The following is a 135,791-nucleotide window of genomic DNA, read 5'->3' as shown; positions in this document are numbered from 1 at the left end:
AGTGTCCTCTTGGGAGGCAAAGCACGTGCTAAAGTGCCCTCGAGAGCCAAAACGTGTGCCAAAGTGCCCTCTTGGGAGCCAAAACGCGTGCCAAAGTGTCCTCTTGGGAGCCAAAACGCGTGCCAAAGTGCCCTCTTGGGAGCCAAAACGTGTGCCAAAGTGCCCTCTTGGGAGCCAAAACGCGTGCCAAAGTGCCCTCTTGGGAGGCAAAACATGTGTTAAAGTGCCCTCGAGAGCCAAAACGTGTGCCAAAGTGCCCTCTTTGGAGCCAAAACACACGCTAAAGGGCCTTATTGGAAGGCAAAATGCGTGTTAAAGTGCCCTCTTGGAGACAAAAGTGTTTTAAAGTGTCCTCTTGGGAGGAAAAACACGTGCTAAAGGGCCCTCAAGAGCCAAAACGCGTGCCAAAGTGCCCTCTTGGGAGCCAAAACACACGCTAAAGTGTCCTCTTGGGAGGCAAAATGCGTGCTAAAGTGCCCTCCTGGTTGGCAAAACACAATAAACTGCCCTGTCGGGTGGAACAAACACACTAAACTGCACCCTTGGCTTGTTAAAACATGATAAACTGCCCTCTTGGGTGGTAAAAATGTGTGCTTAAGTGCCCTCCCGGTTGGCAAAACACTACTGTTGCAATAACTTTTATGTTGGGCCCTTTTTTGATCTATACTGAGCTAGATCTGTATCTCACAGAACCAGTTTGGATTATCTGGTGCTAATATGGTGTTAAAATGCACTAGAATACAGGAAATGGCATCTACTTAATTGAAAATGTTTGGGGGTTGATTTTTGGCCGTGGCGAGTAGCAGCGTGACTCTAACTAGCCACGATGACAGGTTGAATTTATCAGTGTCACAACCTGAGTTTCCGTTAGCCGGTAATTGCCGGTCATTGGCCGGTAAAAAGGGCGGAAGTCCGGCAAATAAAAATATAACCGGTCAAAATGTCCAGTAGAAAACATGCAAATGACCGGATAAGTGAATACTGAATACTTGCATATTATATTTTGTGTAACCTAGAAGATATGTTATGAGAATGCGTTAATATAAACTAAAAGTTGCCTAATCTTACTACATCTACTGTCCTGCGGTGCTGGGGTTGTTTATCTCCTCAGACGGCAAGCACATGGCTAATTATGTATGCATGATGACGCCAAAGCAAAGCGATCTCTCTGCTGCGCATGCTCAGTACTGCTGGAGTCTGCAGGGAAAGTTTTATCAGAGCTTTCTCGTAAAGCAGAATTTTAATCTCAGTGAGGTTGACCAAAGGCTTAATATCATCATGGAGGGATTTTGAGTATTTCATTGCTGCGAGTAATGAAGAGGCTGAAAAGAAGGGAACTATAGCTGAGCGGCTGAAACACCAATGCAGCAGAGAGAGAGAGGCCTACGCCGGCTAATTAGCAGAAGTAGTCTTGGATAAGCCGTTAATGAGAGAAGGGCTGGACCAGGCTATCTGCTGTGGAGCTTTTGTCTTTTCGGGGCTAGTCCAAATAAGCCAGGATGGTTGGATTTACTGGTTTAGCAGATGCAACAGTGATATCATCATGAGGACTGATATTAGCAACTGACGGTAAGACTCATTTTTCATTTGAAATGTAGAGTTTTAACACGGTGTTTAGTTGACAGAGCACTGGGGAGTTATGTTTGGATGCTGGTGGAGGATGGTATTTGGCTGTTGTAAGCTGCTAATAGAAGCAGCTAGTGTGCTAATAGGCTAGCGGTGCTAATGTGAAGCTAACGTTGTTTATCAATTTATCGTGGGCGTATATTGTGTAACTGACTGTGTGTGTAAGGAAAAGCGCGCAGCCTTTGTTTTGATACTTTAATTAAACCACTTACACAAAGTAAAATAAGGGAAAGTCTTTGCACAGTCGGTTCTAGGGTCTAATCATGTGTCTGTAATAATGGTAATAATTACTCAGGTTTACTGTCAGCTTGGTTTCTACTGTCTCGGTTTTGGGTCAGGTCTGTCTAAAAATGTGTCCTCTCTCCCGTTTAGCGCAGACTTGTATGTATCAATGTATCACAGAATATCAGATTTATTTATTTTGCTTCTGTTAATGCAGCAAAATAATGTTAAAGCAAATGTCCGGTAGTTGTTCTAAATGGCCCGAATTTTTGAGGACTGCTGGTCATTTTGACTGGGGACAATAAAGTCTAGCAGAAACGCTGGTCACAACTTATGCTTCACTCTTAAAGTGCTTGTCATTTAGCCCTGATTTAGACTTGTTACAGAGAGGCTATTTGGCACATAAATTAACTGAACCAAAAATAACCAATAACCAAAATAACTGAAAAGTGGCTGGTCTCTTCATCCATTCGTGCATATTTTACGCAGCGTCAAGGGCTTTGATGCTATGACACACACAAACGCGACACTCACAGACATATACGGACACACTCGTACTGACGTGTTGGTTAGACTGAAGGCTTCTATCTGTTTAGGGAAAATGTTTCAGAATTTGCAGGATAAACTCAGACCTGAACTTTCTCCTTCTGCTTTAAAGTGCCTCTCTGTCCATGTGGGTCAGCGCCGTTAATGTGTGTGTGCTCTCCAGCTGTGTGTCTCTGTTGCTCGTACGAACCAGGGCGGGCGGTGTGTCTAAATATTGTTTAATTAATACTCCATCTATATTCTTTGTTTATTGAGGGCGATCTAAATGATAAAAACCTCCACAAAGGTGCGCATACTTTAAATGTCATTGAAACTCTTAAACGTTTGTATATTCAGGGTTAATTATAAATTTGCCATAAATTGATAATTAACAGTTATAAAAGACGAGAGAAACTCTGAAACTTTAAGTCAGTTCACTGAGGCAGTGAGAAACAGAGGCAGAAGGATAAAAGTCTGTAACTGATCACTTAGGAGTCCAAGAGAATTCAACTAAACGGTGATTTTTTTCTTCTTCTTATATTATACATCATATTATACATTGTTTAATGTTCTCCAGATGTGAGCTTCACCACCAAATGTAAGTCATCTATTATTTGAAGAGATATTTTAATTGTTAGACACACGTATTAAAACATTTCCTCCATACAGTATAGAGCAGAGAACAGGAGAAGTTTGACACTCAACACTCTCTGGTGGAGATTTGTCAGAGTGAAAATTAGAGATGTTCTTGTAATCTGCTGTAGCTTTTTCTTATAAACAGCCAGTTAACAGTATTTTAATTTTAGCATAAACTTGATACCCATTAAGAGAGTAAAAATCTAAGAGTTTTGACTCTTAGATGACTGTCTCTAACAGTCTGACCCATATCTCAGTAGTGTGCTGTTTTATATGTACAGGGAGAAGTGCTTTATTAAGAGGAGAGCTGATATTGATCATACTGGTGAGGGAAAGTAGAGCATGTGTGTCATATCATACCCTTTGTACCAAATTTGGCATATAGCTCAGAGTTACCAAACACCAAAGTTGTGGCTAGTAGAAATACTGAGTGGCTAGTAAGTTTGGAGAACCACTAGCCACTGTGGCTGGTGAGCAAAAAAAGTTAATGTCAAGCCCTGTATACAGTGCTTAACAAATTTATTAGACCACCACCCAAAGTAAGGTTTATGCCACAACTGCCCTATATTAACAGCATTGGTAATTACCAAAATCATTTTTTATGTTTCTGCAGTGGTTAATACATCAATATGTAGAAGCTCTTTAACCCAAGTGATGTTTTTTTTTAAGGTTTATTTTTGGGCATTTTGTGCCTTTATTTGATAAAGGAGAGGACAGTGGATAGAGTCGGAAACAGGGAAGAGAGCGGGGAGAGACAAACGGTGGGGGGCCTCAGGCCGGATTTGAGCCCGGGCTGCCCGCATGCATGGTGCGTGCGCCTTATCCATTCTGCCACCTGCGACCCCCAAGTGATATTTTTAATGCTAAAATTTAATTATTATCGTTATGTATGAATTTTCAAATTTACTGATTTATAAAAAAATGAAAAAATAGTAAAGCACATTATTATTTCTTGATTAATATGTCAAATTATAGTTATTTACTTAGATTCTTGAACAGAAAAATCAGTTTTAGTGGTTGAATATTGTGCTTGATTCATTTCTGACTTCTCAGAGGAGCCCAGTGAGCCGGCTCAAATTTGGGTATAAAAAGGTGAATTCAGTTCGAAATTCCTCATTCCTGTTCAAAATGGTTAAACGTGGAGAGCTCACTGAAAATGATAGAGTCCGCATTAAAGCACTTCATGATGCTGGATGGTCTTTGAGACAAATAGGGAAAGACGTAAAGTCTTCTCACAGTGTGGTCAAGTATGCTTTGGAGTCAACTGCAGAGACTGGTACTTTTAAAATGCTCCAAGGAAGAGGCAGGAAACGAAAGTTAACTGAAGCAGATGTCAGACACCTCAAGATTTTAAGTTCTAGAGACAGAAGGAAGACCACTGCTGATGTCCAGGCAGAGATGAATGCTTCTATATCAGAGTCTGAGAAAGTCTCCAGAATGACCATGAGCAGATGACTGACGGAACAAGGCTTAAAGAGAAGAATAGCTGCTAAGAAGCTATTATTGAGGCCTGCAAACATCCAGAAAGGCCTCAGATTTGCCAGGGAGCACAAACACTGGACTGTTGATGACTGGAAGAAGATACTCTGGATGAACCAGTCCAAATTTGAACTCTTCGGTCAGCATCGTCGTGTTTATGTCTGCAGAAAAGCTGGAGAACGTTTTGATGACAGATGCATTGCAGCCACAGTGAAACACAGTGGAGATTCCATTATGGTATGGGGTTCCATTTGTGGATAGGGCGAGGGCAAATTGTCAAAATGGACGGTATCATGAACAAGAACGTCTACCACAACATCTTAGTGCATCATGGAATCTCTTCTGGACTGAATCTTATTGGTCATGGCTTCATATACCAACAAGACAATGACCCCAAGCATACTTCAAAGCTGTGCAGAGACTATTTTACCAAGAAAAAGGAATGTGGAGTACTGGAACTGATGGACTGACCAAGTCAAAGTCCAGATTTTAATCCTATTGAACAAATTTGGGATGGCACAAAAGTTTCATCTGAAGCAAGTCTGTGGGAACAGCTAGAAACTATTTGGAACTCAATAACAAAAGAGACTGTGGAAAAGTACATAAAAACAATGCCAGCAAGAATGTAAGCTGTTATCAAGGCCAAAGGAGGCCATACAAAATATGTTTCAGTGCCCTGAAAAGCGCTATATAATTCCAACAATTCCATGTTTATATTAAGGGCACAATATAAAGACTGTAATATGCGCAGTGCTTAATTTATCCACTAGGAGGTCCTGTTCTGGCAAGGTCTGAGCCCATAGGTCTGGGGTCAGGATGGAGCGCAGGGCTCCTTCCTTGTTTACTTTTTTCCTATGTTGTCCTGAACTAAAATGTTTTCTTTTATGCAGGCCACAATTAACATCTCGATAAGATTTGAGGGATTTTCAAGATTCTATGCAGAGACTACTAGTACAACTACGACTAATAATGATAATTTAATCACTGTTATTATGATTTCTATTAATGATGGTGATCAATAACATTGGATAGACAAATGATTGTGGCTCCTCAGATTTATTCATCTGACAGTGAGAAAAGGGAAAAGTTGTATTAGAAATAAATACAAACAAACAAACACTCTACAGATCTCTCAACTGGTCCAAAGAACAGATCACTGAGGAGCTGGTCCTGACTACATGGCCCTGCATAAATAGTACAAAATAACACTGTCAGAGTTAATACTAACACTTTTACAGTGTATAAAAGGGTCCACACCATAGAGTGTTGATTTAACTCTTTTTGGAGAGTTGGTACCTTAACAATAATAAAGTGTCATTATTGACTCTTTTCAGAGTTAAAAATGGACTTTTCCTAACACTAACCAGTGTTACTGTTGCTCTGGTACATTTATTTGTAGTGTTAGAAATTTATTCTCTCTGTGTAACATTTTTAGAAGATTGCCTTTAATTTTCAGTGTGTTTGTTGAGATTTTCGTTTGATTCTAATGTTGCACTACGTATATCATTGCTTTGACAACTTGTCATCTAAAGTGGATCACACAGTGTGTAACAAAGTCAGGGGTTCTCTGATATGCATGACTGATAGAGCCTTCTGCAATATTAGGAGGCATTTACCCATGTGAGCCACCTTAATATCCTTTTGTTAGATGAAGTCTAACTGCATGTGGAACTTCTATAACTCAGTGGACAATGTCACTCATGTTGCACATGCATCTAACATCAAAAACAACAATAATTCACTGAAAACATAAGCAAGTGAATCCCAGGAGTCATTTATGTACAACAGGTAACATCTAAACACATATAATTACACAAATACATCGAACAACTCCTAAAACACTTCTAAACACAAAATGCATGATGGGAAAACTCTGTAACCCAGATCTGAAGTGGCAGTGTTTAGTGTTTGGATCAATTGGCTCTCTACAGAGTTAAACTAACACTGAATTTACACATTTACACTGTCAACTAACTCCAACACTGAAGACCATTTCACTCAGAATTGAGTTAAATTAACACTTAGGGGCTTAAAATTAGCTCTGAAATGTTTAACACTGAGATTTCAACTCTCCAGGTTTTGCTGTGTACTATCTAACCCCCCCTTGCATTCCTTTATGCGTCATGGACTGTGCTATTTCTATGCGTAATTTTTTGCCAAACTATACGACTGTATAACCATTTTAACCACTGATAAAAATTTGTTTAATGGTGAACAAAAAATTGCGCTGGATGAAGTATCATGGCTTTCTTAGTTGTTTGGATATACCTGAGCAAATTTGGCTGGGATTCAGTTAACACCATAGAAATCATAGCTAATGTTAACAAACAGGGACCAAACATGTAAATAGGCTATAAAGCTAACTCTGGCTCAACAGTTTGTGTTGTGCATGGTCCCTGTCAAATAAACTAATAAACTAATCTAAATGGTAACTTTCTGTTGCCAGTTGGTGGCAATGTGACTGGCTGAAAAATTTTAAGTGTAGATTTGTTAAGGACTGACACATGAACTCTAGTCAAGGAGCAATTACAGATGAGTTATAACAGTATAAAAATGTATGGTGAAGAATGATATCGGAATCCAAATTTGTTTCATCCCCACCAATATAATCATTACATTAAGAGATATTAGACATGCTTCAGAGAGTATTAAATAATATTTCCTTTATCAATTAGGAGGATTTTTATTCTGTATAAAATAATCCACTACAAATGTGTTGAGGTCTGGGCCGTCATCATGCATAGCGAATCTGAACAAAATGGCACCATGTTGTACTGAGTTACAACTTCCTCTTTCTTTAAAAATGTGCAAATTTGTGGGATGGCTAAGGCATTCAAATTTGGTACACAGGCTGAACAGTTATTTATTTTTATCATTTAAGCCTCTTCCAGCCAAAAGCCAAATTTCATTTAGTTCAGATGAACACCTGAGGACAAGATAATCCTGAATGGAGCCCATGAAATAACAACATTTTGCAGGTGTTTTCAAAATCGTGGACTTCCTGTTTGGATTTCACCAAGACAATATGAGACTTTTATGTGCATCTCAAGGCTCTAAGTAAGTGTACCAAATTTTATTCTTCTAGGTGGGTTATATTTTTATGATTTTAGGGGGGACAAAGAGCCACTTTTCCATGCTTATGAGTGAAATGAATGAAAAAATGACTTCTTGGTCAAATTTCTGACTAGGTCTCATGTGCCTGCTAAGGCACTGAAAATTGAAGACATAGAATAAGTAAATAAACTTAGCACTTAAAGTAAGGACATTTTTGTATGGTTGATTATTTCTTTGTTGTAACAATGTTTCTTGGCAAAAAATCTTATGTCATAGGAAAGCCTGTTTCTATTCCTTTTAAATGGTGCCACATTTGTAAGGAACATGCATTTGTGGATGGAGCAGCAGAGCTGAGTATGTGGGTTATGCCCATGAAAAATTTACCAAAACTTCCCTGCCAGTGCCAGACAACTTAATCCGCCATTGACTTTGGTGTTGATTGATGGATTAGATAACTGAAGTCTGAAGAAACAAGCCATACTGACAACAGAAAAAGGACCACAGTATGCCGCAGAAGAGTTCAGAGACTTTGTGAAAGGTATGGTATCTCACACAGCACATTGTCACCTCACACCAACGTAGAAGCAGAGAGCAGTGCAATCCAAAGACTGTGGTGCAAAACTCCAGACAAATAATTCACATATTGCACTGCTTGACTACAGAAGTTCTCCATTTGAGTGTGGGCTATCCCCACACAATGGCTAATGGGTAGGAGACCCAGAAACAAACTGCCAACAGCACAGCTACTGCACATGCCAGGGGCCTATGACCTCCCACAAAGACAAACATATCTTGGACAGGTGTAAAGCAACCCAGACGTTCTACTATGATAAAAGTAGAGCATCTATATTCCACCCATTAACACTGAAAATGCAAGGTAATGTCTCCTACAAAGACAGAGCTTCAATGCCTTCCATCAGCAGTCTATGACTGGATGTGGTGGCATCCCCTCACCCAACACAGATGCTGTAAATACCAAAGATGACTTGAAAAATCTCCCTCTAACCAGCTCCAGCATCAGATTTTTTCTGAAAATTTCTGGATCCTAAAATAAAACCAGAGAGCTGCATTTTAAGAGTCCAAATACATTTTAAAAGGGGATCTGAACAAGAAATCTAGAATAAACCATAGGTAGTTATATGAAAGGTTCACTCAATTTTCCTTTTTTCCAGCTCAGATTTGTCCATCATTAATACCTATGTAATCTGACTATATACAGTCATAGACGAAAGTGTTGACACCCCTGGAATTTTCCAGAAAATACACCATTTCTCCCAGAAACTGACACAATTACAAATGTTTTTGGTATACACATGTTTATTTCCTTTATGTGCATTGGAACAACACAAAAAAGCAGAAGAAAAAAGCCAAAATTGACATAATTTTACACCAAACTCAAAAAATGGGCCAGACAAAATTGTTGGCACCCTTCAAAAACTGTGGGTACATCATTTTATTTCAAGCATGTGAAGCTCATTCATTTTTTTATGTTCTTTTATTTTTTTTACTTTGAAGGCTACATGATTTTAATTTTTTTTTTCCTTTTTTTAAATTAAGTGATGCAAGACACAAGACCAGTGGGGGACAAAACATTTGCAATTCAAACAATACAAACAGTTGCAACAAGACAAGACAGAGACAAAGACAGAGACAGGCAGGAACTTATAATATTTTGATGTTTTGAATTTGAAGGTGTTGAAAGGCTTTGTTTTTGTGTGTGTGTGTGTATGTGTGGTTGCATGTTTGTATAAATTTGTGAGTGTGTGTATATTGCTGTATGTTTATGTGTGTGTGGTAAAATTTATTTGTTTTGGGGGAACATGACGAAATGGTGAGGGTATGAAATGTTGGTTTGAGCTGGGATTTAGTTGTATGTATACATTCAAGACACGAAGAGAGAAAAGAAAAGAGAATGAAATAAAATAAAATAAAAAATATAAAAAAGCAGTATATATGGATGTAAGATATATATTGGTAATGGAAGAGTACAAGTGGGGGATATATATATATATATATATATAATGATAGTAAATGATAAAGAAAGAGAAAAAACATATGGGGAAAGAAATGAAAAAGGAACAAATCAATGGACCAGGGAGGGGAAAGAGCATGGCAATAATAATGGTTAAAAATAATAATAATAATAATAATAATAATAATAATAATGATGATGCTTGTCATTTGGATTCTATTATTAGTATTAGATGTGGAGTTCATTTAAACTCACCTGTGGCAGTAACAGGTGCTGACAATATAAATATCACACCTGAAGCCTGTTACAATGTTTAAAAGTTGACTGACCCTTTGTGTTGTGTGCCTGTGTGTGTCACACCAAGCATGGAGAAAAGGAAGAAGAGCCCAGAATTGTCTGAGGACTTAAGAAGCAAAACTGTGGAAAAATATGAACAATCTCAAGGTTACAAGACCATCTCCAGAGATCTTGAAATTCCTTTGTCCACTGTGTGTAATATAATCAAGAAGTTGATAACCCATGGAACCGTGGCTAATCTCCCTGGACGTGGACAGAAGATAAAAATTGACTAATGAATGCAACACAGGATAGTTGGAATGGTGGATAAACATCCTCAGTCAACTTCCACACAAATTCAGGCTGTCCTGCAGACTCAGGGTGCAAAAGTGTCAGCTCGGACCATAAGTCGTGATTTGAATGAGATGAAGCGCTAAGGTAGGAGACCACTGCTGACAAAGAGACATAAAAAAGCCAGACTGGAGTTAGCAAAAATGTACCTGAGTAAGCCTCAATCCTTCTGGGAGAACATTTTATGGGTAAATGAGACTAAGGTAGAGCTTTTCGGAAAAGCAGGTCATTCTACTGTTTACAGAAAACGGAATGAGGCCTACAAAGAAAAGAGCACAGCACCTACAGTCAAACATGGTGGAGGTTCAAAGATGTTTTGGGGTTATTTTGCTGCCTCTGGCATTGAGTGCCTTGACTGTGCCTTGACCCTTCAAATCTGAGAGACCTGGAGCAGTCTGCAAAAGAGGAGTGGTCTAAAATTCTAGTTGAGAGGTGTAAGAAGCTTGTTGATGGTTATAGTAAGAGATTGGTTTCACTTATTTTTTTTCCCAAGGGTGTGCAACCAAATATTAAGTTGTGGTTGCCAACAATTTTGTCCGGCCAATTTTTTGAGTTTTGTGTAAAATTATGTCAATTTTGGCTTTTTTTTCTTCTGTTTTTTTTGTGTTGTTCCAATGCACATAAAGCAAATAAACGCGTACACCAAAAACATTTGTAACTGCATCAGTTTCTGGGAGTAAATGTGTATTTTCTGGAAAAATTCCAGGGATGTCAATACTTTAGTCCATGACTGTATGTATAAATCTGAGTATACATTTGCACCCCCCCACACACACACACACACACACCCACACACACCTACACACACACACACGCTGCTAAAGCAAAAGCTTATGGTTGGACATTTAAGCTGGGTGTGATAGCGCGGCTGAAATAAATGTGGGGTAAAAATGAATGGAAGCTAGGCGTGCTAATGTTAGCCTGCTGCTAATAAATGGAGGCTGCTGCAGACGGAGGTAGCTCTACACAAATCAGGTAGTGTCTCAAATTTTGTTTATCTCAAATCACCCAAGTCTTGTTTGAAGCTGATGTTTTCATGTTTAATCGATGCTATAACATAACCGGCCAGGATAAGAAGAGCTTGTGAAATGGTCTATGCAGCTGAAAAAAGATATTAGCAGTAAAGGTTGCCTTGAACGTTACATATAAACTTGTATATGATTGGTGTTTAGGATCAACAGAAGCTAAAGTGGCTAAAGGGGGAGGCTTCAAAGTGGCGGAGGTGTGTCAAAAACTCCTCTTTGTTTACATTTTCAAGGCTTTGCTCTCCTACGACACCTACTGGAAAAAAATCACATAGTCTACCTTTAACAGTGCTGTAGTTGCAGTTGCCTGAGAACCAATTCCCCACACATTAGAGACTCTGTCAGTTACGTCTCAAGTGTCATTATTAATTATATCTGCCTTTTATTTATCTTCAAGTGATTATAATTATTATTGTGAAATTTATTATTAGTAGTAATATTGTAGTTATTATTTTATTATTGTTGTTATTTTAGTCATTACTATATTCATCATTGTTATTATTAACACTAATAATACTTAAAAAAAACAATTTAACATTTACTACAGCTACCCATATGTATAATTTAATGAGTCTTTATTATTGGTATTATCAGTGCTGATATTATTAGTATTAATATCAATGGTGTTACTATTATCAATAATGTCCATCACACTTCATGTAAGCCCTAAAATCTTCTTCCAACACTACTTCATCTTTTTGCTAATTTGTGTACTATTTGTTTGTTTACTGTTTGTAAAAATCATTTGATTTTGATTTCATTTGTTTTAGTCACTACCTTCGTCACTCTTTACTATGCTGTACTTAGTAAATTATATCATTTATCATTATTATATTATTTATATTATATCATCAATTATATTCCTACATCATTTATATCATTATTGTATCTTCTATAATATATTTATTTTGTGGTTTCATTTATATAATTATTATGTCATATATATATATATATGCTGAACACACACAGACACACACACTTTCAACACCCTCAAACTTAAAACACTGTCCACTGTCTGCATTGTTTGAACTCAGTATTGTTGCATCTTTCTGCAAGTACTGCAAGTGTGTTGTCCTTCACCTGTCAGGTTCTGTCTTGCATCTCTAAATAATAAAATAAAATTAAAAAATGCAAACAGCCTCACAGCAAATTCCATGAGAGATACAAACAAGTTCTGAAGCAACATATACTTTCATCCACAAAAAATCATTTTCAGTGACGTCCCAGCTTGTTTCAGCAAGACAGTGCCTTACCTCATTCTGCATGAGATAAAACACCATGACTTTGCTCTAAAGGAGTGAGGATACTAGACTGGCCTGCATACAGTCCAGACCTTTCTCCTTCCAAAAATGTATGGCACATTGTGCAGGGCAAAAAAGGACAATAGAAACTCTGCAGTGTCAAGCAAATTTAGAGATACATCAAACAAAAATGGGAAAGGATTCCACTTTCAGTACTTGAAGTGTTAGTGTCCTCAGACACCAACACAGAGTTGTTAGAAGAAAAGGTGTAAAACAGTGGTTAACATGCCCATGTACCATTTTAAGAAACATGCTGCAAGCATTACAATCAGGATGTGTACATCTCCAAACACACACAAAATCAGTTCAAACTCTAAATTTCTTGTCTTTGGGCTGTATTGAATTAATTGTGGAATGAAAATGGTTTGCAAATCACTGATTTCTATTTTTACTTACATTACACACAACATCCCAACTTCTTGGGATTGGGTTTTGTACAAAAAGTTAAACCAGACACAAATCCTCATGTCATGTTAAATAAAGCTTTTATTGAAAATATACTAAAACCCACAAAGCTGAAGGGGGTAGTTGCAGTGAAGGTATCAAACAGAGTAACTGTTTATCCTTAGATATAGTTTGGATAATTGAATGGTGAGAGACACTGGGATCTCCCTTCCTCTATAGTGATACATGATAAGTTGGGAAGGCAGGGGCATGTATGGTGGAGTCGTTTTCCAAAGAAAGGAACCTGGAAGCAGAAAGGGATACCATTTCAATGACATTTATTCATGTTCACAAGAAATAGCAGTGTTCAGGGTTTGGTTTTCTGATTTCTTGGGTGCGTTCGAAAAGTCCAAAAAATTACCTCCTAAGTCCTTTCCTATTCACTTTTCCTTAACCCCGACGAGAAACGTCACAGGGTTAAGGAAAGGTGGGAGTAAGAGGATAGGAAAGGAGAACTGTGGTGAGTAAGGAGTCCAACTCCAATTTCCCTGGGCGGATGTTACGGACGTGACGTGTGTTTTTTGTGTAAAAACTACAATTTAACGTTGATGGACTACAAAATTCGCAACTTCCACTCGGTGTGTTCTCTGTGTTGTTTTGTGCTGTGAACGCTAAAACGTCAGAGATATGAGCTCATTAAGATTTTTATATCCTAAAGTCTCTTCAGGAAGAGGAACCGTGAACATCTAGAACAGCAGAAACCTTTCTCTTAATCTGAACTTTCAACTAAGTCAATGCAACGAGATGAATAATGTTCAAGTCCTTTTGTTTCATAACGATATTAAATACTTTTGCTTTATTCCCTACCTAATCATTTTTTAAATTCTCTCGTCTCATTTAAATTTATTAAAGAGTCTACTCTGGTTTCATCTTTCTTTCAGCTCATTCTGTGAAAAGCTCTATAAACTGCGTCTTCCCTGCGTAATTATGATGATAAATATAATAATCACAATATGGCAACATGCCGACTTTATCGCTTTAGTTGGTTGTGATTAACAAACTTAAAACGTTTACTTTAGTATTTCAAAATAGCAAGACAAATACAGTTTAAAACACTGACTGATCGGTTAACTATTTAAATAAAATGGAAATGAGAAGAAATGAAATCATGATCATAAGTTGAATGACAAAGTTTTCATGTCTGTGATATCCCTCTGTTCAACCCTACTGCCTTCCGTTTATCACGTGTATTATACGTTTGACTGAATTTTATGGTTTAAATCGGGGTTAGTAAAGTTATTCTAGTTATTTAAGTTAGTCACTTGTTTTGATGAGCGGTCAACAGGTGCGTCACTTTAAATGAAGTTTACGCAAAGCATTGTGGGTCGTCTTTTCATCCCTCCTTTGGTAAAGGATGGTCCAGTGTTTCCTAGGCTAAAGGAGATAATAAAGGAAATAATGAAGCTCCTTTCCTTACCATTTGGAGAATTCGAACAGTCCTTATCATGGCCGACACTTTAATACTTCCGGGTCGTTTCACTCAGTTAGGAGCCTTCCTAAGCAACATAGACTTTTCAAACGCACCCCTTGTCTCGATTCAAACAGAATTAACTAAATACCATTTATAGAGTGTCAGCAGAACAAAGTATCATGAATCCACTTTAGAGGACTCTCCTTTTCTTTATTTTAGTTTTTAAAAACTTTCATGTTGTTATTTATGAATTGTAGCATCGCTATCCTGTGTGTATATGATCCATCACACTTCACAACTGTGGAAAGAAATCTGTGGATGATCTCACCTTGTGGCTCAAAGGGTGGCAGTCATCTCCCTCCTGTCCCATTGGTGTGCACATACGCAGGCTACGGATCCACAAGCTCACGGCACAACACATCCCCCCTCCACATTGAGAGTCTCTCTCACAGGCCTACATAACACAAACACACCCACACACACACACAAGATTAAATGATGATTCTGTCCTTAATTATAAACAGTTCAAGCAATGGCCCAGAACTCAATGAAAAGTGTCAAATGTGGGTTTTTTGGCCTATATGTTATTCTGAAGGAGAAATTGTAAATAGGCTTTGCCTCAGCATGTCACCTGCTGTGAATAAGAAACTTGTCATATCATGGTTTAAGAAAATTCTTTTGAGAGTCGAGAAGGTGAATGAAATTTCTTGCTTTGCATGAGATGTGGTAGATGCAGGGAAGAGAATGGATTTCTTCCATGATGACCGAGAGTTACATCAGATGGAAAGTGCAAGATTGTTGGGTGGGATGGGTAATTTATTTGTCAATTATGGGCATTATGTGTGATAATGATGTAATGCAAATCCTGATCATGAAACTTTACTATTTCCTTACACATTTCCTTCCATGAATATTAATATACAGTAGAAAAACTTGTAGACACATAGATTGTAATCGCAAATACACTGCACTTTTATTATTTACATTCACTAAAGTATTCATAGTGCAAGACTGATGCAAGCCCTGAATTATATTATGTTGTCATGTTTTTCCTCCCTCTGATTTGTCTTTTCACAAATGGATAAATGTTTCTCGATCATTCTAGAGATTAATTGTGGTACAACATCCTTTTTGGTAAAGGCACAATAACTTGCAAAACCATGACTTCATTTAGAGGTCATACTTTCCCTTATTTTTAATGGGGCAGTGGGTTTACAAGGTTACAGTTTTATAAGAGAGGTTCCCTTAAAAAAACCTGTCTTTCTATTTATTTGATTCAGAGACACTAGCATTTTTGCCTTTGTATTCAAATGTAATGCTTGATGGTACCACTACTGCTTCCATTTTCCTAAGACAACATGAACAATTAGCAATATTTTTGTAATGAAAATCCAATCTTAAATGTCGGCATTTATTCTGCATATAAGCATCACTTGGAAAGCCTCTCAATGAGGAGAATACACTTGTTTGCTCCCACTCACCCCTGTGATGACAGCTGAAGATCCATGGGACACCAACAATAGAGTGAAGATCAGTATGAAGAAGGACCTCATGGCGAGTGGATGTCTTCTTGCTCCTGTGCCTTCAGGAGTGGTAAACAAGGAGATTGAGGATGTTGGAACTTGCTGTGTGTGCATGGGTGACAGCTCACCAAGACAAGTGGCCTCTGATGTGCCTAGGGCTTGTGTATGTCTATACCCAGCCCACTATTCAAAAGACTCTGACTCACACCAGCATCAACGGATGAGTCTTCATAAAAAAGACCAAGGTAAATTTTAACATGACAATGCTCCTTCCTTTGATTATCTAAACAATATTTTTTTCTTTTAAAACCTTTTCTAAGAATTTGTGTAGTTATACAAAAAAAAAAGATTATTTACTGAGGTATATGCTGATCAAGGCCAGCGTGGCACTCTTTCACACTCCAAGGTCACAGTTTTGAATACACCTTTCAAACACATGAAAGTGCTTGTATTGAAAGCATTTCCAAGCTAACTGTATAGAACATAAGAGTCACTCTTTATCTCAGACTGTGCTTTAGGTGATCATCGAAATGCTGTATAAGAAAATAATTATAGTTATTACAATTACAATTATCATAAACCTAGACTATTTATTTTAACAAATGAAAACACAATTTAAAAAACTGCTAATCATCATAACCTTATTGAAATTAAAACTATAAATATCAATATTATAATAGATAAGACAATTAAATGCGGTCTTCTTAATATCAGATCTCTGGCATTTAAATCTTTACTAGTAAATGATCAAACATCAGAAAATCATATTGAATAATTTTGTTTGACTGAAACCTGGCTACAGCTGGATGTGAAGTTTAAATGGATCAGCCCCTCCCAGTCATAGGAATACTCACTGCTATTTTAAATTTCAGTCTCTTTTCCCAGTAAACCAAGGCTGAATTAAACTTCATTTAAAATCTTTATTCTAAAACTTTCTCATCCACTCTCAGGACCCTCTCAGTCAGTTTTATTTGTTATAGATTACCACCCTCCAGGGCCCTATACTGAGTTTTTATCTGAATTCTCTGACTTCCTTTTTTCAATTAGTCCTTACCACCGATAAAAATAATAATTAAAGGAGACTTCAACATCCATGTGGATGTTAGAAATAATAGTCTTAGCATTGCTTTCATATTGTTATTCGACTCAACTGGCTTCATACAGGGTGTTCATATACTCACTATTTTTATCACACCCTGGACCTTGTTCTTGTATTTGGCCTAGAGTTAAGAAATTAAGCAGTTTCTTTCTAGGAAATCCTCTTAGATCATTTCCTGATTACTTTCCTTACCACCTTGCTAGATTTCACTGCATGATAAGAAACCGTTTTCTGTAGAAACTTCACTGATAGGGCTGCTGCAGAATTTGGGGAAGCCATCCCAGCTGCTTTAATTCAGTTTCTTGTTATAATTCATTTGATAGCACTAATATTAGTGTTGGTTCTTCCAAGTTGGATCAGTTTGTTGATATCATTACGGATTGTGATGTCCATGACATCATGAGATGTTTGGTATTATCAGCCTGAGTGTCTGTGAGTGCAGCTCCTTGATTGGAGTAATGTCAGACACCTGTGCTTAGAGTGAGGAGGTTATTTAAGCTCCTGCAGTCACAGATTCTTTCTCTGACCTGGCCTCCACACAGGTATACCACAGTTGGGTTTAGTTATGTTAGATTAGGTTTAGTTCAGTTTGCATTTTACAACATTTACACACATTATCTTCACTCACGCACATCCTACACTACTGACTCTACTGATTTACACACTTCATGCTGTAAATATTTAATTTGATCTTATTTGAAGTAACTTTGAGTAATTTGGTTTAACTTGGTCTAATTTGGCATTTCTGACTCTTTAGTTTGGTTCAATTCATTTTAATAGTAAACTGCCTAATTTGATTATTTGATTTGAATGCTTAATTTGGTTTGATTTGAAAATAAAGACCTTTAAAAACTTTGCCATGTTATCGTCTCCCTCCTTTGTTGTGACCACCTGAGCCGGGTCATGACAGGATTCATTGAAAATCACTCTTGACTCACTTGCTCCCCTTAAACAGAGGACTATTTAATGACTGTGAGCTCCTTTGAGCAATTCAGAAACACATCAAAAAATGTGAAAGTATCTGATGCTCCAGTAAGTTAGGAGGATCAGGTGTACTTTGGCAGCATAATCATAATAAACTACCGCCTACGATATGCTCAAGCTGCCTGTTACTCTACTTTAATCAAAGAGAGTAAAAATAACCCCAGACACAGCTCCACTGAGCCCTGAATTCCTTCATCTCTTAGCTGTAATGTCATGTTTTTAGTGGTGAAATTATAAAATTAGAGTCAAACATATCAGCTTATCCAACCCAGATGTTGATTCATCCTTGATCTCTGGTGCAGCAACTCAGCTTTAGAACCAGATACCCACCTAGATTGTTTGTCCCAAATCAGTCTTCAAGAACTCAAATCAGTTATTTCTTTGTCTAAACCATCAACCTGTCTTCAAGACCCTACCCCAACCAAGCTGGCTAAGTCAGTTTTTCCTCTTGTTAGCACGTCTATTCTGGACATGATAAATACATCATTACAGGATATGTGCCACAGTCTTTCAAAGTACCTGTTATTAAACCTCCAAGGCCATTTGGACTCCTTAGCTAACTGTAGACTCATATCTAATCTTCCTTTTATTGCTAAGATCCTTGAAAAAGCAGTTGCCAATCAGTCAAGTGACTACCTCCAACATAACGGTCTATATGAAGACTTTCAAACAGGATTTAGAGCCCACCGTTGCACTTTCATGGTCTTCTCTCTGTCCTAGTTTTATTAGATCTTAGTGATGCATTTGATACTATTGATCATCACATCCTATGACAAAGACTTGAGCAATTACTAGGAGTTACAGGAGTAGCCTTAAGCTGGTTAAAATCTCCGCTTGTGCAGGTTAAGGATAAGTATCAAAAAGGAACATTTATAACAAAGTTAGATGGTGTTCCTCAGGAATCTGTTCTTTGACCAATTGAACCCTTTATATGCTTCCTCTAGAAAAAATTATATGGAACCATGCCATAGCTTTCCATTGCCATGCTGATGATACCCAATTGTATCATATCTATACATATCTATTAAGGCCGATGCTAAAACTCAGCTATTTAAATTAGAAACACCTTGAAGTCATTAATACCTGGATGACCAAAAATGTCCTGCTTCTTAACTTAGACAAGAATGAGGTTATTATTCTCGGGCCAAACAACTCTTAGAGACTTTTTCTAAGAATGTAACTGCCTTAGATGTTAGCCTGACACCCAGCTCCACTGTGAGAACTTTGAGTTCTATTTGATCAGGCTTTGTCTTTTAACACCCACATAAAGGAAGTTTCAAATACAGCCTTCTTTCACCTTCGCGACATCGCTAAAAGCAGGCACATCTTGTCTCAAGCACTGCTTGTATGCTAGTAAATTACTAAAGACCTTCAGCTGGCCCAAAACGTTTGGCATGCGTACCGACCAGACCCAGGAAAAGAGATCATACTATTCCTGTTGTAGCTTCTCTGCATTGGCTCCCAATAAAATCTAGAATATAATATAAACTTCTTCCCCTCACTTACAAAACTCTTAATGGTCAGGCACCTACCTATCTTAAAGAGCTTATAGTGCTGTATTATCCCTCTATAGTGTCCAGAAGTTTCCTTGCCTTTTCGTTTTTCATGACTTTAAGGGCTTTGATATACATTAGGAACTCATTGAAAAAGATAAAGAATTTTGGGACTGATTTGTGAATGTAAAACTTTCCAAGGATGAGAATAATGTTTACCAGAGAGTTGTTTTTCTAATTGTCCATAACAAGTCCATATGTGATGTCCTTTTGAGAAAACTCATTTAAGCGAGAAACCTTTGGGTACAGCTAATCATGTATATCATGCCTAAGGACTGTTGTGTACATACTTTGGAAAAAAATGCACAATTGTTAAACTCAAATCCAAAATGCTGGTGGAACAAGTCATTGGATGGATATACACCATTCAGAATTTTAAAGTGAACTCCTGTTGCTTTTGTAGTTATAGGATATTTCAGATACTGAGTTCTCAAAATTTGTATAGCACTCTTTGAAAAAGTTTGCTGTATAGAATTTCGATAAGAATCTAAAGGGTTTAATGTTATTAAATCTTGATCTTAAGATCTTGTTTGGAATCTTAATTTCAATGAAGTCACAGCTACCTACCAGAAGTAGGGAAGTTGAGGAGTAGCAGAATCAGAGTAAACAAGAAATTCTTTCACCAAACTCATGATGGAGTTAAGGATAGCTCTGCCGATCGATTGGAATAATCTTCGACTACAATTTACATCATATTTAGTACAGAAGTCTTCATATGAAATGAGACCTTCATTTTTATTAATTCAATGGACTGGTGACCAAATTCCTTTATCAATCCAGTCCTTGTTGCACAGCGATCTACCTTTAATAGTGATATATCTGTTGTTCCAAATTGGCGTGTTATGGGGAGTGAAATTATGATTGTACAAAAGTTTCCAATACAGAAGGACCTGCTGGTGAAAAAGAGAAATTTTTACTGGCAACTTTTGAATTATAAAATCACATCTGAGCAAAAACTCTATTCCACCTAAATTTTTAAAGACCTCTCTGGGGATATGGTACCAAAAGTTATCGTTATTTAAAAAAAAAAAAAATTAACCAGTTGATTTTCAAGGTTCCATTTATGAGGTCAAAATCAATAGGTTGTAGGCCTCCATCCTTGTATTCCTTAGATAACTCTGCTCTTTTCAAATAATGAGCTTTCTTTCTTCAGATCTAATCAAAATTCATTTGATTGATTTGTTTGATAGCTCTATTAGATATGGCCAGTGAGTATGCAGGGTATATACATCTAGAAAGGCTTTCCATTTTTTCTGAACCAAGAGTTCAGCTTTGATTGGCCATTATCATTTACCTTCCAAACATTCATATTTTCACTTTGAACAGAGTCTTTGGATATTTGTTTTCCAAGGTATTAAACAGTGGATTGTATCGGAATATTTTATGTCTCCGTTAAATTAGTTTGATTTGTTAGACATGAAAACTATATCAGTCCCAGTGGTGCACACGGGGGTGGGGGTGGGGGGGGTTTGCCCCCCCCCTTCGTGGCCCAATTGTTGAAAAACATTTACTAAAGTGCCCTCTTGGGAGCCAAAATGCATGCTAAAGTGCCCTCAAGAGCCAAAACGCGTGCCAAAGTGCCCTCTTTGGAACGAAAACACACGCTAAAGTGCCCTCGTGGGAGCCAAAGTACATATTAAAGGGTCCTCTTGGTAGGCAAAACATGTTTTAAAGTGCCCCCTTGGGAGCCAAAATGCATGGTAAAGTGCCCTCTTGGAGACAAAATGTGTCTTAAAGTGCCCTCGAGAGCCAAAACACGTGCCAAAGTGCCCTCTTGGGAGGCAAAATGTGACGTAAAGTGCCCTCCTGGTTGGCAATACACACTAAACTGCCCTCTTGGGTGGGAAAAACACACTAAACTGCCCCCTTGGCTTGTTAAAACATGATTAACTGCCCACTTGGGTGGCAAAAAGGCATGTTTAAGTACCCTCCTCATTGGCAAAACACATTAAACTGCCCCCTTGGCTTGTTAAAACATGATGAACTGCCCTCCTGGGTGGTAAAAACGCGCGCTTAAGTGCCCTCCTGGTTGGCAAAACACTACTGTTGCAATAACTGTTGGGCCCTTTTTTGATCTATATTGAGCCAGATCTATATCTCACAGAACCAGTTTGGATTATCTGGTGCTAATATGGTGTTAAAATGCACTAGAATACAGGAAATGGCATCTACTTTATTGAAAATGTTCTGGGGGAAGACCCCCAGACCCCCTAGGGATTTATTTATTTATTTATTTCTGTGTGTTCTTCACAGTCCAACGTTGAATCTACACAGTTCTTGTGGATGCTGATCCTAACTACAAACTAACTTGAGTAGTCTGTCTAGTTAGTCTGTTTTAAGGCTATATAATGTGCCATTTGTATAACATATAAACATGTCTAAAGTGACCTTGAAAACAACGCGAAACTTAGTTCCCTCTTCAGTGGCAAGAACACGCTGTATGTGCCCTTTTTTCTTTTCGCCCCTTGAAAAGTCTGTGCACGCCACTGATCAGTCCACTCATATGACAACGATTTCATTCCTTCTCATTTCCAAACAGTAAAGTGATCAGTCAGTGTTTCACTATTATGAAATATTAAAGTAAATGTGATAAAAGTTTGTAAATCAAATCTAATTCAAGCAATAATGTTGGCATGCTACCATAATGTGATCATTATATTTATCATCATTATGAATATAAGACACGGTTTGTAGAGCATTTCGCAGAACGAGCTGAAAGAAAGACGGAGTAGACTACTTAAATTAACAGAGACGAGAGAATTAAAGAAAAAATGGATAGGTAGGGAATAACTATTGAAAACTATTCAATATGGTTGTGGAATAAAAGGTCTTGAATATTATTCAACTAGTCGTATTGACTTAGCAGACAAAAGTTTCTGCTGTTTTTAGATGTTCACAGTCACAGTTCCATGTCCTGAAGAGACTTTATAAAAATCTTAATGAGCTCAGATTTATCACTGACGTTGTCACGTTTCATTCGCTGCACATAAAAACACGGAGAACCCACCGAGTGGTAGATGTGAATTTTGAAGTCCATCAATGTTAATTTGAAGTTTTACACTAATAACAGACGTCACGTTTGTAACATCACCACTCCTTTCCTATCCTATAACTCCCTCCTTTCCTTGACCCTGTGACGTTTTTCCGGGGTTAAGGAAAAGTGGATGAGAAAGGACTTAGGAGGTAGTTTTTTGGACTTTTCAAAGGGACCCAAAGTCCCATTTAGATAGAAGGGACCAGAAGTTGCACCAATATTTCACGCAAAGAATCATGGGGACTAGGAATAAGGTGGATTTCCTCCATCCTTTTGTACCGTGTTTATTTTTGTTGTTGAATTTATTTTGCTATTATTTGTCAGTATTTATGTTTGTGGCTTGTTTGACAATACATACACGGGTGATTCTCTGAATTCAGTGCCCTTTGTGTCCCACAGGTTTACCTCAAAGATTTTCATATAAAGGAAACCACAAAATTCATTTTAAAACATGAAATGGAAATATCCATGCGTCTTTTCATTATAACACACAAACATATTTTAAAAATTACGTTTTGAAAAATTTTATGGGTTGACCAAAGTTACTTTTTCATTGAATATAAAACAAAACAAAACAAAAAAATAGCCAGTAGCTGCAAGTTTTTTCTGCTAATATAATCATTTGCCTGTCTACTTCAACCTAAATAAAATAAATATGAGAAAAATACATTAATTATTCATAAAATTGCGCTATTTAATCATGTCCCCCAATTTTGTTTAACCCCATAACAGCATATCAATTCCCCTCTTTTTAAAAATAATGGTTCAGTCAAACTTCCTCAGCAACCAGGAAGTGACATCACTCAAGTCTTTTCCCGCTCACACTGTAAAAAGAGGTTAGTACTAGCATGCTTTCTTACCTATATTTCATTGTTTTTATTGTCATATTGACATCGTCAGGCTCAACCTTTCAACACTGTTACATGCATAAATTATATTTACTATTGTTTGGGAAAAAGCAAACAATTGTCTTGGAAAAATATATTAATTTCTTCTTTTCCTCATGCCATATGCTGCTCCATACCCTAGCTAATGTGGACTTAATAGCTACTTTTAGCTAAAATCTTCAACCCCGTAACATTCAACCCCCTAACAAAAAAACACTGTTATGGGGTTGAATCGTTGTTACAGGGTTGAAGGTTGGACTGTTCTTAAGCCAGCCAGCCCCTTTTCTCTAAATGTTATTTCATAGTCATTATTTTCAGATAAGGCCTATCAGATAGCTAAATCAAATGCAGAGAGGCAAAGAGAGTTCAGGGCGAAAATGCAGATTCACAGAGAAGGGAAGAATACCTCAGGGAAGAGCGTGAGCGATGGAAAAGAGATACAGAAGCAGAGAAAACGAAATCAATCGATGACCTGAGTAAGAGAGCTCAAAGATGTAAGCGTAAGGAATGGCAGAATGCCTAAAGAAAGACAGAAAAAGCAAGCTGAGATTGAAAAATGTGGGGGGGTTAGAGAGGTAGGTCAAGGTCAACGGCCAGACTGATACCCAGATATAATAAAATGTATGTATTATGCTTTCATGGCAAGGAGATCAAGAATTACAGTTAGAATGGGTTTCAATGGCGCGTTTTATGAGCTAAAGGTCCCAAGAATTTGTCACTGCACAAAAAATAATAATGCATGAAAATCAATGTTGCTGCTAATCACAGACATATCCCAGGCTGTAATTATCCAAAACAAAAAAATCTAATTTGCATTTAGTATATTGAAAATAATTCATATTTTCTGTTTTTTCAACATGAAAACGTGGTGCCTTCATGACAAAAACCTAGCATTTAAAGGGTTAAAATCTTAAGAAATCAAGAATCTTTGATATCAGTATTTTAGATTAGATGTAGCTGAAAAAAATGAGCTCCATGAGAGTAGAATAAAATATAAATGTATAATATTTTTTAGAGCGACAGTATGATGACCGCATACTATGCGCAAAAGGTCCCAAGTGTAACAAATATTTGAAAGGTACTGAAGGGTTAAAAATTGTTTAATATTACATGCCTAATGATGTGTTTCTTTCCTCTTGTTTGTATTCATGAATGAATTTAAGTCAATTTCAATTTGATTAATGTTGAGTCATTCATTCAACCCTGTTACAGTGTGTTCAACCCTGTTACTTGATTCAATGCCATACATTTTTTGATAATAATAACAAATATTGGATAAATGTTTGTTGAACTGTATGCAAATTTTAAAGGACAAGTAGAAAATATACAAAAGCCTAATCTAATGTTTATGTTAAAGTATATTTTCATGATTTATGAAGACCGCTTGTACATTAAGTTACCATATCCTACTTGACAGTCAAATTTTTATTATTTAGAATCTAATAAAATAGACTTACAATATGTTATTTTACACAAGGGACAGGTGATTGCCAAGGCACTGGAAGAATTAGTTTGAATATGTTTTTGAATTATACTCATACAGAAATCAAATTGTCCCGTTACGGGGTTGAATTTAAAACAACCTAAGTGACAAAGAAATTTCTAATAATGTTTGGGATTTCATGCCTAAGGTGGGAAAACGTATTTTCTCGGAGGTTCAAATAGTCCTTCATCAGATGCAATGTTCAGAAACACAATTTTTTGTAGTATATTTTTCAGTAACCAGAAAACCCAGTGTGCACCAAATTCAGAGAATCACCCACATCTCTATTTCTAAATTTAAAAAAAAAGAAAATATTCACCCACACGGGGCTGTAGCAGGCTAATTTTGGAAAGCAGGAAATGACGTTAGACTGCTCAAAGTTACGGACCCTGGACCGCCGTGGTTGCCTAGCGACCAGACTCTAATCAAACCAACGTCTAACCAGCTGTTAAAGCTAAGCTCGTTTTGCTCTGAGAGATGCTCGTTTGCGCTTTCAAAAAAACAAATTAACTTAAACATTTCCAGGTCGTTGGCTCTAAAAATGGCTTCTGTTGTCGCACAGTCTCATTTCATCTTCGGTCTGCGGACAGGTGTGAGTAACAACTTAAGTTTTGTCGACGAGGACACTGTCGTTTTCCCGAGCGGAAACAATTTTGTGTGTTACAACTTAGTCCAAAGATCTCAGAGGTTCCTTCCAGGTATGCTGAACACGTGATGTGATGTTTTCTTTTCCGTTTATTCATGTTAGAAGGAGAACATAATTCTCTTTCGGGTCCAAACAAACGTAGTTATTTTACTTTTACCAATATAATAATATAGTCTACGGTGCTTTTGTTTCTACAGGCTCAGAGAAAAGCGGGGGCATGCAGGCTCTGGCCATAAGTGCCAACAGGCGCTACCTGGCAGTATCAGAGAGCGGAGAAAAGGCCACCATCACAGTTTTTGACTTGCAGCACGAACAGGGTAGAAAAAGAAAAGTCCTCACAGTCGGAGACATGTCTGCACAAGGGTTTGTATGCATGGCTTTCTCCCCTGACTCCAAGTACCTAATAGGCCAAACAGGTGGTCCAGATTGGACATTGATCCTCTGGCTTTGGGAAAAACAGAAAGTCCTAGCATCAGTGAAGACTGGTAGCTCAACCAATCCTGTTACCCAGGTGGGTCTTACTTGCTGCTCCCTGCAGAAATAAGCGTGTATGCTCTGAGCAATAAATCAATTTTCTTCTATTGTGCCAATTCATTAAAAAAGTTTCTCAAGATACTTTTTAGAAAGATGAACTCTAGACGGAACTCTTTGTTATTACAAGCAGACAGAACCCTTGAGCAGAGTGAGGTTTATGTAGGGCAGCCATCTTTCCCTACTGTGTTGTAACAGAGAGACAGAGACCTTAATAAGATACTCAAAGCATGGCATAATACCAACAATATTTGTAGATGATTAAAGCAGTCTGTGTGGTATTAGCAATAACAAGGAGGATAGCTGTTGTATAGAAGTGGGGCAGCTCCTTGATTCATTGTAACGTTTATAATCATGATAATAAATGTAAAACTGATGATTGTTGTTATTGGGGTTAAGTGGGTCCACAGCAGCATGTGATCTGCACCAATGAGCATGACCATATTTTGCCTTGTGTGTTTTTTTTAAATGCCTCGGCAGGCCAGTTTCAACCCTCATAACAACATGCAGCTCTGTGTGAGTGGAACAGGTGTGCTTAAGCTTTTCTACTATTCTGAGGGAGCCCTTAAACAGACAACCTTCTCCAGAGTGGAGTCCATAAACTTCCTGAGTCATGCCTGGATGTCAGCAACATGTGTGATTGCTGGGACAGACACAGGCAGGCTCCTAGTGTCTGAGTCTGGAGAGCTGCGAAGAGAGATTAACATGGCCTCTGAGGCTGGACAGGATCAGTCTCATAGGTAAGAAGGTGGAACAATTCAAATTTTAAAAATATTGTTAAGCCTCACATTGTTTAGCATATTGTATACTTTATTCTTGTAATTGTAGGAGTATTTGTTAAAATGATTTCAACAGCTACACAAAATATTACATACATGATATCTAACATTATGAACTATCAAAGATTAGTAGATGAGCCAGAAACTCAGGCAAGTTAATTCTTTGTTCTCAAACTGATCAGGATTACATTGACAGCTTGTTATTTAACTGCTTTGATTAAAGGAGACTTCATTTAAAATGATCAAAATAGCTTTAGAACCTCAATTGTAGGGTTTTGAATTCACTGCACAGGCAATTGGATATAAAGAGGACTGAAGACAATGATGAGGAAGAAGATCCCAGCGTGGCTCACATCACAGCCATTGTTTCATACTCTCGGGGCTTTGCCTGCTCTTTTGGGCCTGGCACTGTCTACTGTTTTGAGAGGAACAAGGACAATGGTTACAGGAAAAGCAGGGAGATACAGGTAAATGTTTATGACAGGAGCAAAACTACAACAAACCCAGTGTATTTCAGAGGGGATTGTGTGCATTTTCTCTACCAGATCCCTTCAGACCCATACTGCAGTGAGATGATTCCTGCAGAATGCCAGTTGATTGACACAATGTGCATCAGCCCAGCGGAGGAAACCCTGGCCATCAGCACAAACAAAGGACAGCTTTACCACTTCAGCCTGTCCTCTGTAGAGACAAACAAGGTCTGACAATCATATCTACCATTACCAACTCTGATATCATTAGAATTTCATTAAACATTTTCTCCACATGGGAAAAAACAATGGTTGGCATGGTAGTTTTTCATGGTAGCACTTCTCCCAACATTATTTATTTTTTTCCTTCCAGCTTTACTGCCTCCCTTCTTCCTTCCTCTCGTTAGCTATCTTAACAACTAACTGACTTTAAATGTAAAATGTGCAGACATTGTACCTAGCGAACTGCCACTGAAGCATACTGTTGTTGGTATATAGCTGGAAACACATCTTTGTTTTAGTACAATGTATTAGAAACATTTAAATGTTTAGTGAGCCTTTCAAAGATTTGATCTTGTCATTCCTCACTCCTCACTGCTCTTGCTGTACTAATCAAAGTGCATTTTACATCCTTTTGTTGACAATGAGATGTAAATTCTGTTACCATATCCATCAGGAGGAACATTTTAAGTTCCTGCTGCAGTCCTTCCACTCCAAGTCAATCACTGGTTTGTCCGTCTGTGATAGAAAGCCCATTGTAGCCACCAGTTCTCTTGACCACTCTGTACGCATCTGGAACTATGAAACAAAGTAAGAGTCAGAATTAAACCAGTCTTTTACAACATTATTTTCAAAAGTTTTTAAAGGCATATAGTGTAAAGAATTTGCATTTATAAATGTGAGGAACAGGGGTGTCCATAACAGAGCTAAAGAAAAAATTATATTTCTGTCGTGGTTTTGAAAGGAATTGAAGTTTGTCTTTTGGAGGCCTACCGTTCAGAGCTGAAATTAAATATGACTCCACCTAAGCCTTTAATTCAGTGTTCTTCAGAAACATAGAGACCAAAGTAATAAATACAGAGCCCTAAGAACATGCCTCTAAATGTACATTTAGGGTATTGGAGCTGTGTAAGGAGTTCCAGGAGGAAGCGTACAGCGTGGCTCTGCACCCCACTGGCCTCTTCATCCTGGTGGGCTTTGCAGACAAACTACGGCTGATGAACCTACTAATTGATGATATTCAACCCTTCCAGGAGTTCACTGTGCGTGGCTGCAGAGAGGTGTGATTTATGTTTTGATTGTCTTCACTCAGTTTATATATTGCTAATATTATAGCCATATGTTCAGCTATTATAAGCTGTTTCATCTTCTCTCCACACCTTAGTGTTCTTTTAGCCATGGTGGCCACATGTTTGCTGCTGTCAACGGAAACGTCATCCACATTTACTCTTTCTTCTCTTCTGAGAATATTATTAATCTGAAGGGCCACAATGGAAAGGTGACTTATGCATATGATACAGCATGAATAAAATGGTATTGAAAGAAACAGTTGGCACTTCAACAAAAATATACAAACTTTTTTTATGCAGGTGCATTGCATTCAGTGGAGTCTGGATGACAGCAGGCTTGTATCATGTGGGATGGATGGTGCAGTGTATGAGTGGAACATCCAAACTGGCAAGAGAGAGTCTGAGAGTGTCCTCAAGTCCTGCAACTTCACAGGTGTTTGCTTCTCTTCAGACTATAAGACGATCCTGGCTGTGGGGACAGACTTCACACTGAAAGAGATCCAAGACTGTCAGGTCATTATCAACAACATATGACATTGTCTCTTTTGTGTTTTTTTTCCCCATGCTGAGTCATCAGTTATAAAGTAGATAGCAGTAGTAAGAAAAGCCTTGAAGTAAATTGGAGCTTTTTAACAATTATTCTTCAATAGCAGTTGCTGGATGCATGCACTTGGAAATGAGTTAATACAATACAATAACTTTATTTATCCCTGCGGGGAAATTCAATTGTCTGGAGTCTCTCTCATCTGTTTACAGTGGAATTATAAAGTTTAATTGCTGATGGTATGAAAGATTTTCTAAATCTTTCATTCAATTTCATACAATTCAGTCATCAATCGAAAACATTTATGCAAAGTTCTTCTGTACAACAGTATTCATCCATATAGTTTTCAGCTTGGACCAGCCCAGGATTAAGTTTCTGTGTTTACAACCCAAAATTCCAAAAGAAAAAAGTTTGGGCGCTGTGTAAAATGCAAATAACAACAGAATGCAATGATTTGCAAATCTCCAAAACCCAGAAAAATTTTGGTTTGGTACGTACCTCGGTTTTGAAGTCATGGTTAGGTTGTTAATAATAAAAAAAATTAAAAAGTAAGTTGTTAATAATGCTGCAACCTCCTTCCAAAAGGTCTTCAGTGAATAAAAAACTATTGATAAATACTTTTTGAATTACTAGGTTATTTTAATTTATATATTGACATATTTATACTAGTGCTCTTAATCAATTAAAAAATTAAGTTAATCAATCACAGCATAGTGATGTGATTATGATTAATCACAACAATTAAAAAAAGTGTATTTTTATGGTTTTAAATTTCTAAAGGTTGTTACAGTCAAGTGTTTTATTATCTATTCTTTTAATTCTATGTACAGCACATTGAAAGTGCTGATCTGAGTCCTTATCAGTACCACTATCAATACTTTTTATAGTTTGGTTAAAAGACAAAATAAGGGCAAATATTTAAACTATAAGTGGTCTTAGCTGAGTAGTGATGAGTTAAAAAGCTGTGATTCAGTCCGTCACATCTATTGCATATTCCTCAAATATAAATATATATTCACACTGTATATGTTGAAGTTTCTCATTAAATTTTTTTCCCATTTTTATGTGACAATTGAACACAACATATAGATTACAGTCGTCTAATTTACTGAGGTTGCTTAAATGCATCATATGTTCCATCTTCAGCTGGTGAAGTTTGCTATTTAACTTCAATTTTGCCAGTTCCATCACACATTTCTACACTGGATTAATATTGTTAACAAACTGGACAGTCTCAAAGTTTTGGAGCACTTTTCAGCATTTATCTGAGCAGCTGAAGAAGAAAACTGTCCTGAAGCAGCTGAAGAGAGTGGTATGACCATGACTTGACCCCATGTTGTTGTTAGCATCTTCGCTAACATTGGCAAAGATGTGCTTTGCCTGAAGGTGGTACTTAAGCTCCGGTGTGGTTCGGTGTAAAGACAGCTCATCACTGCAGCATGTACCCACAGCTTTGGTTTTATCTTACTAACAAGCAAGTTGTGGTCATAGTCATATGATTAAATTATGTTATTTTTGTTGTTGTTCGGGACACGTGTTTGGAAGGATTGTGGTGAAAGCAGAACTATAGTCTATGAAAAGCATCCTCACGTTGATCTGTTCTGCCTGTATGCATATTTATGCTGATCAAAGGAAGACGGTATGGCACCTAGGATGTGTTTCATGACCGGCCTCTCCAGACATTTAGCAGGCAAGGGATTAAGAGCTACAGGCCTACTATCATTCAAACATGTAAAAACAGATTGCTGAAGTACTGGAATTATTGTAGAAGTTTTGAAGCATGAATCAGTGATGTTGATAGGGAGAGGCTGAAAATGTCAGTGAAGACTACTGCAAGCTGGTCTGCCTAGTCCTTGAGGACATGGCTGGCTATACTATCTGGACCTGCTGCTTTCCTTGGGTTGATGTTCCTTAAGCAGAGTCTCACTTCATGCTGGCTTTGGATTCTTGACTGTGGAAAGAATTGACCAAAGCCTGTGTGACATCAGTCATCTAATTACAATTGGCAGGCTCAAACAGCTTTTGAAGCCAAGCCATGGCTCCTCCTTGTTCATGACCATTTATCAGCCATTGGATACTATACCTGCCAGTCAAAATCCCAGCGCACAAATCACAAACAGCCTTCACAGTTGACCCATCCCCCTTCCCTCTGTGCAGCTCACCTGTTGCTAGTCAACCTCTCATTGATTTCCACTTCTCACACACCAACTGATCCTGAGAGCAGTAGCAGCACATTCACAGATGGAAACCTGACTCAACCTTCTTTCACAACAAACTGACTTTAGCAAAAGAAAAAAGTGAAAAATAACTGGAAACTGGATTTTGGAAAATATCACTTACTTTGGCTCTGGTAAGCTACAATTAACTCCAACAATTTAAACAGTTGTGCTGATGCTAGCAAACTTCTCAATACCAATTCAATACCCTACAGAAAGTGTGGACACTCCTGTGTGACATGATACAGGTGAACTGAGACATACTGCTGGAGAATAGTGAGCAATGCTTCATCAACTTTGAAAAGGAAAGACAAGAACATTAATGGACCCTGGAAACCCATTTTGGACGGACTTTAAAGGCATTTATTTATGTATTTTTTAAACATGGGTGGAGCTTGATTTGATTTAAGAATATTCAATTGAAACCATTGGAATATTGAATTTATGTTACCTTGCTCTTTCATATGTCTGAAATTGAAATAGTTTACTTAGCTGAATGTGAATTTGTTTTGTTGTGAAGAAAGTAATTCCATTTTCTTAAAAAAAAAAAAAGGTCAAAATTGTGACAGTTTGTTGCGTTAAACATTGAAATTAAGAGAATATTGTTTTATTTGTAGTAATTAATTTAGGGTGTTAACATTAATGTGTTAACGCCAGAGATTAATCTTGAAACCTTAACATGTTAAAAAAAATACACAATTTAATCACATGACTAAGTTTGACCACAAGTTGCTCCCGCAGTCCTCCAGCACAGATGTTTATGTTCCTGGGGGTGAAGAGGTCACAGGGTCAGACACAGCCAGCAGTGATGAGTGAGGATACAGACCCAGGTCTGCTTAACGGCAATTTTCTTTTTAAAAAGCTGGAAAATTTTAGTCAAGATAAAACCAAAACTGCGGGTTCATGCTGCAGTGATTAACTGTCTTTACACCGAACCACACCGAAGCTTAAGTACCACCTTCGGGCAAATCACATCTTTACTAATGTTAGCGAAGACGCTAACAACAATACGGTCACGCTCATACCACTCTCTTCAGCTGCTTCAGGAGAGTTTTCTTCTTCAGCTGCTCAGAAAAAAATGCTCCAAAACTTTGAGACTGTCCTGTTTGTTAACGATATTAATCCAGAGTAGAAATCTGCGTTTCAGACTGGGAGCGTGTTTTGCTGCTTGCCTGTGTCTCGCTTGTCAGCTCCGGCTCCTGCCGGTGCGGCTTTCACACAGGGCGCGAGTTTGCTGCGTGTCAGCCGCATTTTCCTGCTCTCAAAGCCCTGTCCTTCCTCACGAGTTTTACCTGAATAAACCCCCCTACATGCTTATTGATTTAGCATATCGAGGAAGTTTGTCAGGAACTATTCAAAATAAAAGCATTCTGTACAAGTGAACGGAGTTTCTCTACAGAAATACTAAACCGGGCTTTTACTTTGAAAAGCACAAACCAGAAAAGCACTCATACGGTGTTTATCTTTCCCGTGACATATTCCACCAGTGTGGAGACAGAAAGTTTCATTAATAGTAGATCTTTAGAGAACAGCTTTATCAAACAGGCGCATTTAAGCTTGTGGCCTTCCTCAGGGTTATCAAGAAACACATTGTAAACATATTCTATGTGCATATTTGCCACAGTGATGTAAATATGGCTTCATTTATCATTTTCCTGTCTATTATGGTCACCAGCCGCACGCCGCGGAAAAAAATAGGCTAGAATCTCTGAACTCTCCGCACCTGAGCCGTGCGTATCAGCCGCGCTCATGCTGGCAGTCTGAAAGCCCTGACTTGTTAACATGCAATCAAACTGAAAATCCACGCGTGTCGCGGTTGAGACGCGCCCGTCACGCTCCCAGTCTGCAACGGGCTTTAGTGGCTGTGCACGCGCAGCTCAATAGCGGCTACGTCACCTGTTTTGTTGCTCTTATTGGCCCTTAGAGATGTGATAGTACGTTCATCCAATCACACTCCGAGTTTTTTTTTCAAATCCTCTGCCTTTTCTCAAACGTTTCCTATTGAAGCTTTCCCAGTTGGATGTGTGAAACAAATCCATGTGGCATGTCAGGTTAGAACTTTACCAGCTGAAGACGGAAAACATGATGCGTTCAAGTAACCTCAGAAAATTAGACGACTGTATTCTATATGTTATGTGTTCAAATGTCATAAAAATGGAAAAAATTGATACAGTGTGAGTATGTGTTTATATTGAGGGATATACAATACATGTGACGGACTGAATCATAGCTTTTCAAGCACTTCTCAGCTAAGACCACTTGTAGTTTAAATATTTGCCCTTATTTTGTCTTTCCACCAAACTATAGAAAGTATCAATAGTTGTACTGATAAGGACTCAGATCAGCACTTTCAATGTCCTGTTCATAGAAATAAAAGAATAGAAAATAAAATGTGAAAATAACAACCTGTAAAAATCTAAAACCATAAAAATATACTTAAACTATTTTCAAAAAAATGCTGGCTAATCATGATTAATCACAGCATAGGGATGTGATTAACTTGATACATTTTTTTAATCAAGTAACAGCACTAATTTTTTTGAATGAATTTTCACCCAGCTCCAGAGCCGAACAACTAGCCCTCAGTCTAGCCTTATGATATATGTTTGAGTAAAAAAGACATAATCAATTATACATAAATATTTAGTAACTGTTACACAATCAATTGAGACACGCCATTGGCAGAGCTAGGGTGTGGCTACATGGGCTTTAGCCCTGGACGTCTGAATAAAAGCCCCAAAACTTTTTGGTGTCAGAGTGACTCGCTCCTCCTTTAAGTTATTGATTGTGTGGGACTTGAGGATGAAGTGAGTGCGCTTGTCGCCAATATGCAATCTTTGGTAGATGCTGAGGCCACAGAGTTGAAGGGAGAAATGTTCAGTTAAGAGGAGAGCAGATGGTCAGAATACAGGCAAAATTTCTGAAGTATGATATAACAGAGCAGCATTTAGCAGACAGCCAACAGACAGCACGTTTATTCAGCTTGAGCCCACAGCTTGTTGTTGTCGTTTCTGTTTGTTTCTGTGTCAGTGACTCTCCGCTCTCAGTGAGAGGACATGAAGACAGGAGCAAATGAAAGGCATGACCTTTTCAACCAGGCTGTAAACCAGTTTATCTTGTGTAAAAACAGCTTTTTTTGTGTATGGAACTTCCGGTGTTCCTGCAGCCAGCCTCAAGTGGACACTCGTGGTATTGCTTTTTTTTTTGCACTTCTGCATTGGCTTCATTTTTCAGGACTGGAGGTTGCTGCTTGCTGAGGGATAGGTGCAGCATTGTATTGGTTCGACGCTACAGTTAGAGGGTGAAGATGTTATTTTCTTGTGGTCACCCTGAGATCTACAAAGTTACTGTGGCTCCTAATGAAGAGCTCTGGCTTCATACAGAGCACCAAAAAATACTTCATAGGAGAGGGATGCAAGATTTAAATAACCTTTCAAAGCAGATGGATTCACCTGTTTCTGTGTTGCTCACTGGCGAATCCATCTTGCAAAGCTCCCATCTGAATTGATTGGGCCCTATAAGAAAGTAGTCGTGTTCCATTTTTTTTTTTTTTTTTTTTGCAAAATAAAAGCGATATATTTCTAATTTTGACTAAGTACAGTTGCCCTTTGAACTTGTTTCCATTGAAGGGAGTTTTGGGCGTGAGCCTCATAATTCTTATAAAACCTCATCTCGCGAGACTCCGATGTGAGGAAGCTGGATGCTCAAAACCTGTTGTGTGTTGGTATGGTTATGATTACATCTACAGCGGTTGCCTTGACAATTTTCAACAAAAGAGAGGCAACGGATGATAGTTCAGAGGCAAAGTCCGTTTGTATGGCAAAAGCCAGGTATAAGGGTTTAAGTGTGATGTTAAGAAAAGTCTCGCCTCCCCTTCTGTCCACACCATTCGTTACGTCCTGTGACCTGTAAATGCGGATGAGTGTTTCCACTGCACTTTTGCGATATATTTCTATTTTGAAACTTCCAAAAAGCCTCCTCATGAGAGCATTAAAACCTTTTAAGGATTTTTAAGAGGTTTTTCAAAATTGAGGTGTTTCCATTACCAGTTTTTTTTTGTGCTTTTTAGATTTTGCTTATTTCTAAAGGTGATGGAAACGCAGCAAGTGACAGGATCAATCAGAAGTAAGGGGCAGTACTTTTGGGTCCGGTGGAGTCATGACGTAAGCAAGCAGCAACAAGAGGCCAATGCAATTTTGGCAGAAGAGATTAGTGTGGATGCTGCGTTAGCGTTGGTTTTATCAGAACTTGACAACATTTCTTTGTTAAAAGAACAAAGAACAGCAGTGAGTTGTTCTCTTTTCAAAAATGACAAAAGTCATGTTCTTACATGTCTATAGTCGCCATGGTTCGCGTTGTAGTTCTCTGTGGAGTTTACTCCTTGGTTGCGGCACACATCTTTGACATCACGTGTTTTGTTGCTCTGATTGGCACATAGAGATGTGACAGATGAAGCGTTCATCAAATCACCCTCTGAGTTTTTTTCAAAGGCTCTGCCCTTACTATAGGGGACAGTACACATTAATGTGCCACATTGTGCCATAGGCTAATTTCTATCCGTAGTCCCGGGCAGGTTGATATTGTACATATAAAAGTGTACATGAAGCATGAACATAAGGGAAAATAAAAAATACATAAAATGAACTCATTTGACTGCTGCTCACACCACGGTGCACTTTATAATCAAGCAGTGGTTACTGTTAGCATTAGCATTTTCTGTGTATATTTTGTGCTGTAGTTTTTATGTGCTGTCATGTGTTTTTTCATGTGCTTTGTATGTTGTTTTATGCATCTGCATGATGAATTGCCCCATTGGGTGAAATAAAGTTTTTGAAGTTAATGTCTATGAACTTAAAAAATGATTCTTTTCTCAGATGAATATACTTGTCTTTGCTCCACAGGTCCTTAAGGAGGTTCCTGGTGATGAAGTAGCTCACACAGCGGTGGTGGTGTCTCACACTGGCAAGGTCGTCTTCACTGGAACCTCTCATGGAACTGTCAGAGCCATTAAGTACCCTTTACCCATCCAGAGGGAATGGGTCATGTACCAGGCCCACTGTGGCCCTGTCACTAAGGTTGGTCCAACCGTGACAGAGAAGCAGTAATCATTCACCCTTAAAACTAAAGTGTTTTGAGAATTACAACCTAGAAACAGTTATATCTGCCATTATGTAACTAAGAAAAATGTGTCCAGATGGTGATCACATTTGACGAACAGTTCCTGCTCACTGTGTCTGAGGATGGCTGCCTGTTGATATGGAGGATCCTGGATAAAGAAGGCCGTAGACTGAAGAGCAACAGGCAGATCACCCACTCTGAAGAAGTTCTTATCACCAAATCTGACTTGGAGGAGAAGGTCTGTGCAAGGCTGTAAAGTAACTAGTTGCATTTAATCAAGTTACTATAATCCAGTAGCTTTTTGTGTACTTGTACTTATTTTTTGGTAGTTTTAAAAATCAGCTATTTAATTGTTACTCAAGTATACTTGTGGGTAAGTATTGTGTCAGAATTTTTCTTCTCTACAATTTAGATAGCATCAGTTACTGAGTAAAAAACTAAATGAGAAAAAGAGGAGGTCCAGACTTGCCATCAACTACATGAAACTGGTCAGTTATTTGTTTTACAAGTACCACAAGTACCACATGGTGTTCAAAGGTACTTGGCATACAGGTAAATCTCAAAACAATAGAATATCATGAAAAAGTTCAAAATCTTTCGTCACTCATTTCAGAAAGTGAAACTCATATATTATATGGACTCATTGCACATAGAGTGAAATATTTCAAGCCTTTTTTCTTGAAATGTTGATGATTATGGCTTACAGATAATGAAACTCAGTGTCTCAGAAAATTAGAATATTGTGAAAAAGTTCAATTTTGAAAAGTCATGGTGTCACACCCTAATCAGCTAATGAACTCCAACACCTGCAAAGGTTTCCTGAGCCTTTAAATGGTCTCTCAGTCTGGGTCAGTAGGCTACACAATCATGGGAAAGACTGCAGACTTGACAGATGTCCAGAAGACAGTCATTGACACCCTCCACAAGGAGGGTAAGCCACAGAAGGTCAGTGCTGTATCCAAGCATATTCATAGAAAGTTGAGTGGAAGGAAAAAGTGTGGTAGGAAAAGGTGCACCAGCATCAGGGATAACCACAGCCTTGGAGGATTGTCAAGCAAAATCCATTCAAGAATTTGGGGAAGCTTCACAAGGAGTGGACTGAGGCTGGAGTCAGCGCATCAAGAGCACAGATGAATCCTAGACATAGACTACAAATGTGGCATTCCTCGTGTCAAGCCACTCCTGAACCAGAGACAACGTCAGAAGCGTCTTACCTGGGCTGTGGAGAAAAAGAACTGGACTGTTGCTCAGTGGTCAAAAGTCTTTTTTTTTTTGAGATGAAAGTAAATTTTGCATGTCATTTGGAAATCAAGGTCCCAGAGTCTGGAGGAAGAGTGGAAAGGCACAGAATCCACATTGCTTGAAGTCCAGAGTGAAGTTTCCACAGTCAGTCATGATTTGGGCTGCCATGGCATCTGCTGGTGTTGGTCCACTGTGTTTTCTGAAGTCCACAGCCAACGCAGCCATCTACCAGGACATTTTAGAGCTCTGCATGCTTCCTTCTGCTGACAAGCTTTATGGAGATGCTGATTTCATTTTCCAGCAGGACTTGGCACCTGCCCACACTGCCAAAGGTACCAAAAGCTGCTTCAATGACCATGGTGTTACTGTGCTTGACTGGCCAGCACCTGAACCCCATAGAGAATCGATGGGGTATTGTCAAGAGGAAGATGAGACACCAGACCCAACAGTGCAGATGATCTGAAGGCCGCTATCAAAGCAACATGGGCTTCCATTACACCTGGGCAGTGCCACAGGCTGATCGCCTCCATGCCATGCCGCATTGATGCAGTAATTCATGCAAAAGGAGGCCCAACCAAGTATTAAGTGCATAGGAATGAATATACTTTTCAGAAGCCTAACATTTCTGTTTAAAATATCTTTTTATTGATCTTATGTAATATTCTAATTTTCTGAGACACTGAATTTTAGGTTTCATGATCTGTAAGCCATAATCATCAACATTTCAAGAAATACAGGCTTGAAATATTTCACTCTATGTATAATGAGTCTATATGATATATGGGTTTCACTTTCTGAAATGAGTGACAAAAAATATTGAACTTTCTCTTGATATTCTAATTTTTTGAACAATATCCTGTCATGACAATATCTGTCTGTTGTGCCCGATGCCCAGTCAGCATCACTATACACTTTTAGACCCGTTTTTTGGCTGACCCCTGAGGTCAGCCTTACAGATGGCTCTGTCTGTGTGTGAGTGACTGACTGATCCTACTTTCAGAGTCGTACCAGAGTTGGGTTTGGTTGTACTGAAAGCTGTCAGTAATAGCTGCCTCTACTGTGGTAAATAGAGCCATTCATACAGAGTCACACTATGGCAGGGTCTAGTTGTACTGACAGCCTTCTAATGGCTGCCCCCAATGCTGGAAATATCTCAGATATAGCTTTAGCATTGCGTCTGTTTTAATAGAACTGGGCCACATCTCTGTATGACTTAAGGATTAAAAACAACCCTATAAGCTTTTCAAGTGGGAAAGATGTTTTCATTCTTCTGCTGATGTCCTTTGCATGACATGATAATTAAGGGGGAAAGGGTTTCTTGTGTGAATGGTTGTAGTGGAGGGTTTAGTGGAGCAGTCGGCTCTGATTTTGCCACAGCAGCAATTTTGTCAAAACTGGACATTTCTTCATTACAGTAAGCGCTAAGAGCAACACACTGAAATCTTGCTGCGATAGAAAACGATGTTGCTCCTCTGCCAAGCTGCTTCAGCATGAGTGTGTGATAGTTATGGGAAAAGGGTTAGTTGTTGTGAGTGGCTGAATACAAGGCCTGCTAGTGGAGTCATTAGCTGGGATTGAGCTGCAGTGGCAGTGTTGTCTGAAGTAGGTGTGGATAAAAATATCCATTAATCGATGCATTGCAATATCCCCCCCAATACAATATCGATTCAGCAAATCCTCTGAATCGATTCACCTCCTGGCCAGTGGGGGTCGCTGTGTATGGACGGAGGCCGTGCTTAACCAAACAACAACCAACCATAACCATGTTATGTGAGGTTTATCACAATTTCCAAGAGGAAAGAAATTTTATTCAATTTTACATGCGCTTTACTTTTTCAGTGTTTACAGAATTGTCATGTTTTAATTTTTGTACTCCGTATGCACAAATAAGTTAATATTGTGTAAATTTTTATTTTCAGATATTTTATTGCTCAAAAATATGAGGTGACTTACCACATATGTTCACGTGGGCATTAAAATAATTTATAAAAAATTGTCAACAGGTTGTGTATTTCTACTTCTTACTGAATCAACATCGTTCAATATCGAATCGAATCGTAACCTAAGGAATCGAAATCGAATTGAATCGTGAGGTTCTCAACAATACCCAGCCCTAGTCTGAAGTGGACAATGTGTCTTGATCCAAGCAAGTGCTGAGAGCCACACTGAAAGCTTTTCGTGACATTAAAAAAAATGTTTTTGCTCCAGGTCTGTTTCGGCATGGCTTTCCCATCATGGCGGTGGGCTTGTCCGGTACTGTATGACGTTAGCTGTTATCTTGGATGTTGCTGTAGGACCGCAGCAGTTTACTTGGAACTGGACCACTGTTCTTCTTAAACCAGAGCAGAGAGCCACACTTAAAGCTTGGCTTGCGCAGAGAAGGGGTTTTTGGCAATTCTTGTAGTGAGGTCAGCACAAAAGAGCAAAGAATTAAGGGAGGATATTTTCCTACTCACCATCATCAAGGGCTGTGGCTGTGTCGGTGCATTTTTTTGGTCTATGACTTTCAACCAATCAGATGGGATAAAAGAAAAGCAGGAGGGGAGGGGAAATGACGTTGCTCAGGGCTTCATCTCCACACACACAGAGTAGAGGGACAGAGAGAGAGGACACCATGTAGCTGTATAAATTTATGTAACCACATATGATAAATTTGGCTAAAAATAAGTAAAAGAAAAATGACAACAATGACAAAATCACTCTGCAAAGACACACATTTCAGTCAGGTATTTTAACAGGCATCCCAGATCGTTGCAGTCAGCCACATACTAGGTTTTAACCTAGTCTTGAGTCATTTCTCTTGAAGCTTACCTCCTGCTCTAGCGTGTGTGTGTACATATATATATATATATATATATATATATATATATATATATATATATATATATATATATACACATATATATATAAAACAGTGTTTAACAAATGTATTAGACCACCTGTCATATTTGTCTCAAAGACCATCCAGGCATCATGAAGTGCTTTAATGCGGATTCTTTCATTTTCAGTGAGCTCTCCACATTTTTCCATTTTGAACAGGAATGAGGAATTTCAAACTGAATTCACCCAAATTTGAGCTGGCTCCCTGGGCTTCTCTGAGAAGTCAGAAATTAATCAAACATAACATTCATCCACTAAAAATAATTTTTCTGTTCAGGAATGCAAGTAAATAACTATAATTTGACATATTAATCAAGAAATAATAATGTGCTTTACTATTTTTTCAGGTTATTTTGTAAAGCAGTAAATTTGAAAATTCATGGATAACAGTAATAATTATATTTTAGCATTAAAAATATCATTTGGGTTCAAGAGCTTCTACATATTTGTGTATTAACCATTGCAGAAACATAAAAAATGATTTTGTAATTACCAATTCTGTTAATTTAGAGCAGCTGTGGCATAAACCTTACTTTGATTAGGGTTAGGGTGGTCTAATAAATTTGTTAAGAACTTATATATATATATATATATATATATATATACACAATATATATATATATATATATATATATATATATATATATATACACAATATATATTAGGGTTATATATATAACCCTAAACACAACTGTTTAGGGTTAGGGCGTGTATTTTTGTTCTCACAGAGATGCCGTCTGAGACGAATGGTCCATCAGAGTTGTACAGTCTGCAGCCAGACCCCTCTTAAGATCATATCTATGTCCATTCAATTCTTATGGTCTCACCTGCTTCTCTTAAAGCTGCAATAGTGTTCTCCAGTGTCCACCTTCACTGAGGTAGTCTGTGAGTCTGCCATGTATAGCTTGGTTAATGAAGCGTAAATGTATTATTGGTGGTTTGCTTTTTCCTGAGTAATATTCTTTCTAGTCCTCCCTTTGTGGGTCCTGTCGGTCAGGTTTCACCAAAACAACCTTTTAGCTTTGCTGAAATTTTAACCTCTCAGGTACATAAAGCCCTCAGGCAGTCAGATACAACAAAATCTGCAGGCCCAGACAACTTAGAGCCATATTTTTTAAGATTAGTTGCTGATTTTATTGCCCCGCCCTTGGCGCACATTTTTAACCTTTCTCTAGCAACTAATGTTTTTCCTGCATTCTGGAAATCTGCCTTCGTTTCCCCCCTGCTAAAAGGGGGTGATCCCACCATTTTAAATAACTATAGGCCCATTTCTAAGTTACCAGTTCTGGCCAAAGTCTTAGAAATTTTAATCAGTGAGCAACTAAAGGAATTTCTTGACAACAACATTTTAGCAACATCTCAATACAGTTTTAGGAAGAAACATAGCACAATTTCTGCAACTCTTAAATTTTTTAATGATTTTACTGTTATTTTAGATAATTAGCAGCATGGTGCAGCCCTTTTTATTGACCTGTCAAAGGCTTTTGACATGGTTGACCACAGGCTGCTTAAGCAGAGATTGATTTTAACAGGTTTGTCTGATCAATCAGTCGGCTGGTTTGAAAAACACCTCCAAGGTAGGACACAATGTGTGCAGGCTGGGGGAACTACCTCAGGTACACTCTTACTCTCAAAAGGTGTGCCTCAAGGTTCAGTCCTAGGTCCCCTTTTATTTATCATTTATATCAACAATATAAATCATAATGTTTTTCAAGTAAATTTCCATTTTTATGCCAACAGCACCATAATGTATTGCTCTGCACCCACCCCAGACCAAGCTTTGATACAGTTACAAACTGCTTTTAATACAATCCAACTAATTTTTTATGCCTTGAAACTGGTTTTAAATGCTGACAAAACAAAAATCATGCTGTTGTCTGGGAAAAAAATCAAAGCCTCCAAACCTGCCAGCAATCAGCACCCTCGATGGGATGCAGATTGAATGTGTGTCCCACTACAGATATCTTGATATCTTAATCGATGACACTCTGACTTTTACTCCTGATGTTCAGCAGCTTGTGAAAAGGTTAAAGCTACAGTTGGGTTTTTATTTCAGAATCAGATCCTGCATTTTCTTTGAAGCCAGAAAGGAACTTGTTACCGCTACTTTTCTGTCTGTGCTTGATCACGGTGAAGTTTTATATATGCATGCCTCTGCTCAAAGCCTGCACGTGCTGGATACTGTATATCATGGTGCTTTCAGGTTCATCACTAGTTTTAAGGCAATCACTTATCACTGCATGCTTTATTCTCGTGTAGGGTGGTCTTCCTTGTCTTCATGCAGACTAAAACATTGGTACTTTTTAATTTATAAGTGTATCCCAGGTCTGCTTCCCTCTTATCTTTTCACCTGTATTATATGAAAAAATTCAGGAACTCATGGTCTTTGTTCACAGGATCTTATTTTATTGTCTGTCCCAAGGGTCAGGACTGAGCTTGGGAAGAAGGCTTTCAAGTTTGCTGCTCCCTCTAGCTGGAACGATCTACAGAAGGACTTAAAACTTCGAAAGCTGTGCTCACTGGATGCTTTTAAACTGATCCTAAATGATTTGGAGGCAGATGCAGATGTTTTGTCTGATGTAGGATGTTTTGAATCCTGGAGGTAGTTATGTATGCTTGTTGTTTTGAGTTGTGATATGTGTATTTGTGTCTGTTTGTAATTTTGTAACTGTGTTGCTGCCTGTCTTGGCCAAGACACTCTTGGAAAAGAGATTTTTAATGTCTTTTCCTGGTTAAATAAAGGTTAAAAAAAAAAAGTATTTTCAGAGGTTCCTGCTGTTATCTGTGGCATCAACCAGTCTACTGGCTCAGCTTAACAGTCAACATTTTTCCTTCCGTCTTCAGCTGTTCTCAGCTATCACTTGTGGGATCTCGTTCTCGTTCGTCTCTTTCAGCTTTAGAATGTGTAAATAACCATGGAATCTCGTTTCCTAAAGTTCATACTTGTGCTAAGAGCTGTCAAACATAAGCTGCTCTGTTAGCCATACTGCTAACATACCTAATTTGCCTGAACTTAAATGCTTCACTTGCTGTCTTGTTAGCTTCATCAGTTCCCACGTGATTGCCCACAACATCTTCTCAGGATATAACTCGCTTATCTCCAGCTGGGGTGCAGAAGTGGCCGCATAGTATTTGGCGTTTAACTACTTCCAAAAAGCTAACTCGCTAACTGGGCCCATAACCTGTAAAGCTGAGTTGTGCCACTTTGAACTTGCATGTAGAAGATAAGCAAAGCTTGACTCTCTTCTCTTTTTAGCGTGTAGGTATATTCATCCATGCACATACAGCAGGTTTCACCTCAGTTATTTCTCTGGTGGGTACACGTGGCATTCTGCTCTTGATATTGTGCATTGTGCAGAGAATGTGGCACAGAGAGTGTAGTAGCATCACACACCTGTGTCGGGATCCAACAGTTGGTAGCTGCTGGTTGGCCTGTGCCATCGTGTCCCCCTGCATACTACATGACAGACAAATGCATGATTACACAAGTCAGCACAACTTCCAAATGAAACTGCCAAGTGTGAAATTTGTTTGTGAATCATCTAAAATCACAGTGCACACCCAGCTTTAAAGAATATTTATGCTTATGTGTGTGTGTGTGTTTGATTTAAATGTGTGTTTTAATGAATGGATAAAAAGGTTCAGACACATTTTTCATTTTGAGTTTACCTTAGCTGATCTTACTAAACTTGATATTTGGCATGGAGAGGACAATTATGCTTGGAAACAGGTGCATCTGCTGTGTTTCTTTCTGCCTGTGTTTCAGATTCAGAACATGCTAGAGCTTAAGATGCGTTTGGAGGAGCTGCAGATGGAGAACGAGTACCAACTCCGTCTGAAGGATATTAACTGCAATGAGAAGATAAAGGAACTTTCTGACAAGTTTACCTGGCAAATAGAATCTATGACAGCAGTGCAACAGGTCTGATGATCATCCACCAGACAATTATTTTTGTATAACTTTATTTTAACATGTACTGTACATGTAGGCCATGAAGACAGAGATGGAAAAGCAGGAACTTGAGCACCAAGAGACTTCTGCAGAGATCACAGTGAACCACTCAAAAGAGCTGAAGGACTTAGGTAAGAAGAGTGCAGGGCCAGTTTTAGAACAATGCAGAAATAGTGCATCTTTTTTTCTACAAGAATAAATCTGTCTGTCAACCAGAGTTATCCTACAGTCAGAAGCTGATTGTGGAGCACCAAAGGTACCAGGATTTTCAGCAGAAATATGAAAGAATGCAGGAAGAATACAAGAAGCAACTGAAGGATGCAGAGGAGAGCAGAATCCAAGTCTTGGAGGAAGTGAGGCAGCTCTATCAGTCCCGGCTTCAGGAGAAGACTCAACTCCTGGTTCAGGTGAGTCAGTAGGAGGATTGGTAGAGTTTCAGTGACATGTTAAAGGTCATAGGTGCAGTGTGTAATATTTAGCCTAGTAGCATTTAGCAAAACAAGCTTGGTTAAAATGAAACATAACATTTATAAGTAGATTGATCTAAATTAGTGTTGACATCTGATAACACATTTTTTAAATTTATGTTTTGAATTAACTCAGAATAAGCCTTGTATTCATACATAAGGAGGGTCCCCTCTAAGGAAGCTGCCATCTTGGATTTTTGCATTTTGCCTGTTTCTATGTCACCATAGAAGGAGCCAAATAACAGTTAAGCATGTTTTGATTTTAAACTTCACTGGTTCCCACAGTTATCACCAGAGAAATGAGCATCACACTCCAGAATTGACTGTTAGATGTTGATAGTCCCAATTTTACACACTGTGCCTTTAAGCAAATCACTCTTTTTCAGGCTTTTCTAACTAAAATATGTGCCACTGGCCTGTCCACAATCCCCCCCAAGAATCAGAAAAATCCCTCCCTTCTCTTCTTCCTCCTTTCAGAAAATGTGTCCTGAAATGAGCCATTCTCAGATTTTCCCCTCATGTCGTCATGTGGGGAGTTAGCCCTGCCCCCATGGTTGGTTGGCCCTCCCCTCTTGAAAGAAAGTCCTGCCCTCCTCTGCGGACCCTCCTCTCAGCTGCCCGCTAAGAGGAGGATCAGGAGAGCCACATCCATTTCATCAGAGGGGTTTAGTCAGGGGCGGAGTCAGACTGCTCATTAACATTTAAAGCCACAAACACAAACAGCTAGTTCTGAGCAGGGCTGAAACAGAGGCGTTTTGTAGACATGCAAAAATCAAACACTGGAGTGTTTTTTCAGCAACAAACTTCACAGACATGTCTGGGGAACTCTGGGACAATGTCAACTTGTTTTAAAGGGTAAAATGTGTGATCTTTAAGAATAAGGCAGAGTTTCACTACTGGTTGCATGAATCAGTTTGATTCTGATTCACAAGGTCCCAATTTGATTTGATTCCATTTGATATCAATTTATGTAGGGATATTTTAGTTACAAAACCTGTTTTGCTCAAAGATCTTCAGTTGGAAATAGAACTATAACTATTCATATATCTATAGATATAGAAGATCTTTTACCCTCAGCAATCAGACTATATAATTCTACCATAAACAGATGAGACTCCAGAGAAATGAATTTCCCTTCAGGGAGTTATTATTATTATTATTATTATTATTTGTATTATTATTATTATTATTATTATTGTAGAGTTTTCAGAAAAATGGGCCGCAGACTAATTGTATTTCCTTGATATTTTACCTCCATACAGCACATCTTGCATATGGCCATTCTTTTTCCAGCTTGGCTCTTCCTTTTTAGTTTTACATCTAAAATGCAGCCTGATGGCCTGTTTGCAGTTTGGTGGTGCCCTCAGTGCAGTTGTTTCAAGGCAAAGAAAAGTCACTAGCTGTAAGTCCAAGTTCAATCTGTTGTAGTTAAATTAATAAAATTAGAAATGACCAAATTAGATATGTAAACTATTGTTAATTAGGATGAGCACATCCATCTGTCTCTGGCATTCACTGCTGTCTGGCTGTATGATATTTGACGTGTGTGCAAAGGCAGAACTGTATGCTCGTTAAGTTACTGAACCCACAGCACTGATTTAAAAAACAAATGTGCAACATTTTATGCATGGTGTTATGAATGTTATAATATTTTAACTTGGTAAAAAAAATCTACAGTGCTGTGAAAAAAGTTTGTGACTCCTTCCTGATTTCTTTTTTTGCATATTTGTCATGCTTCAAAGTTTAAGATCATCAAACAAATTTTAATGTTAGACAAAGAATCCAATTAAATAGAAAAAGCAGTTTTAAATAATAATTTCATTTATTAAGGTCCATCCAGACCTACCTGGCCCTATGTGAACAAAGCGATTGCCCCTAAACCTGATAAATGTCAGTCAGAGACTGGTTATGCAAGCTGTCAGGAGAAGGAGAGGGCCTATATTAAAGAGAACAAAATCACTTTTTCAGGCTTTTCTAACAAAAATATGTGACCCTGGCCTGTCCACAATCCCCTCAAGTACCAGAAAAATCCATTCCTTCCACCCTCTCTTTCCCTACCTTTCAGAAAATGTGTGCTGAACCAAGCCGTTCTCAGATTTTCCCTCATGATGTTGTGGGGAGTAAGCACCTGCCCCCAGGTTTGGTTGACCCTCCCCACTTGGAAGAAATTTCCATGCTCGTCTGCTGATCTTCCTCTCATTAGCTGAGGTGCTGGATAGCTCAGTGGGTTACTCTGCTGACTTTTGTCTGGGAGATTGATGGTTGGAATCCCAGTCAGGTCCTTACCTTTTGATGAATGTGTCTGTAACATTGTAACATCATGAGTGCCACATCCATTTCCTGAGAGGGGTGTGGTCAGGGGCGGAGTCAGACAGCTCATTAACATTTAAAGCCACAGACACAGAAACAGCTCGTTCTGAGCAGGGCTGAAACAGAGGGGTTTCTAGACATGCAAAAATCTAATACTGGAGTGTTTTTTCAGCAACAAACTTCTCAGGCATGTTTTGGGGACCTCTAAGAACAATATAAACTTGTTTTAAGGGGTAAAATATGTCCCCTTTAAACATAAATCTCTAGATTATAGGAATCTATCTCTTAATCAAAAAATGAGAATTGATCTGTATTGGAGAATCAGATTTTTTTAAAACCCAGATTAACTTTCGAGTATAACTTATTTTATTTGATCCAGTGTCAGGAGGAATCACAGCTGCAGAACCGAGAGTTTAAGGAGATGTTGAGACAAGTAGAAGAGGATGAGGAGAGGAAAATCCATGACATCCAGATCAAGTATCAGAAGAAACTGCACACAGAGAAAGAGTTCAACACAAATCTGAAAGAGGAAACTGGCATTGTTTCACAAAAAGTGAGTTAAGCTCCTGCTATTCACTGAAATCTAATAATAGAATTTCATCCAGACTTCTGCTCACTTCACTTCTGATGACGTCACCCATTAGCCTCTTCTTTTTATCCTGTTTGATATCTTTTGGTGGGTATGTTCACAGGTGTTCACACTGCAGAGACAGATCGATGAAAAGTGCACAGAAATAAACAAGATGAAGCAAGAGCGTCAGAGGCTGATGGGACTGATCCGCTCACTGGAGGGTGACATTGAGGAGCTGAAGCAGCAGATCTCTGGACACGAAAAGACCAACCAGGAAAAGGTGCCTAAAATCAGGACTTTAACACTTAAGATTTATCCAGATTAGATTTTTAGAAACAAATTAGAAAAGATATTTATTATTTCCACACAGCCCCATGACTATAACACAATGCCTTTACAACATCTATTCATTGTCCTCTAAAAAGATTTTTAAGATAAAGGTCAACAGAAACCAACTTGGTTCTTTAACTCTATTCCCACTGACAGGATAAGACCATATCCAACTTGAAGAAGAAAAACCAGGAACTGGAAAAGTTGAAGTTTGTTCTTGATTATCAGTTAAGTGAGTTGAAGAAACAGACTGAGCCTCAACAAGATGACATCAATGAAAAAAAAGAGCGGATCCATCTGGTCTGTATCTGTAAAGGCTTGAAAACATTTTTAGTGCTTGCATTTTACAGAAAGGGTTACAGTTAGGCTTATCCATGTTATGGAGATTTTTGTCTTTTTACTGGTTTTGTTAAAAAAATAAAGGTATTAAAAAGACAGGTTATTGTTAAAACCGCTGTTTTGGTTGTATGAGGTATGGCTGTTAAAAAACAAGACTAATTCCACTGATCACAGCAGTGCAGTCGGTCTTCTCAGAACCTCTCTGGTTCTTTCCTTCACTTCTAAACGTGTTCCTCTGAGCTCAGATTTGAGCAAAGGAAAAAGTCCCACATTGCTCAGATCAGGTGGATAGGGAGTTCAATCACTGATTTGTTTTTTGGTCCAGAAACTGCTTTACTGAGAGCTCAGTGTGAGCTGGAGCATTGTCCTGATGAAGAATGAAACTATTTTTCCATAGTTGTGGTGTCTTTCTTTGGGCTTTTTCTCAGTTTTTCTAGAACCTGTTTGTAATGGTGTTGATTCACCATTGACCCTTCTGGAGCCCTTGGTGACAGTGGTGTTTTCCAGTGCTTTGACTGCAGTTTTGTCACAGGATTATGGATGGGGATCGAAACCCGGGTCCATACGGACTCGGTTCTGTGTTTTTCAAATACCTGAAAATCAATAGCATTTCAGCTCATCGATAATGCTATTGAGTCTCACAGGCTCTGTGACGTAACATCTATTTAAGATATGACAGGTGTAAAAAATACATCAGTTCTTGCAAGAGGAACATAAACTAAAAGGACATCAGTATTGTGCATCACCATGTCAGCTTGAGGAACAAAAGCCTCCGCCTGCGAGTCGCATACAATCATATCCACCAGCGCTGGGAGTAACAGGCCACTATTTCAGCTGCTTCAGGACTGTTTTCTTCTTCAGCTGCTCAGATAAACACTGAAAAGTGCTCCCAAACTTTGTAGCAAGTCCTGTTTGTTAAAAATATTAATCCAGTGTAGAAATCTGATGGAATTTGGCAAAATTGAAGTTAATTAGCAAACTTAACAGCTGAAAGACTAAAAATATGATGTGTTCAGGTAACCTCAGTTAATCAGACGACTGTGACGTAACGTCCTTCTGAGATATGTTATATGTTCAAATGTCACAATAAAAATGGGAAAATGTAGTTTTTGACTACAAACTTGAATAAAACAGTTGTAAATATGAAGAATGTGTTTATATTTGATGGATATAAAATAGATGTGACAGACTGAATTATAACTTAACTCAGCTACGACCACTTGTAGTTTAAATATTTTCCCTGATTTTGTCTTACCACCAAACTATAAAAAGCATTGCTAGTGGTATCGATAAGGACTCAGATCAATAAGGAGTATCGATAAGGGTATAAATATCAATAAAATTAACAATCCCCATCCCTACTCAGGATGGTATTGGAAGATCTGAGTTGAATTGTATGTGATCACTCCTAAAAAATGTGGGTTTCTTTCAATTTGTTCCAAAATGCTCCAGAAATTTTCTTGGGCGTTTCCTTTTAAACAGGAGTCAGAAGCTTTAGGACAACTTTGGCACATACTCTGTTATGTTCAAATTTTCATTCTTAAAGTGAGTGTCAATCATTTTGAACGATTGGATGAATTTATTGAATGAGAAGTTTTTAATGTGGATGGGCGCCCAGAGCGTTCATGGTCTTGGACATCCTCTCTGCCTTCTCTAAATCTTTGGTGCCATTCAAACACACGTGCACATGACATACAGTGTTCTCCACACACCTCAGTTAATGAACCAGAAGATTCAGCTGCTGTTTTGTTCAATTTCACCAAAACTTTAAAGTTAATGCTTATAATCAATAACTAGCGGTAAACTAAAGGCGTCACTTACCAGAAACATACTGCTGTTGTGTGTGAAAACCCAACCTTTAATATAGAACACTCAGTGTGACTGTGAACCACGTTTTTTTTTTAATATCTTTTTTATCTTAGTCTCATTATTTAACAGCCATACCTCATTAAGACATAGCAGAAAACTGTGAAATGTGAGGATTTTCTGTTATATTTAAACCTCCTTTGATCACAACTGATACCTCTGCAATAGCGAATCCATGTGCATCTAAAAAAGTTTGAGTATCATGAAAAAGTTCATTTTTCCCCACATGATTTCCCCCATGTATTCTAGATTGATCAAACACAAAGTGAAATACTTCAAACATTTCTTGTTTTAATCTCGATGGCTACGGTTTAAAACTCGCAAAAATAAAAATCCAACTATCTCAAAATAGAAAATTTACCAAATGCCAATCAGAAAGGAGGATTTATAACTCCCCATCATGACCTGCAAAATTATGTTTATTTATGCACTCAGTCCTCGATTCCTTCTGCATGAAGTAGCGCATCATTGCAACGTGACATGTAGGCAATCAGTCTGTGGCCCTGCTGAGGTGTTAATGAAGCACAGGAGAGGTCTTCAGCTTGTCCATATTGTTGAGTCTGGTTTCTCTTATCTCCCTCTTGATACTTCCCCACAGATTCTAAACGGGGTTCAGGTCAGACCAGTTGGCTGGCCAATCAAACACAGCAATACCATCCTTAGCAAACAAGTTTCTGGTAGTTTTGGCTTTACTTCAGTGTCAATTTTGACTGTTGTTTTTAATTTTAGTTTTATACTTAAGGCTCATTGTTCTCTTGTTTTAGTCATTTTTTAGTAATATCTACTCTATATAGCTGTAGTTGACAAAAACAAAAAAATGTTATAGTTAGTTGTAGTCCATAGAAATTAAATACATTTCAGTCAAAAATTAAAGTCAAACATTTATTCTGTTTGCCTGAATCTGCTGCTAAATCATACTTGTGTATTCTATGCACCCTGTAAAACCTGGCATCCCTGCTCTCTACAGCTGAGAGGCAGAATTGTTACCTCCACCAAGGAGGTTATGTGATGGGGTTCGTTTGTTAGTTAGTTAATTAGTTCGTTAGCAACATAACTCAAAAAGTTGTGGACGGATTTTCATGAAATTTTCAGGACATGTCAGAAATGGCATGAGGAAGAACGGATTAGATTTTGGGACTGATCCGGATCAGCGTCTGAATTCAGGAATTTTTTAAAGGATTCTGTACTTTTGAGAGATAGGTCTGCGCTGTTACCACTTTACACCAGGAGATGGCAGACATGAGTGACTTACTCAAAATTTTGGAGTGTATAGACTTCAAGACACACGCCCGGTCGAGGAGACAAGTCGGAGTGTAACACAGAGAAAGACAGCGAATTGTAGCGACAATAATCACAGTGCTGGGAGGAATACAGGAATATTCGCCATCTGCCATGACTTTTAGTCGTCTGGTGAGACCATGGGTGCTTCCGCCATGACAGTCCACACGTAGCAAAGCCAATGCTTTGCCTCACCGTGTCTCCACCCCACCGGGGAGGGAGTAATCAGCGAATTAGATTTTGGGAGTGATCTGGATCACCGTCTAGATCCAGGAATGTTTGTAAAGGATTCTTCACTATTGGGAGATAGGGCTGATGGTGGAGATCTGCGCTCTCTGAGTGCTTTTCTAGTTTTTACTGATTTACCCACAGTGGCAGAATAACATGGAATTTAGATGCTCAAAGAATATTTGAGGACATTTTTTGTGTCATTTCAGGCTTATTGACTAAACCTTGAGCTTACTTTTTGTCAGCGTTTTTGTCACCAAAGATCTATTTTTAGCTAGTCTCATCTTTCTCATGGAAAAAAGGTAGTCAACTTACATTTTTAGTCATAGTTTTAGTTGATGAAAATTAACACTGCATCACCGTGGGCAAGCAGCAAGTCCTGCTGGAAAAGGAGATCAGCAGTCTTCCCCAGTATTGTGGTTGTGTGTACTAAACCAGAGTGATAATGTACAAGAAACCTTTGTAGGTTTTTTTGAGTTAGTAAACTAACTAGAGATCTTTTCAGGACTGAGATTACTGACATAACTGACTTTTTCACAGTATTCTAATATTTTGATAACAACAAAAACTGGGGGAAAAAAACTTTGTGACAAATCTAAAATATATGCAACGTTTATTTGCTTTAATGTAGTTATGGGGGGGAAGTAAACTTTTTCATGATACTGTAGCTTTTTTTAGATGCACCCATATAATCATGTTTCTAATTGTTTCATTTTAAGTTTCAGCATTAAGGGATAAATTGATTTTCAGTATAAACAGTCTGTGGAATATTAACATTAAATATCTGTTTGACAGCTGGAGGTGGAGCTGGTGCAAATGGATAAAAGTAACACTCAGCTTAAGCTCGCTGTCTCTGAGCTGAGGCTCAAACTAAGAACGAGAGACAAGGAAATGCAGAAAGAGATGCAGAAGGTCAGAGACAAACTGTGATGATCTTTATAAAACTAAAAGTTCACTTGCTGTTTGATAAGGACAATACAACCACTACTGTATTTTTGGTTAAAATATAAAACAAAATGTCAGTTTTTGTAGAAAATGTCTGAGTTTTTGATAAACAATTACAAAAACAATCTTGTACGGGATTATACTGTAGCCAATACAGTCTGTCAAGTGTTGATACAAAGGGATGATGCACTAACTTTTTACCCAGTGGTCATTTAGAATCCAAAATATGCTAAAAAGCCCAGATTTTAAGAACCCTACTTTTTTGGACCAGGTGAAAGATTTGGAGACACAACTCCAGCGTCTCAAGTCAGATCTCCATAACTGTGTGAGTTTCATCCAGGAGCCAAAGAAACTGAAGGACAGTGTGCAGACCATCTATGCACGTTATGTAACACAGGCTGATCAGGTAAATGCCTTACATGGCGCTCTATGTTGAGACTTCATAGTAACAATAGTCTTCCACTGTGAGAGTCCAGGTTTACCGTTGGGATCATACTTACTCTTACTTTAGTACGATTTACTTCAATCTACTTTGCTTTAATACAGAGAGTTATTTAACATATATATGAAAAACTGTGTGTGTGTGTGCGTGTATTGTTTTCAAGGTGGAGAAGAGGACTAAAGATAAAGAATTTCAAAGAGCTTGTCAGCATGAGCACCTAGAGAACACTGTAAGAAGTCTTAGGACAAGGCTGGCAAAATCAGCTGAAGATCATGAGAGAGTCTATTTCAAGATCATGAAGGTAAAAACTGCAAAGAACTTTACAGACAGTTCCTCTAAAAAGTTCATGAGCACTCAAGACTTACAGTATATTTCTCAAAACTACAGAAACTAATCTATCTAATAATAATAAATAAATCTAATAACGATTGCTTGTTATATTTCCGTAACCTTGGATGAAAGTCTGAGCAATTTTTCTGCAGATGTCCTAATTTGTACTTCTGTTTTGCAGGAGAATGTGACTCTGATTACTGAAATCAATGAACTACGTAATGAGCTACATGGACTCAGGTCAAAGGCTACAGCCCAGCAGGCTTCCTTCAGGAGGTCCAAGTTAAGCCCTACCTCAGAAGAAGGACCTAGAATCAAGCCCACAAAGGAAGACGCCAACTAAAATACTAAGGGAAAAAACTACCCACCATCAAACACATGTCCCTGGGAGATGTGATACACCTGCAGTAGGAAATACTGAGGATTTTGATATGCTACCATCACCAAAAGCATTAGCAACACTCAAAGCCTGTGTGATGTCAGCCATTTGATTACAATAGGTGGACTCAAACAGCTTTAAAAGCTAATCTGTGGCGGCCTCCATATTGAAGTCACTGTCTCAACAGAACTTTGGATCAACTGAACAGCAGACAAGAGCCCGCCCACTGAGCTCAACTTCTTGTCAGCTAAGCTTTCACTCAAGCCAGCCCTCTGATGGTAGTGTCTGCCTGTCTGGCTATCTGTCAAACAAATGAGATGCACCAATCAGTGCGCAGTGAAGTTTTTCCTAAATATAATCAATATGATTGTGGTACCAAACCCCCCCATACAGTGAGAACACATGAAGACATTAGCTATTTGTTTTTTGAACCAAGCTGTAAACTGGTTTATTTCTAGTGTAAAAAACTGCTCTTTAACATGTGTTGTGTATCTGACTTCTGGTGTTCCTGCAGGCTGTATTGCAATTTTTTGCACTTCTGCATTGGCTTCAATTTCTAGGCCGCTTGTCTAAATCACACATTTGTGAAGCACTATGGGATTTTCTTACCAAAATCAATATAAACTGAACACAAAAAGTAAGGAAATTCGTGTTTAGTAGATTATTTCCTTGTTATAACAATACTTCTTGGCTATAAATCTCATGCTGTTGGAAAACCTGTTTATTTCCCTTTTAAATGATGCCACATTTGTAAGAAACCTGCATTTGTGGGATGAGCAGCAGAGCTGTTCCAAACACAACTTTCCTTACTTTTTGTGCTAACTTTATATCTGCCACACACAGTTGTCTTCAGACTTATGTTAGTATGGCTTTAATTTATTTTCCCTTTCTGGGTGATTCATTCATATATGTAGGAGTCAGTAACCAAAACTGATATTTTTTAATCAGCCTCCATATGGAGGCACAATGAAGAGAGAACTTGGTTTTCTTTCCTGTTATATGATCTTCTGTTAAACCAGACACATTTGTAATGATTTGAAATTTTATTCATACAGCAGAACATTGTATTTAGCCTCAAGGATATCACCTCATCACTATTTGCTGATGGAGTAGAAGGTAGAGAATGAACATTTTGCAGATTAATTAGAAAAAATTGGAATTACACATCCCAGAGCCATCAGTGCAGTTGAGTTGCTAGCCTGAAGAAGCACATTGCATCGAGACAAAATCTCAGGTATAACTGATGTTTGGAATAATTGTTTATTCAAGATGATTTTCATTTTTATAACTAACTGAAGATAAATATTGTATTTTGACCGCCTTTCTAGTCAATTTATTTAAGTAATTGTTTTCCACATCTACCTGCACATCTAAAAAAAAACAGAATATAAGTTATTCTATTCCATGATTCAATCAATAAAAACTACCATATATTCTAGGTTTTAACATGAGGTGAATTTTTTTAGTATTTTTTATGTAATACATGACATCAATTAATCCTTCCTTTGTTGAGGTATTTTGTAATTTTATGTTTTAAAGATGGATTCTTGATTTTTTTGAGAGTTGTAGGCCATTATCTTCAAGATTAAAATATTCTTGATAATTTTGATATAAACTTAAAACAAAAAGTAAGGCAACTCGTGTTTGGTAGATTATTTCTTTGTAACAGTGCTTCTTGATAATAAGTCTTATACCGCATGAAAGCCTGTTTATTACCCTTTTTAATGGTGCCACATTTGTAAAGATCATGCATTTGTGGGATGAGCAGCAGAGCTGAGTATGTGGGTTGCACCCATGAAACGTACCAAATCTTGTTTGTTAAATGAATAAATTGTTAAATTGTCAATGACTTGTTTCTTCAAACTTCAATAATCCAATCCACCAAACAAGAGTCAATGGCAGAATCAGCTGTTTGGCATTGGCAGAGAAGATTTGGCACATTTTTCATGGGTGCAACCCACATAGTCAGCTCTGCTGCTCATCCCACAGATGCATGATCCTTACAAATCTGGCATCATTTAAAAGGGTAATAAACAGGCTTTCCAATGGTATAAGATTTATTACCAAGAAGCATTGTTACAACAAAGAAACAATGTACCAAACACAAATTGCCTTACTTTTTGTTTTTAAGCTTAGTTCACTTTGATTTGACTGAAATATATTATATACTCTAGATTCATAGCAAAGAAATTTTGTGAACCTTGGCTGATGTGAGAGATTTTTATTAAATTTTACAAAATGGCGACACAATTTCTACCATTCCAAAATAATTAAGACAGAATAAAAAACAACTTAACAGCTTTAATGAAAGAGATTAATGATGCGTTTAAAAATTGGCAGACATCTTGGTGATGTCAAGCTTCAGGTCTACCACATGCATCTCAATCCTTTGGTGCAACTCGCCCACAGAGGTTGACAGGGTGTCATACAGAGCCTGCACACAGTGAAGAGACAAATCGGTTTTGACATATGTATGGAAGAAAAGCAAAAATGCAGAGAAGGAAGTGTTCATACCTGCGCTTTCTCTGTCTCTTTGTTGCAAACATCCCTCAGACTCTGGATCTTTGCCTTCAGCTGCTGCGTCTCTCTGGAAATCTCCTGGATTTTATCAACCATCTCTTCTCGTTTTTGATGGATTTGGTTACATTCCCTGGAGAACAGACGAGGAACGCCATACTTTTATTTTTTACATTTTCAACTATCTGTCATGCTATTAAAAATGATAGGACGTGAATACTGATATACCCCAACACGTCTTGAACATGCTGCTCCTTTATCTCCCTCTTCTTCGTCCTGCGGATGTTTTGTTTGGACTCTTTGTCCAACTTCATGGCCAGAGCTCGTTTCAGCTGACCTTCCTCAATGAATAAATTCTTAAGCTCCTTCTTCCTCTTCTCACTCTGAGCTGTCAGCTCCTTGTGCTGTACAAACAAACAAACAAATGAGCTGAGCAAAATAAAATGCATTACATTTTACTGAGACCAGCTGTTAAAAAAAAAGGATTCCAGACTGGATAACATGTTTCACTGAGCAGTCTGTCTTGCAGCGCACTCATTTCTGATTGATTTTCAAATGAACTACATCTTTACAGGAGATTCACAACTCTATTGATCCCAAGAGGTCGATTCATTTGCAGTTCACTCATGTCCACAATAACCAACATTTGACTGTAACATGTCGACACTGAAAGATAAACCAGCAGAGGTAAATGAAGGCCCACAAGATACAAGATCCATTACATAAATAAAATAACTATCTGGGTTCAGTAACCTGACAGCAGAGGGAACACAAGATATTGGATAATTTCGTTTTAATCAAAGTACCTGGTAAAGGTGACCAGAAGGCATTACCATGAACTCAATAGCCAAAATATGAAGAAGTTGGCTGATAATAATCTTTGGACCTGCTTTGTTCCATGCCGGTCTACCTGAGCCAAGCCCCAGGCCTCCCTGATCTATCTGGACATTGCCTACAATCTCAGAATGTCTAAGAGCTGCCTCCACCTCCTTTACTGCCTGTCTTGGGTTCCATTTCCTTCCCCTAGTTGGATTTGGAACTACACTGCTAACTAGTCTATCTTTACTCCCTGCTAACAGTAACTCTGTTCTAACCTTTGAGCACTTGAACTCTTCTGCCAAGCTAGTGATCGGGAGTTGGAGTATCCTTTTATTATACAGTGCCACACTGCTAAGGCACTGAGGAACGCCCAACCACTTCCTTACATATGAGTTAATTACTCTTTCCAGCTTCTCTACCTTCGATATTAGTATCTCATAAATTGACATGAGCTACATCAGTCTAGGAAATAGCCCAAACTGCAAACCCCAGAACTTCAACCTCCCTGGGAGCCCTGATTTATCAATCCTCTCTAATCCCACCACTACATCTTTTCTAAACTGCTCCACCTGTTCACTGTCATTAAACTCTTCATTATACCATCTCCCTAAGCTCTTTACTGGCTCCTCTCTGATCAACGTTATTTCTTCCTCATCTACAAAAAACTTCCTGTCAACAATCTTCCCTCTGGATACTGAGATGCTCCTGGACTTACTAGGCTTGGTCTTCATGCTAGCCCACTTGAGGTTCATATTTAGCGTCTCCAGTAGCCTTCTTGTGCATGGCACTGTCGTGGTCACCAATGTCATGTCATCCATGTAAGCCCTGTTTGGTGGGAAGCGCATCCCATCCTGCCATCTCTCCCCTCCTACCACCCATTTGGAAGCTCTAACAATGACTTCCATCGTCATTGTGAAGGCTAGAGGGGAAATCGTGCAACCTGCCATGATACCTACCTCTAGTCTTTGCCAGCCTGGCGTAAAGTTTGCAGTACTAATACACATCTTAACATCTCTGAAATACATCTTCACTAAGTTCACCACTATCTCTGGCACTCTAAAGAAATCAAATGCCCTCCAGATCAGACTATGAGGTACTGACCCAAACACATTTTTATAATACTACGTGTAACTCCCTATTCTCTGCCTTAGTGCCTTAGCTGCCTGGATCTGATGCCAGATCATACTTGTGTGCCCTATGCACCCTGCAAAACCTGGGATCCCTGCTTTCTGCACTGCTGTGTCTATTAGTCTGTTTACTTGTAAATAACTGGATAACCTCTGTGCCATGATACTGAAGGAAATCTTCCCCTCCACATTCAGGAGTGAGATGGTACGAAACTGACTCAGATCAGAGGACTCCTTCTCTTCAGGAATCAGGATTCCCACTGCTCTACACCAGGCCTTTGGGATAGACTGTTTCTCCCAGACTAACCTTAATAACCGCCACAGAAACCTAAGGAAATCAGGCGTGTTTTTATAATCCCTGGTGGGGACTCCATTTGGCCCTGGGGCCGAAGAAGCGTTTGCACGCCTTACTACATCCTGCACTTCCTTCCCCCTTGGTGGTTTAACATCCATACTAAACTCTGAAAAGCTGAATGTGTTCTTTTTAAATACTCCTCTACCTCTTGTTTTGATGCTCTAAGCTGCCCTCCCTTTTCCTGAATGAACAACCATTTAGTAAACTTAAAAGGATCCCTATAAAATGCTGTCACTGCTGCCAGACTGCATCAATCCATTTAGAGCAAAGAGATACAAACAGCCAGAAAAAGCATCTGCTCAACTACAAAATACAACACAATGGCTGGACTCCAGATTGTAAATCATCATATCAACATCACATTTCATCCCATAGCACAAGCGACAGGTAACTTGTTGGTCAGTGTCTACTACAGCTCTGATAAATCTATATGTAGAACACTTGTTAAGGTTGCCACGGTGATCAAATGACCGAAAAACATACAGAACTAGAAAAGCACTCGGAGAGCGCAGACCTCCACCATTAGCCCTCTCTCCCAATAGTACAGAATCCTTTTAAAAATTCCTAGATCCAGACGGTGACCCAGATCACTCCCAAAACCTAATCAGTTCTTCCTTATGCTATTCCTGACATTTTCTGAAAATTTCATCAAAATCCATCCATAACTTTTTGAGTTATGTTGCTAACAAACAAACTAACAAACCCTGCCGATCACATAACCTCCTTGGCGGAGGTAATGATCTGAGACCATCAAAGATTTATGTGGGTTTATTGGGACAGCAAGATAAATACACAGGAGACAGCCTAAGTTCCTCTGTGGTGCTTTAGCCAGAGGCATATGCAAAGCATGTAACTGACATGTAAAATAAAAGGCATTGGTTAAGCTAAAGATGTTCTGTTAAGAAGTTCTCTGCTGGTAGTTAAAGATACAGTTTAGCCTGAAATTATTCATACCCCTGTCAGTCTTAGGGAGTTTCAGATTTTTCTAATTCATACAGCAGCTCTTTGCCCCAAAAAAACATTGACAAAAAATGTTGGAAAGCCTTCAGCCATACACAATTAATTTTGGAATAACAACATTTCTAATGGAAAACAAAGATTCATTATTTAAAGTTATCCATACCCTGCCTCAATAATCAATGGCAAAGCCTATTTTTGTAACAACAGCCTCCAAACAATTCCTGTTATAGCTCACATATTTATCTTAAAAGTAAGGCTGTCAAAGTCAATGCCTTAATAACGTATTAACTGAAATTATTTTTAACGCCACCTTTTTTTAACACACAAGAGTTCTGCGTGACCCTCAACCCATCCCAAGATTTGGGAGATCAGGAAGCAGCGCCGTCATGATGCAGTGAAAGCGAGCAGAAAGAAGGCATTTTCTCCACACTTATTGATAAGGGTATTTAAATCTTGAGAAATATTCCTGCTTGCCACATTTAGAACAGATACAAATGATGTGATTAACTGTGACTTAATCATGAAAGTTGTGAGATAAATCGCAATTAAAATTTTTTTACTCTATTGACAGCCCCACTTAGAAGTCCTTAGGAAGTTTTAACCACTCTTTGGCAAAAGCTTCTGGATTCTTGAGGTTGGAAGGCTTGCATAGAGTAGAGGATGTTAAAATGATTAAGTGTCCTTTTACTTTAATGATAAATTGGAGAATAGTATTGAACTACAATAGAAGAAATAAAGTGTTAGCACCAAAAATTTCCTGGGAGAGGATCCCTAAAACCCCAAATATGGCATAATCTAATGTAATTATTTAACTTCCTTTCCTTGTAACTTAAAGAAATGTAAATTGTCATCAGAACTTCATTGCACTTTGTAAAATAGACTTTCTTTAGAGAACCTGTTAATACCATTTTTTAATATAGAAGTAGTTCATTAAGGGGCTCAGCTTCTTTTCCCATTTGTCTAGTACTACTTCTCTGAAAAAACAAAAGTGATTGGTATAAAAAAAAGAAAAAAAGAAAAGAAATGCAATATTTCCTATCAGAGCACCCAATTAAACTCGATAACAAAATGAATCGATTACCGTAGCCCTAGCCATGCATAATTTTCCTTTTACTTCACAACTATGCGCCACTTTATGTTGCTCTATCGAATGAAATCTCAGTAAAATATATTTACATTTGTGGTTGTAACATGAAGAAATGTGGAAAAATTTAAGGGGTATGAATACTTTTGTAAGCCACTGTATGTGAGCCCTTGCATAAGCTAGACATGCTCTCGCATGCCTTAGTTGAAGGAGAATAGTCTTTCTTGGTTGATGTCCATAGAGCCCACCTTGTTATGTTCACTAAAGTGCCTTCATACACTATATTACCAAAAGTATTTGCTCACCTGCCTTGACTGACATATGAACTTAAGTGACATCCCATTCTTAATCAATAGGGTTTAATATGACAACGGTCCACCTGTTGCAGCTATAACAGCTTCAACTCTTCTGAGAAGGCTTTCCACAAGGTTTAGGAGTGTGTTTATGGGAATTTTTCACCATAATTTTTCACCACAAGCGCATTTGTAAGGTCACACACTGATGTTGGATGAGAAGGCCTGGCTCTCAGTCTCAGCTCTAATTCATCCTAAAGGTGTTCTATCGGGTTGAGGTCAGGACTCTGTGCAGGCCAGTCAAGTTCATCCACACCAAGGGTCTCAAACTTGCGGTCCGCAGGCCAATTGCGGCCCGCGAGAAGATATTTTGCAGCCCCCCACTTTACATCAAAGTGTAGTGTAAGTGTTGCCCGTGCCTTTTACGCACGCACACTCCAGCCTCAGTCACAAAAATCCACCAGTTTCTGCTGCCAATTAACATTGCAGCTTTAAAGCCAATAAAAGACTCAGTTCATATTATATCAATTATATGAATAAGCATTAAGAGATAAGAACAAGAATTTAAAATAGGTGCCTTAATCCCCAGAGGTTTTTGCCTTGTAAAACCAAATTTCCCCTGAGTGGGATTAAAACAGCTGCGCTCAGGATGTCAAATGTTTTCCTGCGTAATTGTCTGTCAGCCACAACACAGACACTGTGTCTCGCTTTGATGAGCGACTCAGTTCAATCTCCCGTCTGATTTAATCCCTCAGTATTACAATCTGTAATGCCAGACTAATATCAACTAATTTTATTTACATACAAGTTAATTTTATGTCAACAAGAAGTGGAATTGTGGTCTTGATCACTTATGTTTAAACAGGACATGGTTTATAAATCCTGTGGGGTATTTAACTCCAGGTCTTAACAAAGGTCTGGTAAAAAAAAATCCCCTCATAATGATAAAAACAATACTTTATAACTGAACAGTTAATCCTAATCTGGACACAGGCTGTCCTATGACATGAGAGGTCGGCATGTTAAGTCTTGACGCAGCACTAAAATACGCTCGAAGATGGCCCAGTTCATCACACGTGCAGGGATATCCGGGTGATTCAGATGGACTGGACATGCAGAAGAACGACTGTGGGGCTCATACATGTGTTTTAAGTCAAGTTTTCACTCAGCAGGTGAGGGTTAGCAGCTCTGTAAACAGCGAAGCAGTGTGATGAATCTACGTACCCCCCACCCCCACCTCCTCTCATTCTCCTCTCTGGTCTTTGACAACTCTGTCAGGTGAAATAGGGCTCAGATCACGTTGTGTGAACAGGTTACTGTGTTAAAGCTATGAACAGTCATGCTGAATGTATATTTATAATGAACAATCCGGTCTTGTAAATTCATCATCAGTTGATTCTAAAAATGTTAAAATCTGTAAAAATTGTCATGTTAAAAGTCAGCATATTTTTGTCTGACCTGTTCAGACTACTTGCAAACAAATTCTCATTCTAAAGAAGCTAATTAACCCTTTAGTGTGCAAACATGGAGCACTCATTAAATGGTACCTCCATCTAATATTGGATCATTCCTCTTTATAAATATTTCAGTAGCCAATATATCAGTCGTTGGTCGCATTGATATTGCTAAAAAAAAGCTGTACGGCCTCCAGGACATCTTGTTGAAGCAAATCCGGCCCCTACCCTAAATGAGTTTGAGACCGACCCCTGATCCACACCAAACTCTCTCATCCATGTCTTTATGGACCTTGCTTCGTGCACTGGTGCACAGTCATGTTGGAACAGGAAGGGGCCATCCCCAAACTGTTCCCACAAAGTTGGGAGCATGGAATGGTCCAAAATCTCTTGGTATGCTGAAGCATTCAGAGTTCCTTTGACTGGAACTAAGGGGCCAAGCCCAGCTCCTGTAAAACAACCCTACACCATAATCCCCTCCTCCACCAAACTTTACACTTGGCACAATGCAGTCAGACAAGTACTGTTCTCCTGACAACCGCCAAACCCAGACTCGTCCATCAGACTGCCAGATGGAGGAGCACGATTCATCACTCCAAAGAATGCGTCTCCACTGTTCTAGAGTCCAGTGGCGGCCTGCTTTACTCCACTGCATCCGACGCTTTGCATTGCACTTGGTGATGTATGGCTTGGATGCAGCTGCTTGGCCATGGAAACCCATTCCATGAAGCTCTCTACACACTGTTCTTGAGCTAATCTGAAGGCCACATGAAGTTTGGAGGTCTGTAGCGATAGACTCTGCAGAAATTTGGCGACCTCTGAGCACTATGCGCCTCAGCATCGACTGACCCCGCTCCATCATTTTATGTGGCTGAGTTGCTGTCATTCCCAATCACTTCCACTTCTGCTGCCAATGACAGTTGACTGTGGAATATTTAGGAGCGAGGAAATTTCACCACTGGATTTGCTGCACAGGTGGCATCCTATCAGAGTACCACACTGGAATTCACTGAGCTCCTGAGAACGACCCATTCTTTCACAAATGTTTGTAGAAACAGTCTGCATGCCTAAGTGCTTGATTTTATACAGCTGTGGCCATGGAAGTGATTGGAACACCTGATTTCAATTATCTGGATGGGTGAGTAAATACTTTTGGCATTATAGTGTACATTCACACGAGTTGAGCTCAGTTCTGTCAGAAGAGCTTTTGTAGTAATTATTGGATTGATCTGGACTTCTTGCTGAATCTTGCTGGCGAGCCAAGTTGACGCTGTTGTCATCTGACCCCACCCTTGGAGAGTTTCACAATGTTAAATTTCAGTATTTCTCTACAATACTTTGCACAGTTTAAACTGGCACTTTAAATTGCTTGACACTTTTTGTATCCTTTTCCTTCTTTTAAGGCATTAGTAATTCTTGCCCTTAAGTCCTCACTGTGCTCTTTGGCATGACAGCTGCTGTGTTGACTCCAACATGGCTGACAAGCTACTCAACTTCCAGGTGAGTAGCTGTAATTGAGTAGTAATATAGATAATCTATAAAGTAATGTGAAGAGGAAGATGTGACACCAGACCCAACAACACAGAGGAGCTGAATGCTTCTATCAGAGCAACCTAGGCTTCCATAATACCCCAGCTGTGCAACAGACTGATTGCCGCCTTCATGCCACACGGCATTCCTGCAGTAATTTATGTAAAAGCATCACCAACCAAGTATTGAGTGCAGCACAGTAGTCCAGCATTTCTGTGTTGAAAATCATTTCTTTAATTGGTTCTAAGTAATAGTGAAATACTGAATTTTGGGTTTTCATTAGCTGTGAGCCATAATCATTAAAATCAAAAGAAATAAACACTTGAAATATATCAGTCTGTGTTTTGAAATGATATAATATGAGCTTCAAGTTATGAATACTGAAATAAATCATTTTTTGGATGATATTCTAATTTATTGAGATGTCATCCAAGTAATGCCAGCCTTACACCAGAGGACTTTGCTAAAATTCTTAAACGACAAACATCTGAGACTCTCTCACATCTAAGGACAATTTGTCAGCAAGCTGCAGAGTTTTTAGTCTCTTACTAAGATTTTGCAAAGACTGGTCACTAACTACAACACTAGAATACGAGTACATTTTAGATTATTTTCCATCATGCATCTGGGGGAAATTCACAACAATTTTTGAGTACAGAACAAAATGTAGGAAGGGTGGAGATTACATTTGAGATAAAATCTCTTATAATCCGATGTTCTGAAATCATTTACATCGAGTAGAAACAAAAGAAACGTTAAACACTGAAGCAACTTCGCACGTTACTGCAACAACTGAGGAACTATCCCGGAAACACTTCAGAATAAAAGTACTGTATGAAAATGTGAGCCATCTCACCACAGAAAAAACGATCAGGCTTTTATTTTGAAAATCCCAGGGGCGGTTTATTGTACCTGTCATGTCAGCGTGGAATGAATTGATAGACAAGACACACAAACACACAGGAGCAGAGATCTAAAGCTCTGAGCAGAAGAGTTTTTCGAACTCTTTATTTACAAGTGGACATTCAGTGGCTACAGATTGATCCACGCTCAAGTTCATATTTTGAAGAATGAAGTGAATCAATGTGCTTACGCACAACACCAACTCCCATTGGTCGTGGACAACGGTCGCGTGACTGAAAAACACAATTTGCATACAACCAGATTAAAGACTTACGACAATATCAAACAGGAGTGGGCTGCGACTTCAGCAAGACTTCCATGATTTTTTTTACCACGACGAGAAATTTTAATAATCTGATGAGAGCTGGAAGTGAAAACGGCACAGGATTAATAAATGATGTCCCGTTCAACCGCCAGCAGTCAAGACAACAATTTCAATTCTTGATGACATTAAATGGAATCAAAGGTAAATTAATTCAGTAAACGATAGTTCAGTCGTGAGATTAACCCTGGCAAACACCTGCCCATGTATTTTGCAGACTCTCCTTTACGCACGGAAATGAAAGGTGTTTGTTATCCTGTGAGCTGCTGTTTGTGGCTCAGTCAAGGGAACAAGCTTTATTTCACAAACCAAAAAAAACAAAACAAATGTGGACTGGACTGGGATCCATTAGAATGAGGTTGTATTGGAGCTGTGCCGAGTTAATTCTTTATCTCTGATAAAATCTTTGTAACTCAATGAAATACAATAAGACAAGGTATAAAGTTCTCTCTCCATCTCTCTAGGAAAAAATCCTGCCGTCTCTAGCACACAGCAGCTGCCTGGGGTGCGCTGTGAGCTCTGAAGCGGGTCCTTTTGTTGTTCATTCACATTCAACACATTCCTGTGTAGGGCTCCTTCATTTGCATCTGTGCCATGCCTAGGCCCACCTCATCCTTCTGTGCCGGGGCCGTGAAGCATGCTGTGCCCAAGCACAAAACAAATTCACTCACGCTGGTCAAACGTACTGGACTTTCAGCTCAAACCCAGGCGCACTCACACTAGGCCATCGGTGCCGGCCTAGTGTAAGTGCGCCCTTAGTAGTTCTCCCATGATTTTGAGTATCGGAGTATGCAGCGCAACGGCACACACGGTCCACTAGAGCAAAGCGCTGCACGCCTGGAACGCAGGGCAGTAGTAGGTAGAATTTGGGGGTTACTCACCTCCTCCTGTCTTTGTTTCAGGTTGTTCATGCTGCTCTCTAGGTCCTGCAGCAGATTGTACATCTGTTGTATCTCAGTCTCAGTGTGAGTCACACTCTGCACCATACTCTGCAGCTCCACCACACGCTCATCTGTTTCTTCCTGGAAATGTCACGGCCACATCACACAGGTTAGTGAGCAGCCATTCTTATAAAACAAACCTGTTATCTTTTCCCCTTACCATTGAGATCTTAATGCTCTTGACGGTCTCTCTCATCTTCTCCATTTGACTCTTGAGCTCCTCTGGAGACTCCACAATCTGAGATTTCAGCTTGCTGATGTCTTCTTTCAGGTTACTAACATCAACCTTCAACTGGGCCTGGCACAAAGCACACATTCAATATCAGAAATCATATTGTTATGTATCATTTGAAACCTTCAAGATATTAAAGATTAGTATCAAAATATTTACAACACAGCCAATTACCAGTTTTTGGGTCTTCTCTGCAATTATGGTTTTCCACTCGGCAATGCTGTCATTTTTTGCATTCTGAAAGATGTTACATCTACTTTACTGAGAGCACAGAAACACAACACCCATTTTGCTCTTTTGGTTGTTTCATATAACCCCTACCACTTCTTGGTATTCATGCATGGTGTTAGCCTGTAGCTCAGAGAGAGCAGCTGCCAACTCATCAGCCTCAGCCTGCTGCTCAGGAGGGATGGTCCTGAACAGGATGCAGAAAAGTCAAGTTAGTTATTAATATGTTTATACTTCTTGAAGTCAAGTAAGATTATCAGTATTAATGGGATACTTTGTTTTAGATCTTAATGTAAAAATTGTTTTCAAATGGTTGTGAAATAGCATGATCCACTTAACTGTCTCTAGGTAAACCCTGTGTACAGATTGGCAATCAGCCAAGAGAATACCTGTCTCTTCGACAACAACAGCTCAGATAGAGTCCAACCCCAGCAACCCCATGCATAAACGGTACAGATAATGGATCAACGTTTGATTAGAGCATAGATGAAACTAATTTGAGACCGGAGATGAAGCAAAAACCTTATTTTTTCACCCTCTCTGCATGGCAAAAATCAAAAATTAAAGGCATGTGACATTACTCAGTGCAGTGGACGAGGGTGGAATTTTGATTTTAATGTACTGTTTATGAAACAGGCCACGAAGCCATCTGCGCCCCAGTTTCAAGATTTCTAAATATCAGAATTTTTCTTTTCTTCAGGGTCGAGTGGGCAACATGGTAACCCTGAGATTAAAGAAGTGATATAGTGCTTCTCAACAGTACAAGGCTTACTTTATCACAGTAAGTAATATAAAATCAGAGGGTGGTTTGGGGTCCTCCCCAAAAGATTATGAGCAGCTGTGGTGATTTTAAAACAAAGTTGTTTTGTATGACAAAACAATTTATGTGATAAAATTCTGTTTGCTGCTTTAATCATCCAAAAAAATGGCTTTCTTTGGCAAACCTTACATAAGTCAAACAGAACATAAACTACAGACTCTACAAAAATACGAGGATTAGCTTGTTGTCTGACTTAATTTTTTTTTTTTTTTAATTGATACACATTAGATGTTTAAAAAGCATGCCTTACTTGTCTTACTTTCTCTCCCTGCTTCGTAACATGGACAAGAATGCCAGAAAAACTGTTTTGAAATTTCAGGAAAACCCAGTGAAGTATCTCCGGTTTCCTGAAAGCTGTACCATACTAAAAAAAAAAAACAATGAATAAATAACAGATTTAATCAGACACTTACGTCAGTATCTCAATCTTCTTCTCTGCCTCTAAATTTTTTTTTGTGTAAGCCTGCAGACGGTCCATATCTGCCCTCTGAAAACCAAGATATTAAGGGTTAGAAATCAGTAACTTCAAATACAGTGCTTCCAGAAAGTATTCACAACGCTTCACTTTTTCCACATTTTGTTATGTTACAGCCTCATTCCAAAATGGAATAAATTAATTTTTTTCCTCAAAATTCTACACACAACACCCCATGATGACAATGTGAAAAAAGTGTTTTTTTTTTTGTTTTTTTTTTTAATTTTTACAAATTTATCAAAAACAAAAAAACTAAGACACCACATCTACATAAGTATTCATAGCCTTTGCCATGAAGCTCAAATTGAGCTCAGGTGCATCCTTTTTCCACTGATCATCCTTGAGATGTTCCTACAGCTTAACTGGAGTCCACCTGTGGTAAATTCAGTTGACTGGACATGATTTGGAAAGGCACACACCTGTCTATATAAGGTCCCACAGGTGACAGTGCATGTCAGAGCACAAACCAAGCATTAAGTCAAAGGAACTGTCTGTAGACCTCTGAAACAGGATTGTCTCGAGGCACAAATCTGGGGAAGGGTACAGAAAAATTTCTCCTGCTTTGAAGGTCCCAATGAGCACAGTGGCCTCCATCATCCATAAATGGAAGAAGTTCAGAACCACCAGGAGTCTTCCTAGAGCTGGCTGCCGGTCTAAACTGAGCGATCAGGGGAGAAGGGCTTTAGTCAGGGAGGTGACCAAGAAGCTGATTGGTCACTCTGTCAGAGCTCCAGTGGTCCTCTGTGGAGAGAAGAGAACCTTCCAGAAGGTCAATCATCTCTGCAGCAATCCACCAATCAGGCCTGTATGGTAGTGTGGCCACACGGAAGCCACTCCTTTGTAAAAGGCACATGGCAGCCCACCTGGAGTTTGCCAAAAGGCACCTGAAGGACTCTCAGACCATGAGACACAAAATTCTCTGGTCTGATAAGACAAAGATTGAACTCTTTGGCGTGAATGCCAGGCATCATGTTCGGAGGAAATCAGGCACCACTCATCACCTGGCCAATACCATCCCTACAGTGAAGCATGGTGGTGGCAGCATCATGCTGTGGGGATGTTCTTCAGCGGCAGGAACTGGGAGACTAATCAGGATTGAGGAAAAGGTGAATGCAGCAATGTACAGAGACATCCTGGATGAAAACCTGCTCCAGAGTGCTTTTGACCTCAGACTGGGGCGACGGTTCATCTTTCAGCAGGACAATGACCCTAGGCACACAGCCAAGAGTGGCTTCAGGACAACTCTGTGAATGTCCCCGAGTGGCCCAGCCAGAGTCCAGACTTGAATCTGATCGAACATCTCTGCAGAGATCTGAAAATGGCTGTGCAGTGACACTCCCCATCCAACCTGATGGAGCTTGAGAGGTGCTGCAAAGAGGAATGGGCAAAACTGCCCAAAGATAGGTGAGCCAAGCTTGTGGCATCATACTCAAAAAGACTTGAGGCTGTAATTGCTGCCAAAGGTGCATCAACACAGTATTGAGTAAAGGCTGTGAATACTTATGTACATGTCATGTCTTAATTTCAAAAAAACTTTTTTCACGCTGTCATTAAGGGGTGTTGTGTGTAAAATTTTGAGGAAAAAATTTATTTTCATTTATTCCATTTTGGAATGAGGCTGTAACATAACAAAATGTGGAAAAAGTAAAGTTCTGTGAATACTTTCCGGATGCACTGTACACAGACATTGAACCCTGGTGGGTGTACCACAGAGCAAGTTCAACATACCCAGGCTTTCTTTGGGTAAGCAGCACAATGAAAGCTTTGAGCTCTAAAAAGAGATACTGGGTAAGATGAAAATGGAAATGATTTTTCTTTGCCAAATCACATTTTCTGGATAATTAGAACCAAACAACAAAGATGATGTGTCCTCATTAACTTTTACAGTGGGGATGAAGAGCTGAATTTAAATGTGAATACAAGAATGTAAAACAAGGGGGCTCTGTAACATGACTGCACTGGGTCTATGTTATTGTAATATTAACTGGTCCGAACCAGGTAATGAGATTTTTTATCCAGTTACCATGGTTAACTAGCCAGGTAAGAGGAGTGCCACCTTTGTGACACAGGAAACTATGACTTTAGACCCAGCAGACCAGGCTTACACACGTGGACAAAATTGTTGGTACCCTTCTGTTAATGAAAGAAAAACCCACAGTGGTCACAGAAATAACTTGAATCTGACAAAAGTAATAAATAAAAATTCAATGAAAATTAACCAATGAAAATCAGACATTGCTTTTGAATTGTAGTTCAGCAGAATTATTTTAAAAAACAAACTTATCAAACAGGCCAGGACAAAAATGATGGTACCCTTAACTTAATATTTTGTTGCACAACCTTTTGTGGCAATCACTGCAATCAAACGATTTCTGTGACTTTCAGTGAGACTTCTGCACTTCTCAGCAGGTATTTTGGCCCACTCCTCATAAGCAAACTGCTCCAGTTGTCTCAGGTTTGAAGGGTGCCTTCTCCAGACGGCATGTTTCAGCTCCTTCCACAGATGTTCAATAGGATTTAGATCAGGGCTCATAGAAGGCCACTTCAGAATAGTCCAATGTTTTGCTCTTAGCCATTCTTGGGTGTTTTTAGCTGTGTGTTTTGGGTCATTATCCTGTTGCAAGACCCATGACCTGCGATTGAGACCAAGCTTTCTGACACTGGGCAGCACATTTCTCTCTAGAATACCTTGATAGTCTTGAGATTTCATTGTACCCTGCACAGATTCAAGACACCCTGTGCCAGATGCGGCAAAGCAGCCCCAGAACATAACAAAGCCTCCTCCATGTTTCACAGTAGGGACGGTGTTCTTTTCTTGGTATGCTTTATTTTTGCGTCTGTGAACATAGAGCTGATGTGCCTTGCCAAAAAGTTCCAGTTTTGTCTTGTCTGTCCAAAGGACATTCTCCCAGAAGCTTTGTGGCTTGTCAACATGTAGTTTGGCAAATTCCAGTCTCGTTTTTTATGATTTGTTTTCAACAGTGGTGTCCTCCTTGGTCGTCTCCCATGAAGTCCACTTTGGCTCAAACAATGATGGTGCGATCTGACACTGATGTACCTTGACCTTGGAGTTCACCTTTAATGTCTTTGGAGGTTGTTCTGGGCTCTTTTGTTACCATTCGTATTAGCCGTCTCTTCGATGTGTCATCAATTTTCCTCCTGCGGCCATGTCCAGGGAGGTTGGCTACAGTCCCGTGGATCTTAAATTTCTGAATAATAAGTGCAACTGTAGTCACAGGAACATAAAGCTGCTTGGAGATGGTCTTATAGCCTTTACCTTTAACATGCTTGTCTATAATTTTCTTTCTGATCTCCTGAGACAACTCTCTCCTTCGCTTCCTCTGGTCCATGTTTAGTGTGGTACACACCATGTCACCAAACAGCACAGTGACTACTTGTCACCCTTTAAATAGGCCAACTGACTGATTACAAGTTGGTAGACACCTGTAATGCTAATTAGAGGACACACCTTGGTTGAACATGTCCCTATGGTCACATTATTTTAAATCTTTTCTAAGGGTACCTTCATTTTTGTCCAGGCCTGTTTCATGAGTTTGTTTTTTAAAATAATTCTGCTGAACCACAGTTCAAAAGCAATGTCTGATTTTCATTGGTTAATTTTCATTGAATTTTTATTTATTATCACTTTTGTCAGATTCAAGTTATTTCTGTGACCGTTGTGGGTTTTTCTTTCATTAACAGAGGGGTACCAACAATTTTGTCCACGTGTGTACCTTCAAATCTCGCTTTGTGTTGACTTACACTCACCTAATAATACATAATAATACAGACGACCTTGTTGTTATGTGTCAGAAAAAGTTGCTCTTTTCAGGACAAAAACAAACTGGAAGTAAATATCATATGATGAAATATAATTATAATAAAATCTGACATCAAGTGCAGTTCTGTGCATGTAAATGTGTAGACTAATCTGGCATACAAATTTGGACTGCTTCTCCTGGATCATGTCCCTTCTCTGCTGTCTGAAATGAAGAAAGTTCATGATGGCGCTGAGAACCGTCAGAGTCTTCTGTTTTTCTAGATAGAAAGAACAACAAGCATGATCAAGGACAACCTACATCTTTTTCTTTTATTCTTACTTCTAATCTTATATGATTTAATTGAGAAGAAAATTTCTGGACAGATAAAAAAGCAGTCTTACTTGGTGCTAGAAGGTCATTCAGTGAGAAATCATAGACCAGGCACATTGGCAGAAACTGACGCCTGGAACAGAAGCACAGTGTTGTTGAAACTAGATTAGTGTGGATGGAACATGCTTTTAGTACAATGTCACCAAGACTTGACATTCATTTTTTTTGCTTACCAGTCAATGTGGCAAATGATTTTGCAAAGTTACCACCCAGCCACTCAGCATTTTCACTCACCTCAATTTTGATGTTGGAAGATTTCAATTTACATGCCAAATCTAACATGTAGCACCCTTGTCTGTTCATATTTAACAGTGCACAACAGAAAACTGTGCCATATATTGCAATAAGAAGCAATCACTAGGACATCAAAGATAAATGTTCTGTTTGTTTGTCAGACATAAGAGATGCATGGACTGTGAAATCATATTCTGGTCAGACCTGGTGAGGCAGAACACATCTACTGAGGACACGAAAGCCACAACATTCTGTTCTTGAACTCTTGGAACAGAAAAACACCTACATGAGGATGCTTTTGACAGACTATAGTTTCGCTTTCAACACAGTCCCTTCAAACAAACCCACAAGAAAACTACAGGCACTGGGCATCGGCTCTAGATTATGCATTGGGGTCCTGGACTTTTTAACAAACCACACAGTCTGTGAGGATCTGTAAGCACATGTCTTCCATCATAACCACAAATACAGGAACTCCACAACGATGTGTACTCAGTCCACTATTATACATCCTCACATCCTCTTCACACATGAGTGCACCCCATCCTATTCCTCTTACCATATCATAAAATTTGTAGATGCCACCACAGTGCTGGGCCTTATCCCCAACAACAATGAGTCTGCTTACAGGAGGGAAGAACTCAATCTGGTAGAGTGGTGCAGCTGGCACAACCTGGCTCTGAATGCCAAAAGACCAGAGAAGTCATTGGGGTCTTTCGCAGAGCAAACTCCCCCTCCCACCCACTTCTCCATATCAATGCTGAGGTGGTGGAGAAAGAAGTCAGTGTCAGATTTCTTGGCCTGCATGACCTCATGCTGTAAAGAACACCTCTGTGTCATTGGCTGCTATGGCACAAAAGGAGAGAAAGTCATGGTGTGGCCCCATCCTCTCCTGACCTCAACCCTACTGAGAACCTTTGGAGCATCTTCAAGCTAAAGATCTATGAGGGTGGGAGGCAATTCACATCAAAACAGCAGCTCTGCGAGGCTAATTTGACATCTTGCAAAGAAATTCAAGCAGAAACTCTCCAAAAACTTACAAGTTCAATGGATGCAAGCATAGTGAAGGTGATATCAAAGAAGGGGTCCTATGTTAACATGTAACTTGGCCTGTTAAGATGTTTTTGATTGAAATAGCTTTGATTTCAGTAAATATGACCTCCTAATGCTGCAAATTCAACAAATGACCATTTTCAGTTCTTTACAACATATATATATATATATATTTTTTTTTTTTAACTCTGTGGTGCATAATAATTTGGAACAGTGCATTTACAGACTTTTTTATTTTTGAAAAAATAGTTATCATTAGGGGGTCGAGTAAAATTTGAATTATGCTCTAATGGTTGATGACTTGAAAATTATACTGGCTGTTGAAAATCAGAAAAATATCAGTTGCCTAATAATTTGGAATGCAGTTTAAAATGTTCTAACATTTTACATGTATCAGGTAGTTATATAAACTTAAAAAAAGTAAGGCAATTTGTGTTTGGTTCATTATTTCTTTGTTGTGACGATGCTTCTTGGTAATAAATCTTATACCGTTGGAAAGCCTGTTTATTACCCTTTTAAATGATGCCAGATTTGTAAGGATCATGCATTTGTGGGATGAGCAGCAGAGCTGAGTATGTGGGTTGCGCTCATGAAAAATGTGCCAAATCTTCTCTGCCAATGCCAAACAGCTTATTTTGCTGTTGCTATTGACTCTTGTTTTGAGCTTCTGGTACCCCCAGGTGCTGCCAATCAGGTGCCTGATTGGTAGCACCTGTGAGCATTGGCCCTGCTACAGTGGTCAGTAAATGTCCGCTTCAAGAATCGGCATGCCATGTTTGATCTGGATAGGGCCCGTCGGTTGGGCAACTTCAAGCTGCTGTTAAGCAAAACCAAGATGTGGCATTGTTTGGAGTGAACCCTAGTACCATCTCCAAAATGAAGGCCAAGGTCCATATAACGGGGAATGTCAGAGACAGGCCTTGAAGTGGATGTCCCAAGAAGACAACACCCCAAGAATACTGTTTTGTCACCCTGTCAGCAAGAACTCTGTCCTCCAAGATGACAACACTCGCCCCCACAAAGCGGGGTTTATCAGAGACTACCTCCAGAATTTGGGAGTGGAGAGGATGGAATGGCCTGCCAGCATTCCCGACCTTAATCCCACTGAACACTTGTGGGATCAGCTTGGGTGTGCTATTGGTGCCAGAGTGACCAACACAACCACGTTGGCTGATTTGCAACAAATGCTGGTTGAAGAATGGGATGCCATCCCACAGTAGTGTGTGACCAGGCTGGTGACCAGCATGAGGAGGAGGAGCCAGGCTGTTGTGGCTGTGTATGGTTCTTCCCCACTCTACTAAGGCTTCTGTTTGTTAAATGAATAAATTGTTAAATTGTCAATCTGTCTTGTTTCTTCAAACTTCAATCATCAAATCCACCAAACACCAAACAAGAGTCAATGGCAGAATCAGCTGTTTGGCATTGGCAGAGAAGATTTGGCACATTTTTCATGTGTGCAACCCACATACTCAGCTCTGCTGCTCATCCCACAAATGCATGATCCTTACAAATGTGGCACCATTTAAAAGGGTAATAAACAGGCTTTCCAACGGTATAAAATTTATTACCAAGAAGCATTGTTAATTTTATAAACATACAGTGCTTAATAAATTTATAAGACCACCCTAACCCTAACCGAAGTAAGGTTTATGCCACAGCTGCCCTAAATTAACAGTATTGGCAATTACCAAAAGCATTTTTTATGTTTCTGCAATGGTTAATACAACAATAAGTAGAAGCTCTTTAACCCAAATTATATTTTTAATGCAACAACATAATTATTGTTGTTATCCATGAATTTTCAAATTTACTGATTTACAAAAAACTGAAAAAATAGTAAAGCACATTCATATTTCTTGATTAATATGTCAAATTATAGTTATTTACTTGCATTCCTGAGCAGAAAAAATGAGTTTTAGTGGTTGAATGTTATGCTTGATTCATTTCTGACTTCTCAGAGAAGCCCAGTGAGCCAGCTCAAATTTGGGTGAATTCAGTTTGAAATCCCTCATTCCTGTTCAAAATGGTTAAATGTGGAGAGTTCACTGAAAATGAAAGAGTCCACATTAAAGCACTTCATGATGCTGAATTGTCTCTGAGACAAATATGACAGGTGGTCTAATAAATTTGTTAGGCACTGTATATATTCAACTAAGTGATGCATATGAAATGTTTTAACATTTTAATAACAAGGTCATATGCTGAAGTGTTATCAATTATGTGTCTCACCATTAACTATTACACTTAAAGAGATATCAATAAAAAATTTCAACCTACTGCACACCCCCTTACTTGCACACATACAGCAGAGAAACAGCTCACACACGTGGAACAGCAGCACTGATGCGTGAACCCACAATGGGAGAAAGTGTAGGGCTGTTTTTTTCTGGTACATCAAATCATTTTCACATTTACACTGCTAATATGTTAGTGTTGTTCTGTGTATAGGGAAACTTTCCCTCATAGGCATAGATTGTGATACTTATGAATTCAACCCCCCCCCCCCCCATAATTGCTACCTGCCAACTGTGGGTATATTTCCGGCTGGTGGGTCTTAATGTCAAGCCCTGAATATCACAATGAAACATAATTCTAGAGGTCAAGTCTTTAAAGTGTTTAAATTCCATAAACATAGTGCAGCTATCCTAATATGTAACTAAACTTGTTGTCTAAAGTAACCAAATATTGCATCATGTAGTAGCTGGTTCATGACGTGTAACATCTAAGAGAGAACACAAGATAACTTACATTCGCATGTATACACTCATGATTGCAGTCGCCCCCTCATGATAAGTTGGATGCTGAATATTTTCCAACATAGGGACCTATGGGATAAAAAAAAAAAAAAGCTTTACTTGACTGTCTATGTAATGCAGAATTAGAGCAAAGGCTTTGATGTACTTGAATACTTACCATGGAGTGGCACTCAGGCCTGAAACGATATAGGAGGTGCAGCACTCTCATGTACAATGTTTGGACAGTCTCTGGCTATGAGAGAGAATGACAAAAAACAATATAAATGAAAGTGGAGTAAATTTGAATACAGGGGACTGACAGCTGAAACTCTAGCATCTCCTCTGCTAAAGTGCCTTTCATATTTAGGTCGGATGGCTAATGACAGCACGTTGTTCTTATTATTTGCTTGTTAGTATGAAGTAATGTGAGTGTATGGCTGACGCAACAGACAAAAATTTTGATTACTAATTGACATTAGGCATTCATGATATTGGATTTTTGCCTGTATACCAATTTTACCAAACTTGTTTTGGCTGATACCGTTAAGATACATTAGGGCTGAAAAGTATTGGAAAGAAACAGACATAGGCTAATTGTTTTTCTGTCTGAGATATAATTTATATACACTACCACTCGAACGTTTGGGATTGCGTGGAGTTTTCTTGTTTTCCATGGAAAAACTCATGGAATTAGTCTGAATAGGAAATAGAGCAAATGAACTGGACATGCTGACATTGTCAGAGTTAGAAATAAATGTTTTAAAGAAAAATATTCTTTTAACTTTGCCTTCATAGAAAAAAAAAACTCTTTTTCAGCATTTACAGGCGTGCACACTAGGGGTGCACCGACTGCAATTTTCTGGCCAATCACAGATCACGCTCTTTAAAAAGCTTGACCTGCCGACTCTGATTTTGGCCGATACCAATTTTTTTTTATAACTGACAGCATACACCTTCAATGTTCCAATCTTATTTTATTGAAAAACATTGAACAATTCTCATGAAACAATACAAACTTGTTGTTTTAACTGCACATGAGGTTGTTCTCTCAAATATAAATGAAAAGTTTAGAGCATTGCTGTCCAAACTACTAAATTATATCAATTCCTTTAGTCTTTCATTTTTCACATTTTAGTAGGTAGAGACATATGACACCGATCTTATTTACAAGGATCGGCTGATCGCCAATCCCCTAAAATTAAGGAAATCGGCGCCGATCGATCGGCGCACCCCTAGTGCAAACCTTAAATATTCTAGCTGTCAGTTCTTCAAGGTAATCTCATGAGATTTCACCCCATGCTTCCTGAAGTATCTCCTACAACATGGATCGGCTTGATGGAGTCTTCCTTCGTACCGTATGGTTAAGCTGCTCCCACAACAGCTCAATAGGGTTCAGATCTGAAGACTGTGCTGGCCACTCCATTACAGTCAGAGTTCTGTCTGTTTATCATATAAATATTCTGTTGACATGTTGGAGGTGTGTTTTGGGTCATTATCCTGTTGTAGGATGAAACTGTCCCCAAGCCAGTGCTGTCCACAGGGTATGGCAAGGTCTCTTCCACTCTTTACAAATCTCCTATCCTGCCACCTCCAAAGCCCCCAGACCATCACGCTGCCTTCACCTTGCTGACTGATGTTTTTCAGCACTGTTCTTGCATCTTTTCATCTGTTCTGCATCTCACAAATGTATTCCTGTTTGAACCAAACACCTCAAACTTGCACTCATCCGTGCACAACACCTTCTTCCAGTGTCCAGTCTTTTTGCTCCCTTATTAGTAAAATGATTAATAGCTGTGCAAGTTGTTTAACTTGGATTAGCAGACATAACAGGAGATTGATGCAGAGGACTGCCAGTTGCTGATAACTGTGAACTGCATGAATATGTTTTTCTTTGGTAAACAAAAAAATTTGCAAGTGAACTTTTGAGCGGCAGTGTATATATATTGCCATTTTTTCCTAAAATTAAAAATGAAAATGAATCTGATGAGTAATGTGCCTCTTTTATGTAAAATTATTTCGTTTTAATGACAGCGGCTCAAACACAGACACAGATATGCACACGGAGGATGAGTTAAAGTGAGACAGAGCGGGTGGATGCAATCTCCTTTACACTAGTATATTTTACCAATATGAGCTCTCCACCCCGGTTAAAGTAGCTACCCCACATTTAAGTCCACTGTGTACTTAATATCTATCTTACAAACAGTTATAGCAGTCTCATTATGTTGTCGTTAACAAGCATTCACTGCCTGTCAGCACCTAGCAAAACTGAACAGACGTTACCTTGGGAGTAGGAGTCAGATCGCTCTTTGTTAAATGTTTTGCCTCCTGACCGGTTAGAACTTCTGTTCGGTAAAAGTTCAAAATAGCATCCACACTATAGACCGGGAATGTGTTTTCAGACATCTTCGCAGGGTGAGTTCCCACGGAATTAGAACAGAGAAAATGTTTATCATCCAAACGACGAAACAAAAATTGGCGCCTAAAAAGACTTCCTTGTTGATTTCCAAACTCCTCAACTGATTGGCGGCGTCGTCTTCTTCTGCTAAATTTTCAACAGGCTATATGCGTTGCAGCACACTGCGCCCCCCTCAGGTCGATCTGGGTATCGCTCTAAGGTATTTCAATTATTTCTGTCGAGTGGACATCATAGAGCTGCTAGTCTGGGACTGGTTTTTGGAGAGATTTTAGATATTCTAACGTGACTATTACAGTGCTAAATAAGGTCGGTGTATTTCCTTTATTCCTGCGACTTTCTGGGGGTCAGGTACTCCGCTCAAATAAGGTTTACCACCACCAAGCACTGGGATGCAGCCATGGATCTGCGTGTACACTCCGAAGCAGCAGATGGCGCTAATGTAATGGAGCGAGTCTGAAATGTGCACGTGACACAACAAGGAACTTGGCACTTCGGGTTGTGGTGCTTTTCATTGTTTTTTGGAGCGTTGACGTTGATTAACATTGAAAGTGTAATGTGTTTTATTACTTCTGTTGAGTGACTTGTTCTAACGTCGTGCGGGTTTTTGATTTGAGCCTTATTATGGCGGTGAATTGGGTCGAGAGGATCTCCGTGTTCTCCAGCAGCCCGTCTCGCTTCCTCTCTGTTAACACAGCTGAGGCTTTCCTCGCCGAGCTGCTCCGTGAGCTCCGAGATGACAGAGCCAGCTACAGTGTCAAGGTAAAACAAACTAGCCAGAGAAAAAGTTTACCTCCTTCATCACAGGTGTTCCCCGCCCCGCTGTATTTAGGTTTAATCTAAGTTTGGTTTATTTAAGTTTACGTTAAGACGTTAGTCTTAATCTTTGAAATATCGGTGCTTTTCCTGTTGCAAATGTTCCGATTTTTCACTTGAGTCAAAGCAGCAATACCATAATGGAAATAAAACAATAAATCTAGTATTGTACTGAAAGCATTGCATATAAAAATGTTAGGGAGTTAGCCAAAGTATAGGCCTGGCAGCTGAAAATACTTCCTCACTACAGTCGATTGGTCGATCAGCCTATAACCATCTCTGGCACACTTCAGTTCTCTTAAAATGAGTCCTGAGTCTCTGGCTAGAGTCTTCATTGGGTCCTCCTACCGAGACCTATGAAGGACAGAGGACTGATGTTTTAAGAGACATGAGATGCCCTTCTGTCTGCAGTCCACTGAAGGTCAGTTTGTGATGACTGGTTATTTATCAGCTGTCAGGATGCTTAAACAGCTGATTGTTTCTGGTAGCATATGAACTGTACTTATTCTAATATAATATCCACATTAACAGTATTTGGTCTCAGTATGTGTGTGATCACATGAAAGAAAACTGTAGTCACTTAAAAAGATACAGGCTTAATCAGCATAGTGCTTTATTATGCGGTTTAAAACTAGCATGTGTAGGTTGCCCATTTTTCATCAGATTTTGATCGGATTTTAATTTACACTGATTGTTTTTTTTTAGAGTGGGGAATGACTTACTTGGTTTAACTTCAGGGGAAATATTTATATTATGAAATAATGATCAAACCGCGTATTAACAATCAGACTTATAGACTTGAGCCCACGATGGATGTAAAATGTGGTTGTTGCAGACACACAGACTCCTGCTTTGTCAGACTTGAATCCTCTTACTAATCTTAGAAACATAGAAAATAACTGACTATTAAAAGAAACTCAAATAGTAGTGTTAAATTCTATTATATTGATTTGATTAAGATAAGGCATATATGTAATATTCAACTGTACTAATTTCAAACACTTTCTTTTTAAAGCCCCACCATCATCACCACATATAACTGCTTTTATAACTGAAGATTATTATCTTTTTAGTGTCCATTTAATGTCTTTTTTAAGCTCTGTTTCTCCTGTTATTAATCTACGCTGATGTTCTGAACTTTGAAGTTCACTGTGCAGCAGCATCCAATCAGTGAGTGATATCCAATTAGGGGGCGTGTCTTTCAGTAAAAGAGTTCCAGGAAGCCTGCTCTCATGTGTCTTTGCTCATCTGTCCTCAGATCTCACTCCTAAGTTCTCTGGTTTGAAACCAGCATTATGCAGTGTACAACTAGTGCCAGTTTGTGGAAGAGCTCAAATAAATTAACCATTTTATGAGATAAAAGCCATCACTTTTTGATATTTAAGTTTTTTACAGGATAAAGCTGTAATTTCTGAGATTAAAAACATGCTAAAGCAGGCAGTAACTTCCATGGGCAATCTTCAGTAATCCTCAGTATTCTTTGAATGTTCAATGTCTGTATGCTTTATAATTTTTATTATCATAATCTTAACTAACACAAAGCCTGGGTATCTTTGTAACCATAACAATTCTGATAGATTGGACTGTGCAGATTGTTTTAGGCATTTTCTCATTTTGAAAGCAATAAATAGCCAATGACCAACCCAACAACCCAAATATAAACTACGTTTTTTGTTTTCAGCCATCATACCTTAAAATAACACACCTAACATAGACTAAACTAGACTGCTGAAAAATGTGGTGAACCTCTGACAATGCCATTTGTAGTGACATCACGCCCCAACCTGTTTCATTAGCTTTCAGAATGACACTACAGCATAAACCTGATGCTTCTCTCAGCGTCAGGCACCAGGTCACCAGAACTTTCCAATACGTCAATGATACGTTTGAACAAAAATCCTCCCATTATGACAGGTTGAAGGTATCAATGCTACCTCCTGTGTCTTGGCCAGTTTTGTCCTGTGCATGTGTAATTTAGATTTTAATATAAATCACATCCTGTTGTCTTTCAACAATCACATGTAATTCACTGTTAATCTCTGCAGGGAGCATGCTGAAATTACTTTGTCCTGTATAGAAATGATTGGTCTTTTTTAGTCTTGGCCTTATTAGCGGTTGGTGGTGAAACAGAGACGTCAGTATAAATTTTAGTCTGTTTTGATAATTGTAGAACTCCTGACAGGAGCTACAAGCTCAATGTTAATATTTATTTTGTGTTTTTCTCTGCAAAGACTTTGGTTAGTCTAGTTTTGTTTTGAAATGTGCTCTGTTGGTAAAATTTGACTAAATTTTTCTAAAAAAATACATATTTAGTTTCATCTTGACAGATTTCTTTTTTACTGTAGGTGTATCTCAGAAATGTTAATTGTCTATTGTGATGTGAGGAGTAACTGGTTCTCCCCTTACATTTTTCCATTGCAGGTTGTCCTGTTGTCCCCCATATGTGACTACCCTACTCTGCTGTGTCCTTCAGACCCAGAAGGAGAGGAGACAGCCCTGGAGCTTATGTCTGTGTTCGCCCAGTGTCCTTCCAAATATGTCAAGTTCCGTTCGAAACTTCTCCTGGCCCTTACCTCTGTTCTCATTTGCACACATTGTGTAAATAATCGATCCCGGGCTTCTCAAGATTTTGTAGACCTGTTGCTCCAGGTAGCTGAAGATACCAGTGACCTCCAAGGAGATGGTACTCTATGCACTCTACGGGAAACAGCCTGTGAGTGCCTGCAGGAGCTGGAGGCCTGCTCTCCAGGCCTTCTGTCCCAGCACTTGGAGCTAATGGGTGGGCTACGTCAGCGAGAAGGCTCCTGGCTCCACCAGGCGTATGCTGGACTCCACACTCTGGTGCTCAGAAATGCTGTGTTTCAGCTCACACAGGAGGCTGGAGCTGGTGCAGAGCATCTTAAGGCTCTTCTGGGAGGAAATACTACTTTTGCATGGGAAGCAGAACAGGACTCAAGCCTGATGAAAAAGAAAGACTCCGTGTGTTCTCTTATCTTGGGGCCTATGGGTACAGTTCCCACCCTCCAGACAGGGCCGGATTGTAAGGAGTTACGTTCAGTGTTGTCCTCTCTCCTGGAGGAGTCATACCTTCTTACTCCAATGTGCCAAGCTTCACTGCTCTATAGGCTGACAGAGGTGGTTGCTATGGTGCCTGGTATTCCTCCATCTGTATTCAGAACTCAGCTGCTGCGACTGCTAGGCACAAGTGAGGTATGTGTCAATCAGAAAAAGTCTGATTTTGTTTTCTCATAAGTCATTTTCATCAACACAACTTGTGTCAACATCTGATGTACAGAGATTTTGGTACTTTTAATTGAAAAAGGTTTGGTACTAAAATTTCCCGAGGTTCAATACTATTTGTTAGGTCAAATATGGCCTAAAGAGTGTAAACTTGGCTGACAGAATTGAAAAAGTATTATGTGGATCTCCACAATGCAGCAGTAAGAGCAGGGCTGTCGGCAGTAAAATTCACATGCACCATTCCTTTACTTGCACAGCATAACCACAGACAGAAAAACATGTACTCTACCAATGAAAAAAACAGTCTAAAATACCTCACCATCCTGTACAGAGCTGACTATGATGTCATGCTAACTGACTTAACAAACCTATAGGCTAAATGACTGACAAAACAGTCTTGAGTCAGCATCAACTATGCTTCAGACTTCATCAAGAACCTCAGTCACAGAGCCCTATGCCTCCCAAAGGAGTATGAAACATTACAGTTTGGAAATAAACAAAATGTTACCCATTGTACTACCCTGTAGTCCAATGAGGATAAGTTGGTAAATCAAATCTTGAAGGTATAGTAGCACATTAGTATAAGCCTGCCCCTGCATCCTGATTAGCATAGCAGGCATAAAATGTGAGTTTCAACAGAACAAGGGTATAATGCAAAAGTTATTCTAAGTCTCAGTAGTGTGCTTCTAAAACAGTAACAGAAAAAAACAGCATAGGGCTACAAGCTGAGTCCTATGTCATTTAGCAGATGCTTCTGTCAGAGGTGATGCACATCTGAGAAGTACTAATCTAAGTACAACACAAGCAAAGATCTAGACAGGAGGAAACAACCTCAGTAAGTGCCACAAAATGCTTAAAGCCAATAATTAACGTGAACACACAAAAACCCAGATGTAGAGCAGGACAGAGATGCCAACAGTAGCTGGGAGACTCATTCTACCACCAGGGACAACAACAGAGAAGAGTCTAGCTAAGTGCATGGTGTTCTCTTTAAGAGCTGGGTCTTTAGCTTTAACTTGAAAGCAGAACGGGACTCTGCAGATTGAATGGAGTTGGGTAATCCATTCTCCCGTCAGGGTACAACGGAGGAGAGCCGTTGAGCTGGTGACTTAGGGCCCTGATGTGATGGGAGTACCGAATGCCTTTTGCTTGCCTGTAGTGGTCAAGAAGGAGTGTAGACATGGATGAGGGATTCCAGGAGCAGTTTAAGTTGCTGCTCTGTAAGCAGTGATGAGAGCTTTGAATTTGATTAGAGTGAATGATGTGCATGTGCTGATAATGTCACGTCACTTAAACTCTGGTGTTTCTTTAGCATGAAACTGGTAAAAGGCCCGAGGCCTTGTTTAAATGAGTTATGTAAACACATTAGAGCTTAATGATATATGGTACTGACACCCCAATGGCATTGTTTGAATCTTCAATAGTCACATCACAATGGCGTGTAATAATCCAGTGACTTGAAGCACATCATGCCACCACTTCTGTGCTTTTGGATTTAGTCAAAATTGCACATTTTCTCATTTCTGTGAAGAAGTGTCTGAATTGTCGCCATCAGAAGTGAGTGAACTGATTACTAGAGGCAGAGTCTCCTCCTGCATGTACAGTGCTTAACAAATTTATTAGACCACCACCAAAGTAAGGTTTGTGCCACAGCTGCATCATGAAGTGCTTTAATGCGGACTTTCATTTTCAGTAAGCTCTCAACATTTTACCATTTTGAACAGGAATGAGGAATTTCAAACTGAATTCACCTAACCCAAATTTGAGCCGGCTCACTGGGCTTCTCTGAGAAGTCAAATTAATGAAGCATAACATTCAACCACTAAAACTATTTTCTCTGTTCAGCAATGCAAGTAAATAATTATAATTTGACATATAAATCAAGAAATATTAATGTGCTTTGTTATTTTTTCAGGTTTTTTTGTGAATCAGTACATTTGAAAATTCATGTATAACGATAATTATATTTTAGCATTAAAAATATCATTTGGGTTAAAGAGCTTCTACATATTGGTGTATCAACCGTTGCAGAAACATAAAGAATGATTTTGGTAATTACCAATGCTATTAATTTAGGGCAGCTGTGGCATAAACCTTACTTTGGGTGGTTGTCTAATAAATTTGTTAAGCACTGTATGTCAGGCTGAAATTGCTGCCGTCACTTCACCAGTATGACGCTTCAGGCAGAGGCTGACATGTGAGGTCCATCCCAGGTGAGTGGAGTCCCAATATAAATGGCACCTTGTCCCACTGCTGGCTGATAAAAAGTCCATTCACGGTACAGACCTGTTGATGGTTTGTTTTATAGCTTGAGCGTATGCCGTGCAGTGTGACAGTCACAGCAGCTCAACCCTGTAAACAGTTATTTAACCCTCAGTTGCACTCATGGACCTGATCATGTTGGCTAAACTTAACTTCAAATGTTGGCATACAAAGTATAATGACATTTAAGGAACACAGTAGTGAGTTTGTTTGTAAAGTTGATGAAGAAATTGGTTGCCCCGGTCAACCTGCTCTGTCTTGTAATCCTCATCCTCTGTGTGTGTGTGTGTCAGGCACTCAATAGAGCAGCAAGTGCTTCTCCTGCTCCATTGCAACCTCTTGTGTTTCCACAGGATCCCTATGAACATGTGTGTATAGACATTGTGGGCCTGTTTGAGTGCAAGGCTATTACTGAAAATTGTAATTACACCTTTACATTATTACCCTCGCCAAGGAGGTTATGTGATTGGCAGGGTTTGCTTGTTAGCAACATAACTCAAAAAGTTATGGATGGATTTTGATGAACTTTTCAGGAAATGTCAGAAGTGGCATAAGGAAGAACTGATTACATTTTGGGAGTGATCCGGATCACCGTCTGGATCCAGGAATTTTCACAGGATTCTTCACTATTGGGAGATAGGGCTAATGGTAGAGGTCTGCACTCTCCGAGTGCTTTTCTAGTTTTAGTTAATGGGAATAGCCTTTACTCATACTGCCACCACAGCTACAGTTATAACATTCTGGGATTATGTTTAGGCACATAAAAGAAAAACAAGCACTGTCAGGACAGAAAATAGGCTGCAGTTCACATCATCACGTTTTCATAGAGTGCTAAAGGACGGTATTCAAGGCAGTTTTTCACGGGTAAGAATAGAGATGTTATGTTTCCAAATGCAGGATGCTCTGAATTCACTTACAGGTACTGTCTGTAAGAGTGTTTTCTGCATAGAAAGGGACAACAGCTAAGGTAATCAAAGACAGAAGAAGAAATAATGCAGGATTAAGAGTGACGTACATGAGTTATGAACTGCGGTTAAATACTCATTTTGCCTCTGCAACATAACAGTATCCACACTACTGTTACAGTACATGTCAGTTTGTCTAAATACGTTTTAACCCCTGATAATAAGGATACTCTACATTACATTGCTGTTATTTCTTAATGGTAAAATACATATTTCTTTCAAACTTCTTAATTTAAACTTTAACATTTTCTGTCATATCTTGATTCTTAAATTGTAAATCCATGGAGTTGGTAAACCAAGCAAAATGATACAAATTGTGTATTTTTTGTCAAAAGAATAATGGACTTGACTATATTTAAACTGGATCACCTGATGAAATTTCAGAAAATGACTTGGTTTTAACAAACTGACGCATTCAGATGAAAAATAGTTTCAGTTCCTTTAATTCAAAAATAAGACACTTTTGCCTCTCAGATTGACCTAGGAATTATTATATGAACCAGTAGTTTTCACATAAAATATGTATTTCTTGCTTAAGTGATTGTCCCCTTCCTTCTAGGTCTGCCTCCTTCACTCCACTCTTCTGATGAAGTGTGCATTCACAGACAGCCTTTTCAGCGCTGAAGACGAAGCTTTTATCCTTAAGCGGTTGGTTGTTCTTTCCCAGCACCCACTGGTAAGCGTACCAGAGAAGTTGTTCTACATGGACTGCATCCTGCACTTTCCAGAGAACCGGCCAATCAGCTGTAGTGATGGAGACGAGACCCTCCCAGTGCTGCTGACTCCTAGGCTCGCCTCGGCTCTGTTGCCCACCGTCTTTAATGACAGCACCACCATGCTGGCCCGCCTCAATCTGTTGTCTCTGGTCTACTTGGAGGAGGGGGAGGAAGGGGAGGGGGTGGAAGGTGGAGGGCTAGCTTACCTCTACAAACATCTAAACTCACTGCTGCACATTGTGGAACATGGAGGCAGCTGGGAGATTGTCATCACTTTCTTTAGGGCCACCTTCCTCTTCCTTTTGTACTTTAGCCACTTGGAGTGCTATGCTAACAGCCTGACAGAGAAGCTATGTAAACTCTACATTCGCCACACACATCTGGCTCCACAACTAATCGCCCTGGCTGACCGGACCCAGGACAAACTCCCTGAATTCAGTTGGGCTGTTGGGCTCCTAAAGGCACTTCAGGGAGTCATCACCAGGAACCCTCTCACCAAAGTCAACTCTGCGGATCTTCTCCAGCACCTTAAAATGCTTGCCCGGGTGGCAGAAGAAGGAGAAATCCAGCAACAAAACACCCTAAACTTCCTTGCCAGAGTCATCACTCCATCTCCTGCCTCATTCTGTGTAAGCGGGAACTGGCGTCTTGGGAACAGTCTGCTGGTGATTTGTCGCCACCTCCTTGACCACCCCAGCCTGGACTCTCTGCTCACTCCTCTGGCTGATATTCTGCAGCATCTCGCCTGCAACTATGATAACACAGACATCCAGGACAAAGCCCGCCTATACTACACCTTTCTGACCACACTGTCAAGGGAAAAGCTGACCAGTGTTTTGGCCCAGGGTTTGACTGAGGGTGGGCGGCAGGTAAAGAAGAGAACACTGTCCTCCATCATGGCTGAAAGTGAAGGACTGACAAGTGCATTAACCATCCACCAGACAGAGAAAGCAATAGTTATGCTGGTTGAGACCAAATCTGAGCCATCAGAGGCAGCACAAACAGATATAGGAAGTGAACAGGATAAGAAAGAGAACTGTCCAACCACAGCGCTGAAGACCTACAGAGCTCAGTTTGATGAGCCTGGCTTTATCGCTGATGTAACCTTAAACTACCAGCTGACTCATATAGACACAGGCGATTCTCGCTTCAATCAGCTCTTCAGCATTTGTCTCCACTTCACCCTCACAGATGACCACTATGAGAAGCTGAATGATATCAGCGTCCCATGTCTGTTTAGAGAAAGATTGGCACCCATTGTGAGGCTAAGACTGAGACCCAGGCGCCCTTACCCAACCATCCTCAAAGCCAGCGCCATCTTTACCACCCAGGACGGGCTCTCCTGGCTCACTGTGCTGCCTGATATCCATGTGGCTTTTGAGCAGATCTTCCTACCTCCACCATTCCCCCCAGCCTGGGGACAAGGTGACAAACTGAGCTTATTTGAGAGTTTATGGGAGGAAATAAAGTCTGAGAGGAGAAAGAATGACCTAACAGGCTGTTCCACCAGCCTGTTCTGCTGCCAGCTGAAGCAGGATGCTCTGATTGCCTTGGTGAAGGAACATTTCCGTCCCTTCCTTTTATCACAGTCTGATGAAGGAGAATTCAAAGTGCTTTTCTTTCCCCCGCCACAATCTCACGTATTCTTTAAGATCAGATCTGAGGAAGATGCTGTCCACTTTCACATTGCCACAGACAACTGGCAGCTTCTGCCTCACCTAAGTTCTTATCTGCTAAGAATCACAGCCTCACAAAAGACACTCTGACTGTAAAGCATGACACTGGCTTGTTTTTAATCCGCACTTGACTTTAACAAAACCAACCTCTTCTCTGTCCATTAACTTCTATAATGCCTAAAACTATGTTGCTGAAACCAGATGATTTAAAATAAGGGTATTGCACTGTAATCTGTTGTTATTGTAATTAAACTCTTGCTTTTTAAAATTTTGATGTTTTAGTAAATAATTTTCCAATTAGCTGAAAAGCCTACATATAATAGGCTACTGTGTATAATTTAAAGACCAAAAAGTACTCGGTTGCATGATTCATAACTTGATCAATATTGCTTTTCCCTTGTAATTCATTTAAATCTTTGTATAGCGCCGATTCATGTCCAAAGTCATCACAACACACTTTACAAAGAGGGCAGGTCTGGACTGTACTCTGTTGTAGCCTTCTATAATAAAGACCAGCGTTAATCACCATGAAAACAGAATTCAGCCGTGTTACAGTGGCAGCAAAAACCTTCCCAAAATGGGACGGTTTGTCGTGAGGACCACACTCATGCTGATGGCCCTCTGCCGAAGCTGCGCTGAGGTTTATACTCAGCTTTGCTCAGCACTTTTTTTTTTTTTTAACAATTATTTTTTATTAATTTTCATGCTTCCCACCACAGGGTACATAGCCCTCTTCTGAACAGTACAATAGCATAACATAACCATTTAACGTAATATAACACAGTCTACACTCTTACATAGTGGTGTCGGAATGACATGGAATATTTATACCCCAACACAAAAAACACACAGTAAACAATTACAACATTTGTTGCATCACCAACATGCATCACCCTGTACACCCGTACATATCCACATACATAAACACTTAACGTTGGTCCCTTGCTCGGCCCATTTTCATTCAGGAAAATGTGTGGCTTGATGTCTTAAAGGACCTGAATCGTTTCCATGCATTGAACCCACCCAATCACAAACAATTTATCTGCGTTTTAAGGTGACTTGAAACCACCCACTGTTTGAGGCTTTTGAGCCGATGAGTAAAACTACAAGTTAGCTGTGGGCAGATGAACCCACAGCTGTCCCACAAAAGTTAGCAACTCAAGTTATTGTAATAAAGACCCAGAGTAAAATAATGTATCTTTACCTTTTAAAATTGTTGTTATTAGGGTCATTTTTAGGTATGCCAATACCCCTTAATCATCAAATACTGCTGATACTATACGTGTGTCATTGTGTAGTATGATGTTTGCCTCACTGTTTGAGCAGAGGTGCCCAAATAGAAGAACTTGTACTTAGTGTGTTTTGTATTTGTATTTTATTATACTCAAAAAAAGACCAAAAAACAACTACACAAAGACAAAAACATAGTACACAGATATGTATATCTGTATACATTCTCAGATGTTTGTTTCATTCTTATACAATAACAGAGTGCTTTCTTCCACATTTCAAATCAAAGATGAAAAAAATACTTGAGTAAGCCAACATCTGAAGAATTTTAGTTACATTATTATATCTTGGATCCCAGTTTTTTAAAAACATTAGAGCTTGCTATTTATTCCCATTTAAATTTTGAACTTTTCTGAGTTTCTCTTAAAGATCAGTCTTTAGGAAGTAAAATAAAAGCCTTTAATATCAAACTTTGGGGGGATTTAATACATACATTTTACCAAGACCTACAGTTATGTTTAATGACTTATTTTGATCATTTTGAAAACCTCAGATAATACAGAATGGAGATAAAGGTAAAATGATTGCTCCCTCAGCCAGCCAATCTGCCACCTGCTGCCAGAATGCTGAAACTACAGGACAATACCAAAATAAATTCATAATGCCCTCCTCCTCCTCAGAACAACACCTACAACAGCTATTTTAAGTTATTTTTATACATTTTCAACATGTTTATTGTTGGGAGTATTTGATGGAATAATTTCAACTAAATAGCTAAATAGGTGAATTCTAGATAAACCTAAAAATGTTCAGTCAAAGAAGAGGATTATAATACATCCCTCCACTACATTTGAAAATAATTGCATGTGGATGGGTATTACTTTGGTTCTAAAATGTGATAATTTAATCTTCTTTTAGTTTTTCAATACATGTACATATCAGTATGATAAGTGAGACATGTCAGATTCAGACAACTTTATTTATACCAATGGACATTTCAGATTTTGCAGTCTACCCAGACCATGCCTACATTTACAAACAGAAAACAGGAAATGTCATGACAATACAGACAGTACACAGACCATCGGCACATTGACCCCCTCATGTGGCTAATACAGGAATGACACCCAAAGTCAGGCACGAATGAATGCATTTGACAGCAGTGGTTCACAAAGGGGGGCTGCATGGCAGCGCAGGGGTTAGTGCTGTTGCCTCACAGCAAAAGGTTACTGGTTTACTTCCTGGTCAGGGTCTTTCTGTGCGGAGTTTGCATGTTCTCCCTGTGCATGCGTGGGTTCTCTCTCCAACCACCAAAGACATGCTTGTTAGGTTAACTAGTGACTCTAAATTGTTCTGGTTGTCTGTCTCTATATGTCAGCCCAGCGATTGACTGGTGACCAGTGCAGGGTACACCCTGCCTGTCACTCAATGACAGCTGGGGTAGGCTCCAGCCCCTCCCCCCAGACCCCCAAAGGGGATCATGGGATGCTTTCTATGAAACAGAGAAATTTTATATGATTTAAAATCATAAATTTGAGCTATTATTCTAAAAAATATTGGTATACTGAGTTCAACTCAAAATCCTAACATAGTTATTAAGTGATATTTGTGTGTAAATGCAAGTGAAAGCTATAAAAATGACCTAAAATGCAAGTTTTGTTGACTATGCTTTGTGCAATATCGTGCACTTGATCCCCCTCAAGAGAAGATGTGGGTCCCCGATCCCTGACACTGTTTTTTGGGGGTTCGAGGGCTGAAAAGTTTTGGAACCCCTGTTTTAAAGAAAAGTGGCAGTAAGTAAATGAGATATACTAAGGATCAGCACCTATTACATAGAATGGATGAAATAACCACCTGCATGGATGACAGTTCTACTATGTGGTTACGTCCCAAACAAGAAAAATAAAGTAATTCAGAGTTTAATTCATGAAACAAGGTTTAGCAGCCTGAAGGCAGAGGGAATGAACGATTTAGAATAACAGTTTTTTTTCCTAGAGCAGGGCTATCCATTTAGTTTTGAACGGGGCCAGTTCCTGAAATAAAATCCCAGTTGAAGGGTTGGAGAGATATTACATGCCATACAGTTTGTGTAATATTGTATATAGGTTCAATTGATTAATAACAGTGTTTTGGATTTTTTCATAAATAGCAATTTTTTCAGTTCACACTGCAATACATGCCTTGGCAGTCAGTCTTTGCAGTTATAAATAGCTTTTCTTTTTGCCTCAAACCCATATGAGTAGTGACACTAATTTAGCTCTATCTTGTTCTCTTCAACCCTAGAAATGGGTGCCATGTCTTTGTTCTCAAAATGAGGCCCGCTCCAAAGTCTTCTTGTAGCAAAAATCCGATCCAAGTAGTGTCAAGGTGGCATGAGTTGTACTGAAATGCCTTTTTAAGATGTATATTTTGCACATCATTATGCACTCGTTGCAGAGTAAGCACATAGACTTGCACAAGCAGATATAAACTCTGATCTAAATGCCTCTTTCTGTATCTACTTGTTTTGTGGCAGGTTTTAAAGACACCTTGAATGTTTTAAGTCTTATGTGCTCGTTAGAACATGTCCACAAATATGAAAAGTGAGTTGAGACACTGGAGTGTTGAACAGTACATGTGTCAGGCAGAAATGAGAGAATTATTATAAACAAGGATAACTGCAACATCCATAGGTGGGACCAACAAATTTAAACCTTGGGGGCCTGACCTGTCCCTGGGGCCTCCAACTGAATAGACTGGTGCTAGAGGGTGCAATAATTTGGGGGCCTAATTGTATTAAAGCAGTGTTACTCAACCCTGCTCAGCCAAAAAGCCAAATTGTAGAAAAATAACTTTGCACGAGCCACAATCTAAGTGGTAAAAATTGGAAAAGCAGCTTGAAGAAGCAATAAAAATAAGTTAAAGGTGGCAAAAATGGTCAAAAAGCAGCAAAAATGAGTGAACAGGGGTGAAAATGGGAAGAAAGGGTGGAATAAGGGCTAAAAAATTGGCAAAATGGGTGAGAAGTCACAAAAAAATGAGTTACAGGTGGCAAAAACAAAGTAAAGAAAAGGAGTGAAAAGTGACTAAAATGGGCTAAAAGCGGTTAAGAGTGGCAAAAATGGGGGAAAAAATAGGAAACAAGTTGTATTTAATAGCAAAAGGTAGCTTATTTGGACAAAAAGTTGCAAAAAATGGTCAAAAAGGACAAAAATGGGATAAAGGTGGCAAAAATAGAGAAAACAGTCAAGACGAAGTTGCTAAATGGCCAAAAAATAGTAAAAGAGGGGTATTTAATGGAAAAAGGTAGCTTAAATGGGTAAAAGGTGGCAAAAAAATTGTTAAAAATGGCAACAAAGTTTCCACTTTTTTAAGGTTTTTCTGGGGGAATAATATTTCAAATGAAGACATAAAAGAGCCAAAAATAATCTCAAATGAGACATGTTGAGTATCACTGTATTAAAGTAAACTTGGAGGACAGGATAGTCATGGTGGAAATTTTTACTTTAGCTTTTTGGACCACCTGCCTCTCCCACAAAGTAAATCTCTCTGCTGGACTCGAATTATTTTGGAACAGACTCAAACAATGCTAGACTGCTTTTGTCTTTTACAGACAGACCATCGGACCAACACATTTAAATAAAGGACTGATAGAAAACACACATTAAAGGACTTTAACTTCCTTGGTAAGAGGTTTCTTTGGTTGCATGCTTAACTATACACTCAAATGTTCAAATCAAACATAAATCAGGAATCAAACCTCGTTCCTGAGTACTCAAATCTCTACATCCTTACCATGAATAGAGCCTGTTTTAAGTTCTTCCCCCTTTTCCTAAAATCAACGATAACGGCACATGAAAATGACACATTAAGCTTCCATCACACCAGCTTATAAGGACAGGTAGGGCGCTGCCATGATCTGTTGGATCAGAGAATCTGACCTGAAAGCTGCTGTCTTTACAAGACCTGCAGCCGTCTGTGTACAGAATAAAAAGAAAGGGTGACAGAACACAACCCTGAGGACAGCCTGTGTTTGACACCAGAACATCTAACATGTCCCATTAACTAAATCCAGCTTTTTTTTAAATTATTTTTTTTTATCAGTTAAAACATTTTAAAGCAATAATAAAAACTAATCAGGCAAATTATAGCAGAGAGGTGGTCATCCATTAAAATATGTAGTTTGCATCCTGTTAAAAGCTGAAGAAAAGTTTTCAGAAAAAATTCTAATGTTTAATTTTGGCTTCTCCAAATGCTTATAAAACCTTCCAAGGGTGAGCAGTTTTGTATCCTCTAGCCTTTTACCAGCTTGTTACACAGACTGCAAAAAGTCAAGTTTGTCAAACACCAACGACACAACCTAATTTTTTAATATTCATTCAACAGTTTTCATCACTTGATGTGAGAGCAGCAGGTTTCTAGAATTTTCTGATTTTGGAATAGGGACTAAGAAGTTTTCCAAATGGAAAGTAAAAAACCCACAGGACACTGAGAGGGGGCCCCAGATGCCTTAAAAAACAACTAAGAATATTCTTTTAATGACACTGTTGCCACTTTGCACCAATTTTGCGAAACTTGTAACCATTTTCATCACTTTTTCCCACCAGTTTTGCTAATTTTAACACATTTTTGCCACTTAAAATCCATTTTTTTGTCCATTTTAAACCCTTTCCAACACTTTTTCCTACCTGTTTTTCCATTTCTAAACCAAATCTTGCCACTCTCTGCCTAGTGTTGGCTCTGTTGACCCATCATTGCCGATATGAATCTATCTTTACCACTTTTTACACCACATTTCACAATTTGATATGCCCATTTTTGCCAGTTTAACCCTTTTACCTGTTTCTGCCTCAGCTAACTCTTTTTTTGCCAGTTTATATCAATTTTACATCTTAACTTACAATTGACAATGATTTTGCTGGCTGCCCCCCCCCCCCCCACCACTGTCTTACTGAGCCACATACTTATAGTATGCCCACAGGCAGAATCAGGCCAGCAACCTTTCTAATATTTGTTTTCTTACATAAAACTGTCATGTGATCACCCTGGGGTACAAGCGGCTCTCTAAACATAGTAACCTTGTGAGTGAAATTAGATCTTTGGAACTGAGAGAAAAAATGATTTTAAATGTTTGACAAATCAGCATTGGTACTCCATTAACACTGATATGCTGCTTGGTCCCACATGCATGTTTTTTAGTAGAAGACATAGATTTAATTCCTTGTTAAGCTGCTCTATTGTCACCCAAGCTAAGTTGTTAATGTTGGCCTTGGCTATTTCCCTCCTCATCTTTCTGGAAACAGACTTTTTTTCCTGTGTACAAACTCCTTTTTCAGTTCTTCATTCACCCAAGGTTTACTTGGATAAAGAACAACCTATTTGTCAGAGTAACAGTTCAAACAAAAATGGTTGACACATAAATATAATTTTTCATGTGCAGTCTTGTGACACAATATTCCACCACAAAGCTCCATGAGTTTGTTGATGTGAAAAAAAAAAACCCTCAAACTGCCACCTTACTGTATGTGATGCCACAATTCTTTTAGATTAAATTATCCCCCATGTGAAGTGGCCATGTGTATTTATTAATTTATATGTATTAATCCTCACTGCATGGTAACCTGCTGTATTTTAACATAGAAAATAGTAATGAAGTCATGAGAAGTTGTACAGTCCTTCATTAGGGCAGAGGAAAATAATTTCAGGGTCAGTTGAAGAGAAGGTACACAAAGGAATGTAGATGTTACCAGACAAAAAAATTAAAGAGATGTTTTTTTTCTCTGGATTGTTGGATCTGAAAGATGCACAATTTCATGTTTTGAAGCTGAAAAGACTCTAAAAGGATTTTGGGCTTCTTGTTTCAAATAAAAACAGCAGGGCAGCTTTAAATCAAATTTTTGTGATTTAAGTAAAGCAAATCAACTTTGAAAAAAGGGCCAACAGGTTAGACTTTAAAAACTTTATTTGTAGGTGTCCATTCATGGGCCTGCCAGAGAGAACAAATCTTATATGTTCAAATTCAGATAAGCCCTTAAAATGCTGTGATAATGTATATACATTATCAGAAGTTGAATAGTATACAACAAAAGCCTCCGGTAATGCATTATATATTGACCCAGTGTGTGAAAGTCACAAAGCAGATGCTTTAAAATCAGCTATTCCCATCCATCAGATTGTTTGTCAGTTCATATCGATGTCCATTAAGACTATAAGCTTTCTCGTGTCCTTTAAAAACAATGATAATCCTTAATTCAGTCCAGTTCAGCAGTCCGTTATTCTGAGAGGCCCTTGAAGTTGGGTCCTGTGCACGATGGTAAAGCCGTCTGCTGGCTTAAAAGTTTGCTCATGATGGCGATCTCTGAATCTCTCTTCTCCACCTCATCTATGGGCGTCCAGGACATGTCATGTTGAAGTTTGAAAGCACCAAGAAATGGATGAGGGCAACTCGCACCCCATTCCTGTTGAGGAGGAGAATAATCTTAAGAAAAATCTACATCTTCAATGTTTCCTATTAGCAAAAAAACGTACAAGTTTAACATTTGCAGTTTGAAGATTTAAACAATTCAGCAAGTCAGCTCATTGCAGGAAATATTGAAAACATCTATATGGTTGATTACACAGGACTAACCATTTCCCTAAAAGTGAATTGAGCTTCCTGTTCTGACCACAGCTGTCAGAAATTGATGACTACTATTAATACTCAAACCAAGGAAAACTCTATTTGTAGTGACAACATATGAGAAGCTGCAGTCAGTCTAATCTGTCTTGAATCCTCATTGTTTTGCCCGCTTGCTCTCGATCACCTCACCACGGGGTTACATGGACTTTGAACACTTCCCAGGTGTTCAGTTATGTATTCTAGTGTTGAGTAAAGTTATGTGCTGTGCGCATGTAACACAGCGTATAAACAAAGGGTGATGTAACACAGCATAGAAAAAAATCTTACATATGCATCTATCAGAATGTTTTCTAACCTTGGGAGAGATGATAGAAAAGTATTTCTGTCCTGATGGCCGTTCATAGAGGTAATACATGGTTCCTGGTTTTTTCACAATATTACAGGCAGCATGGTGGAGGTCGGCATCTCTTTTAGCTTCTTCTAAAACCTAGAAAAAGAAAAATGTGTTTACTGGACAGCAAGCATACCTTCTTTCTCATCACAAGGCTCTTTTTCCCCCAAACTTTTTTTTCTAAATCACCGTCTGCTTTTCAGAAAGGCTGATGACACAGACTAATACTGTAAGACCTGGGTATTATCCAACAACATTTCACTGACAATCTGCATGCTCTTCTTGAAAACTGTTCTATTAAATACAAATCACCACCATCTTGTAACAGGTCACCCCACGGACCTATGGACATTCTTGAAGGCTGGTAGCCCTATGCTTTCCAATTGTCACATTTTCTATTAAACCAGCTTGATTTCAACAGGGACCAACCAGACACATCAAGCTCATGACAAAGAACAAATTGGAGAAAATCTGATCCTTGTATGAGAAAGACAAAGAAATCATCAAATACTACAATTTTTTTAACTGTATTGAAATTCTACTAAGGAACAACAGCACCATCTTGTGGATTTGAGAATGATAGTTCCACAAAGGTTTTCTTTCCTCTAAAAAACGATTATTAGAATGTTCTGATTGTTTAGACTTTGTTAGAAATGTTATTCCATACAATTAGGTATATGTGATTGCCACACAGTCAAAGGGGGTAACTGTAAGCCCCGAATATCTGGAATAAAGCCCCAAATGTAACAACTACCAGACTGTCCCCACCCCTCTTCCAGCTCAGCTTGACTTAGGGTCTCTTTGCACTTTTGATGTCATTTTCAATAAAAAGGTGTTTGTATATCAGTATCAACTAAAATGAGTCTGGAAATAACAGCATATTGAATATTTGTTTAATAAATTTACATGCATATTACCTACAAACCATAGTGCCTAGGTGGTTTATATTTTTTTCAAAACATTCTGTTTCTCTCTGAAAAAATGCCACCGATAAATTAGCAAAATAAGGGCCATAACTGCACAGTGAGTGCATCACTACCATGCTCATGTCATTACCCCGCTCTGTGAACATGCTCTTACCTTTTTAGCCTGTTCCTGGAGGTATCTGATCTGATCAGCAATGACTGTCAGTTTGTTGCAAGCATTGGCTTTAATGAAGTCATCTCCCTAAAGAATAACATAAAATGGCCATTACATTTCACACTCATCCTTATGAAGAATTCCTGAACAGCATAGATTGCGTTTTTATTCTTTGTCCATGCCTTCTGCACTTGTGCTGCCAAGGACACCAGGTCCATAGGGTCTCCCGCCCTGTGGGTCTGATAAGAGCTGACCAGTTCCAGCCCGCTTGGGGCGTTGCTGCTCTCTACCAGAGTCACTGAAAATACACAAGTATGACAACGTGAAGGTTAAAGTAACATCTTAGAAACAGGTCTAGTGTTGAGAATCCTACTACTAATACACCGCTGACAGTACAGCTGCTGTACTTTCACATCCTAGACAGGTAGTAGTAGATACACGCCATAGTTATGTAATGACTATCACAGAGCCGTATCAACACCAAACTGACCATTACAGTTATTTATAGCCTTGTGCACTGTGGCACCTTTCACCCACTTAAGAACCCTTTTAGTAAAATAAATGAACACATAAATAAAATACTTTTGCACAGGTACTTTAATGCTTACACGGTACAAAATGTTTAACTACCATTCAGTCATGGCAGCATGAGTTAGAAATAAGTGAACAACTTAAGCCGTTTGATCTGCTGATTTAAGTTGCCACCGTTGTGGTTCAAGTTTACTTTGTAATTGAGTAAATAATGCTGATTTAAGAAAAATGTCGTAACCTACATCCACACAGCGCACGTTACGTGTCAGATAAGTTAACACTGATAAAGTTGTTACCGCATTGTGGGGTCCTGTTACCTGTGGTGGTTCTGTCCTGCTGGTTGGGAAGACTGACCGTCCTGTCCATGATCTCTGATTTTCGGCTTCTACCCTGAATGTTTCTGTTAAAGAACCTTCACCAGTCTAACCACTATCAACCTGCTGGTTTTGTAACCAGCTACCCCTGACTAAAAACACATAACGATACGGGGTCCTAAATCTCCGCCCAATGAAGCTACATAGTAGTCTTACTTGTCGCCTGTATATTATATTTGCTCCTCCTCCCCCAAAATTAAAAAAATAAGTGTAAAGATAACACTAATAAATCAAATATAATATATAATTACATCTTTCAAATATTCAAAGCAGTAACTGTAATCTAAAATAGTTTTTTAATATTAATACTAATATGGATTTCTTTTCAGGCATCTTAAAAACAGCCCAGCATCCATACAGAAACGCAAACAGAAGTTTTTTTTTTTTTTTGACAGTTTTACAATCTACAACCTTTGTCAACAACCCACTGCATCTTTTTTTTTAATTGGGTCTTTAAAAATAACAGAAACATTAGTGGGTTTGTTTCAAAACGGTGCTATTTCTGTTCCTTCTGAAGTGTGATTTAACTGGAATTATTTTTTCTCTCTGAAACTTTATGACAGAGAGAGTTGGATGTTTCAACCCACAAATTTGTGACAACAGAATTAGAGAGCTTTTTCCTGACTGCGGAAGATTTAACCCACAAATTGGTGCCTGGTGAAATCCATACAGTCCAGATTGTAAAGATTGAAATAAAAATATTGTCTCTAAAGTCTGTAATAACTTCACTATGAAATAAGTTATTTTCTCTCTTTTTTTCTTCCCTTTTCTTTTAAAGAGGCAAAGAAAATAATTTCTCTGCATCAACCTCATCACTCTGTCTGGTAAATTTCATATCTGTAACAGCACATTTTAAGCTTCACCTTTCTCTCTGTTAAAAGAAATTGAAATGTGTATATAGTAATCTATATCACAAAGCATTAACAGAAAAGCAATAACATTTTGTAATATCTGTAATTCTTAATGTGTTTATTTGATTTAGTCTTAGTTGATACGATGCACACCTTAGCCTATGTTCATTTTTATGTTCCTTTATGTGTTGTACATTATGTAGCATTTATTTAGGTTTACATATTTTTATGTAAAGTAATAAGTCATCATATTACTCATACTCATATTGCATTTCTGTCCATTTCTGCTTAACAAATACAGTCAACTCTTCATGTACCAACGATCTACTGACAATCTTAAAAAATGGCTTAACAAAAACACACATGGCCTTAAACCCTCAAAGCCTGTTGTATCATATTTGATACATACCTTATGATACCTCTATCGAATCAATACGATCAATAAATTACTAAAAAAAACTTCTGAATACAATCTGATAAATGATAAAAATGCCCTCAAGTGTATTATCAGTTACCAAAAACACCTAATGTATCAAATGAGACACAAAAAAAGGTATATGTTAAATTTTATGGAAATTTGATTTTTTTTTGGATTTTAGTAGAAAGTGAAATAATCATTTCAGTCCCCAAAAAATATAATTTTCTGGCTATAATTTGTGTTTTCAGGCTTTAAGGGGTTAATATAGAAAGGCACATTTGAGAACAACCAACTGAAATAAAATATGATAATAAACATCTGAAAAAGCCATCCAAAATTGATTTTAAATGTTGTTCGAGATTTAGACTTGTCCACTGAGCTCGCTGTGAGATTTTTCAAGCAAAATGAGGCATTAGGGAAAAGGGTTATTTTACATCACTGCTGCACTGGCTTTACCATATTGCATTGAAAATAACAATACAGCTTGTAACCAACTGGAAATCAAAATAATAATGCCATTCATGTGGATCTGAGTTAATTTTGATCTTTCCAGCCCTAATATTAAGTTAGAGAAAAGCTTGATTTGATCAATTTGGCTACACAAATGACATTATCATGTTTTTTTATTCAACACCTGTTTTTTTTTTTTTTGTTGTTTGTTTGTTTGTTTGTTTTTTTACCCAGCAGAAAGCTCCGGGGCTTTTCATGAAAATTAGGGGCTTAAGCCCTGTGAGCCACCCCTGGCTCTGCCCATGAGACACCAGGAAAGACAGCAGATGAGGATAATCAGAGTGTCTGAGTGAGTTAAAGAAATCAAAACACTGCTTCTAAAACTTCAACATGAATATTACTTGATTTTCATTCTATGGCCAACTAAAAAGTTCCTTATTTTCTTTCAAAATAAAACAGTTCTGTAGCCTGACAGGATTATCTTTAGTGTAAAGGAGTAGCCCACATTAACCCCGCATGATAAAATGCAAGTAATGGAATTTAAACGCAAAAAAGAGGTCAATTACGATTAGCTATAGAAACTGAGGGCAACAGCAATGTAACAAATTAATCGATTGACATCGGATCATTTAGCCTATGAACAGGGCCGTCTGTAGCTTTGTGGGGGCCCTATGCAAAATCTTGTTTTGGGGCCCCTAGTTTTCCAAACTACGATGGACAGATTCCTAATCCAGTAGATGATCCATGAACCTGCTAACGATGCATGCATACATGATATGCATGATAACCTCACAATGAAAAATCTTAAGTTGAGCCACTTAAGCAAAATAACAAGGAAAACAAAAACGGCAATAAATAAGTCACATATCGAATGTTTTAAATAATTGTTTACTTTAAAAGCAAGAACACAACTGATGTCACTCACTAACTAGCATTTATCTGAGGCTAGCTGAGGACAAATAAACTATTTTATGTGACCAAAAGTAAAAAAAAGAGAGAAAATAGACAGTTTTTTTGTTTGTTTGTTTGTTTCACACAGGAAATGGATCTGCCAGAAAATACGCTGAGCCAGTCATTCCCATCCTACCTGTCAGCAGACCTCACTCACTGCATGACAGTGGAGTTCAACAATTTGACTTCATTTTGCCTCAAAAACACTGGCAACAGCTTATCATTACAGCTCATTATTACCTCCGCCAAGGAGGTTATGTGATCGGCAGGGTTTGTTTGTTTGTTAGCAACATAACTCAAAAAGTCATGGATGGATTCTGATGAATTTTTCAGGAAATGTCAGAAATTGCATAAGGGAGAACTGATTAGATTTTGGGAGTGATCCGGATCACCGTCTGGATCCAGGAATTTTTTACAGGATTCTTTACTATTGGGAGATAGGGCTAATGGCAGAGGTCTGCGCTCTCTGAGTGCTTTTCTAGTTTATTCTGATGCCCTACTTTTATTTTCAAGCATATACTGTAAAGGATAAAGACAGGTAATCTTAATTCTCCTCAGCTGAGGCTGAACATTCAGCTTTGGGCCCCCTACTGGCTTGTGGGGCCCTATGCATTTGCACAGTCCGCGTATAGCAAGAAACGGCCCTGCCTATGAATAAGGCAAGCCTATATGGAAGAACACATTTGTTAGGAGAGAGTTGAGAGATTGCATGGGAAGAGTTAAAGTGACTTGAAGATAACTTTATATTACTTACTGCATCATATTGCTATTTTCCTCACAGATTTCAGACCCAAATAGTAGTTTATGTGACAATAGTCATAATTTCTACACGTGAGAGATGTAATATAGGGTAGTGGTTTTCAAAGTGTGAGGCGGGCCTCCCCTGGGGGGCGCAACAGATCTTCAGAGGAGGCGTGGAACCATAAACCAGAAAAAAAAGTGATTTGCTTTGCTAACTTCTGCTGTGCATGGAGCTAAATGAATAGACTTACAGCTACTTCAAGGCAGTGATACTCAACGTGGGATTTGTGATTATTTGTGGCTCTGTTATATCTTAATTTTAAGTATAATTCCTCCAGAAAACTGTAAAGAAGGGGAACTTTTTTGCCCCATTTGAACCATTTTTTTAACACCTTTCATCCATATAAGCTACCTTTGGTCATTAAATACCACTTTTCCTACTTTTGACACTTTTTCCAATATTTGCCCCTTCTTAACATTTTTTTTGCCACTTTTCACTCCTTTAAGTGTCATTAAATACCACTTCTTTACTACTTTTTGCCCATTTTTGACACTCTTGACTCCTTTTTAATCATTTCTTTAACTATTTGTTTTGCCTTGTTTTTGCCACCTTTGGTCAATTTTTTTGCCACTTGTTACTCATTTTTTTTCTCACTTCTTACCCATCTTTTGTCACTTTTTATCCACATTTTTGCCAGCTTTAACTTATTTTTAATGCTACTTCAAGCTGTATTAACCACTTTCACCACTTAGATTGTGGCTCTTGCAAAGGTATTTTTCAACAGTTTGGCTCTTTGGTTGAGTAAGGCTGCTTTAAGGATTATCAGAGCAGAATAATCAGGTAGTATTAGCAATAAATTCATTACTAACACCAAATAACTAATTACCTGCTAAAGACGGATGTTTAAGAACATTGGCAGACCAAAATATCAAAGATATAAAAGTGTTAAAAATGTTTAAAATTAGATATAAATGTTTGAAGGTCTGGTTAAGTTTTTTAAAATCTGAATCTTTGTGTGGGTGGGGGTCCACCTAATGAATTTTCTCTTTGTGGAGGCTCACTTTCACACACTTTGAAAACCCCTGATATAGGGCTTTGAAGGGGGAGTTATCCCGGACTCCACAGCTGAAGAAATCCCGCCTCCAGAAGTTAGTGCCGGAGAAAAGTTACACCTCCAGTCTTTCCCAGCTCCTTAGCCCAGGTTCAGACGCCTGCTCGGCTGCAGAGCCCCAACATTTGATCCTCATGGAGCTGCATTTGCTGATACAGTCCTGCCTCATTATTAATCTGTTCTCTTTGGGAAACTCTCAGAGCACACTGGAGCCCTATGATTTCCTCTTCGACTCGGCGGTGGAAGCCTACAACAAGGGGGACTGGTTATCGGTCATCCTGAACATGGAGAAGGCTATCAGGAACAAAGCTATGGTCCGAAATGTGAAGGTTCAGTGCCGGCTGAGCTGCGCCAACCAGACCGCTTTCGGTGATCGTCTGGCCGGCTTTGGAGTTCCCATACCGGGCGCCGGATCCGTGGATGACCTGGGTTTCTTCCAGAAAATCCTGAAACGGGCGGACTGTGTGAACTCCTGCGAGACTGAGAAACTGGGTTCAGCTAATCTGCTTCCAATCTCCGAAGAAGTGGAGCTCGAGTTTAAGAAAAGGACCCCGTATAACTACTTACAAGTGGCATATTTTAAGGTAAAAGCTGGGAGCCTACTGTTGACTATAAGCTACGAGAGTGAGGCTGCTGCTGCAATCAGTGTTTTCCAGTTGTAACAATGCCTCGCACATAACAGAAATGAATTTCTTGTACTGTGAAACCTCTTTCTTAACACATACACCAGGTTTAACACATTTAAGCTGTAATCTCATTCAAACCTCCAGTCTGAGTTTTTGTGTAGTTGGATACTGTAAATGTTCCAACCCCCCAAAACCAACACTCCCATGCCACGTCATGTGGAGACAGAGGAGGCTGACGTTGGGACACAAGCTGTAGGGATCCGGTGGTATAAATGCCTGAACTGCTGCTTTCACATGCAAATGATTACTTCAAACGTGGAAAAGGCAAATTAAGGATCAGTTCTTACATAGTACTTGATACTGTAGCTAAAGCAAGATGGACTAATGTGCCAATGTATCTTATACAGGTTAAAAATATAGTGAAACACCACCTCCACACACAGCTAGAAAGCAAGTTTAAAAAATCTGGAATGGAACTAAAATCTTCCACTGAAGCCCATGAAAGTTGAACACTTTGAGTCTAATCATAAATATTTCTGTATACAGCTCCCTGCTGGAGGCAGCGAGGATGTAGAACATGAAAACAAAAACTGCAAAAAGCTGCTGACCTTGGACTCTCACATCTTTGAAGTTAGCGTGGTTATTGAGATCACTTTTCTGATAATGCCCCTTCACTGTTTGATGTTCCATAATTACAGTCTCCAAATCATACAGATAACAGCTGGAAGATTATGACTGATTAAAGTATTGGTTCCAACTATCGCAGTTCACAATAACAGATCAAATACGCTGGAAATAACTTCAATGCCAGTTAAATACAAGCACCTGGCAAACCATACTCATTACTTTGAACAGATCTGCTGCTATTTGAAAAAAAACATTATTTTTTTTTTAATTGCTTATAATTACTCTATCTTTGACAGCAAACCTAGGAAGTTTAGTCAGGTTAGTATTTAATGTGTTCAATGTGTGTTACACACATACATCTGGTAAACCTTCAATACTACGCATTTGGAAAAGGGCAGAACCTTTGAAAAAAAAAACCTCAGAGGGTGATTGGATGAACGTTCTGTCTGTCACATCTTTACAGGCCAACCAGAGCAACAAAACAGGTGACATAGCCACTAACAAGCTGCGCCTGCACCCCTACTGACTAGGCTAAACTCAACAAAGAACTACATATGCGAACCATGGCGACTGTAGACATGTCAGTACATGACTTTTGTTGTTTTTGAAAAGAAAACAACTTATTGCTGTTCTTTGTTCGCCATAATTGCACCGGCCTCTTGTTGCTGCTTGCTTACGTCGCGACTCCCCACGCCCGAAAGTACTGCCCCTCGTTGCTGATTGGTTCTGTCACTTTCTAACTGGGCCCAAACGGTTCAGATGGGAGCTTTGAAAGATGTATTTGCCAGTTAGAAACACGGAAACTGGTGAATCTATCTGCTTTGTAGGTTAGTTGAATACACAAAAATGAATAAATAAATCAGCACTTCATATGGGAAATTGATCGAGTAGGTCATCTGACCTGACGTTTCGCTCAGACCATGTTAGTGGTAAAACCTTCTGCTGTACATTTTTTTTGCCAAGCCCCAGGGCTTTACATAAGTGATTTTAGGGAAAAGCTCTGATGCTACCATTCCAATTTACCTGTACTGTCCTGTACCTGTGCAAATGGCAATAAACATCTATTCTATTCTACCAACTGTATGAAATCAGCCTAGTGTCAAACAGCAAGCAGAAGCTTCTTAATAACAAATTTTGCAAGTAGCTTTGCTGATGTAAAAAGATAAAGGGAGAGTCTGTTTAGTTCATTATAGTTAAGAAATTATGTTAACATTTAAACAGTAACTCAGAACATGAAAAGAAAGAAGCAACTTTAAGACTTTTGTTTAAGTTTACTCCCAATTTAGCAAAAAGCTCTAATCTAGCAACATACATGAATGCAACATAAACAGGACCCAATAGTCACTGAAGACTCCTCTGAGGAACTTTCAGCAAAGGCTGATTTTGGCAACCACTGCTGAAAAGGTGGCACCCCTGTTGCATTGGCTGTGCTGGTCTAGTACATACAGTTTTTTGCATATTTATCACACTTAAATGTTTCAAATCATCAAACCAATTTTTCTATCTCACAAAGACAACCCAAGTAAATACAAAATGCAGTTTCTAAATGATGACTCTATTTATTAAGGGAAAAAAATCGAACCTGTCTGTCCCTATTTGAAAAAATAATTGCCCCCCTTGTTAAATCATGAGTTAACTGCGACTAACCCCAGCTCTTGGAAAGCTGAGTTCAGTTCCACTATCCACACCCAGAACTGATTACCGTCAGATTTATTGAATCAAGAAATCACATAAATAGAAGCTGTCAGACAAAGTGAAGTAGGCTACTAGAGCTCAGAAGGAAACACATCATGTCACAATCCAAAGAAATTCAAGAACAAATGAGAAACAAAGTTATTGGAATCTGTCAGTCTGGAAAAGGTTATGAAGACATTTCCAAGGCTTTGGGTATCCAGCAAACCACGGTCAGAGCCATTATCCACAAATGTAGAAAACTGGGCCTACTTTGGATTCAGTATATGTCTATTAGCCACAACAATGCAGTTTTGGCATTTCCCTGATGAACACAGTGAGTAAGAACCCATTTCCATGTAGCCAGAGAGTCAACTTCAAATGAATAATGTTGCTTTTTACCAAATAGAATTATATTGTTAGTTGCAGTTGTGGCCAACGTAACAGCATCTAACTTAATTTGTTGTTTATAGTCTTTCCAATGCTTACAGGAGGGTGACACTATGTTAATTGGTACTTTCTGATTAACACACCTTCAATTTAAGAGAATGAGCCAAACCTATGTTTGTTTTTTCAGATCAATAAACTGAACAAGGCAGTGGCAGCTGCCAACACTTTCTTCCTGGCCAACCCTGACCATGTGGAGATGAGACAGAACCTGGAGTACTATAAGATGATGGCAGGAGTACAGGAAGAAGACTTCAAAGATTTAGAGGCCAAGACACATATGGTGGGTGCAAACCTGTGATCTCATGGGTTTAATGAGTTTTTGTCTTCAATGCAAGGATTCACTGGGATAGAATATGACATTATTTGTGTGTTTTGATTTTTTGTTTCTTGAAACATTTGATTCTTTGTGATGATTTCTGCAACAGAACAGTCTCTGGGCCACTAAAGTCTTCATAAAGCTTTACAAACAAAGAACACAAATCAAATCCATCCATCCATTCATGCATCCATCCACCCACCCATCCATCCACCCACGCACCCACGCACCCACACATCCACCCACCCATCCCTCCATCCACACACCCACGCATCCATCCATCCATCCATCCATCCATCCATCCATCCAGATTGACAGATGGGTAAATTGATGATGGAAAACAGGTGTTAAGATACGATAGATTTCTCTTTAGGCAAGAACAAACAAATCACTAAAAGGTCCTAGTGTTATTTTTTCCCTGCTGTTGGAGTCATCAAAATGTCATACTCAAGAAACAGAAAATAAACTAATAATGAATAACCTTCTCAGTCCAGCTAACCAGAATCTTTGTGATATCAAGGCTGCTAGCTGTAGGACACTTGTATGTGAAGCCCTTTAAAGTGTTTCAAAATAACTCCTCTGTAATGATGACCACTTTGCTTAATCTTCAGGCCGAGTTCCTACTTGGAAAGAGTTACTACAGTGACGACTCCTTTGGTTTGGCGGCTCAACACTTTGAAGTAGCTGTAAGTGAGTACTTCACTGCCAATCAGGAGTGCAGAGTGCTTTGTGAGGGAGCTTACAACTATGACGGATACAACTACATGGAGTACAGCGCTGACCTGTTTCAGACAATGACAGGTGAGAAAAACATTCTTCAAGTTCTTTTCTGTGTGTGAAAGTTAACATGACAGTTGAGAATGTGTGTTTCTCTGTTTGTGTATTTGTGTTGAAGACCATTACATGCAGGTCCTGAACTGTAAGCAGCACTGTGCGGTGGAGTTGGCCTCAGCTGCTGGCAGGAACAAACCTTTCGAAGACTTCCTGCCATCACACTTCAACTACCTGCAGTTCTCCTACTACAACAGTGAGTCTCACTGTGTGCATGTCTTTATTCAGTGTTTTTCAGTCAGTCACTCAGTCTTATATGTAATGTAAATATTATGTTATCTCTAGTCACTTTACTAAGAGGGCAGGTCTAGACCATATGCTCTGATATATTATTATAAAGACCCAACTTTACTCACCATGAGCTCAGCACTTTTGGTATTTAGCCTCATTACAGTGGCGAGGAAAAACTTCAATTTACCGGATAGGAACCTCGAGCAGAACCAGACCCATGTTGACAGCCATCTGCTGATCCTGGCTGGGGGTAGGGGGTTGGGGGAAAAGAGGGGGAAGCAGAAAGATATGACTGTAATGTCAATAGTAATGGTCGCAATATGTGTAGAATTCTAATGAAAACCAAGATGGATAGAAAACAGAACAATGCTAAATTAGCATTAGCAGCTAGGATGATAATGATGTAGAGAGATCTATCATTAATAATTAAAGCAGGTAGAGTAGAATTGCTCTTAGGTTCAAATTAATTGTAAATGGATTAAAGCACTTTCACACCACAGGTCACACCTGTGTGACCTGTGCAGATTCGTGGCGTAAGAAAGCAGCAACAAGAGGCCAGTGCAATTATGGCGGAAGAGCTTAGTGTGGATGCTGCTAAAGCACCAGTTTTATCTGAAATTGACAACATTTCTTCGTTAAACGAAGAACAAAGAGTTGTTTTCTTTTCAAAAAAGACAAAAGTCGTGTACTGACATGTCTGCAGTTGCCATGGTTTGCGATATGCAGTTCAATATGGAGTTTACTCCTTCAGTAGGCTCGCAGCTTGGTAGCAGCTACATCGTAAGGATGTGACAGACGTCTATCCATGTTCATCCAGTCACTCTCTGAGTTTTTATTCAAAGGCTCTGCCCTTTCCCAAATGCTGTCTATGAGAGGTTTACCAGATGGATGTGTGAAAAAAATCCATCTAGTGTGCCAGGTTAAGCCTGTATAGGGTTTCTCTGTTTACTCTTTCTCTCTGAAAACTGAACAAAATATCTGCCACCTTCAGAGAGAGTTAGTGACAAGCACACTTTAATTACTGACTGTAATAAACAGTTTTGATTACTAAAAATGTTAAACATCAAGTGCTTGGAGGAGAACATGCTAGAATATACAAAAAATCTCTTATTTTGGAAATGTCAAAGTTGAAACAAACTTCTTTCCAGATCTTCAATCTCTGAACTGGAATTAATATGTTCTGGGGCAGTGTTACTCAACGTGTAACTCTTGAGCCACATCTGGCTCTTTTGTGATGATTTGTGGCTCTTTAGTGTCTTAATTTGAAATATTATTCCCCCAGGAAACCTTAAAAATGGAAACTTTGACCTCAAAAATGATCCCTTGCAAGTCACATAAATCAGTTTGTTTCCCACACTTAGGCTTTTATTTTTTGTATGTACTAGTATATTTCCATTACCCATTTATTTATTTCCATTTTCAGTGTTTTGCAAATTATTTTGCACCTTTTTCCCATTTTTTGCCACTTTTAATCAATTTTTCCCATGTTTTTCCTGCTTTTTGCTATTTTCAAATCTTCCCCTTTGTTGCCACTTTTCACCCATTTAAGCAGCCCTTTGCCATTAAATGCCATTTTCCCCCATTTTTGCCACTCTTTGCTGCTTTTTGTCCATTTTTCCACCCTTCTCCTCATCCTAGTCATTTTCCACTCATTTTTTGCTACATATTTCGAAGTATTGAATTTCCCTTCGGAGATAAATAAAGTTCTTGTATTGTATTGTATTGTAGTGCATTTGCCGCTTTCTGCCTTTTTTTCCCCTTTTCTCCCCATTTTCCCAATTTTCACACAGTTTTTGCCATTTCATGCCTATTTTGCCCCATTTTTTCTGCTTTTTTAACTTTTTGCCACCTTCAACTTATTTTTATTGCCACTTTAACCCTTTTTCGCCACCTTTTACCACTTAGATTGTGGCTCTTGCAATGGTATTTTTTTTTTTTTTTAACAATTTGGCTCTTTGGTTGAGCAGGGTTGAGTAACACTGCTCTAGGGTTTAATCCCACTCCCATTATCTTTGATGATAATGTAGTTAAACCCTAGATGTACAGACATTTAAAAATTAAGTTATATATTATCTGAAATTTATGAGCAGATTTAGGTCTTGTATAAAAATCAAAATTTGATTAGCTCAGAGGACGTGCCAATAGGGTTTCTACAGCCGTGTGGATAACTTGTGCTAATTCACTGCATAACAAAAAGTTTCTTTAGTTACAAAAGAAAAACAATGGCCTCTTTTTAATCAGAATAATCAAAGGGTTGCTGTGGATTAATTTCGATTAATCATAATTAAATATCATAAATTTTTAATCTAATCCCCAGGAAACAGAGTATTTTAAGCTGGAAGTGCTTCAGTGAAAAGAAAACTCCTTCCTGCAGAATATGCATAATACTTTATGTCGGTCGACTGTTTCGTTTTGTTTTGGGTTTTTTTGTACTTAAATTTCCCATCAAGAAGGCCAACGTGCCATTTAGCGTCTTCCAGTTGGTTAATCACTACCAGATCAACGGCCCATCTGCGTATGTACGGTGGCATGCTTGACGGTAACCCTACTTGGACAAACTGCCCGAAATGCTTTGCTAGAGATGTTTCAGGGATTTTGAGTCATTCTGCGCTGTAGATGGGTTAATTGTGTTAAAATTTTTAATCAGATTAATCATGATGATGGATTAATCTGCATTAAAGCATTAATTTTGACAGCCCTATTAAAAACTAAAGACTAATAAACCACTGCATTATACACACACTTCTCCGTTGCTGCTATGCTTTCATGACAGCCCTGAAACTTACATTCACACATTTCCCATCACTTAACTTTGAAGGTAATGAAACTGGACATCCATAAGTGTTCATGGAAAATAGCTGGAAAAATTTAAACTATTGGTACTGCTTCTTTGCAGGTTTTATGTTTTTTCATCATGTTCACTTCAGAAACCAAGAGAGATGCATGATTTATGAATTTAGACTGTGGTTTATTATGAGAACAAACTTACATTTCAAAATGTTTATTTCTAGTTTAATTAATACTGTGAGACTGCTTTCACCAGCTAAATAGAGCCCTCTATGACAAATATGCTGATCCTCAAAATTTTCATGTATCATGATGTTATGTTTTTCTAGAAAGGCTACATGACACCTCCTAACTCATCACTTGATTTCTTTTGTTTCCTCTCTCCAGGTGAGAAGTATGAGCAGGCCATAGAGTGTGCTAAGACTTTCCTTTTGTTCCACCCTAATGATGAGGTGATGAACCAGAACTTGGCTTATTATTCTGCTGTATTGGGTGAAGACAAGGCACAAACCATATCAGCCAGACAGGTACAGTTTCACATACTCACCCTGTATTTAAATTCATGTATTTTTCAAGCATTGTGTGAGTCTTTGTTAATCCATAGCTGCAGATGTAAGGCTATGCAAATGTACTGAGAGGAATATAACCTCCAGTAGTACTCAAATTTGTTCAAATTTACTTAATGGCAAAACAAAAATAATAAAAAAAATGGTAAATAGCCATCTAAGAGCTCTGACAGACTTTTGATGATCATAAACATTTACTACTTCTAAAAGAGAAAAACAGCAAGTTTCTAATGACTCCATGCTCTTATTCATGTTCATTAATCAATCAATCAATCACGCTTAACCTTCCTACAGCTTTAGGACTAGTGTCACACCTTTTGACCTAACATCCAAAAAGGCTCCAATTAAAGACTAGTATAGAAAGATTGTCTAATAATACATAATTCCATTTTTGTATGGATTCTATTACTAGCTTCAGTCCTCACCATACATAGCAAATTTTCATTGTGTTTCTGAAATTTAACCCTTTAAATGCCAGTTTTTGTGATAAGATTTGAAAATGAGACAAAAAAAACCCCACAAAAAGTGAATAATTACCATCCCCTATATGCAAAACAGTTTTTTGAGGTGGGATTATCAGAGCCGAGAAGTGTCAAAAATTGGCATCAATGCTGATTTTGTTTCATTTTTATTTTTTTGTAGCGTCGGATTATTTAACTAATGTCACACCTTTCGCCCTACTGACAAAAAATGCTAGAAGCATGCTAGAAGATGACTGTAGGATTTTTTAAAAGGCTACTTTAAAAAATTGCCACTTGAATGACTGCATGAGATGTTATGCATAGCATCTCTTCTGCAAAAAAAAAAAAAAAAAAAGTTTAAAACTACCATTTTGACACAAATTTAAGGTAAAAAAATATTGCACCTTCTGTGTTTTGAAAATTGTGGCAGGCCATATTGCAATTTAATCTAATTTTAAATTAATCGTCCAGCCCTAATAAGAGCCGTAGAGTCCAGGTTCACATAGCACGAGCTGATCCTGATCCTGCCACCACCTAACCTGACACGCCAGATGGATGTGTTTCACACATCTATCTGGAAAAGCTTTAATAGGAAATGTTTGAGAAAAGGCAGAGGATCTGAAAAAACTTGGAGTGTGATTGAATGAACGTTCTGTCTATTACATCTCTACGGGCCAGTCAGAGCAACAAAACGTTACGTAGCAGTTATCGAGCTACGCATGCGCAGCTACTAAGGAATAACGCGAAACATGGCGACTATAGACATGCAAGTACTCGACTTTTTTCGTTTTTGAAAAGAAAACAACTCACTGCTGTTCTTTGTTCTTTTAACAAAGAAATGTTGTCAAGTTCTGATAAAACTGGCACTTTAGCAGCATCCACGCTAAGCTCTTCCTCCATAACTGCACCAGCTCTTGCTGCTGCTTGTTAACGCCAGGACTCTGCTGCGCCTGAAGGTACTGCCCCTCGTTGCTGATTGGTCCTGTCACTGTCTAACCGGGCCCAAACGTTTCAGATGGGAGCTTTGCAAGATGGATTTGCCAGTGAAAAACACAGGGAAACGGGCGTATCCATCTGCTTTGCAAGGTTAGCCACCACCTGGCCTTTCTGAATAACGGCCTCTGCCCAGGAGACTCTACAACATTTAAAATCTGGTGCCCCCTTGTGGCCGACCCTGACACACTATCAGCAGGCGACTGAACGTATTTGTGTCGATGCTATTATTCCATAAACAAAGAATTCCAATATGAATACTTTTCAGAGACAATAAATTCACTAGGAAAGCATTTTTAGTGTCAAAATTAATGCCACCAGTGTTGATTTTGTTTTAAAATTCCCTTTATACTCTTTTCAAATGTTAATCTCTTGAAACATACTTTGTGGCTTTGCACACACATACCCTTTTCTATTAATCTCTATGTCTCCTATGCCTTTTAATTGGAACGTGAGCAGTATAGAATTTTTGAGTTTCAGCCATTAATCTAACACCAGTTTAACTGTGACACCTTCTATGCATCAGATGAAATAAACGATAGAAAGATGACATATAAGTGAAATTTTCTGGCAGCATTTTGTTAGCTTTAAAATTCAAACACACAGTCAAGTATTTTATGATCATTCAAAACTGATTTCAATTTTGATAATAATTTTATTCGTTTAAATTGCAAACTGCCCACCTGCAGTACTTCTGGGGCCCATCAAGGGGCCACGGATCACATGTTTTATGTTTTATTTTTTTATCAGTGCCGTTTCTGTTTGTTAACAACAGACGACCCTCATAGCCAGGGATATCTTAATATCCCCTCTATGAAACTGTTTTGTACATGCTAATAATGCTGAGCATGGTATCTTAAATATCTGTTGGGCAGTTGTAAAGTGTGATTTATAAAACAGCTGTTAATAAAGTTTATCTGATATTTTGACTTCCAGGGGGTGAAAGAATACATTCAGCAGTCCATTCTGGAAAAAGAGCTGCTTTACTTTGGATATGAAGCTTTTGGAATTACATTTGTGGACCCAGTAAGTAAAAAATAGTTTATAACTTACATTTCTCATGATATTGTTCCATGATGGCCAGTGCCTTAAATGTTGTTTTGTATTCAGGATACGTGGACACCTGAAGATGTCATGCCTAAGAAACTGAGAGAAAAGCAGAAGTAAGACTGAAGGCATGCATATGTGCAGGATAAGAATCTGTTTCTTAAGTAACTTTTGGTCCCTTAACATTCATTGTTTTTTTGTCACAGAGCGGAGAGAGAGACAGCAGCCAGGATCACAGAGGAAATAGGAAACCTAATGAAGGAGATTGAGACTCTGGTTGAGGAGAAGAAAAAGGATTCTTCAGACATGGCCATGATGATAGCACCACAGGAAGGTAAAAATTATCTATAGATGAGCTGCCTGATATTGAGGTGAAATTATATTTGTAAAAAAAGCTTCATCTTTAAATAGCCAAAACTCAATATAACAGCTGACAGAAAGGAAAAGCTTAAGACTAGGACTTAGACCTTTAATCAGTAAATCTGTGATGTTTCTCCTCCAGGTGGCACTCTGGTGTACGATGACATCAAGGTGACAATGACTTCTAAGCAACTGAATGGTTCTCAGAGGGTGCTGCTGGATGATGTGCTAAGTGAGGACGAGTGCAGGGAGCTGCAACACCTCTCAAATGTAAGTACATATCTATCAATCGTGAAAGATGTGCTGCAGCATCTGCAGTGTTGCATTTCACCAGCAGATATGGAAGCTTCTGTTCGTGGTTCCTCCTGGGGAATTGTTTTTGTCTGCTGTTTAAAAGTGAAAATGAACTTGTCTCTCATGTCATTGTAAAAGGGGCAGATAGTTAGAAAGTGCAGCTCTGTTTCCACCTCCTGTTGGCTGCAGCGGGTGCACAGTCTTTCCTCTTAAGGGACCAGATTTATCTGTGGCATCCTGTCTCAACTGTGAGGTTGTGTTCACTGAGTCTATACCTGGTCAAGCATTTCCTCAGCTGTGGATCAGTCACAGCGCTCAAGTATTCTGTAACTATATATTCACTATAGAGGGACAAATAATACTCCAGTTTGCTTTATTTTTGGTTGATTCTTAACAATGACTTCAATAGTTCTTTTTTTTTTTTTTTTTTGAATGATTTGGTTTAAGCTGGTTGGTTTTTGTGGGGTGCTCTCTCTCCGGAGGTCAGGGCTTTGTTATGGAGCGTGTCGGGCTTGTTTTCTTTTGGATGGGTATAAAATTTAAACACTCTCTTTTGTATTTTGGTGAATAAAAGATATCATCCTAGTTCTGCTCTGCATGCATTATTTATTTATTTATTTTTTGGTTGGACATGGAGGATGGATTTAGAGAATTCTGCATGCAGAACCTCAATCTGTTTTTGTTCCATTTTGTAAAGTCTTGGTTGGCTAGTGGACATTAGACTCTCTCTCTCTCTTTTTGTGTGTGTATTTATACAGTGGCAGAAAAAGTGTGTGAACCCTTTGAAACGAATTTGCTTTCTGCATTAATTTTTCATCAAATGCGATCTAATCTGCATCTAGGTCACAAGTTTAGACAAACATAATGTGCCTAACCTAATACCACAAAAAAATGACTGTACTATTTCATGTCTTTAATGAACACAGCCATTAAACATTCACAGTGCTGCCAGAAAAAGTAAGTGAGCTCTTAGGCTAATGACTCTAAAAGAGCTCATTTGAGTCAGGAGCTAGTACACCTGAAGTCCAAGCAATTAAATGAGATTTGAGCCAGGTGTAGAGCTATTTTGACTTATAAAAACACTCAACCTTTTTAAAGTAACACTTCACAAGAAGCATCTGCTGATGTGAACCATGCCTCGCTAAAAAAGAGATCTCCTAAGACCTTAAATCAAGAATTGTTGAATTGTATAAGACTGGAAGGGCTTACATAGTCATCTCAAAGACCTGCATGCCAGAAGATTGCCAAGAAGCACCCTGACACTTCACAACAGTGCTGGGAAAAAATATTTGTGGACAGATGAAACTAGGGTTGAGTTGTTTGGGAAGAACATGCAGCACTACATATGACATTAAAAAGGTACTGAATACCAACATGAGAACATCATCCCCACAGTGAAGTATCATTGAGGGGAAAATGAATCCTTAGGTTTCAAGGTATCCTACAGGATAATGTCAGGGTGGCTGTCCACCAGCTGTAGCTTGGGAGAAGTTAAGTGATGAAGCAGGACAATGATCCTAAACATCAAAGTAAATCTACTACAGCATGGCTTAAAAAAAAAGAAAATCCACCTTTTTCGAGTGGCCCAGTCAGAGCCCAGACCTGAATCCCACAGAGATGCTGTAGAAAGAACTCAAGAGATCCAGTCACACCAGACAGCCTAAAAATATGGGTGAGATGAAGCAGTTCTGGAAGGAAGGATCGTCTGAAATTCCTCCTCAACATGTTGCTGGTCTGATCAGCAGCTACTGGAAATGCTTACTTTTTCCAGCAGCACTTTGAATGTTTGATGGCTGTGTTCAATAAAGACACGAAATATCATAATTATTTGTGTGGTATCAGGTAAAACACATTGTGTTTGCCTATATTTGTGACTTAGATGCAGATATATATGTAAACACATACTTCTTCATGTTGTAGTGATGTGTCTTTTTTTGTAGGCAGCTGCTCTTAAAGGTGATGGCTACAGGGGGCGCCCTTCTCCACACTCCCCCAGTGAAACGTTCCAGGGAGTCACTGTCTTAAAGGCTGTCAAGGTGTGTTTCCCTTATCACTAGAACATAAAACTGAGAAAAACTGTTTTTTTTTCATTACAAAATAACTAACACAACGGTTCTCTTATTTTACAAAATGGTCCTGTCTGGCTGTAAACTGTGTTTAGCTTCATAAGTATAGATGTTGTAAAAGTCGTCCCCACCCTTACAGCTCGGACAGGAGGGGAAGGTTCCACTGAAAAGTGCTCGTCTATTCTTTGACCTCAGTGAGAAGGTGAAGAAGGTGTTGGAGTCATACTTCCGCCTGGATACGCCTCTCTACTTTTCCTACTCTCACCTGGTCTGTCGCTCTGCCATTGATGGTGAGTATTTTAGAGCAATTTTACTGCTGATGTGTTTGTAGAGGAGCCCTTTGCTATGCAGTTTCAACATACAGTTACACTGGTGCATTAACAAACAAATACACAGCTACCATGCATCATTCAGGCTGTTCTTCAGCAACACCTCATTTTAACTTTATTATGTATGGTTAAATATTTCTGGAAATGTCCTGCACTATTTGAAGTACTCAAAGGGATACTTCAACATTTTGGCAAATTTGCCCATTGCCATAATCCCTTAGTCTTAGTAATAGGTTCGTTACCTTTAGTTTTCGATGCAAGCTATTTTTAGATCAGCGGGGCTGAGATGTGAGCTGTGCAGCTAACGCTACAGAGACATGTGGTATTTCTGGCTTTCCTCATCAAACTCATCAAATACACAATCCTACAACTCCAAAACGCTCTCATGGACAAGTTGTGACATGCACATTCACCACGCTATGAAATAATAACGTATGATTATGTAACATTACGACACATGAAGCAAATACTCAGAACTACTTTCTTTAGTAAACCACTGGGCGGAGTGACACAGTGTGCACCTCAGGCAGTGCCATAGTTACTTGGTTTCACCTGGAGTTTCATCGGCTGGACGTGGCAGAAACTTTGAATATTTTTGGTAATGTCCCATGATTATTTCATAGCGTGGTGAGTGTGCAGGTCACAACTTGTCCACGAAAGCTGGAAATACCATAGCGTTACCTGAGCAGCTCGCATCTCAGCCCCGCCAGTCTAAAGACAGCTTCCACCAACAACTAAAGGTAATGAACCTACTCCTAAAACTATAGGGATTATGGCAATGGGCGAATTTGCCAAAATGTTATAGTATCCCTTTAACAGAGTAAAGCAGTAGGAAATCTATTTATGTGAAAAAGTTTATTGAAAATCTCTTAAATTCATATTTTGATCGCACATTTAAAATGTTTTTGCAGGTCTTATACTAATTCACCTTCACACACACACACACAAACACACACACTCACCCCCACACACCGATGAGGCAGCTGTCTAACATAATCTTTTGCTTCTTGCTGGCAGCATTTACTCATCAATTACTCAGCATTCATCACAGTTAATGCTCTGCACATTTTGATGAACAAATCACCATTTTACACAATAAGCAGTAAATAAGCACTAAATCTAAATCTATAAAGGGTAGAAATGACTATGAGATGACTAAAACAAGACTACAATTAAAAACAGCTGTCAAAATTAACACCGATATCTCATACAACCAATGGTCTGCATATGTTATACCATGTTAAAAAATACCTTTACACTTCTTTTTATCTGACATAATCATACCATAAAGCAGTGTTTCCCAACCACTTTTCCTTGGAGCCCCCCCTACACGCTCCTCAGAAAAGCAGAGCCCCCCTAGGACCCAAGAGAGAAGAAAAAGTGACACATTGCTGCCAAAAATCAACATAGATTTTAATTGTTCCACTGATAAAACCCTAAAAAAAGGTCCATGCATACTTTTCTTAACAAAAGACCTTTGTATGAATTACTTTATAACTGCTTTATCATGGTTTTAGTCAATATTTGCAAACCTATTTTTGGCAGCCTCAAAGCAGACAAAGCCTCGGGCCCCCCCTAAGATCTCTGGCGCCCCCCCTGGGGGGTCCCAGACCCCAGGTTGGGAACCAAGGCCATAAAGTATTAACTCAATAAGCTTGTCAAATTTGACACATCATGTCTCAAATTGTCCTGTTTAGTTTGCTCAACTCTTTATATACCAGTAGTTCAAAATTCTTATTTGATCAATATTTATCTTCATAATTTTTTTATCTTTATATTTATTTTCTGACGTGCTTCCTTGCCTCTGTGCTTTTGCAACACTGAAATTGTCCTCTGGGGTTGGATAGAGGATTATATTATCTTACAATCTCATCTTCCTCTGCATCTTTTCTTTTTTACTCAGAGAAACAGGAGGACCGTGCGGACCTGAGTCACCCTGTTCATGTGGACAACTGTCTGCTGGTCTCTGAGCTTAATGAGTGTATAAAGGAACCTCCAGCATACACACACAGGGACTACAGGTGAGGACACACAGAATATGGGCCTTATATTGATGGCGTATAGTGTACGATTTAATACGCATGGCACACAGTGAATTGTTGTGATGGTCTACATTTCGCTATCTTGAAGACACACTTTCCTGGTGCAGGGCTTAAAAGGTTGGATATACTAGTATACAGTGGTATTAAAAAATCTACACGCCCATGTTAAACCAAAATGTAGTGTAAGAAAATGATCTCAAGATTTATAAGATATATTATTTCAGAAATTTTCAATCTATAATATGACATATACAATCCAACTGAAAAACAACCAAAATTCTTTTAATACAAAAAATGAAAAAAAGCACACCTCCTATATTTAACTTTGTTAAAGCCCCTTTTAATTTCAGTCTTTTTGGGTAGAGGTCAATCAGCTTAACCTGTCCTATCTCAGCAGACTTTTTCCACTTTTCCTTTTAAAAGCATTTAAAATCTGTTAAATTATGAGGACATTTCCTGAACACAGCCTTAATTAGGTCATCCGACAGATTTTCAGCAGGATTCAGGTCTGGGCTCTGAAGGGGCTGTCCCAAAACCTTTATCCTCTTTTGTAGAAAATACACAACTCTGTATGAGGTATGATGATGGAGGATTTAAGTTAGATCTAACTTGACCATTCCCACATAATCAGAAATTATCAAAAAGAAATGTCAGCATGAGGAACCCAAGCATAACTCTATTTATTACCATCAGGATTGACCATTATTTATGTTGATTAATCTCCTGAGAGTTCAACAGGAAAAAGCTAGGGTGTAAGAATTTGTTTACTTTTTTATTAGTGAAATCTTTGGCTGTGCTTTTTAATACGTTTTGTAAAGGGTGCAAGACAGTTTGCAGTAATATGCGTGTGCTATTTTTTTAGTGGCACACACAAGAGTCACATTTATATGTAAGATTTATGTATGAATACCACAAAAAAGAAGACAAACACACCTTTGGGCCTAGAGAGAAGTGCAAGTTAATTTACTATTTAAACAATGTGAGTGCACAGCATTAAAAAAACTCCATGAGGTGGAAAAGAGGAAAGACATCTGTACACCAAAACACTTTGTGCCATGCGTAACACAGGACCCATCATCATAAAAGCAAAAACCTTGATTCTGAACACCCACCAACATCCTTTTGTCTCTTCCCTGAAGCGCAATTCTTTACCTAAACGATGACTTTGAAGGTGGAGATTTCATTTTTACGGAGCTTGATGCTAAAACAGTGACGGTAAATATTCTCTTTTCCTTACCATGAACTTTTTATAATTGGTGAAAAAATATCAGGATTATAAATTCCAGGCTTCTCTGCTACCTAAAGTTGATCTCTTCTCTGCCTTCTCCAGGCTGAGGTGCGTCCACAGTGTGGCCGTGTGGTGGGGTTCGGTGCAGGGAAGGAAAATCCTCATGGTGTCAGAGCTGTCACTAAGGGTCAGAGATGTGCTGTGGCTCTGTGGTTCACCCTGGATCCTGCCCATGAGGAAAAGGTATGGGGGTATTTTTGTAGACTAACATTAATTTAACTGTTAATTTACAAGCAACATCCAATGGCATGTAAAGAAAACTCTCCCTAACATGTAAAAGTACAGACAGTATCAAGATTTGTACTGTTAATTCCCAGTTAAATAACCAAAGGTTAAAAAAATCAGGAACACTTGGATGAGATGCAGGTGTTTGACCATCCAGAATACAAAAGAAATTAGTTAAGTGTAATCCCTGTATCATTCATTCTTTTAATATTCAATTGAGAATAAGAAATCTGAAAATCATCCACCAATCAGTCTTTGTGTGTTTAGCGCTACCTCATATCTCAAGAGGCTTTACAAAGAGGGCAGGTCTAGACTGCACTCTCTGTTGTAGCCTATTATAATAAAGACCAGCATTAATCACCATGAGCTATAGTGTGCACTGCAGACATCAAGGTCACATTAAATACTGTAGCTAAGGTTTCCTTAAAGCACATTTGGTGACCCAAAAAGATCTCCTGCGACCCAACTGTAGGTTCCAAACCAGACATTGGGAATTAGTGGTCTAGACCATACTCTCTGTTGTGACCTGTAATAGACCAGCATTAATAATTAATATTATAATGAAGACTATACCCTATTATAATAGACCAGTGTTAATCATTAATATTATAATAAAGACCAGTGTTAATCACCATGAGCAGAGCACTTGCAGTATTTAGCCCCGTTACAGTGACGGGACTGTCCAGCAGACCAGGCTCATGTTGACAGCTCTCTACTGAAGCTGCACTGGGGTTAGAAAGAGCCAGAAGGAGGGGTGTGGGTGGAGAAAAGCAAGAAGAGAGAGACAAGAGAAACAACAAAACTTAAAATAAATTCATGGCAGTTGTAGCCTTGAACACATCTCCCATTTTATGGGAAATTGATAAAATTAGTATTAACATTCGCAGCTAGGTTGTTAATGAAAAAGAGATAATTATTATAAATAAGTATAGCAGTAAAGTGGAGCCACTCTAACCTCGCAAAGCAGATAGATATGCCCGTTTCCTTGTTTCTCACTGGTGAATTCATCTTGCAAAGCTCTCATCTGAAACGTTTGGGCCCGGTTAGAAAGTGACAGGACCAATCAGCGACCAGGGGCAGTACTTTCAGGCGCAGCAGAGTCCTGGCGTTAACAAGCAGCAGCAAGCGCTGGTGCAGTTATGGAGGAAGAGCTTAGCGTGGATGCTGCTAAAGTGCCAGTTTTATCAGAACTTGACGACATTTCTTTGTTAAAAGAAGAACAAAGAACAGCAGTGGGTTGTTTTCTTTTCAAAAACGACAAAAGTCGAGTACTTACATGTCTATAGTCGCCATGTTTCACATTATTCCTCAGTAGCAGCGCACGCGCAGCTCGATAGTGGCTACATCACGTGTTTTGTTGCTCTGATTGGCCCGTAGAGATGTGATAGACAGAACGTTCACCCAATCATCCTCTGAGTTTTTTCAAAGCCTCTGCCTTTTCTCTAATGTTTCCTATTGATGCTTTCCCAGATGGATGTGTGAAAGGTGCGCCAGGTTAGAGCTGCTCTTGGATTCAATGAAAGTGTTCTTGTAATGATTATAGAGCTGAGAATGATGTTAAAAGATGAAGCAATGATAACTTTAATACTAGCATCAGCAAAAATAATGGTGGTGAAGAAAAAAGGTTTATAAAATATTATAACGGTGATAACGCAATTCTTACAGTTCTTAAATTCACTTTAACAATTAATAATAATAATATAATTATAATGATGATGATATAATAATAATAATAATAATAATAATAATAATAATAATGATATAAAAAAGATGATGATGAGGAGGACACCAGCAAGGATCCAGAAAAAAATGTAAATCTTTTTTTGAGGGTTCATCAGTGATGTGAAATGATCTACAATTTTTACAATTGTTAATTGATGTTCTTTAGTCTCAGTAGAAAGTGTGTATTTTAAGGGTTGACTGAAAATGTTGTGGTTTTAAAAGCAGAAAAAAGTCAAACTCAGAAAAACTCAGCTCAACTGAATTGGGCTCCATCTAGTGGCCCAGTTTGATCTTAGTGTGCTTTTCTTGGCAAGAAATCTGCATAGACTCATGGTCAGATTTTTTTTAAATTCCCCATTTTGATCCAAATATGAAATAGAAAAACAATATCAAACCATTATTTGTTTTTATGGAGTACCGTACCCAGTGTTTTTGTGATTCTAAATTAAATATTAAAAAAGGAACAACACAGAAACAGTTTTTCCTTTTTTGTACTGTTTTTATGAAATATTAACATCTAATTTAGTATAAATAACATTTGAACTGCCTGACATTTTCACATTGTAGTACTTAAGTGGTTCAGTTTGCATTCTGCTTACCCCTCAAATATTTCTTATTCTGTCCTGTAGGAGAGGATTGAAGCTCAGGAAATGCTGAAGATGTTTGCCACCCCTGTGAACACAGACTTCATCAGAGAAGAGGAGACTGACATCTCAGAGCCTGTAGCAACAACACCAGAGTCTCTTACATGGGCTGAACAGGAAAAAGCAGAGAGCAAACCAGATAATAAATCAGCAGAGCAAAAGTCAGATGTGCCCTCAGACAAACAGGCTGATAAACCAGCTGACCCTCCGAAGAAAAAAATAGCAGAAGACGGTAAGGCAAAAACTGCTCCTAAAGCAAAGGCCAAGAATGGAGACCAAGCAAAAGCCAAGACAGCAGAAAAGGTGAAACCCTCTGCTAAAAAAGGTGGCAAACAGCCAGTTAAAACAAAAACCAAGCAGGAAGACAAAAAGCCCGCAGCAAAAAAGACAGTGAAAGTTGCTGCAAAGAAGGACTCCAAAAAAGCAAAAGCTGACACAACATCAGCGGCAGACTCTGAGAAAGGCAAAGATGAGCTGTGATCTAACAGCACCTGAGACTGTGTCTATGATTTGTCTGTTTTTATACAATTTTTTTTCTTTAAAGTTGTTTTCTGAGTGGTTGAAAGCAAACTGAGAGAAAGGTGGGATACATTAAATGTTATGTTGTTTTTATAACTGGTTATGGTTTAATGACTTTATGTTTGAAAATTCACAATTGAAAAACAGGAATTGTTGTTTGACTGCAGCATTAATGCAACATCATTACTGAGTACTAGTTGAGTGACAATCAGCTTCACAGATGTTTATTCATTTTATGTCATTTTGTCTGCTGCTGTATTATTTCCTCATGTCATGTTATGGATCATAGCATAGGAAGGCTACGGGGTAACATGAGCTAAATATTTCTGCTGAAGAAAATGCCCATCCAGTCTGTAAATCAATTAAATTAAAAACCATTTGAAAAAGAGCAGAGGATGCTGTACTTGTAGTGGGCACTGGGTGTCAGGATGGAAGCAGTATTTGATCAAATGTCACACTCACAGCTTATTTAACAAAGCATTACAGATTCACTTTAAAGAGTAATCCTCAGGTAGTGAGCTTCAAGATTTAGGGAAACTGGGTTGCTCCCCTGCTGTGATAGGACTAGCGCCTGAATAATTCAAAGCACGAGCACTCATTGTTGTTCTGACTTCCTTTGAGCTCAGCACATTTCAGCACTGTCACATTCTAGATCTCGGAGCCTGCTCAGTTGAACACAAGCTTCTTAATTTTAACTGATGGCTGGTTAGTAGTGCTTAACAGTGCTTCTCAAAGTGGCTCACAGTAACAAAAACAGTACTATACTTATCACCTCTGTGAGAAACTGAAAGGAGCCCTCCATGTTTGCTCATGTTCACCTTACCGCTCTGACATTTCTATCTCATATGTATACTGGACAAAAACACACATCAGCATTTGATGCACTTGGTTTTTAACTTTCTGTTGTTCTCACTCTGTCAAACATAAAAAAACCCATTACATCTGTGTTTAGAAAAAAAAAAAGAGATAAATTAAATTTCCACCAAAGGTTGCAGCATCCTTTCCTTGTACCATATGTGAAAATATAAACATAAAATTGTCAGTTTTCACAGATGAACAGCTGATAATCTAAACCTTGCTGTGCCACGCTACATGTCAGAGTTCCATATTTTTGTTCCTGCTGTTCCGCAGTTGATTATCAATTAGTAGACATTTATAACATGATTTTAGAAACTTCCTTCCCACATTTAAGCATCTAAAAATCGATCTTTTCTCCCACCTCTACTATGCAGTAGCACATATAGCAGGACTATTCAATTACAAATTCAACTGGGCCAATTTTTAAAATGAAAAAATGTAGCCGGGCCAGACATGTGCAGCGCCCAGTAAGCAGTTGGTAATGTCAAATTTTGAACTAATACAGGTCAATTTGATGAAAAATATGCATATTTTATTCATAGTCTCCCTTTTAAATGTGGCAACATAACAAAAGCACATCAAAAAGTGCATAAAAACACAACAGAGCTTTATTCAAACATAACCTGAGGTAGTAGAAATGTTTGTGATGTGAAAAAATGTGAAAAATAAAATGAAATTCTGTAAATAATAAATTTGTTCACATCGGACACAGGCATTTGTTAAAGTGCATAAAAACTTAATTTGCACAGTTGTAGCTACAGTTAAAAAAGGGCGTGTTTATACTCAGTATCTTTGGGCTACTTCTGTCAGCATCGCTAGCCAAGCTTCAAAACAATGCAGTGCACTGTAGGTAGACTGTTGCCAGGCTAGCAGACTGTTGCATTCACGGTCTGAAATACTGTGGAAATTTATGAAAAGTTGCGAAACAGGTTGTCCTCTGCATCTCTGGCATGACCACAGGCTGGGCCACTTGGAGGTTGGTTCTTGGCCACATGTGGCCCCCCGGCCGCTGATTGAATAGGCCTGACATATAGTGAGAGAATGATACCACATCACATCTCAAAGCAGCTCACGGCTGCTGGGATCCTTTAGCTCATGTTTCCAGTGGGTTGTAGTTTGACACATCTGCACCCTGAGTGAAGTTATCAGAGTTGCCCCCTGTGACTTTAGGTGTTCTAAAGCATGCATACTACATCAGCATGCTTTGCCTGGATATGAGGTTGATCCTCTGATTTGTTCGAGTTACTGCACCTCTGTCATAAAGTAAAAATATTTAACACTTTAAAGTTTAGTTTAACTCCTAATACAGCCACTTTTAGAGTGTTAAATTTAACTCTATATGAGTTTAATTACCACTGTGAATTTTGTTGTGTATTTAACTTTACCTGAACAACCCGGTTGGAAGTTTATTCTCATTTTTCTTGCCAAAAGGAGATATCATATTTATCTTACAACTCCTCAGCAGCTAACCAGTACTTAAACTTTAAATTAAATGTGGTTTAATTTACTTGAATAAATTTGTAGTCCTGTTCTTTTACTTCTACTAAAATTTAACCTGCTAACTGTACTTTTACTTAAGTTGTGCACTTTTCCACCTCTGCTTCTTAATGATAGTCATCCATCAGGACTTTAGAATTTCAGCCCGATGGCACTGTCTGGAAAATGAGGGATTATGAAGCCTTAGCTATCAAATTTATTTTGGCCTCATACTTGACTGCATTTCTCTACATTTATCTCATGATAATTTTACATTCATACTAAAGCTATAGATACTTGTTACCAGGGCTTGTCACTTTACACTGGCCAACTAGCCAAATGCAGGTGGATTTCAGCTGTGGCAGGTACCAGATTGACTTCAACTAGCCTCTTTAGCCTGTGGAATTTATCAATGTCACAACCTCAGCATTCTCTGGTGGATATTTGTCTGAGTGAGAAAAACTGTATAAACTTAGTATCCATTAAAGAAGGAAATGGAGTATGTGTTTCATCTCATACCAGACATACCCAGTTTGGTATGTAATACATAGTTTCCAATCAACACAACTGTGGCCAGCGGAAATGCTCGGTGGCTAGTAACTTTTCAAAAACAAGTAGCCACGGTGGCCAGTGAGCAAAAAAGTTAATGTCAAGCCCTGCTTGTTACTTTCAAAATAAAATTAGAACCACCTAAAATGATCAGGTTGTATTTTTAAAACTTCTTAAATTCTCATTCAAATCAAATGTTAGCCTCTCTGCTGAAACAGACATTTAATAAGGGATAAAGTAATGGTTTTCTACATCTTAACACCCTATTCTCTTAAATCCATCTCCCTATTTGTTGGCTGGGATTAATGATGTGAAGTTTGTGCAGAGTCAGTAAAATACACATAGCCAACATGATATGTAGTCATGGTAACACTGTTTTAGGCACAAAAACAATAATGGATGTGTCCCATGAGAGGAGGGGTTTGACAGTTTTACACTACCCTAAAAATGAAACCCATGAACACACTGTGTGTCTGTAAGAGTCAAACGTTGAGTGAAACATTCCTTCATCCCTGCCGATGCAGAGCTACACTCTGAAGTGCATGCTTGCAAAGCTAATCTTCACACACACACCCATACTCAACAAAAACTCTCATAAAAGCATAGATTAAACTTGATGTCAATAGAAAATTAAACATTTTCAAGAATTCACATTAAATTACTTTCCAGAATCCTTTAGCTTAGTTTAAGTTAGTTTGGAGCCTGTAGTGTGATTTTATGTGACAGGCAGATGGAATCATCATGGCTAACAACCTCCCTCAGAAGACGACATGAACACAACCCCTCTGCTGCTGCGTTTATGTGCCTGTGTGTGTGTGTGTGTATTAGTGTGTGTATTAGTGTGTGTGGTGAACAGTCAGTGCTTTCTTTGTGTCTCCTTACTCTTGTTTGATTGAAAGAGGGACAGATACACACAAGCCACTTTGTTTCTCTGTGTATTTGCAGCCTATGGATTTGACCATTGTTTCTCCAGAAGAGAGTGGGAGGGGGTACAGTAGACAAGAGAGGTTGGTACAGCCGTCTCTGACTGTCCTGCCTACAGGCACACACCACATTTCAGTACATTTTCATGTGTCCAAACTTTAGAGTTCCTCATTTTTTCTCTTAAATCACTGAGATCATTGCGTCAGGCTTGTGTGCACGTATACGTGTATGCCACATGGCTGGTTCTTGTTGCCATGGCGACATTATGGGCACGGAGATGGCGGTGGCAGGTTGGGGTCAGGCACAGCGGGGCATGGGGCTGAGATTAACTGTGACTGTGACTCTGGAGAGTGGAGAATAAAACAGCAGGCTATGAAGGACCGACATGACCTCCCTCTCCTCTCCTCTCACTGCTGGCTGCAGATCCAAAGGAAACTTTATTGTTCAGCATTTGGGCTGCAAATTTCAAGATCAGACTTTCACTTGTCTCTGTAAAACCTTGCTCAGCACTCTGGGAGGTGTGTGTGTGAGTGTGTGTGGTATGTTCAGATACTGAAAAAAGCATAGCACAATACTTGTTGTTCTTTTTATTAAGAAAAAGAACTTTTTATTTAGCACTGATGAATTAAATTTCAAAGCTAATAATAACTGAGCGACATTAGGAGGGACCAACATTCCTCAGACACTCCCCGTCTTTCTAGTGCTCCTGAGGTGTTTCAGATAAAGTAAAGGTTAAACTGTCTGCAGTTCCAGTACTTTTGCCGGTCTTTCTCAGCACTATCTGGCCCTCTTGTCTAAAACCAACCTTGTGTTAGTAGGACAGAAGGGTCCATTGTTTCTGCTGGTTGTTCTGATGGATGCCTGGCCAATGACTTCAGCTTGGCCATGAACTGCCTCCTTATTCTCCTATAGGACTGGGATCACAGCTGTGCCGGTCTGGGCATGGGACCACAGCTGAGAGGTATCGAGAGGTCCAGTTAGGTGCTGGACATATATAGGTCCACAGGGGACATGAAGATCTATAGGTACAGATCTGAACCCTTACAAAGTCAAACTCACATTATTGACACATTCTTTTTTGAAAATAATATAGATTTTTTTTTTCTTCCCAGCAGGTTAATTTATCTTGGTTACAGGGGCGTAGCATTGGGCCCACAATAGAGAGGGACCCTTGAAGAGCCTACAATTAAAAGTGTGTTTTTATCCATTTTTTTCTGAGTAATTAGTGTCATTATTTATCAAAAGCAACAAAATGAATGGGTCAACAGACTGAAATTTGTATCAAATAGGGTAAAATAAACACTGGAGGGCCTCAACTCCTCCCTTAAAAATGTCCAAATGGTATAGTCCAGCACTGTGAAATAATGCAAGTAAATTCAATTTAACTATAGTCAAAACATTGCTCTTAAATGGAGAAATTATGCTTCAAAAATACATTAAAAAATCATATATAATCATAAAAAATGATGCAACATTTGTTGCTTGACCACCCAGTTAAGGGGCGCCCTGTGCAATATTCTTTCTGGGGCCCAAAATTCCTAGCTACGCCCCTGCTTGTTTAACTAAACCTACCACAAAATACCACAAAAATAAGGATATTGTGTCTGGTAGATTATTCTTTTATAACAATGCTTCTTGGAAATAAATCTTTTACCGCTAGAAAGCCTGTTTATTCCCATGTAAATGGTGCCACATCTGTAAGGAACAGGCATTTATGGGATGAGCAGCAGAGCTGAGTATGTGGGTTACACCCATGAAAAATTTGCCAAATCTTCTCTGCCAAAGCCAAGCGGCTTGTTCTGCCACCGACTCTTGTTTGGTGGGTTGGATGATTGGAGTCTGAAAAAACAAGACATTGCAATTAAAAGTTTTTTTCATTTAACAGAGAAGAGCCTCAGTAGTGTGTGGAAGAACCATACACAGCCCCAACAGCCTGGTCACATGGCTTTCCATTCTTAGCATTTGTTGCAGGTCAGCCAGTGTGGTTGTGTTGGTCACTCTGGCACCAACAGCACACTCAAGCTGATCCCACAGGTGTTAAATGGGGTTGAGGTCAGGACTGCTGGCAGGCCATTCCTTCCTCTCCACTCCCAAAGTCTCTGATAAACCCTGCTCTGTGGGGCCAAGCAATGCCATCTTGGAGGGTGAAGTTCAGTCCCAGACTGTGGAGATATGAAATTCTCATTGGTTGCAGAATCTTATCTCGCCATCTCTCTGCATTGAAATTGGCAATCAGGCATCTGATGGCTCAAAGCTCAAAACAAGAGTCAGCAGCAACAGCAAAATACGCCGTTGGGCATTGACAGAGAAGATCTGGAAAATTTTTCATTGGCACATCCCACATTCTCAGCTCTGCTGCTCATCCCACAAATGTATGTTCCTTTAAATGTGGTGCCATTTAAAAGGGAAATAAACAGGGGTTTTCCAACTGTATAAAATTTAATACCAAGGAGTTACAACAAAGAAATAATCTACCAAACATGAATTCCCTTACTTTTGGCAGCAAGTTTATTTTTCTAGTCCCTAAAATAAATGTCAGGATGCCAGGCCATTGTACTGGAAAGATATTTTAGGCAAATTGAAAGCAGAAACAAAGTGGTTTTTACTGTTTTACATGATAAAGTGTCGAAAGACCTCCATAAATTTTCATGCAATTTGATTTACATTTAAAGTACACATACTGCCTCACTGTGCATTCAATGTTTTAGTTTAATCCGCCACAAACTGAGTCTGACTTTTCACTCAGTGCTTTGTGGAGAGCCTGAATCCACCACAGCCTTCACAGCTGAATGACATTTTCACTGGCCACCATAAAAACAAGGTTTAGAAATAGTCATTATGAATTCCTTGCTCTGCAGAATTTCTGATTTCAGTAAAATCAGAGGTCCAGTTGTCAGAATATGCATGCTACCATGGCAATATTATGTGACCAGACACAGAATTAAAAACAAATATAAGGTCTAAATAAACCCTTGGGTCAGAAAAGACCCCTACTTTAAATGTGTTAACACAAAACAACTTTACAAGTTCAAGAAAAAGCAGTAAACATGCATTAGATTCACAAATACAACTATTTCAAATAAGAATTTTGGTAGTTAAAATACCCGGAGAAAGGAGGAAACGATTTAAGAAAAGATGCATATTTTTTTTTCAAAGATGTTTTTTAGGGTGCACACTATCCCAAACCCCTGTAGCAACCATCTGAGAGCACCGTGATCTCCAACACTGCACATCACCACAAAAAGGCATTTAAGTGATCAGCATCATCAGACCTACCACACAGCATGAAACATGTGGAGCCCAGCCGTAATCACTGCACCTCTGTCTGTGGTCCAGATTCACAAGAGGGTAACAGACAATGCTGGGTGTGTACAGGAAGACAAGAAACTGTCTAAGGTAAAACAAAAGTCTAGACTCTTTAGCAGGGGTGCCCAAACTCTTTTCAGTGAAGGGCCAAAACTGTATCGGAGTGGAGGGTTGCAGGCCAAAACTAAACATTCATGTTGCAGTGCATGAAATTAAATGTGCCTATAGCATAACTGTGCAAAATAATAACTCATACAAAGTCATTTTGAAAATGGGTAACACTATTCTTTATTGTGTTTCACAGCATGAAATTACCTAACATCCATTTGTCACAAATACTAATTGGGCATACTGCCTTGAAATCAATTTTATTAACAAAGTACTCATGTTCCCAACTATTTTTAAACGTTCCCTTATCAGTGTGCCACTGCCTCACACGCTCCATCCCTGCCATGACCCTAACTTGACCCCAGCATCTTCTCACTGACTCACTCTCTGGTCATGGGCTTCCAGATCTGAGCTGACAGGAGCTCAACAGCGCCACCCTACCCGTGATGTAACACAATGTTAATTTGTGGTCAGGAGAGGAAGTGCAACAATAAATAAATATTGAAAGAAATATTTAGACTGCTGGCAGTGGTAAAATAATAATAATAATAATAAAAAAAATTGGAACATGGGCAGCGGACCAAAAATAATAGCTTGTGGGCCACGGGCCCCAAATTGGACAGCCCTGCTCTTTAGCATAATAGAAAAGTGAGTGAGGGTTTGATATATGATGAATGGATCACTCTACGTATGAAGAACAGCAGGATGGAGTCATAACTATCTCAGCATTAGTTTTTAATGGCAGCCACTTTTCCTCTGCTCCACAACAATTCTCACTTCCTGGTTGCTTGTCACATGTCATGCAGTTGACAAATCAGAGATCAGAAGGACTAAACTCTAGGTAAACATGATGGAAACTCCAGAGGCAGATTCAACATACCTAGTAACTCTCTAATATTTTAACATGTAAACCCAGGAATGACAACTCTGTAACATCAAATATGTAGATAGTTCACCGTGTAGATGTTGTTATTTCTGCTTTTTGTTTAACTTAAACTCAAAACATATATAAGTTAAAATACAGAGATTTACTTTACTGTTAAAGCTTACATTTGGTTAAACAGCATGGAAGGACTGAGTCAGGCGAAGCAATGTCAGGCAAGACCAAGTTGGCCTAGGCACAGCAAAGCAACAGTCTGGCACTTAAATCTGTACTGAAGGAAACATGAGAGAAAATCATAGACAAACCAGCTAACATACCTCAGAGGGTTATAACCCTCCTACATTACCATGCCAGTCTATGCCACCATGCTCAGGCTGGGGTCCTGATTAGGGTGGGTCTACAGGCCGGCTACTCTGGCTCAAACAGGTGATGGGGATAAAAGGCCACAATTTCCTATGGAATCAATCATGTTATTAGTGATAGGTCTACACTTAATCACATAAAACCACTGTTTATAGCCTGCCTTTTCAGTAGAAAGCTGCAGAGCACACAGGAGGGCTCAGTCAGGATCAATCAGGGGATGCTTCATCACACCTAAATTCACAATAAGTCCTTAGATGTCTGACTAAAGTCTGATCATTGAGTGTTTCTCCCCAACCTTCCCTTACCTGCACACACCAAGCAGTCCTGCCACACTGCTACCAGGATTCAGACAAAGAGAGGGTACTGATTGGCTACACCTGGCCTTATAAAGGAAGGAAACTCTACCTGGCTCTACCTACAGAGGGGAGTATTTTCACGTTTGGCTTCAGCCCTCACAGTTAGCATGTAATGCTCTTTTTGAAACAAGTTCACTGTACTAGGGTTTTTTTCTAATGAGGGTTAACTCCATGTTGATATACAGGAACATTAAAATAACATCATGAAAAACTCTTTTTTTTCTCTGTAATTTAATTTAAAAAGTTCAACTTCCATGTACTCTAGATCAATCACACACAAAGTAAAATATTTAAAGATTTTTTTTTTGTTTTAATCTTAATGCTTTAGGCTTATAGCTCCCAAAAGTCCAAAATCTTTTATTTAAAAAAAAAAAAAAAAATTACAGAACCCCAGTCAAAGAAGAAAAATACAGAAATGTTGATCTTCTAGAAAATTAAGTTCATTTATGCTTTGATCTGGGCTCCTTTCACCTGAAATACTGCATCAATGTGACATGGGATAGAGGCCCTGCTGGAGTGTTAATAAAGTCCAGGTCACTTCCAGTGGTTCCTCTCAACAGTGGTTTTCCAGGTCAGGCTAGTCAGCTGGGCAATCAAACACAGTAAAACCAGCAAATTGGTTTCTTGTAGTTCTGGCCTTACTGGGAGCAGGTTCTAGGTCCTGCTGGAGAAGGAAATCAGTATCTCCATAAAGCTTCTGAGCAGGTGGAAGCATGATGTGCTCTAAATTATCCTGGTAGAGCGCTATGTTGACTCTGGACTTGATAAAGACCAGTGGACCAACAGCAGCAGGTGGCCTAGCACCCTAAACCTTCACTGACTGTGGAGTCACAGTCAGTGAAGTCTTCCTCAGACTCTAGGAACCTGATTTACAAATTAAAAGCACAATTTACAATGAATTTACCATGCAACAGTCCAGTTTTATCTATTTTTTTCTAAATTCAGTAATGGGGAAAATTATGCTTTTCCTGATATTCTAATTTTCTGATATGCACCTGAAGAGCTTAACTTTCTAAAGGCTACTTCATTCTCCTCCTTCATTCACTCTTTATCTTCTTCAGAGTCCCAGCTCTTAGCCCAAAGGTAGCTACCCATAATCCCCTCATGAAAAGCAGTGATTCTTGGAGGCCCTTTTGCCCATCAATGAAGATTTCTCTGCTGGTTGTTAGCAGAAGACAGACCGGGCCCACTGCCATGCACAGAGACAGATGGGAGAATGAAGTCAGTGGGGGGGGAGGAGAGGATTTGGAAAGATGAACAACAGATAGGGAAAGATTTTAGCTTAAGGCCGGATAGAATAATGCAATAGAAGTTGAAATAGGTCTCCTGTAAATGACAAACAGGCAACAGTTAATGGGAAAGGCAGGGAAAGGGAAGAAAAGGAGAAAGAGCGGGGAGATCATCTTTCACGAGACAGCATGGACATGACAAATTTTTGGAATAGCAGCCAATAAAAAGGTGGCAAAGAGTGTGAGAAAGGTTGTGTAGACACTAGTATCTAAGAAGTTAGTAAACGCTCCCAGCCAGTGTGAACACGTCGTCACATTCATTCTGGAGTTAGAAGCTTCTTTGCCTTTAACTGAACAGTTGTTTTAAAATGTTTGGCATGGTTTATTTTTTAATAAATGTGCTGTATCAGAGCCAAACTACATCAAATATTCAAACTGCATGGCTGGATTGGATTTTCACCTTGCAGCATTCCAAACATCTGTCTATCTAATACATGTGTTTTTTTCTGCAATGATAATAAGATAAGTTATATATTTATGCCTAGTCAAAATTTGGAGGGATTTCTCACACTTTTCTATTGCTACTACTTCATATTTGTTTTGGATCGTTCCCACAGGAGTGTTAACCCTTGAATGCACATCTAGCACATAGCGAGGATTAGTGGAGGTGAAGCTGGGAAAAAAGCGCCAGTTTCAGGCAGGTGGTATATATCAGATCACAGGCAGAGAGGAATTCAACCTTTTGAATTTAACAGTATAGTGTGGGAAAAAAAAGGAGATTTTAGATGAAGACAGATGCTGGGATAAAGAGATTCAAGGTGGTGACAGTGCCTGAATCGTTACTGAAAATTAACTAAAGCACTGTTCACACAAAACTCCTGAAAACTCCACAAGACTTTTTGGGGTTAACTGCCTTTTCAAACAATTCTGTCTTTTTTTCCTGTCAGCCAGTATAACGTCTATTAGAAGACGGGGTGCTGATAAGTGAATGCAGCCAGAAATAACAGGGAAAAACCCACTACCAGCAAGCCATGGGCAAAATCTTTATGCATGTAATAGAACTGCTCCAAAATATTTTCTGTTGCTCTTTCTGTCATTGAACACATCCAGTCATACGTATTGATTCAAGGCAACAGCTGTCATAGCGCTGTTCTCTATTGTCACCTCCCTATGAGGAAACGTCTGTGTAGACTGGAATATAAACATCAAGGTAGTGTCAGTGACATCCCCAGTAGGTTTCTGAAGCAGACCTTTGAGGCCCGATGTTGACAGTTAACATATTGGACATGCCATGTATACTGTCCTCCTTAAGGCACAGCAACCCCAATTAGACAGCTAGCCAAATTCTTTCACAAACAACATCAGAGTCAGGATGTCGCCTTCTAGCTCCAAATATTATTGCAGACTCAAGGTGCATGAAAAAATGAAAATAGAGTGAAACTGAAAAGACAGAGTACAACCCAACAACTGTGCTGCTGCTAAACAGAGGTATCAAATGTAAAGGCACGATTAGCTCCGTACTAGACTCAAAATAATATAAGCAAAGATCAACAAATACTAAAACAGCGAGCAGCTACGTATGTAAACCGCTCTATTAAAGGCTAAACAAGCTAAATGCTAAACAGGCTACTGCTGGGATGCTAAATGATAAACGTGCTAATCACTTAATACTACATTACCTATCAGCACAAGTCAAAAGAAACCAACAGTGTTAGCATAAACAGGCAGCATCATGTGATTACGGAACAGCCTGTCATTGGCTGACAGACCCTCATAAAGGGTAAACAATATGGTGGTTAGCATTCAAGCTAGTGGTAATAAATGATCGTAATTGGATTAAAATGGATCAAAAGATGTGCAATATCAGGTTTGATTTAATCATTAAAGTCCCAAAAGTTCCAGGCTCACTGAAAATGCTGCTGCAAGGGATTCAAAGGCATCAACAGCATCAATGGGACAGCACAATAGCTAGCTTCAAGAGGAAAAACAAGTAAGAGGCAACGATTTATGGCTCAAAAGTTATTTAACTTTTGATAAACTGTGTCACTTTTTGTCATGTACAACAATGCCAGAATGAGAGGCATTTTAACGATCACGTTCAGAGAAAAACTGTCACACAGCCACCATTCTTTGCTGCTGCAGTGGATCCTTTGGCTCTTCTTCACTGCTCTAAAAACAGTAGCTTGAGCATGCAGTGTTGACAGGGAGTGAAGAACTGATTTCTAGTTTATATAGCTAACATTTAGCATGGCTAAACGAAGCAAAATATAAAGTTAGACCGAATGGTATTGGATCGGTGCATTAACTTGTGTACTCACCGATACAAATACCTGCATTTTAAGCAGTATCAGACGTATTTCTGATACTGGTATCAGAATCGGAACAACTACTCTGTAGATGTGACTTTCTTCAGATTTATTCATTTTGACTACCAGGTCTAAACCTTCATTGATGATTAACATGTTTGTTGATGATCAATTTGATCTTTTTTTCCCCATTCTTATCATTTTGGGGAGACTAACCATACATTGGTAGATTTTCCTCCTTTATTGTGCT

At 38.9% G+C, this 135,791-nt stretch overlaps 6 protein-coding genes across 6 annotated transcripts; 3 read left to right on the top strand and 3 right to left on the bottom strand.

The window, feature by feature from the left end:
- Positions 1–12,935: 12,935 nt before the first annotated feature.
- prok2 (prokineticin 2) lies at positions 12,936–19,236 on the bottom strand. The gene is made up of 4 exons (XM_041782584.1): positions 19,226–19,236; positions 15,804–16,014; positions 14,651–14,776; positions 12,936–13,155 (listed from the first exon to the last, which is right to left on the bottom strand). Exons 1-4 carry the CDS (start codon positions 19,234–19,236, stop codon positions 13,033–13,035), a joined length of 471 nt encoding a protein of 156 aa, XP_041638518.1. The 3' UTR covers positions 12,936–13,032.
- A 6,074-nt stretch (positions 19,237–25,310) lies between these two features.
- cfap57 (cilia and flagella associated protein 57) lies at positions 25,311–55,353 on the top strand. The gene is made up of 21 exons (XM_041783756.1): positions 25,311–25,583; positions 25,729–26,042; positions 26,543–26,802; positions 27,134–27,308; positions 27,387–27,539; positions 27,988–28,121; positions 28,426–28,591; positions 28,696–28,809; positions 28,901–29,113; positions 36,262–36,435; positions 36,555–36,716; positions 44,367–44,522; positions 44,590–44,683; positions 44,769–44,959; positions 47,709–47,882; positions 48,022–48,180; positions 48,387–48,530; positions 52,737–52,853; positions 53,158–53,292; positions 53,492–53,629; positions 53,840–55,353. The coding sequence occupies exons 1-21, from the start codon at positions 25,427–25,429 to the stop codon at positions 53,999–54,001; spliced, it is 3,492 nt and encodes a 1,163-aa protein (XP_041639690.1). The 5' UTR covers positions 25,311–25,426; the 3' UTR covers positions 54,002–55,353.
- An 890-nt stretch (positions 55,354–56,243) lies between these two features.
- Positions 56,244–78,782, bottom strand: nuf2 (UF2 component of NDC80 kinetochore complex). The gene is made up of 13 exons (XM_041783389.1): positions 78,554–78,782; positions 76,449–76,523; positions 76,284–76,360; positions 72,260–72,321; positions 72,038–72,135; positions 68,036–68,109; positions 66,896–66,989; positions 66,749–66,811; positions 66,503–66,640; positions 66,283–66,423; positions 56,783–56,958; positions 56,552–56,687; positions 56,244–56,471 (listed from the first exon to the last, which is right to left on the bottom strand). The coding sequence occupies exons 1-13, from the start codon at positions 78,674–78,676 to the stop codon at positions 56,364–56,366; spliced, it is 1,365 nt and encodes a 454-aa protein (XP_041639323.1). The 5' UTR covers positions 78,677–78,782; the 3' UTR covers positions 56,244–56,363.
- Positions 78,783–79,161: 379 nt separating this feature from the next.
- On the top strand, positions 79,162–88,824 carry ap5b1 (adaptor related protein complex 5 subunit beta 1). Its single transcript, XM_041783972.1, has 3 exons — positions 79,162–79,448; positions 81,924–82,712; positions 86,529–88,824. Exons 1-3 carry the CDS (start codon positions 79,311–79,313, stop codon positions 88,449–88,451), a joined length of 2,850 nt encoding a protein of 949 aa, XP_041639906.1. The 5' UTR covers positions 79,162–79,310; the 3' UTR covers positions 88,452–88,824.
- Positions 88,825–95,514: 6,690 nt separating this feature from the next.
- c3h1orf50 (chromosome 3 C1orf50 homolog) lies at positions 95,515–98,673 on the bottom strand. The gene is made up of 5 exons (XM_041778584.1): positions 98,509–98,673; positions 97,843–97,958; positions 97,661–97,747; positions 96,545–96,676; positions 95,515–96,028 (listed from the first exon to the last, which is right to left on the bottom strand). Exons 1-5 carry the CDS (start codon positions 98,555–98,557, stop codon positions 95,843–95,845), a joined length of 570 nt encoding a protein of 189 aa, XP_041634518.1. The 5' UTR covers positions 98,558–98,673; the 3' UTR covers positions 95,515–95,842.
- Positions 98,674–103,067: 4,394 nt separating this feature from the next.
- On the top strand, positions 103,068–123,571 carry p3h1 (prolyl 3-hydroxylase 1). Its single transcript, XM_041783998.1, has 15 exons — positions 103,068–103,672; positions 106,590–106,742; positions 107,390–107,579; positions 107,674–107,805; positions 111,015–111,154; positions 113,584–113,673; positions 113,758–113,810; positions 113,901–114,028; positions 114,197–114,324; positions 116,289–116,384; positions 116,554–116,704; positions 118,647–118,764; positions 119,925–120,000; positions 120,116–120,256; positions 122,650–123,571. The coding sequence occupies exons 1-15, from the start codon at positions 103,223–103,225 to the stop codon at positions 123,142–123,144; spliced, it is 2,541 nt and encodes an 846-aa protein (XP_041639932.1). The 5' UTR covers positions 103,068–103,222; the 3' UTR covers positions 123,145–123,571.
- The last annotated feature ends 12,220 nt before the right edge of the window (positions 123,572–135,791 follow it).

The sequence above is a fragment of the Cheilinus undulatus genome, linkage group 3, assembly GCF_018320785.1.
Source record: "Cheilinus undulatus linkage group 3, ASM1832078v1, whole genome shotgun sequence".
In the NCBI taxonomy this organism is placed as follows: domain Eukaryota; kingdom Metazoa; phylum Chordata; class Actinopteri; order Labriformes; family Labridae; genus Cheilinus; species Cheilinus undulatus.
This window is presented reverse-complemented; position numbering and strand designations above follow the sequence as displayed.

Excerpts from the sequence above, each read along its gene's own strand:
- cfap57 (XM_041783756.1), top strand. The coding sequence starts at position 25,427 with ATGGCTTCTGTTGTCGCACAGTCTCATTTCATCTTCGGTCTGCGGACA. Across the intron at positions 25,584-25,728 it reads ATCTCAGAGGTTCCTTCCAG|GCTCAGAGAAAAGCGGGGGC; the intron begins GTATGCTGAACA and ends TTGTTTCTACAG. Across the intron at positions 29,114-36,261 it reads AAGAGATCCAAGACTGTCAG|GTCCTTAAGGAGGTTCCTGG; the intron begins GTCATTATCAAC and ends TTTGCTCCACAG.
- prok2 (XM_041782584.1), bottom strand. Across the intron at positions 14,777-15,803 it reads CTTCAGCTGTCATCACAGGG|GCCTGTGAGAGAGACTCTCA; the intron begins GTGAGTGGGAGC and ends TGTGTTATGTAG. Across the intron at positions 13,156-14,650 it reads GCCACCCTTTGAGCCACAAG|GTTCCTTTCTTTGGAAAACG; the intron begins GTGAGATCATCC and ends TTCTGCTTCCAG.
- p3h1 (XM_041783998.1), top strand. The coding sequence starts at position 103,223 with ATGGAGCTGCATTTGCTGATACAGTCCTGCCTCATTATTAATCTGTTC. Across the intron at positions 103,673-106,589 it reads TACAAGTGGCATATTTTAAG|ATCAATAAACTGAACAAGGC; the intron begins GTAAAAGCTGGG and ends TTGTTTTTTCAG. Across the intron at positions 114,325-116,288 it reads AGCTGCAACACCTCTCAAAT|GCAGCTGCTCTTAAAGGTGA; the intron begins GTAAGTACATAT and ends CTTTTTTTGTAG.
- c3h1orf50 (XM_041778584.1), bottom strand. The coding sequence starts at position 98,557 with ATGGACAGGACGGTCAGTCTTCCCAACCAGCAGGACAGAACCACCACA. Across the intron at positions 97,748-97,842 it reads TGGCAGCACAAGTGCAGAAG|GGAGATGACTTCATTAAAGC; the intron begins GCATGGACAAAG and ends GTTATTCTTTAG. Across the intron at positions 96,029-96,544 it reads TTTCTATCATCTCTCCCAAG|GAATGGGGTGCGAGTTGCCC; the intron begins GTTAGAAAACAT and ends CCTCCTCAACAG.
- ap5b1 (XM_041783972.1), top strand. The coding sequence starts at position 79,311 with ATGGCGGTGAATTGGGTCGAGAGGATCTCCGTGTTCTCCAGCAGCCCG. Across the intron at positions 79,449-81,923 it reads GAGCCAGCTACAGTGTCAAG|GTTGTCCTGTTGTCCCCCAT; the intron begins GTAAAACAAACT and ends TTTCCATTGCAG. Across the intron at positions 82,713-86,528 it reads GACTGCTAGGCACAAGTGAG|GTCTGCCTCCTTCACTCCAC; the intron begins GTATGTGTCAAT and ends CCTTCCTTCTAG.
- nuf2 (XM_041783389.1), bottom strand. The coding sequence starts at position 78,676 with ATGTCTGAAAACACATTCCCGGTCTATAGTGTGGATGCTATTTTGAAC. Across the intron at positions 76,361-76,448 it reads GGCCTGAGTGCCACTCCATG|GTCCCTATGTTGGAAAATAT; the intron begins GTAAGTATTCAA and ends TTTATCCCATAG. Across the intron at positions 66,424-66,502 it reads AGAGCATTAAGATCTCAATG|GAAGAAACAGATGAGCGTGT; the intron begins GTAAGGGGAAAA and ends TGACATTTCCAG.